Raw genomic sequence first — 144,179 nt, forward strand, 5'->3', positions numbered from 1 at the left:
TAGCCAAGATATATAATCAACCTAAGTGCCCATTAATAGGTGAATAGATAAAGAAAATGTGTGTTATAAAGATACACAATGAAATACTATACAGCCTTAAAAAAGAAGGAAATTATGCCATTTATGACAGCATGGATGAACCAGGAGAGCACTATGTTAAGTAAAATGAGCCAGGCACAGAAAGACGAATACTGTATAATCTCACTCATATGTGAGATTTAAAAAAAAAAAAGTTTATTTTGTAGAAGTAGAGGGTAGAATGGTGGTCACCAGAGGCAGAGTGGTTGGGGGAGGGGAAAAGAGATATTATTGAAAGAATACAAAATTTTAGCTAGATAGTAGGAGTAAGTTCAATCAAAAGATCTATTTTACAGCATGGTGACTATAGTTAAGAGGAATACATTGTATTCTTATAAAACGCTAAGAGAGTGAAAGTTAAAGGTTCTCACCACAAAAATGATAACTATGTGAGGCAATGCAAAATTTTAATTAGCTAAATTTAACCATTCTGCAATGTATATATACTTCAAAAATATGTTTTACATGATACATACATACAATTTTATCTGTAGAAGTAAAATAAATAAATAGGTAAATACATTTGAACTGATAAACGGATAGTGTAATTTTCAAAATATTAAATTATAATGGAGGGCCAATGAGAAAAATATGCAACCAAAACAAACAAAAATCAAAAGCAATAAAACAATCCAAATGAAGGTTTTAAAAAAGGGTAAAACACAAAATTCCTCAAAAGTAAGAAATAGTAAAAATTAAGATATAGAAATAAATCCAAGTATACTAATAATTATAAAAAGGGATAAATATTTCTGTTAAAAAACAAAACTGTCTCACCAAGTTCTTTAAAACTCCACTTATAAGTCATTTATAAGTGACTCTGTGAAATACATATAGACACAGAAAGTTTATATGAAAGGATAAAAAATATCTACAAGGCAAATACAAACCAAAAGAAAACTGGTGTTGCATTATAAATATTGTATAAAATAGATTTTGAGACAAAGCATTACTAGATCTAAGAAAAATAGCAGCTTTTTTTACAAAAGATTAAATTCATTAAGAAGATAAAATAATTCAAAATCTTTATGTATTTAAGAACAAAACCTCAAATTATATCATCAAAAAATTGACAGCTCTGCAAGAGGAAGATAAATTCCAACAAGATTTGAACACTGTAATCAACAAGTTTGCTCTAAGGAACACATAGAACATTATATCAAACAGTTGGAGACTACAGTTTTTTACCCTAGGTACACATCAAATATTTACAAAAATTTACCAAATGCCAGGCCATAAAGCAAGTCTCAGCAAATTAATAATAGGTATCCTACAGACTATGCTCCTTGATCAAAATATAATTAAGTTAGTCAATTAAAAAAAAGAAAACTTTTTTACACATCAATTTTCCAAAACACTATGTACACTTATAGGCCAAAAAACATATCATAACCATCAGCAAACTGAATCTAGCAATGTACAAAAAATATCAAATAGGGCATTAATAACTTGCTTATACTAGGAATGCAAAGTAGATTTAACTAAAATCAGTTCATGAATATCATCACAATAATAATTAATGTATTAAAAAGTCAATTATAATTACAACAGATGCAAAAAAATGAATCCTGTAGAATACTATATCAAAGCATGATTTTTTTAAAAAAATAATGAATTAGGAATAAAACAACTCTCCCTTAACACAACAAAATCTTCAGTGAACATCATGTTAAACATATGACATTGTAAGCATTTCCTTGAAAAGTTAGAACCAACTAACGATGCATACCATCACCACTTATGCTCAGTGGTGAACTGGAGATTCTATACTGTTCAGCAGAACAAGAGAAATAAAAGGTATAAGGATTGGAGTAGAAAAAACAAGGCTGTAATTCTGGCAAACAGAGTATCTACTATCCAGTAGACTATCCAATAGAATCAACAGATTTTTATTACAACTACTATGCACACATTTTTATGTTATGACATGTGACATTATAAAGAGTACTACATAATGAAAAAAAAAAATAGCCAGTCATGCAATGAAATCAATGTGAGCAGAGACAGCACAGGGATCTTAGGTTCAATTATTTAAATATTCTAATGGTCCCTCTCTAAATGTGTTCTTCCACAGATGATGCAAATAACAATTTTCATATAATATTGCTTTTGTTGGCATAGTCCCCGGTTCTCCCCTTCTGCAAGCTCTACAAATATCAGAAAAGCTGGAGATGTTCTGCTCAGTCCTTCACTATCCTTTGGATCATTTCTGTAAACATGGGTGGGTGCCCATTTTGTGATATACAATGCGCCTGGCCCTGGGAAAGCATCCAGGAATAAGACAAAGCCTCTGCCTTGATAAGATTCACAATCTAGTGGGACAGACAGTAACATAAATAGAGCAATAAATGATAAAGATGTCCCTGCATATGCCAAAGTGATTGGTCTAGATGTATTAATAATGAAAAATGAGGAAAGACATATCACATATGCTATGAATACATGCACATAGAAACAAATTTGCAATACCTCCAGAATCATTAAAATATTGCCCAACTTGTCTTATTCTAAATCATACATCCTAACTGATTGAGATTTTAATTTTTTTGCTAAAATTGTTTTAATTCAGTATTTTTAGTAATCCAGTGTTTAAAAGAAATAACACAGGAGGTATATGTCCTCTAACTTATTCAATTAACCCACCAGTAAACTGTTATGAACATGACTTTCTTTGAATTTCATTGAGAAAAGGTAGATGATATCTGGCTAGGGCAAGGTGTACGGAATGGTTGATTTACTTTTCTATGCACCTACTAGTCCTTGCTCCAATTTTTTTCCCCATCTCAGTTGTTTATACCAAGCACTTAATTATCTGTAGGCTCTCCTGCATTCTCCTGGGACCATGGCAGTATACCAATAGCCTATATCCCAAATCAAAAAATATTTAAAATAATTATTTCACTATTCAATGCCTGAAACAAAAGATGCCAAGCACTTTCAGAGCACCATAGAATAGCATCTCCGCTTCCAAAATTTTTTTTTTTTTTTTTTTTTTTGAGATAGAGTCGTGCTCTGTCACCCAGGCTGGAGTGCAATGGCACAATCTTGGCTCACTGCAACCTCCCCTTCCCAGGTTCAAGTGATTCTCCTGCCTCAGCTTCTCAAGTAGCTGGGATTATAGATGCCTGCCACCACACCCAGCTAATTTTTGTATTTTTAGTAGAGACGGGGTTTCACCATGTTGGTCAGGCTGGTCTCGCACTCCTGACCTCAGGTTATCCATCTGCCTCGGCCTCCCAAAGTGCTGAGTTTACAGGAGTGAGCCACTGTACCTGGCCCCCAAATTCCCTTTTAATAGAGTAAGCCTATTGATTCATCTTATTCTCAGGCCGCATGGGTAACCAGAAGTTCTATGCCAACATATCACTGAGAAACAGTGGTGGTAACTAGTAGCACCTGGAAAGGAACACCTACCTGCAACCCAGTCAGCTGAAAATAGCTTTTCTTTTTTATTTATGTCAAATAATAAGATCGTTGTTCTCCTCAGTTTAAAGTCACTATTTTCTCCCTCTGCCCCCATTTTGCTTCTTGCTAACTTTTATCTCCATGTATTGAATGAATCTTCAGTCTCAGCATGCTAGGGTTACGAACTCTATGGGAACTTTAGTAGAAGCCTCTTCTGACAATATGGGCAGGGTACCATTATGCAGAACCATAGTTTGTTCTGTGCTCTTCCTGGACTATGGAACTTGGACACCAAATATGGCCCAGGCTGTCTCAACCGAGTCACCAAGATTGTGCTTCCTGAAGCTCTTCTGCCTGCCACCTCCGAATAGCACCTCAGCCAGATCCACCTCAAGGAGACAGAATAGCCTCAAGTACATCTCAATTGCCATATATAAAAAGTAAGAGAAGGTAGAAATGGGCTTCTTTAAGGTCCTCTATCTGGCGAATAGCCAGTACAAGAACTGGAATATTTAGCCATCTCTCCATCATTCTCTACCTGAAGCACTCAAGGATGAGGAAGGCAGAAGGGATAGAAGATACAAGAGAACAGCCATAGTGAAATGAAAAAACTATAGCCTAGTGGTTAAGTGCTCGGCCCCAGAAGGCACACTACCTGAGTTCAGAACACTGGGCTATGCCACTTAAAAGCCCTGTGACCTTTGACAAGTTAGTTATTCTTTCTGGGCCTTGTCTTCTCACCTGTCAAATGGGGAGAGCCTTACCTCTTAGAGTTGTTGTGAAACTCTAGTGCTCGTGGAGATGGTAAAAGCTCAGTAAATATCATTTTCTAGATTTTCTAAAGATCTATTATTTTCACGAATACTATTATTCTTCTTGCTGAAATAAATGATCACTTTTTCCCCCAAAGTTCTGTGTTCCAAATGATACAAGCAGATGAAATAGTGAAAGTTCTGTTAACCAACTATTTAACCACAAACAACTCCTTTACGTTTTCCAGGGAACAGATGGACTTTTCAACACCAAATTGAAGGCTATAAATAGACTCACTATTTTGTCATAATACAAGTCTTAGATAAAAGTGGGTTTTATGCTCCTTCTTTAAGAATTGTTACTCATATTATCCATGGAGTTATCTCTGTACTATCAAAATAATGAATTGTTATCTCAACTCGAAGCCACAGCACAGTTCAAAAATAAATTTAGGATGAGCATCCTTTTAGTTCTGCACAGTCCAATACAGTATCCAATAGGCTATTTAAGTGTGGGTATTTAAATTTAAATGAATTAAAATTAAATAAAATTTAAAATTCAGCCCCTTAGTCACACTAACCATGTATCACGTGCTCAAGAGCCACATGTGGCTAGTGAATCTTTCCTACTGGATAGCACTGTAGATTATAAACTGGAGTGTCTGGTACCACTTCTCAGCTAATCTAACCTGATTAGTAAAGACCATTAAGAAGTCACTGGTGAAATCAATCTTCCATTTAGAGTTGAGTGTGATAATTAAGGAATCTTACATTACAATTATTTATATTCAGTATTCCCAAGCAAATTTTATAGGCTATCACATCTGTATTTTTCAGTTCTAACATCAGGAAATTACATAGTACCATATGTTTTCAAGACAGTTGCTAATTTGAAACACACATATGAGATATCCCAAGCCACCATTTCTTCGCATAATCATATATAAACTATGCAAATGATTAGTGGTCCAGACTCCCCAAGCAGAGTCTACACAGCAAAATGACACTTGAGTGTCATCGAGGAAATGTGTACTGTGAAGGTAGCAAATATAAACTATTAAAATTATGAAAGTGATCCTTTAGTCTAGATTTTTCAGAATACATTTTCCGGTATCTAAATTTACTACTTTATATATGCTTTCCTTGACTTCAGTTCATTATATCTGAGTTACCTGCTCTTTCAATACCTTAGTTTCATTACAAAATCATCATGAACCACTGATCCAGCATCTCCTGACTGTGAATCAAGCAGCTGCACGTCACACACATCTCCCCAGCCCTGGCCCTCTCTGCAGCTGGCCAGGTTAGCAGGTTCGCTTTCAGAGCCTTCAAGAAATCCAATTTGTTCCCAGGAACTGCCCTAACACTATTTGAATCTCCTAATCTCATTGTGACATTCTTGGAGGTAAGAAGGTGGTCACATGAATAACAACGAGTCCTAGGTGGGCACTACAAAAGAATATCAAAGAAATAAAAATGTCCCTGATAAAAAGAATCAGGAGTGGAGTGGATTGGAGAACAGTGGTCATTTCCAGGATTTGAGTGATTTCCAAGTGTTAGCACAGAGACTAACAAACTGTCAACTCATGGAGGTAATGATGATGGTGATAATAGTGATAATGATGACAACGACGATGATAATGATGTTGATAATGGAGATGATGTGTTTTCCCAAGCCTATCTGCAAAGTATGGGAGAAATAAAATTCGAACTCCTATTTGTGACTCCTTAGTCTGATGCTCTAATTCATGCTGTCTACACTCGCTCAATGGTAAACACACCTTGCTACTAGTTTACTTTTTGTATTCATAGACATAAATCTCCTCAAAGACCCCAGAACTGAACTCCAGTGAACAGAAGGCACACTGGATAAAGTCACCCCATTTAATAATTTCTCCTGGCTGTGGGTCTGTTATGTGCTAATTTGTCAACAGCTTGTTTTCAAGATGTGGTTATGAAGAACGTGACTCTTTATTCTGGACAAAGCTGAGGCCCAAGAAGCCACCTGGCTCATGTCAGGGGTGCACGCCTTGCTTTTCTATTAGAAGTTCTCATTTTCCTGTTTCACTTTGTCTTGAATGACGTTGTGCTGTGTCCATATGTTGTCTCCTCTGCCCTCTTGGGTCATTCTGTTCCAGCTCACCAGATCGCAGCTGCTTCATGTCTCCTGCAGGCTTCCATTCTTGGCACATGCCCAAACTAGTGCCACAGCAACCCTATTCCAGGTAGGAAACTGGCTACTTTCCAGGGCGTTATTGTTATTACAGTGTCCTTAAACGTCTGGCCTTTCCACCTCTGTAGATTTGTTTCCATTTAAAAAGCCTGGAGGATTTGCAGTTGCACCTCCTAAAGCACCAATGTGATAAAAGCAAGGACATCTGGGGAAAACTTTTTTTTTTTTTCACTTTTACATTCATTTCAGATTTAAGGTCATCAACCTCATGTAACCACTAAAATGGAACCTGTGCCTCCATTCAGATATATAAGGAAATGTATACTTCTCTTGACTTTTGAGATATTCTCTTTCAAAAGCTTCATCACATAAAAATCTATGCATTTTCCTATCGCCTATTCTTATTCAGGAATCTGGATTTACAATGTCATATGCAATATTAGAAAAGTATTCTACAAACTGATCATACACCATCTGCTTGTGAATAATAATTAGTAGCCCCCTCTCCCACCCCAAGAACATCTGTCTCATTTTACTGCCAGCCTATTTAGAGCCAAGCATCATTGTTACCTGGATCTTGATCCTCTTTTTCCTGATTAATGTGCTTATTTAGATCTACTATTTAAAATTTATAGACAAGCTCTGAGCACTACTGGATAGACAGCCCAGAAGGAAAGAAGGAAAGTCAAGATGCCAATGCTAATTTTAGATGATTTTCCTGGTCAGTCAACCCAATGTCAGATTGCTAGATTTTCACACTGCCACTCCCATGGCAACCAGATTAGCAAAAAGCTCCTAGCTTGCAAGAAGAGTTTTCATGAGTATCTTTAGAAAACACAGTTCTTATTAAAGGAAATATGAGTAAAGAAAAAATAGAAAGCTTTTGTTTGTTTGTTTTGGGGTTTTTTTGTTGTTTAATTTTAGTTGTTAGTTGTTTAGAGGGTTTTATGTTTGTTTGTTTGCTCATGTATCTTTCTATTCTTGAAGTCCAAGGAAGAATGTCCATTTTCTCTTGAAGTCATGAGGCATATTTTCTTATTATGATTCTCATAAATAGAAGTGTGTCATTTGGAAAAGTGGAGATCATTCTTTATCCTGGTGGTATTAAAACAAACTTTTTTTTGTGCTTTTCAGATTTTAAAGACCTCAACAAACTTAAGAGATGTGCATAGAGAATTCAAGACATTTTATTTTACAAATTGGAAATTGGACAGAAATTTTGACTTGCTACAAACAAATTTTCTTCGAGAAATACAGTAATGCATCAGCTCATGCTTTGTCTTAGCAAATCTCTCGATGCAAGAGACACAGTTTGTTGTTCATATCAATAGAAACGTTTTGACAACAAACTCTCTTCCCTTTTGTAATATCTATACATCTGATGGCATTATTCTTGCACCACTGATTATTCAGAATGGTCTGTATTTTGCTTTGTATCTACTACTATCACATTTTCTTAATCACTCAAGGAGTTGTTAACCTATATAACATTCTTCACTGCTACTTGCCACTCCCATGAAAACTCAAAGTCAGCTATTACTAGAATTATTTTCCTAAAAGCTCCATGGAAGCCTTGGAGTAGCTAACACTTTAAAATAAATTTAAAAATACTCATTTTTGAGGACTTTCACTTATTAAATTATTTTTATCAATACCTTGGCATAATTTTATCACTAGTGGTAAAGATTGTTTTCTATCATACATCATGAATGAAGTTCTTTCCCATATTCATTGTACAGTAATTTCACATGCAAATCTATAGAAAGTACACACAAAACTCAATAGTGAAAAATGTGACATAATCAGTAGTCAGAAGGCATCATAATGCCACATGTCTATCCCATTGCCAGCATCTTCAACTTCAATATCTATTCCACCTACATTTATCTCTAATTTTCACCCTTTTTCACAGCATAAGATTTGTTGTGGTGTATAAGAATAGGAGAATTACTCATGAACTTTTCTAATATTTTTATTAGAAAGAGAGAAAATATTATTAAAATAATCTTTCCTGACTTATAGCCAAAGCTTTTATAAACTATTGAATTCAATATTTATCTGGGCTGCTAGGGTTGAGAAGTTTACCAACGAAGCTCCTTCTTATTAACCAACAGCACAAAATAAAGATTTTGCCTACAGCTCAGTTATTGCTCTTAAAAGTCTTTTAATTTAATCTATGATCAAATAAAATGTTCCAATAGGTTGATTTCTGTGTTCATTGAGTAAGTCAACTACTTTGACTTCTAAATCATTTTTCAAAATATTAATCATGCTAAAAATAAGAACATAAAGGCAAATAGAAATCAGAAAAAGTGTCTATAAGTTAATTGTCTCTGAATCTTAAGACTAAAAAGGATCATATAATACAATGGTTTTCCAGTTCTGGTTCATGGCACACTAGGAATTCTGGAGAAGTGTCTTGAGGGCTGCCTTTGCCAGGGAGAGTGGTAAGTGGAACCCTACAATCTCATTCAGTTACATCACTCAGATCTGCTCTATTCTACATGTTAGATAGAGTTCAGTGCACTACTTAAAGAAAGGAATTTTGTGGATGTTTTACTTTGGACTTATATCTTGCATCAATTTAGATTGTTCAGAGCTGAAGGCAAAAGAGGAAGCCAAAGGTTTTGTTTTTTGCTCTTCGGCTCATGGTTATTAAAATGTGTGTGTTAGGGATTTTCTCAAGGAAGTTTCATCCTTTAGAGAAGACTGTTGATTAGCATGTCTACTAAGCATTTGTATCACTTTCTTGAAAACAGCCAAGCAATGCCACCTCTAGGTCCCATGTCAGGCATAAGGAAGGCAAGAAGCATCATTAGTAAAAAATGGGAGTGGAGGGGGTACAGCATTTGATAGGAACTATAAAATGTGTAAGAACCTTTTAATTGTATTTGTCTCTAAATATCCTAAAATATCAGTCTTGTTGCAATTAACAGCTATCAAAATAAGTTTTAGCCAAGATAAGGAATTGAAAAGGGTCAGAAGACTCAAGAATTGGCAAACCCTAAAATATTATTGATCATCAATTTATCCTTTTATAATACATTCTGTTGAAAGGCAAAATCTGTCTATTTATATATTATTAAAGGATATATACATACATGTGTATATATGTACATATATATGTATCACAGCTCATGGATATTAAAATGCATGTTTTAGGGGTTTTCTCAAGAAAGTTTAATATATGTGCCATATGTGTATATATGTATTACACTAGGAAATATACATATGGCACATCACATACATATGCATATATTACATATGTATATACACATTACACATGTATTATTACATATGTATGTATTACATATATGTATACATATTCCATATATATTCCATATATACATATGGAATATGTATATATTCACACAATGTGCCATTCAATTTCTTCATAATATCTAATTTAGTTGCTCCTTTCAACAAAACATTACTGAATGCCTACTGAATAGCCTATGTGAACATATATGTATATGTTACATATATGTAATGTGCCATATGTATATATCCTAGTGTATATATGTATATATCCTTGTATAATATGTGTATATATGTATTACATATATGTGTATATATGTTTGTATATAATATAAGGATAAGTTGATAGCCAATAATATTTCAGGGTTTGCCAATTATTAAGTCTTCTGACCCTTTTCAATTCCTTGTCTTGGCTAGAACTTATTTTGATAACCACATTTCTTTTTTTAATTTGCCTTCAAGAAGCAGAATACATAGTGTTTAATGGCATCCTTTGTGAAGATAAACTATTGCCTAATCAGACAAAGTTTTCCTTTCTATATGTTTCTACAAAGATCCTTCACTTACTTGGAAGATAATTTCCTGGTACTTAATCCAGTGATACCACAGGCCAAAATTATCTTGAAAAGTAAAAGTTCATTTCTTACATCAATTGATCTGAATTATTGGAATGATGCTATCTTTTCATACAACATGCCATTCAATTTCTTCATAATATCTAATTTAGTCACTTATTTCAACAAAATATTACTGAATGCCTACTAAATAGCCTATGTGAACAGTCCCTATACCACAAGATATGGGAGATACTTTTCTTCAAAGATGATTTAACTTTAACAATTAATTGTTCATGAACCTTCCAAAACCTCTCAATGAGAATTCTCAGAAGACACAGAGGTAGTCCTTAATCAGGCAATGACATTTATTTTCTCAGCCCATTTTCAAAACAATGGCCCTTTTACCATAAGGACACGACTTTAGGAGCATTCTGTTTACAGCACGGGTCTTTCTGTCTCTCTTCTCAGACAAAAAGCTGAAGCCTTTAATTTGCCTTGGCTCATCTCAGATATGAGTTTTAGACTGAAAACTACTCTTCATTTATTGAATGGCAGAATCTCTATTAGTCAGCTCTAGTCTGTCTAGTATTTCAGAGCTCCATTTAAGGAAAAAAGAAAAAAGGCACCAGCTTCATTCTCAGATTTTACACAGAGAAATCCTACAAAGTAATCTTCTAGAGGACCAAAGATGGCTGATCTATGCTTTCCTTATGTAAAGGCTTGATCCTTTGAAGAGAAATCTAAGTAACATGGAGGAGGCTAGCTCACCAATAAGCTGAAGATAGAATTCATGAGATACTTAAATCCCTCTTCCAGACAGGGCCCCAGAGAGACAGTCTTCTGCCCCTTCACAGTCTGGGTACCTGGCAATTACTTCTGATGACGTGAGTGCCTGGTGTGGTAATAATCTTGTCAAAGGTTTAGGCATAGACAAAATAATCAGGAATAATTCTTTCCTCATAGACCAATTTTCTAGGGCTTGCTGTGTGAAACCAAGAAGAAAATACTTTGTCAAATTTATGCGCAGATAAAATCAAATAATGCTGAGATATATTAGCAAACCATATTCAATGGTACATTAAAAGGACTATTCACTACAATCAAGTGGGATTTATCATTGAGATACAAGGTTGGTTCAACACATGCAAATCAATAAATGTGATTTGCCATATTAATAGAATGAAGGATAAAATCCATAAGACCATCTCAATAGATGCAGAAAAAGCATTTGACAAAATTCAACATCTTTTTGTGACAAAATGTCTCAACAAATTAGATATAGCAGGAATGTTCCTCAAAAAATAAAGGCTATTTATACAAAGCCCACAGCTAACATGATACTCAAAGGCAAAAAGTGGAAAACTTTTTCTCTAAAATCAGGAACAAGACAAGGAAGCATATTCTCACCATTTCTGTTCAGCATAGTCCTGGAAGTCCTAGCTAGAGCAATTAGACAAGAGAGAGAAATAAAAAGACATCCAAATATAAGAGAATGAAGTGAAATTGTCTCTGTAAATGGTATGCTCTAATATATAGAAAATTCTAAAGACTCCTCCAAAAAAACTGTTAGAACTGATAAATGAATTCAATAGTTTCATGATACAAAATCACCTTACAAAAATTAGTAGCATTTCTATATGCTAACAATGAACTGTCTGGAAGAGAAATTAAGACAACAATCTCATTTACATAGCATCAAAAAATAAAATAAAGTAGGAGTAAATTTAACCAAAGAAATGAAAGACTCGTGTACTAAAAACTGATAAAAGGAATTGAAGATGACACAAATGGAAAGATACCCTGTGTTCATGAATTGAAAGAATTAATATTATTAAAATGTCCACAGTAACCACAGCAATCTATAGATTCAAAGCAGCCCTTATCAAAATTCCAATGTCATTCTTCAGAGAAACTTTAAAAATCCTAAAATTTATATGGAACCAAAAAAGACCTTGAATAGCCATAGCAATTCTTGCCAAAAAGAACAAAGCTGGAGGTGTCACTCTACCAGATTTCAAAATATATTACAATGCTGTAGTAATCAAAATAACATGGTACCTGCACAAAAACAGACACATAGACCAATGAGATAGAATAGAGAGCCCAAAAATAAACCCATAGATTAACTGAGTTTCACAAAGGTACAATACAATGTGGAATGAACAGTCTCTTCAATAAATGGTGTTAGGAAAACTGGATATTTATATACAGCAGAATGAAAATGGACCCTCATCTCACCCTCTATACAAGAATCAACACAAAACAGATTAAAGACTTAAATGTAAGGCATAAAACTATAAAGCTACTAGAAGGAAACATGAGAGAAAAGCTCCCTGATATTGGTCTGGGCAGTAATTTCTTAAATATAACCCCAAAAGCACAAGCAATAAGAGCAAAATAAGACAATTGGGATTGCAAAAAACTGAAAAGCTTCTGTATAGCAAGGAAAGCAATCAATAGAATATGGTCAGGCATGGTGGCTCATGCCTGTAATCTCAGCACTTTGGGAGGCTGAGGTGGGCAGATCCCTTGAGGTCAGGAGTTTGAGACCAGCCTGGCCAACATGGAGAAACCCCATGTCTACTAAAAATACAAAAAATAGCTGGGCATGGTGGCACATACCTGTAATCCCAGCTACTGGAGAGCCTGGGGCAGGAGAATTGCTTGAACCTGGGAGGCCAAGGTTGCAGTGAGCCCAGATCATGCCACTGTACTCCAGCCTGGGCAACAAGAGTGAGAGTCTGTCAAAAAAAAAAAAAAAAAACAAAAACAAAAAAAAAAAAACCACAATTAATAGAATGAAGAGACAACCTACACAGTGGGAGAAAATATTTGCAAATTATGCATCTGATAAAAAGCTAATATCCAAGATATACACAGAACTCATACTACTCAATAATAAGAAAATAAATAACCCTATTAAAAAATGAGCAGAAGACTTAGACACTTCTCAAAATAAGAAATATAAATAGCCAACAAGGATAAGAAAAAAATGCTCAAAATCTATAATCATAAAATAAATGCAAATTAAAAATATCACCTCACACCTGTTAGACCGGCAATTATCAAAAAGATGAAAGATAAATATTCACAAGAAAAGGGAACTGTTATGCACTTTTGGTGGCATTGTAAGTTAGTACAGTCATTTTGGAAAACAGTGTGGAGGATCCTGAAAAAAACTGAAAGTAGAATTACCATATAATCTAGCAATCTCACTACTGAGTATATAACCACAGGAATTGAAATCAGAATGTCAAAAGAGATGCCTACACTCCCATGTTCATTTCAACATCATTCACAATAGCCAAGATACAGAAACAACCTGTGTCTATCAATGGGTCAATGGATTTTTTCAATGCGTTATATATACACAAAGGAACTCTATTCAATCTTAAAGAAAAAAATGAATAATTCTGACACTTATAACAACATGAATAAACCTAGAGGACATTATATTAAGTGAAATAAGCCAGGTACAAAGAGACAAATGCCATATGATCAGATCAGGCTAATTAGTATGTCCATCACCTCAAATATACATCATTTACTTGTGATGAAAACATTTAAAACTCTTTTTAGCTATTTTAAAATATATAATACATCATAATTAACCATAGACTTCATGTTGTACAATATAACATCAACACTTACTCCTCTTATCGGTAAACCAAAAAGTATCTGAGACAGATCTCAATCAATGTAGAGGTTTATTTTGCCAAGGTTAAGGACACGTGTAACATCCTTAACATAATGTCCTCTAATAAACCTAGAGGACATTACACTAACTGAAATAACCTAAGCCAGGCCCAAAGAGACAAATGTCATATATGAAAGCTACAGAAGTCAAATCCATAGAAGTATAGAGAGTAGAATGGTGGTTACCAGAGGATGGGGGTAGGGTTGAATGGGAAAAGGGGAGTTGCTGGCCAATGGGTACAAAGTTTCGTTTAGATATGTGAAAGGAAAATAAATCCTGGGACCCATAAATCACAAAGCCAAAGGGAAAAGTCAAGCTGAGAACTGCATCAGGCAAACCTGTCTTACATTTTATTTCTAAATAAGATAACTACAAAGATTTTAAAGAGCTACATACCTCCCTCACAATTTGCCCATTAGGAAATTCCTTGTAGGCGTCAAAATCTTTACCCTAACCGTTATGTTGAATGTCACCCTGACAGTGTACATTGATAGCTTATCTTCACAGGTACAGGACAAAGGACAGAACTCAAAGTCATCCCTCTGCTCACCTGAGACAAATGCATATGTGATTACTTCTACTGCCCTCTGTTTATTTTACCTTATGTAGAAATGCAGATTCGCTAAGCTAGATAAATGCATAAGTGACTTTTCCTCTACCTGCCCTCTCACATAAGAAGGACTGATCAAAGACTCAAAAGAAAGCAACCATTTGCATCTTATCTACCCACACCTTTTAAAAATTTTCTCCTCTTTCCTCAACATCCAACCTTTTCCCTTTAAATATTGAAGCCTTCGAAATTATCTTTGGAAAAAGGCACAGTCCTCTCTCCCAGATGTGCATCTTTATCCATGGCAAAATAAATGTATAAATTGATTGAGACCAGTCTCAGATACTTTTTGGTTTACAAATAAAAGGAGTAAGTGCTGGTGTTATATTGCACAACATGGTGACTATAGTTAATTATAATGTATTAAATATGTTAAAATAGCTAAAAGAGAAATTTACATGTTTTCATTACAAATAAGTGATACATATTTGAAGTGATGGATATACTAATTAGAATGATCCAATCATTCCACAAGGTTCACATGTATCAAAACGTCACTTTGTACCCCATAAACATATACAATTATTATATGTCAATTAAAAATAAAATAAAACATAATTTTTAAAATTTTAAAAAACAAACACTAAATTACCAAAAACTGAAACATTACCCCTAGGAAAATACATATATTATACATATATTATACATATATATATTAAGTGATGGATATATCCCATATATATTAAGTGATAGGATGCATACATCCATCACTTAACATATATATGTATAACATATATATATAATGTATATATGTATTTCCCTAGGGGGAGATGCATATCATATATTATCATCGCAGTACACTGCATTGCCCCTACTGTCTCTATCTTCTGGTCACCTGTGTGTAACAGCTAAAACAAGAAGGTGGAGCAATGCCTAATTCAACCTCAACTGGGAACATGTACCTCTGGCAATTAAATGTTTCACTGTCGTGCATGTCTTTGAACGACCACAAAAACATTGCAAATATTGACTTAGGGCTACAAATAATTTTAACAAGTAAGCAAATTCACAAATATGGAATCTACAACTAATGAGACTAAACTGTATCTGAATAGGGTCTATTATTCAGGATAAGGAATGGTTACAACTCAACCTGAAAAGATAAGCCAATTTAAAAATCGGCAATGGTCTTAAATAGACATTTCTCCAGAAAAGATATACAAACGGCCAAGTACATAAAAACGATGCTCAATATCATCAGTCATTAGGTAAATACAAATCAAAACCACAATGAGATCTCATTTTACATCCACTAGAATGACTATTTTTTTGTGGTTTGTTTGTTTTGAGACGCAGTCTCACTCTGTCACCCAGGCTGGAGTGCAGTGGCGCTATCTCGGCTCACTGCAAGCTCCGCCTCCCAGGTTCACGCCATTCTCCCGCCTCAGCCTCCTGAGTAGCTGGGACTACAGGCATCCGCCACCACGCCTGGCTAATTTTTTGTATTTTTAGTAGAGACGGGGTTTCACCGTGTTAGCCAGGATGGTCCCGAACTCCTGACCTCGTGATCCGCCCGCCTTGGCCTCCCAAAGTGCTGGGATTACAGGCGTAAGCCACCATGCACAGTGGCTATTTTTTTTTAAACTGCAAGTTTTGACAAGGACCTGGAGAAATTGGAACCCTTGTGCATTGTTGTTAAGAGTGCAAAATGGTGCAGCCACTGTAGAAAATGGTTTGATTGTTCCTCAAAAAGTTAAACATATAATGACCATATGACCCAGCAATTTCACCCCAATATCTGCCCAAAAGAATTAAAAACATTCAAACGAAAACTGCAGCATTATTTACAACAGCCAAAAGACAGAAACAACACAAATGTCCATCAGCAGAATGGAGAAACAAAATGTGTTCTGTCTATACAATGAAATATTATTCAGTCATAAAATGAGTGAAGCACTGATAAATACTACAACAGAAATGAATCTCAAAAACATATTAAGAGAAAGAAGCTAGACACAAATGTCACTATTATATGATTTCCTTTAGGTAAAATATTCAGAATAGGTAAATCCATAGAGATAGAAACGTATTAGTGATTTCTAGGGATTGAGGTGAGGGCGGGTGGGGTGTGACTGCTTCATGGGGAAAGGGTTTCCTTTGGGGATGACAAAAATTACTTGGAACTAGATAGCGATGATGACTACAGAAATGTAGAAGTACTAAATACCACTGAACTGAATGGTTTAAAATGGTTAATTTTATGTTACGTAAACTTTACCTCCGTAAAAAAATGCATCACTATAAAAAATGCTGAATGAGAGCCCATGACACTGCAACTGATTTATAAATACTTGGAATATTTCCATTGAACCCGGATCTGGTTTTGAATTTATAAAGATAACTCAAATTATATACACTAAGAAATTATTCTTATGACCTATATTTTAAGATACAAAAGAGATTTCTGTTATTTTAATTGTCCTCAAACTGATCCAAATATACATTTTCAATATACTCTTTTAAAAGGAGTACACTGCATCTTCAGGATAAGACAGACAACATTTATCTCACTTTCATTTCATAACTTTAATAAATACATGCATTATTCTAATAAATCTAAAATCGATCAATAGCATATATTAAAATGTTTGTATAATTTTAGGAACTAATACATTTATTTCACGCTTCACAAAGCACTAGCTACAAAATTCAAAACACTTGAAGATATTTAAGAAAAAAACACAATAAAGTTTTTGTTTTCCCTCTAGGTGACACTGAGTTCATTTAGAAGAAAAACAGTTTAATTCTTCACCCACATAGGCAGCATCAATTTAGCTGAATTTCTAGAGAAAGACTAAAGAAACAAACTCTTTATGGCTCTTATGTTGAAGTTAATAAACTTATTCCTAAAGCTGGATGAATAGAAATAACTGGTCCCTAAGATATAACAGCTACAGCTTACACTTGGTTACCCTCCTCTTTCTCCTTCCTCATAGAACCAAAATTATTAATAGCTGTTAAGCCCACTCTTTTTCCCAGAAACCCCATACATCTCAGGGGAAGTCTACCTCAGCTTTAGGGGTGGACTTGATAACTATAGGTGACCCCAAACGTTTTGCCAGTAATTTCTTCAGGAATGGTTATACGACTTACACTGAGAAAATGGTATAGGGGAGTGGTTTGCTGGAAGCGTCTAGGAAAATTCTTCCTGACTCTTCTGAGAAATTTTTCTAAAACAACCTCCCCTCCCTTTGCTGGAACACTGCCATGCATGGATATGAGACCATATATCTACAGACATCTCACCAGCCTCAGGATGAAGCCAACATACAGAGAAGTATAGACACCTGGACTCCTGAAAAAGAGAAATGAAGCCAAAATCATTGAAATCCTGACCAATACCTCATACCCAAATATTCCATTAAATTAGAGAATACTTTTTTATTTTTAAATATGGGTTGGGTTTCTATTAAAACTGAAAGAATGTTAACAGATACAAAGGTTTAGGGCAAGCTTGCTTTCTCACAATTACCAAATGATGCACTATTAAATTCATTGTTTCTTGTTAAAATACTCACTTCAAAGATCCCATGTTTAAACTGAATATTTAGTAGATTAAGGCATATCTCTTGACTAAAATCTTAGTACATTATCACTGGCATCTAGCAGCAAGAACACACTTGTCAGATTGATAGTTATCACCAAGAAATGGAATTTTTTTTCATTAATTAAACATTACTTTTAGACATAATATTTGAGTGCCTACAATGTGCCTAATAATACTCTAGGCAATGGAAATACAGTAATGAACAAAACACACAAAAATCCTTGCCCTCATGAAGCTTACATGCTGGAGGGGGAAACATACAGTGACGTATATATAAAATATATAGTACGCCAGATGGTGGTAAGTGTTAAGAAGTAAAATCATACAGACCGCAGAGATACAGAGTCTGAGGATGAAAAGACAATCTAATCTCAAAAAGAGAGTCAAGGAAAGCCTCACTTCTTGTTCACATTTGAGCAAATGCCTGCAGGAAGTTAGAGAGCGAGAGCAGTGCTAGGGATAAGGAGATAGCTACAGGCAAAGAGAAGAGGGCTCGTGAAATGCCCTGGAGGTGGAGACGGAAGCCTTCCTGCTGTTTCCTGTACCAGGAATAGTAAGGAATGCAACAAGGCTGGGCTGCAATGAGAAGGGAGAATAGTGAAGACAGCATTAGAAAGGGAACGTGGGACCATTGGCACTTACAAGAGAAAGCAGACCAGGATCAAGTGCTGTAATACGCAAGTTATTAGAAGTGGTCTGGGTCTGGGTGTACTTTGAAGATAGAGCCAGCAGAATTTGTTGGTGAATCAGATGTGAGGTAGAAGAGAAATATATCAGTCAAAAACGGCTCAAAGTTTCTTGACCTGAGCAGCTGGAAAGATAGTGTTGGTAACTGAGAAGAATGTTATGGCAGATCTAACTTCTTTGGCTGTGGGGAGGAGGCGGTACATTTGAGGGAGCCCGAATGTGTATTTGGACTTGCTAAATTTGAGCTTCCTGTTAGATATCCGAGTGGAGATGTCAAAAAATCTGTTGATCCTAGGAGGCAGGATGCTGGAGTTCAGAGAAAAGCTCCAGATTAGAGCTGTAAATTTAGAAGTTGTCAGTGTGTTGTTGGTATTTAAAAGCATGACGTTTGATGACATTATCTGGAAAGTAGAGGTAGGGTATGAAAATAAGAGATCCAAGGTCTGGGCCCCAGGACGATGTGATGCCGAAAAAGTATATTTATGTTGAGGAAAGAGGCTCATAAAATGCTGTTGCAACAGAGAAAGGATCCCTATTTCCATCTAGCCCCAAAGCTATGAGGAATAGGAATAAAGGAGATGGCACCAACATATGCCTAAACAGTTGTCTTTATGTCTTTCATTATCCCATCCAGGGAGCGTATTAACATGGTCTGTAAAGTTCCAATGAAGTTTTGATTTTGTGAATGGATCCTTTTGCTGAAAGTAACAGTAAGCCCAGACTCAAAGTGGAATAAATGATAAGCTGACAATTTAACTTCACATGACAATGAACCTGAAGAAAGAGCAGACCCAGAGGCAGGCACATGGCTCACCTTTGCCTCCTTGTGGTTCTCGGGCCCCTGCTCTGCCCCACATTGACACAGGCATCAGAAAACCATCAAGATGGTCACAGCTGTTTCTGGCCTCAGAGCAAGAGCAGAAAAGCAGATCTGCTCTTGGAATGTCTCAGAGCGAAATGAGTCAGAACTGGTGAGGAGCTAGACAGGTTTATTTCAATGACTAGGTCACACAGAAGTTGACAACTTAATCAAGAAGGAAGCAATTCAGAAGTGATATTCAGCGATGTCCTTGAGCTCATTACACACAGAGTACATTTTTCAAGTGCTTTTGAATTGCCTTTCTCTCTTCTATTATTTGCTTTCACTTAGCCAATCTCTCAAGGACATTAACAATTCTTCCAAACCCTTTCTCTTAGTTTTCTCCCCTATGGGCCGTCATCTGCTTCTTCAAATTTAAACCAGTTGCTGTCTGGTCCTGCTGCACAACGTTCATTATGGGGATAATGTACTTTGTTACACCCCTGGATATATTTCTTGAATCCCATAAGGAAATCTTTCCTAGAAAGCTTCAGTAGGACATCTCTTCATACTTTATCGGTCAAAATTAGATCCTCTGCCTACTTCTATACCAACTAATGGCAAGGAGATAGGATGACCGTCACTAGACAGGTAAAGGTCCCTTTGACCTACAGATAGTATTCCTCCCTGAGGAGCCGATGTCTAGAGAAATCGGGATTTGATTGTCAACAAGAAAGAAGGCATTGGATGCTGGGTATGCAGCCAATGGTATCCGATTCAATGATGAATAGAAAACTCTTTTTAAAGCACAAAATAGGAGCAGTGCGTTGTAAAAAGAAGAAAATATAGTTGCAAAATTAAAAAGTCATCCATTTGATTTCACAAGTTGTTGCTCATGAAATATAAAATAGTTAGAAGATTGACTAGGATTTTTCCTTTTTTTTTCTTTTGAGACGGAGTCTCACTCTGTCACCAGGCTGGAGTGCAGTGGTGCAATCTCGGCTCATTGCAACCTCCGCCTCCTGGGCTAAAGTGATTCTAGTGCCTCAGCCTCCCAAGTAGCTGGGATTACGAGCCACCACATCCAGCTAATTTTTTTTTTTTTTTTTTTTTTAGTGGAGACCAGGTTTCACCATGTTGGCCAGGATGGTCTTGATCTCCTGACCTCGTGATCTGCCCACCTCTCTCTCCCAAAGTGCTGGGATTATAGGCGTGAGCCGCCACCCCTGGCCTGATAAGGATTTTTTAAATCACTTCCAGCACCAACATTTTGACTTAAATACTATTTTGATAAAAATCATGTGAATTGCTATAAAACACCATAAAATATCACCATTCTATTTTGAGAAATCTTAGTACTTTAATGGTAGCCATTTTTGGACATAAACCGGATCCATAAATTTTTTTTTTTTTTTTTTTTTTTTTTGATGGAGTCTCGCCGTGTCACTCAGACTGGAGTGCAGTGGCACCATCTCGGCTCACTGCAATCTCTGCCTCCCGGGTTCAAGCAATTCTACTGCCTCAGTCTCCTGAGTAGCTGGGATTACAGGCACATGTCACCACTCCTAGCTAACTTTTGTGTTTTTAGTACAGACAGGGTTTCACCATGTTGGTCAGGCTGGTCTCAAACTCCTGACCTCGTGATCTGCCTGCCTCAGCCTCCCAAAGTGCTGGGATTATAGGCGTGAGCTACCACACCCAGCCAGTTGCGTAATATTTTAAACATTACATTGCACATGCCAGGTAAATGTAAAATCAAGCTTCAATTGACAGTAATCTGATGGGTTTCAGACTATAAATTACTTAGTTTTAGATCAGAAACAGTGAGCATCTGATTCTTAAAATGAAACTTAATGGAGCTACTATTAAAGTCAGTGTATGACCGGAGCCAGATTAATAGTAGATTAGGTAAATGGTGATCTCAGTCCCAAAGGCAGCTTGCAGTTTATCATATGTCTTTATTTCCCTCTGTAAGTGAGAAAACTCTAAATTGATGTTTTTAAAGGCCATAGGTCATCCCTCCAAATCTCTTCTATTCTCATCAACCACGTATCCTGGGTCCTGTACATTCTGACCTCCACTTCACTTCATTTGCCTCTAATTTGGTCTCTGTTGCATTCATTGCATTAAGAAGGTGCAAAAACACGTTTCGCATGTACAGAATTGTCATTTCAATAGGAACTCTTCTCTCCTACAAAAATCAAGCTTCTATGAAGAAATATAGAAATACATGGTCCAGTTCACCTTTCTGTCCCTGGCTAAATAATGACTAAATGTGATCTCCCATCCCTTTATAATTGATAGGCCGCTGATGTAAAATAAAAATCACTGCTATTGATTTTCTGTTGGACAAGGTTAATAGCTTGCTTGTTCTTATGTGCTTTCAATTTACATGTGGCATTTATTTCCCTGTTTTTTATTTGTGTTGGTTTTGTTAATAAAAAATCATTTTATAAATAAGATTATCGTTACTTATATCAATGATCAGGTTTCTCTAGTAATGAGGCTATCAGGTAATATACTAGTGTTCTTTCTCTCAGAGAAAATTATCTCTTACTCATTTTCACTTAGATTTGAAACATTCATCTCTTCTCAATTCTTTAAAGATAATTCCAAATTAATTATCGAGCTGCACCAGGTAGAAGTAACGAAAATCCTTTAAAGGGAGAAAATAGATAAACCAATTGATTCTTCATTAACTAATCAGCTAAAGTTCTTTCATATTTCAAGTAGCCTTCTCAAGATCATAGTTGATATAATTCATATGAATTATTACATCATTTTTCTTTGGAAGTTTGAAATAAAGAGTTGAAACCAGTTTCTGAGAGAAACTACTGTTATCTGATAAAATAATCTATGAGGCAATAATGAGGGAAATGTTAATGAACATTCCCAGAGTATGTACATCTAGCCTACTTTCCTGAACCTCCCTGAGTGCAAATAGATCATGTATTACTGATTGCCTGGTAATGGATGAGTCATCATTAGGACCTAAGATGTTCCAATGTGGAAAGTGCTATTAATAATTTTGGCATCCTATATTAAATGTGTTATTAATAGAATGATTAATTATTATTTATAAAAAGACCTTATTATTATTATTATTTTAGACAGAGTCTTGTTCTGTTTCCCAGGCTGGAGTACATTGGCACCATCACAACTCACTGCAACCTCTACCTCCTGGGTTCAAGCAATTCTCCTGCCTAAGCCTCCTGAGTAGCTGGGACTCCAGGCATGCACCACCATGCCTGGCTAATTTTTGTATTTTTCTTTTAGTAGAGATCGGGTTTCACCATGTTGGGCAGGCTGATCTTGAACTCCTGACCTCCCTTTGATCTACCTGCCTTGGCCTCCCAAGGTGCTGGGATTACTGGTGTGAGCCACCACACCCAGCCAAAACACTTTATCATTATTTAAAGCCCAAATACACTGACACATATGGTACAAATTTCTGAGCTTAAGAAAAATTTAACCAAACTACAATTTCAAAATAATGCATGCTGCTAACAACATCATAGTGTGAATATGGAAGTGTACCTTGGTAGCATGAGACACAATGTCCTATCCAGATACAGGCATGTGGAAAATAGGTATCAAAAGCAAGGCCTCAGTCAGCTATGATGAAGGATTCTGCCCTTTGCAATAAACACAGTTGTCTGGCATGAGTTAGAAAAGTTGCTTTCTCCTGAACAACAGCACTAATCAGTTTGTCATCTTGCTAATGGGCAGTTCTCTTCACCATTCCATCAGTGATATGGTTTGGCTGTGTCCCCACCCAAATCTCATCTTGAATTGTAGCTCCCATAATTCCCACATGTTGTGAGAGGAACCTATTGGAAGATAATTGAATCATAGGAGGGTTTCCCCATACTGTTCCCTGGAAGAGAATAAGTCTCATGATATCTGATGGTTTAACAAGGGGTTTCCACTTTTGCTTGGCTCTCATTCTCTTTTGCCACCACCATGTAAGAAGTGCCTTTCGCCTTCCACCAAGATTTTGAGGCCTCCCTAGCCATGTAGAACTGTGAGTCCATTAAGCCTCTTTTTCTTTACAAATTACCCAGTCTCAGGTATATCTTTATCAACAATGTGAAAACAGATGAATGAATACAATCAGTTTTGTTGAGTCTCATCTCTAAGACTATTGGATGCTGCTGCACTGCTGCACTGCTCCATTGACTGTGGCCTCTCTCTGCATGAGAGTCAGTGCAACTATTCTAGGCTTAGTGACAGAGAACATGAACAATTCACTCTCTTCTCATTCCCAGCGCACAGAAGGGAGGAACTGGAGAAGTTTATTTCAGTTAATGAACCACATAGAAGTTGGTAACATAATCAAGAGAAAGGAGACAGAAACAATGATCCAGTGTTGCCCTTGGTCCGATTGAGGACTCAATATGTTTTTCCTGTTTTTACTAACTGCCATTTCTTTTTCCTTATGTAGTCTGCCTTAACATATCCACTCCCTCAAGAATATTGCCAAATTTCTTGAAACTCTCTCAGTTTTCCTCCTTTCTGGTCCTCTCTCTGCTTGCTGAAGCCTGAACCAATGGCTCTCGGGCTGACTGCCCAGCTGTCATCATGGGAACTTGCTTCATTCCTCTCCTGAATGGGATCAACTGTTTCCTCATTGCCATCTGTTGTTCTGGCTTGCTTTGCTCCTCATTTCACTCTAGTTCATCTTTAAGTAATTTCTTACGTAAGAGTTAGGACTCAGGAAGTATGGTAGGTAACTTTCTGAGCCTTTGACCATCTGGAAATGTTGCTATCCTATTGTGCACTTGATTATAAGATTGGCTGGGCATAGAATTTTAGGTTAAAATCATCTCCCTTCAGATTTTTTAAACTATGGCCTTGCTGTCCTCTGGCACAAGATATACATGTTGAGAAATCAGATGCAGGTCCAACCCTCTTGTTCTTTATCTCTGAAATTGCTTAGGAAATATTCTTTCCTCTTGATATTCTAGAACTCAAAGTGTCAATCTTACACAACCTCTTCCCTGATTTAAGGAAAATCCACTTCAAACAAACTTAGAGACTTTGAATCTTTCCAAAGTTTCATTAGAATGAGTTAGCTTCTGTTTAACACAGGACACCACCACAGAAATGTATCATGGCATCTCTTTGGCACTAAAAACATTGAAGAGATTGTGAAATTGCATTTTCAAAATTATGTGTTGTGGATAGAGCTATGATTTACCCAAGTATCCATTTTTATGAGTTGTTTCCTAAGACAAGTATCAAACACTCACATAGCACTTACTATACATTATAAAACATTCTAAATGCTTTACAACTTGCTCTTAAACCATGTAATTCTCATAACAGCCCTGTGAGAGAGCTTCTGTTATTATCTCTGTTTTGAAGATGAGCAAACGGAGACCCAGAGGGGTTAAACTATTAATAAAGAAAACACAGCTAGTGTAGGGTAAATGCATCCGACAGCAATAACAAGCAAATCCTTAGAATGACCGTGTATGGCACATGCACCTGAATATGTGTTCTGAGCTAGGGAATCCAGGACTGGCCAACCCAGAGATTCATTTGTTATCTATGAGAAACATCTGGCCCCCCATTCCCCACCCCCACTGCCCCACCACCATCCTGTGGAATACAAGCTGTACAGGGGACTGAGGCCCTGAGTTTGGGGTTAAATGAAGGTTGCCAGGTGGAGGTTGTTAGGGCTGGGTGTTGAATGAAAACGCTGTATCAACTGCACGCTGTTTACAAGTCGTTTTCCTGCCCAGCCCACTGCCGCTGGACTGCAGGAAGGAGGGTATGCTGTCCAGCCCACCACCAATGGACTCTCTCCCCTGTATATAATCCCTTAGTATAAGCCCGTGTGTCGTTTGCTGGTTCTAGGTCTCTTCTTCCACCTCTTGAAGCTGGTGCCTTCCCTACTGAAGTTAAGAGGGGTTCGGTACAACCACTGGTAAATGGCTGATTCAGGATTTGCACCCAGAAAATCTTACTGAGGAGACCATAAGCACTAAGCTATGCTGCCTCTCACGAGCTAAACACATCAGGCTCTTTAAACATTATCTTACACTACAGTTATACAATGAGCATTTGAACATGACAAATGAATAAAAAGCCCTCACATGAAAAGATGATGCTGTGTATGCTCCCATCTTCCTCAAAGTATTCCTTCCTAAATTGTAGAAGTTCTTCACCTACTTAGCATTCAATACATTTGGAGCCTTCAGTGAGTATTAAATTGATGCTTCTGCTGCTGACACTGCTCTCAGCCTTGCAGTATAATGAGGCCATCAGAAGAAAACAAACCACTTATTTTATTAGTCAACTCAAAACATCTTTCCCTCTATTTTACAGAGAGATTGAATCAGCATACATGCTCCAGACTATACAATTTCCAGAAATTTAAGATTTTAAGTATCTTTTTAGAAGAGAATAGTTTGTATTGACTAATACTTAATTTTGAAAATTCCCCTTCTCTACTGGGTTTTTTTATTTTAAATAAGAAAAAGAAAACTTAACAAAGGTAATGCTTTCAAGTCTTACTTTTTTATCTTCCTATCTATTTTCACAAAGTTATTCAGTGAGCTTCACCTTTCATTTTTTATCTGCTCCATCCCAGAACCAATGTCTTCCTTAGTGAACCATCCTGGTGGCTTGGCCGCCATGTGACCTAGGTTCCAGTCCTACCTCTGACTCTTGGTAACTATGAAACCTGAAGCAAATTAAGTACTACCTTCTCTGAAATTCAGTTTTCTCATTTATAAAGAATTAATAATAATTCCTCCCTTGCAGACTTGTTTTGAAAATTAGAGGCAACATACATGAAGGATTTGATCCAGAATACACACTCGGTAGACAGCATTTGTTCTATCTCAGTATGTCTTAAGAAAAAGAAGGTGCATTGTGTCTTTAAATGCAAATGGTCTAACTAGAAGTTTTACCATAAACTAATTATCCCAAAGTTCGGAAAAAAAATCAAGAGACAATTCCTGGAGTCAAGTCTCTATACTCCAAGTCATGAAAATGTGTTCAACATCTCAAGAATGAGATTTGTTAAATTGATCGTTTGGGATGAAATCAAGCAAAGAGAATACTAAGCAAATTTTTAAGATTTCTTCCTAAATACAGATCTCTAATTATAATTATTGAGCAGATTCTTTGCTTCCCTTGTCCATATTGACAACCACATCTTTAAAATTTTTTTCAAACCCTTGATAGTCAAATATAAATGCCTGACATTCTCTTTTTAGAACGATTTTACGGTACTGAAAACAACTTCAGTTTTTCTGTGAACAATTAAGCTATTCTGAGGACCCCTGGGTAATTAATTAGCTTTCTCCAAACTGTTAATTAAGAAGATGTTTAAGATATATCAAAGGCCATTATAAGAGGCCTACTTTGAAATACCCGACTTTTCTAAGTTTGGTCTTGCTTTAAAGTGTCTTAAAAATGAATCTGTTATAAATGAAACATTCTGGTCTCTGACATTTCTCACCCAATCAGAATGAGGCTAATGACACTTATAGGCCTGAATTCAAGACAGAAAAATTGTGTCTTCCCACATGCTAAGAACAATGCCCAGTAAATGAGCCTTTTTTCCCCAAGCAGCCATACACTTATGTCCCATGCTTTCTGTTGCATTACTCCTGTAAGGCCAGTAGGATCAAAGATCCATGGATGTATTCTAATCCTCCTCCAGAAACTCTCCACACTCCTGTCCCACATACGTGAAAACGCTCAGTGTTTCCTTGAATATGCAAAAAAAAAAAAAAGTCCTGTTCAACACTTACATCAAAAAGAAACATGAAGAAACAGCATTCATGCCTCACTCACATTTTATAAAAGGTGGAGATGCTGGAATGTCTGCTGTGTTTCACTTTTTTTTTTCCGGGGTGTGTGTGTGTATGTGTGTGTGTGTGTGTGTGTGTGTGTGTGTATGTGGTGTTGCTGTTGTTTTTAAAATGAATGTATAAACACCAATCCTCAAAGGTAGCCTAAAAATAATGCCTGAATAAACACCTGTAGTTTCAGAAGGCATTGCCTAATGTAAATTTTGATTTAGATTTAGTTTTACTAATGCGAAATAAAAATATATCTTGGGGCCCCCAAATCACCAAGCTAAAGGGCAAAGTCAAGCTGGGAACTGCTTAGGGCCGACCTGCCTCCAATTCTATTCAAAGTCACCCCTCTGCTCATTGAGATCAATGCATATCCGATTACCTCCTTTGGAGAGGCTAATCAGAAACTCAAAAGAATGCAACCATTTGTCTCTTATCTGCCTATGACCTGGAAGCCCCCTACCAGCTTGCTTCAAGCCTTCCCACCTTTGTTTCTAGTTGTCCCACCTTTCCAGATGGAGCCAGTGTTCATCTTGTATATGTTGACTGATGTCTCATGTCTTCCTAAGATGTACAAAACCAAACTGTGCTCTGACCACCTTGGGCACATGTCGTCAGGACCTCGTGAGGCTGTGTCACAGGTGCATGTCCTCAACCTTGGCAAAACAAACTTTCTAAATTAACTGAGACCTGTCTCAGATTTTCTGGGTTCACACTAAACATTCAATTGTAAAATTATCTAACTATAAACATAATATTGAATTTTCAAAATATTAAATCTTTGACAAAACAGTTGTTTCTAACAGTTTATACTGAGAAATTAATCCAAAGGGATCTAAATATATAAAGACACTATGTTCATTATCATATAAGGAACAAAATTGAAAACTCAGGTATAGCATATTTATAGAATATTTGAATACATATATATAAAACCTTTTTTAGATGGCATATTATATAGCAATACAAATATTTAAACACAGTTTCCAAAAAATTAATGATATAAGAAAATGTTGATAAGTGAAAATATGAATAAAACAATATTAGAGTATGGTTAAAATTAACTATGTTTTATGTGTATGTGTATTTGTACATATGTATAATATGCAACACATATAGATAGTAATTTATGTAGATAGATATATAGGTGTATAAATATGTAAGTATATATGAAAAACCAAAAGGATATATACCAAAATATCCTAGTGGTTACTTCTAGATGGTGCAATTATAGAACAAACTTAATGCTCTTTTTTATGTCACTGTATGTTCTATGTACTACATAATGAATATGTAGATTTTTAATTAAAAATGTTCTTTTGACTTAGAAAAAACCCAATGGGACATTGAAATCAAATCTTCAGTAGTACTTTTGACAGTGGCTTTGGTGGTTATGACAAGATAGCTAGTTGCATTTTGATACCTATTTTCTATCTTCATTAGGAGCAGAGTAGTAGAGACTCCTATTTGCTCCCTGGAATTAAGCTCTGAGTTTCTCAGCTCCCCTTGCAGCTGGGCTTGGTTAAGGCTAAGCTAATGAAATGTGAGTAGAAATGTTGTATAGAGCTTCCAGGAAACCTCTTTAATGGAAGTGGATGGAATGGTGGAAAGTTATGTTTGCCCTGGGTGAGGCGAATGGATCACCTGAAGTCAGGAGTTCAAGACCAGCTTGGCCAACATGGTGAAATCCCATCTCCACTAAAAATACAAAAAATTACCCTAGCGTTGTGATGGGTGCCTGTAATTCCAGCTACTCTGGAGGCTGAGGCAAAAGAATCGCTTGAACCCAGGAGGTGGAGGTTGCAGTTAGCCGAGATCGCGCCATTGCACTCCAGCCTGGGCAACAAGAGTGAAACTCCGTCTCAAAAAAAAAAAAGGAAGTTATGTTTGCCCTTTTATATTTCCTCCAGCTGGTGGCTTCCAACAAAGGAAATAATCTTGAAAATGGAAATCAACAACTAGAATGACAGAGCTTAACCCTGGAGGAAACCTGGATCCCTATTGGCCACAAAGCTACTGTACCAGCCTTAGACTGCCTTTTTGAGGAAGAGAAATAAATGTCCATCCTATTTAAGATGTGTTATTGGGGTTTTTTTCTCTTCTGTGCACCTTCCACAAGCAGTTGTACCGTCAACATTGGACCCTGGCAACCTCAGCAATTATATTAATGGGCAGCAATAGCAGTACAAAAAAAAATTATTAAACTTTAGAACAATGGTTTTCATATTTGACCAAAGAGAACCAGAGTAGAAAGAAAATATATATATATCATGGTAGCAAGTCCTGGAGCAATTTCTGAAAAATTTGAATGAAGCTGGCATTCCCACATAAGGTGGCTAAACCTCTGTTAATAATATTCTTGCTACAGTTTAATCTTTAAAAGGCATTATTTGCTCCATCAGTTTATTCTTCCTGACAGACAAATAAAAATCCCTAAGGATTCTATTTCTTCAAGCTTTCAATGCAGCTGTAATATAAAACTAACAATTTTGTGACATGATCATTTCTTGCAAGACCCAATCTCTCTCTTTCAAGCTATACTATTTCATGTCTAATTACTATAGTACAGTGTTTGTAATTACGAGAATTTTATCAAGACTTAATGAAATTTCAGAAGTGAAAGTCATACTAAATTAATTTTATGACTACTTGCTCAGGCAATTTGGGTTGCATTTGTCTAAAAGTTTGAGTCTAGAGTTTTTAGAATACAATGCAACATTTTTAGTATTTTATTCTAAAGGACAGTACAGTTCTGCATTTCCATTCTATTAAACTACAGCCCTTGGCTCTAACAATACCATATTTACCAGGTTCAACACCTGGGTTTCTGTCTCATTTTTCTGATATGAATTTTGATTCACCTTCCATAGCTGGCCTTCTTCATTGAATCCCTTTCTATAGGTTGTTGCATTTTGACAATTTGCCCTTCCTGGAAATTGGACCTCTTTATATTCCAGTGACTAGATGGTATTCTCCCCAAAACTTGGACAGTAGCTCTGTCTAACTTACCTCTCTATCTCTGCTACTTTCTGCTACCAGAACCAGCTCAGCCAAAACATGAGTTCACCACACGTCTTAGAATATTACATTTAAACTACTCCCTGCCACCCCTAGATATAGTTTCTCTTAACCATGGTTAAGACTCTAACTTTTCTTGCAGACAAGCTTATCCAAGAAACAATCACTATGTTAACCACTTTTTCCTTCACTGACTTTGTGAATCATTCAAAGTAAGAAAATTATGTTTTGGTAATAAATGATACCAAACTCTAAATGGCTTAATCTTTCCAAAACAGCAGTACTGCATGTGTTGGCTCAGCCTTATCAACAATTGATTCTGCAATGACCCAGGCAGGGAGAGAAAGAGATGGGAGAATAATAGGGAGTCACATATAATCTCTTAAATATTTCATTAACCAAAAGTAAGTCACATGACAGTGCTTAACTTCAAGGGGTCAGGAGACTTTAATCCTCCAGTGCAATCAGAATGAGAGGAGAACCAAATACTAGTGAATAGTGCTAATGCCTACTAAACCTCGCTAATTATAATATTTACCTGATTAATGTCCATTATCATATTATCATCATAACATCATTTTTTAAAACCAAAATATTAAATAATTGCTAACACTTGCTGAGCATAAAACATTTACAGAAGATAGAATTAAGGCCTAGAGAATGTTAGGAACTTGCCCCAGGTTACACAGTTGGTAATTGGTAGATCCAGAATTTTACCCAAATCTGTATGAATCTAAAGACTTTTTGAAATTAATATGATGAAAGATTTATTAGTATAAATCTGAAAGAAATTGTGTGTCCACCTTCAAAATCCTGGTAGACATGCCTCTCAGTGCATAACTTCTAGAAGAGGTCTTGGTACACTACCTAAAGGGAGCCAACCTGGGCCAATATAAACCAGTAGATTCAAATCTAGGTTCAAAGACTGATTGAGAGGATGAGGTGAGTTGTACCATGCATGTAGAAACAGTTTATTAATCTACAAGAATGTATGGGAGCCAAGCAGAGCACAGAGAAAGAAGTCAACTATAATGTGTAGAAGGTAATAGCTGAGGTGCCCGTAAACAAGGTTTTAATCCACTTTAGCAGTGACAATCATTTTGTGGCTTTTTGCTACTCTCTATCCCAGACAAGGACTTAATTATGAGCATTGGTTATCAATAAATCTAGAAATCAATTACATAATGTGATCTTTCATTCAATATGGGTACTGGGTAGAAGTCTCAAATAAAAATGAAATTAGAGAGGAAGATGCCATGCGTGAGTGATAAAAGCATAGCATATTCTAGAGTAGTAAGGACTTCAAGAAGAAAGGGTTTCCGAGTTTTCCATCCTGAAAGGAAATGAAATGTGAGCACAAGCTGTGAACTCGAAGAGTAGATCAAGGAGACTGGCAAGAGATTGAATTAAGCTGCCCAGAGGCAAAGAGACGACAGATCATAAGAGGTGGAAAGAGAGAACATGGTTGGGATTTGGAAGTCAGCTCAACAGAGTGATCTTCTGCATTACTCATGATTTAATCCCATAAGATTAAGCCATGGTGAGACTCAGTCATGATGCAAAGATTATTACCATTCAAATGTTTGTTGATGCTTTGAAATTGTTGACTTTTTGTAATTTTTTTTTTTTTAGCGTATTTGCATGTTAAGAAAATTGAGCTGTTCAGTTGTGTACAGCTGCCGTAGTTACTGCCAGACTTGGTACTGTCAAACTCCTCTGTCTGTAAAACACATGACTTTGATTCTTTTCAAAAGCCATGGGGTAGAAATTCCATGGCAGTGAGAGAAGGAAACAACCAAAAGTTTTCTCAGTCCCTTTTTGTTCTGCCAAAGAAAATGTTAAGCAATATCCAGACAATACCTATCCTGCCTGCAGGTATTTACTTGAACATGGTTATCTTTAACTGCACAAACAAGAGCCAGAATTGTTCATGCCATCTCTTGGAGGAAGATGATGCACACATATCCACAAACCACAGCTCAAAACATTAGGGAGCACTAAGTGTATGTTCCTGCAGTGTTCTGATCTTATTATTTTCTCTGGACAGAAGTTTGGGGCCTCTGGTGAAATCTGATTATAATATTAATTTGTCTGAGATGCAAAGGGACAAATCCCCCTGCCCCTGCCAATCTACCTACAGACACCAGAAGTAATAAGAGTTTACAAGTAGAATTTGACGGAGCAGGAGCACCATTATCTGGGACAAACACCACCACTTTAAGTTCCAGCTCCCTTTCTAGCTTCATGCATTTCAAGGAAATCACTTCTCTTCTAACAACAAGCAGCCAGAAAAAGCAGACAGTAAAACACAGATAAGACAGCTAGGGTATGGAAGGAGTTGGGGGTAAGTCTCTTGGGTAACTGCCAAACTTCACCTTCATACAATGGGCCCCAGTAAAACAGTGGTCCTTAATAAGCACATTCCTTTCCCTTCAGGTGCACTAAGATAGGGAAACTAAAAGCAGACTGGGGAGGGGGGTTTGCCTGCAGCTGCAGGAAAATGTATGGAACAGATACAAACTCTCCCTCCCAGATAAGCACATAAAGAGACACAGAAGCAGTCCAAGCCTCTGATAAACTATCCCACCCCAAATCCTTAAAAACTCTTAGTCTGTAAAAGAGTGAGCTCTGACCTAACTCTTCCAGAAGCCCCTCTCAGGTTTGTTTTCTCTAAAATAAACCTTTCCTTGACTGTCAAGCCACCTTTCATGTTTCTTTCCTCTTTCTTTAATTCTTACAGAATTCCCAAACAGAGGAACTCTGAGCAGATGCTATGCAGATGCTACTCCTCCCTCAATGCAGATGTACAGCCTACATATCAGAAAAGAGCACACTGACCTTGCTTCACTTTGTTTAACAACTGGTCATAATCTATTATTATATTTGGTTCCTAGGTGAAAAATTAAGTTGTTACAAAGTGGTTCAAGAAGTGTCACAATCCATTTGGGGGAATTTTCAGAGGATTTCCAGTAACAGTGGTGAAGTATATTATTTGGATGTGCCAGCAAGGTGTTCAAGCCAAATGAACCATAATCATGGCCTGTTTCCTTATTCACCAGATCATGTGTACCAGTGGTGCCAGAGGAATACTAGGGCAACACTAACATAACATAAAAATTACCAGAATCATGAACAGCTCTATAATTTTTTCCTTAAGATGTCAAAGAAGTAGATCATTGACTTTTTTTTTAACATTTCAATTGCTATGTTAGCTATTGCATAGCACACATGCAAAAGAAGTGACTACGAAGCTATATATTTTTGTGTAAGGATAACAAATGGAAGATAACAGAGAAATAAAGAAAAATTTTGCTGTTGTTTTTCCGGCTTAGTTACCTTTTAAGGTGGAAAATTGTCATTCTCAAATCTTAGTCCATTTGCATTCTTAATAGATTACTAATTCACACCTTTGTAGCTGTTCTCAAACCCTCAACATGGTCCTTACTCTCACCTGATACCTGCCTTCTCAGGCACTGAAAATACAAAAGCAGTAATAAAAGAACCTTCACAAGTTTCCTCCACCACATCATCTCACCTACCAGTGTCAGTGTCTAAAATAATCTTCCTTCCCTCCTGCTTTGTTAGAGAAATTTGTCATGCTCCAAACAAAGGTGAAACCCCTATCCAAAGACATATTTCCAGCAATAAACTCTCCTCATTCTAGCTGCTACCTAATCTCTCTACTACCCTTTACCAGGAAAACTCCCCACAAAAATTATCTAAACGTAGCCTCTAATTCTTCTCCCTTTTTTCTCCCTTGAACCCACTCCCAAATCAAGCCATGGCCACCACCATTCTACTGAAATTATACTTCTCAAGTTACCAATGATTATCATGTTGCAAATCCAATGGTGAATTTCTCCATGTCTTCCTTCCCTGTGAGACTGCATAGAAAGGTGGGAAACCCTGATGCACATTTGAAGGGACTATAGAATGTAAAAAATCACCTTAGAGTAACCCTAATGCAAAGTAAAGCTGGATAATCTAGAAAACTGTAACTTCCCTGAAGATCATTAGAGAGCTGAGGTTGAAGGCAAGCAGGTGAACATAATTCCAGAGTGAACAGCCCCTGTGAGGACACACAAGACCTAGGAAGTGATGCATTTTTAGAGCACAAAAGGAAACTACCATCATAAAAGCAGGTTAGAAGAAAGCAGTTAATATTACAACAAATTCTTAAAGACCTATGAGCTAGCCTCCCTTAGACCCTCAGACGCAAGCTGAGTCTGAACTCACAGAAAGCTCTGTTCTCTGACCTCCACCTGGTGTTCACAAGAAAGATGTGAGCAGGGAAGGAGAATTGAAAGAGGATAAAACAAAGAAAAACCCTATCTTCTTTCCTAGACTCTTCTTGTTTAGGTACCCATAGCTTTAAGCTGCTGGAGAAAGAGCAGGAAACCCTTTAGGCCCCGGGGCTCAGACAATGTTAAACTGCAATTAGGCAAGATACAGAAGCAAAAACTCTTGGTCTCTTAGAGGCGGAGAAGGTTGGAAATCCCCTTACCCATCGCTCACCACCTGCCTTGCACTTAATAAGCAAAAGCAGCCCACCACTGAGGGTGAAACAGAAAACTCTCCTGCGACCTGTTCCAAGCAAAGATACATTGCTGCAGAGGGAAGAGTAAAAGCAAAGACCATCTCTTTCTAGGAAAGTGGAAGAAAATTTTCATAGGCCTAGGATCTTGCAAAGATCACTCAAACTCTTTCCTGCCTAAAGCCAATTTCCTCCCCCTGCTCCTACAGATGCTAGGCAGGGTATGACTGCCATAGTGAGGAAACACAAGAACACAGAGAAACTTTCAGCCTGGAGGCTCAAGAGTACATTAGCCTGCCTAAGAGTGATGCTGTAATGAGAGAATCAAAAGTATCTGCTTGTCCCCACGACAAGCCCAACACTAAATCACATGCAAATCAGTATACTACTGGAAGAAAAGCAAGAGTGTGGAGACAGTCCTCTTCTATTGCTCAGGTATTTGGGAACTATTGAAGCAAAGCAGAAAGTAAAGAAGAAACATTAAGAGAACTTCAACACTTCAGGCCACACACCAAACAGAAGGTAGCAGGAGATTCACTGCTGAAAACAATCTGAGGTCTGCAGCTAACTACAGCAACAACAAAACCTAAGAAGACACAATCACTGATGTGATTGACCATTAGGTCAGTCTCCATATTCATATTTCACATATCCATATTAATAGCCTTAAATAAGATGAGGCATGACTATTTCAGGGCAAAAATACTTCATATTTCAGTCTCTACTGTTCTTCTATATACAGCGTCCAAAAGTCAATCAAAATTTAGGAACACATGGAAAGCAAGAAAAAGCAACTCATTGTTAAGGCATAAGGCAGTCGACAGAAATAGACACAAAGATGGACTCTGTTGAAGCTGGCAGACAGAGGAGTTAAAATAATGGGGATTAATATGTCAAAATATCCAGTAGAAAAGATAGACCATGTGCATGAATAAATGGGAAAATTAATTAAAATTTAAAGACTCCAATTTTTAAAATATTTTAAAAACCCATGGTAACCAAGATGAAGAATTCCTTTAATGTATTATCAGTAGACTAGACACAGAAGAAGCAAGACTGAATTAACTTAAACTTGAAATACAAAATAAAAGTATGAAGCATTAAGTGAAAGAGTGAATAAAGCAAAACAGAGCATCCACATGCCATGAAACAATATAAAATGACTTAATATATTATAATTGAAAACATATAAGGAGAGAGAGAAAACGGAACAGAAGAAATAAATGAAAACATAATGGCTGAGAATTTTCCAAAAGGAATGACAGAAAATGGTAGATCTGAGAACCTCAAATGATGATAAGTTGGATAAGTAATAATGTGCATGTGAGCATACACACACACACACATGCACACACACACACACACACACATGCACATACACACACACTTTCCTGGATACATAATAATCAAACTGTTGAAAATAAAAATAATAAGAAAAGCTTGAAGACAGCCATGGAGTTGGGAGAAGAAACAACATATAAGGGAACAAATACAAGATTTAGAAGATACTTTTCTACAGAAATTATACAAGCTAGAAAATAAACAAAACATGACACCTTAAAGGAATGAAAGAAAAAAAATTTAGCTTAGAGTTCTGTAACTAGCAAAATGTTTTTCAAACAATAAAGGTTTACAAAAAGACTTACAGACCAACAAAAGCTTAAACCTGCAATGAAAGAAATTTCAAAGGAATTTCTTCAAGCAGAAATATAACACGAGGTAGAAATTTGAATCTACACAAAAACATGAAGAGTGTCACAATAATAAAAGTGAGAATGAACATAGAAGATATTTTTTTCTTATTTTTTGACCTTTGTTATACTTGGCAATTGAATGCAAAAAAAAAAAAAAAAAGAGTGCACTTTAGGGTTAACAACGTTTGTAAAAGTAAACTGTATGACATTTTTAGTTAGTTCAAAGGATGGAAAGAAGAAAATGGAAATATGGCCGGGCACAGTGGCTCAAGCCTGTAATCCCAGCACTTTGGGAGGCCGAGACGGGCGGATCACGAAGTCAGGAGATCGAGACCATCCTGGCTAACACGGTGAAACCCTGTCTCTACTAAAAAATACAAAAAAACCTAGCCGGGTGAGGTGGCGGACGCCTGTAGTCTCTACTAAAAAATACAAAAAAAACTAGGCGGGCGCTACTTGGGAGGCTGAGGCAGGAGAATGGCATAAACCTGGGAGGCAGAGCTTGCAGTGAGCTGAGATCCGGCCACTGCACTCTAGCCTGGGTGACAGAGCGAGACTCCATCTCAAAAAAAAAAAAAAAAGAAAATGGAAATATACAAGTGTACTGTTTTCTATGCTAACTGTGACGTAGTACAATATTATTTGAAGGTAGACTGTTGTATGTTGAAGATGTATATCAAACCCCTAGAGCAACCATTAAATAAAATAAAAAGGAAGGATAACTAATAAGCCAATAGTAGAGCTAAATTGGAATTATAGAAATTCCTCAATTAATTGAGAAGGCAAGAAAATAGAAAAAGAGAAGAAAGATGAGGTAGGACAAATAGAACAGTAATTGTAGATTATTCATTTAAATCTAACCACATCAATAGCTGCATTAAGTGTAAGTGGTCTAAATGCTAAAGTTAAGGCAGAGGTTAATAGATTGGAGTACAAGAACTCCTCCCCAAATTGAAAGATATGGATTAGTTAAAAACCAAAGGGTGGAAAAATATATACCATATAAATACTAATCCACAAAAATCTTGAGTAATTTAATTAGTATTAGATAAAGTAGACTTCGGAACAAGAAATATTCTCAGGGATTGAAAAGATGATAGCATTAGAATTCATCAAGAAAAATTAAATTTCTAAATGTGCATTCACCTAATGAAGGAGCTTAAAAACACATAAGACAAAAAGTGAGAGAAATGAACTACAAACCACCGCTCAATGAAATAAAAGAGGACACAAACAAATGGAAGAACATTCCATGCTCATGGATAGGAAGAATCAATATAGTGAAAATGGCCATACTACCCAAGGTAATTTATAGATTCAACACCATCCCCATTAAGCTACCAATGACTTTCTTCACAGAATTGGAAAAAACTATTTTAAAGTTCATATGGAACCAAAAAAGAGCCCACATTGCCAAGATAATCCTAAGTCAAAAGAACAAAGCTGGAGGCATCACGCTACCTGACTTCAAACTATACTACAAGGCTACAGTAATCAAAACAGCATGGTACTGGTGCCAAAACAGAGATATAGACCAATGGAACAGGACAGAGCCCTCAGAAATAATACCACACATCTACAACTATCTCATCTTTGACAAACCTGAGAAAAACAAGAAATGGGGAAAAGATTCCCTATTTAATAAATGGTGCTGGGGAAACTGGCTAGCCATATGTAGAAAGCTGAAACTGGATCCTTTCCTTATACTTTATACAAAAATTAATTCAAGATGGATTAGAGACTTAAATGTTAGACTTAAAACTATAAAAACCCTAGAAGAAAACCTAGGCAATACCATTTAGGACATAGGCATGGGCAAGGACTTCATGTCTAAAACACAAAAAGCAATGGCAACAAAAGCCAAAATTGACAAATGGGATCTAATTAAACTAAAGAGCTTCTGCACAGCAAAAGAAACTACCATCAGAGTAAACAGGCAACCTACAGAATGGGAGAAAATTTTTGCAATCTACTCATCTGACAAAGGGCTAATATCCAGAACCTACAAAGAACTCAAACAAATTTACAAGAAAAAAACAAATAACCCCATCAAAAAGGGTGTGAAAAATATGAACAGACACTTCTCAAAAGAAGACATTTATGCAGCCAACAGACATATGAAAAAATGCTCATCATCACTGGACATCAGAGAAATGCAAATCAAAACCACAATGAGATACCACCTCACACCAGTTAGAATGGTGATCATGAAAAAGTCAGGAAACAACAGGTGCTGGGGAGGATGTAGAGAAACAGGAACACTTTTACACAGTTGGTGGGACTGTAAACCAGTTCGGCCATTGTGGAAGACAGTGTGGTGATTTCTCAGGGATATAGAACTAGAATCTCTCAGGGATATAGAACTATAGAATACCATTTGACCGAGCCATCCCATTACTGGGGATATACCCAAAGGATTATAAATCATGCTGCTATAAAGACACATGCACACGTATGTTTATTGCAGCACTATTCACAATAGCAAAGACTTGGAATCAACCCAAATGTCCATCAATGACAGACTGGATTAAGAAAATGTGGCACATATACACCATGGAATACTATGCAGCCATAAAAAAGGATGAGTTCATGTTCTTTGTAGGGACATTGATGCAGCTGGAAACCATCATTCTCAGCAAACTATCGCAAGAACAGAAAACCAAACACCGCATGTTCTCACTCATAGGTGGGAATTGCACAATGAGAACACTTGGACACAGGAAGGGGAATGTCACATACTGGGACCTGTCATGGGGTGGGGGGAGTGGGGTGGGATAGCATTAGGAGATATACCTAATGTAAATGATGAGTTAATGGGTCCAGCACACCAACATGGCACATGTATGCATATGTAACAAACCTGCACGTGGTGCACATGTACCCTAGAACTTAAAGTATAATAAAAAAACTTTTTTAAAAAGTGAGAGAACTGAAAATAGAAATACACAAATCCACAAATATAAATGGAAATTTTAATATTCCTCTCTCAGTACATGATAGAAAAATAGCAATTTAAAAATCAGTAAAAACATAGAAAATCTGAACAATATTATCATCCCATTTTACCTAACAATCTACCAATCAACAACAGGATATACATTATTTGCAAGTGTACATGTATCAATGTTAACCATATTCTGAGTCATAAAACATGTTTCTACAAAATTTTTAAGTCATACAAAATATATTCACTGAACACAATAGAACTGAGAAGCTAGAACTCAATAAGAGAATAATAGCTTGAAAATCCTCAAATGTTTGGAAACATCATATTTTTAACTAATCCATGAGTCAAAGAAAAAAAATGACAAGGAAAATGGGAAATGTTTTGAAAGGATTTGAAGTGAAAGCACAACATATGAAGATATGATGAATGAAACTAAGACAGTCCTTAGGAAGAAACAATCATATTGGAAAAAACATAAGTTCTAAAATTAATGATCTAAGGTTCCATCCTAAGAAACTAGAAAAAGAAGAACAAATTAAATCTAAAGCAAAAGAAGGAAGGAAATAATAAATAAAAATAATCAAAAGTCACTTAAATGGATGACAGAAGATCGTGAAGAATCTCAAAGCAAACAAAAGCCGATTTTCAGAATTCTTTGATATCAACAGAATTGATAGACCTCTAGAACGAGTGTTATGAAAAAGAAATTATCAATATTGGAAGCAGGAAAATAAATAACACTGTTGATAAAACAGATATTAAAAGGATAATAAGGACATATTACTAATAATTTTATGCCAATAAATTTGATAAATTAGATCATATGGACTAATTCACTGAAAGATATAAACTACCAAAGCTCAAAAAAGAAACACACTACCTATTCCTATGTTTGTTAAAGAAATTTAATTTATGGTTTAAATCTTTCCCACAAAGAAAACACCAAGATGGTTTCACCAGTGAATTCTACTAAACAAGAAAGAAAAGAAAAGAAAAGAAGAAAGAAAGAAAAAAAAAAAAAAGAAAGAAAGAAAGAACGAAAGAAAGAAAGAAAAAAGAGAAGAGAAGAGAAGAGAAGAGAAGAGAAGAGAAGAGAAGAGAAGAAGAAAAGGAAAGGAAAGGAAGGGAAAGGAAAGGAAAGGAAAGAGGAAAGGAAGGAAATCTGCAGATCATCCCTCATGAAAATAAGTGCAAATATCTCAACCAATTAACAAATCTAATCCAAAAGTGTACAAGTCTAATACATGATGACCAGATTGTTTTATCCCAGGATTCAAGGTTGGTTCCACATTCAAAAATCTATTAATGTGGTACACTGTGTCAACAGAATAAAAAAAGAAAATTCTATGATTACTTAAACAGATGCACTAAAAGCTTTTGAAAAAAATACAACACCCATTCACAACAAAATCTCTCAACAAACTACAAATACAAGGGAACAGCTTTGACCTCATAAGAGTATCTTTGAAAAAACTACAGTTAACGTAACACTGATGTAAGTGTGAATATTCCTCTCCCCATCCCCCTACCACCAAAATCAAGAACAAGACAAGAATATCAGCTCCAACCATTTCTGTTCAACTTAAGAGTGAAGGCCCTAGCCAATGCAGTAAGAAAAGAAAGACAAATAAAAAACATGCATATTGGAAGGGATGAAATAAAATAATCTTAATTCACAGATAATATTGTCTACTTGCTAAGAAAAAATATAATATGTAGCAACAAATAATTTGATATTGAAAAATAAAACTATAATAGCTTCAAAAAAAGAAATAATTAGGTATAAGATTATCAAAATAAGCATAATAACTGTATTATCAAGACTACAAACACTGATAAAAGATATCAAAACAGGTCTAAATAAACAGTGAGAAATACCATGTTCATGGAGTGGTAGACTCAATATAATTAAGATGTCAATTCTCCCTAACTTATCTAGAGATAAAATACAATTCTAATTCAAATCTCAGTAAAATCTTTTAAGAAAATTAAAAGCTAATTGTAAAATGTCTATGAAAAAGCAAAAGAGTTGAAAGAGCTAAACACTATTGAAAAACAAAACAAAGTTGGAGGAGTCACACTAATTGTTTTTAAAATGAAGTACAGTAAGACCTCACTTAATACCATCAATGGGTTCTTGAAAACTGAGACTTTAAGTGAGATGATGTACAGGAAGTCCTCAAGTAAGATTGTTTCATTCAACATTGTTTTGTTTTAATGTTCATGTGGGAAAACATTAGTTTTATTATAATACATATTATTTCACTTAAAGTTGTTGTTTCCAACAACCTATTGATGACCTTAGCTGAGGACTTACTGTTTCAAGGAGTCATCAAAAGCAATATGGCATTGGAAAAATGATAGATATACATATCAATTCTACAGAAGAGAGAGTCCAGCAAAAGGTATCACATTCACCTGCTATGTTAGTCTATTTGCTGTAAATACCTGACACTAGTTAATTTATAAAGAAAAGAGGTTTATTTTGGCTCACTGTTCTATAGGCTGTACAGGAAACATGGGAATGACACCTGCTTCTGGTGAGGCCCTCAGGAAGTTTACAATCATGGCAAAAGGCAAAGGAGAGCCAGGGTATCAAATGGTGGGAGGGAGCAAGAGAGAGAAAGGAAAGGTCCCAGACTGTTTAAGTAACCAGATCTTGCATGAACTAACTAAGCAATAATTCACTCATCACCAAGGAGATGACACTAAGTCATTCATAAAGGATCTGTCACCATGATCCAATACCTCCCTCTAGGCCTACCTCCAACATTGGAGGTCACATTTCAACATGAGATTTAGAGGGAACAAAACAACCAAACCATATCATTCTGCCTCTGGCCTTCCAAATGTCATGTTCTTCTCATATTGCAAAATAAAATCATCTCTTCCCAATAGTACTCAGGAGTTTTAACTCATCCCAAGGTCACTTAAGTCCAAAGTCCAAATTCTCATCTAAGACTCAAGGCATGTTCCTTCCAACTATAAGTCTGTAAAATCAAAAACAATCTATTTACTTCCAGGATACAATGGTGGTACAGGCAGTAGGTAAATAACTGCCCTTCTTCCTATCTCACAAATTACTTGCTCCATCTTCTTTGCTGATTCTATTCTCAACCTCTTAATATTGAAGTTCCCCCAGGACTTCATCCTGGGTCTTCCTACTGATAACAATTTTTTTAATGATCTCAATTTATCTCATGTTTGAAACATAATCTACAGACTTCTGATTCTCAAATTTATATCTCAATCTGGGTCTCTCCTAAACTTCAGAATTCTATATTTATTGCCTTATTCAACATCTCTACTTGGTTGACTAATACACATCTTAAAATTAGCATCTCCTAGGACAAACTGCTGGTCTTGTCCCCAAAACCTGCATTCCAGGGACTCTTCCACTTTTCAGTCTGTTGAAGTTCCTCCCTTCCATTGATTGAAGGCCAATGAATTCAGAACAGTCCCTTATTCCTCATTCTCACAGTCCTCTCCAATCTATCACCTTGTTCTACTGTTTCTACCTTGAAAATACAATATGCACAATCCAATCTCTTCTCACAGTTTGTGTTGCTACTACCTACCAAGCCATCGTCATATAAGGGGTTTCTCTTTTTTCTCTCTTGCTCCAACCCTGCCAATATATTCCCATCACAGAGCTAGGAAGATCTCATTAAAACAATTCAGAGCACTTGCTTCTTATGCTCTTTCAATAACTTTTCATCTTACACAGAGAAAAAGGCAAAGTCCTTAAAATGACCTTCCATTTCCTTAGCACGCCAGACCACTCTCTCTTTATTAATACTGTGTGCTTGCTCTTGCTGCTCTGGTCTCTCTAGCTGACTGCTGTTCTGGGAGCAATCCAGGGTCCTTCCCTCCCCAGGGCCCTTTTGTTTCAGTTCCCCAGGCATAGACTACTCTCTTCCACGATATAGTGCTCACTCTCTCAAATCCTCAAGTCTGTTCAAATATTAGCTTTTCAGCAAAGCCTTCCCAGGCCCCATAACACCCCATAAAACTTCCCACTTCCATGCTCTCTTTTTTTATGCTCATAATACTTAATAAACTATACTCTTATTTATCAATACATATTAATATAATATACCCACATATACAAATATGTGCTTATATATTTTTTCTTTCAATTATTTGTCTCACCTCAGTATTATTATGTACAATCTATGTGGGCAGGGAAAATTTATCTATTGATTTACTGTATATATTTCTGTATTATTTATTTACCATATTTTATATATTCCTGTATTATCTATTTACTGTATTTTATCTATTTCTGTATTATCTATTTACTGTATATTTTCTTATATACTATTATTTCTACTGTATATCTCTATATTTAATACAGTAAATAAATGAAATTACTTACTATATTTATCTATTTATTTACTATATATTTCAAGGATTATTTTACTGTATATTTCTATATTTATCTATTTATTTACTGTATATTTTAGCCATCAGAAAAGTGACTGGTTGTGAATAAATATATATGAAAAACTAAAAGACTCCAACACTTTTTTCCTACAAGATCTGAAAACATTCATGGAGACACACCAAATGAACTAGCGATCCTAGTCTTCTATTTAATAAGTATGTAAGGAACATCTGACATTTAAAACTTCAGTTTGTTTCCACAATGCAAATGTGTGATTGATTTCCCACTCACTTTTTTTTTTTTTTTCACAGAAGTTTCTAATTCTATGAAACAGGTCCTTCACTGCTCCTTTTTTGTTTCATATATAACACTCTATGCATACCAATTTGACTGAAACAATGGTGGATTTTCTCCACGATTTTTGGCTGCACTAAATTTATACTAAGTCTGAAAAGAAAGAACATCCTACGAATGACTGAGAAAGTCTTATAGGTTCATTGTCCTCTATTTTGGAGAGGTTATGTTAAAAAGAAGATGACATTTGAAAGAAAAGCACATAATATAATATCAAAGTGAAATATGGGGAACTACTCATATGAAGCATGCTATGGATTTATCAATAATTTACAATTGTATTTCTTCATCTTATTGTACTTTTCTTAATGAAACTGTAAAAAATCATGTAATGATTTAAAAATCATTGTAATGATTTAAAAATCATGTAATGAAACGCAGGAGGATTTATGCTTATGAGAGTTTTACAAGTTTTCCCATTCCCAAAAGAATTGAGTGGAATCTATAACAGGTAAAGAGATCTTATTAATTTTGTCAGATTTTTTCTTGTCAACAGGAATAATATAAAAATTATTTTTTATGGTTGAAGTTACCAACCAAAACTTATTAAAAAGTGGCTCATGTGTGAGAGTGAGCCATCTAAATTAGGTCAGGTCAAAATGATACATCCACTTATCTCATCCTGAATTCTAGACTTGCAGCATAATAATTCATGGAAACATTCTAAACGTGTGCTCACAAGGATGATCTCGAAATTCAAAACAGCATCTTAAAGTACAAGAGGTGGAAGAGAACAAACTGGAACTCAGGATGGGTAAAAAATATATTTGTAAACCCTGAAAAAGCTTTCTATTTTAACTTACTTTAAAGAAGAAAGGATTAAAAAGGTGTGTGTCTTTCAAATAACTGGTAGTTTTAAGCACAATTTAACAAGGAAAAGTTCTTTTTAAAATTTATTTTAGTATCCTTTTTTATAAGTTCTTTTCAGCAAAGCGTTTTTGGTGTTGTAGAATGTATTAGGTTTTCTAAATGGGTTGTAATGAGAAAATTATAAATTGTGTACTATTATTAAAAGTTATTAACTATAGCAATCAATAAATAACATTTTAACAAAGTTTAATCATGGAGTATTTATGTTCTCTCTGACTCTAAATTTCTTCAATTTGCATAAATACAAATTACAATATGAAGACTATTGGCCAATTATTTCTAATGTTGAAGAGGAAAACGAAGTTCATAAACACGTACTGGTTAAAACATAATATAATGTCAGGAGGCCCCAAAAGGATTCATGATGGAAACTGGACTCGTTCCCTGCTCAGTATGTATTAGGTATCTACGAGCCTAATGAGGAAGGTGAAAGATTGGAGACTGAACAAGATAAGATAGAGACAGTAAGATGTGTTAACAGAGGTGCCTAGGAAAGGCTCTATCCCAAAAATAAGTGACTGAATAATGTCAAAGCTCAACTGAGAAAGAAGAGAAATCTTTTGAAGGTGGCATTCTGACCTAAAATGTCAACCCTATTTTAAGTCATCCTACAATCTCCATTCATTCCATTTATTTAGGGACTTCTTGTTACATGTTTAAAAGTTCTGTTTTAAAATCTGAAGCTTCTCATTTTGATCAACAAGTTCCAGAAAAAAAAAAAGAATTCATGTACAGCTCTCTGAGGGAGAGCAGGACCAAGTGAGACAGAGGTGCTGCTTCCATTCAGAGAAGGGTGCGCCTCCCATCCCCGGCTCACCAGGTTTCCCAGGGATAACGCCCGCCTCACCGGGTCACAGCAGCTTTGGGAAGCATTAGGGACCTGTATTCTTTTGTTCTATCCAGTAACGACACTGAGACTCCAAGTCATCTCCCTGTTACTGAGCCTATCTTAGGTAGCTCAAATGCTTTCCTTAGTGACAATTTCTTCCCACCCCCGACCCTGCATCTATGGTTGGTGGTGTTACTTTCCTTGGTACCATTCTGGTGCCATTAGGGGGCGCTGCTTCACTTCTTCCCTCCAGTACCCTAATTCTGTCCTTGCTCTTCCTGTCGCAGCCTGCCCTCCTAATTTCATCAGGCCCCTCATGGCTCCCACATGCCACTCTGACTCTTCCAATCAGATATAACATACCAATGAGATACCAGAAATATTCTTTTCAGACCATCAATCAAAGTTGCCATCCATGTTTCAACTTTGGGGATTCAGTTCTCTCCTACCTCTGGGGTAAAATTCCCAACTAATCCAAAGCATTCTTCCTAAAGGCAGCTTTGCCTTCTCCTCACTCTTTTGTCATCTTACTCATTGTCTTCAACAGACTAATCAACAGTCTAAAATCCTGTCACTTCCCGAAAAGCATAGGACAATTTGGCTCTGTCTCACAGGACTCTAGCCTTCCCACTCAAAGCTTATGGCACAGATGCCACAGGCTGCCGAGTTCTGAACCATACAAATAAGAAGCACAAATGCTGTTTCCAAAGGTCCAAAATACAATTAGCTCTCATAAAAATTATAGCCACTATACAAACTACCCATTTTGGGGAGGTTTCAAACAAAAATATTCTTACTTTCCGAAGTCAAATAATTCATACACTTGGTCAGTTAAATCACCTGTAATCCCAGCTAATCAGGAAGCTGAGGTGGGAGGATTGCTTGAGCCAAGAGTTCAAGACCAGCCTGGGAAACTTACTGAGACCCTATCTCTTAAATATATATAAATATACATATATATACACATATGTATGTATAAATGTGCTAAATTCCAAGGTAAGGAGTGAAAAATAGAGTCCTGAATCCCATACAGCTATCAGGATGCTTCTCAGACCCCAGTACCATGGTCACTTTGACAATATCCCCAATCAGTCTTTACATGGAAACAATGTCAGACACCAGCAAGAAGGGTGCAGCCAATGGAAGTCGGAATCAAAATAGTCCGGGGCTGCATCCTCTCCTCAACCTACTAGCTGTGTGACCTTGCACAAGTTTACCAGTCAAGTGTGAGAACTGGATTAGGTGTCCTCTCTAATCTCTTGGAACTCAACAGACTCCATGGCTCTTACCCTTTCACCACATGGGAAACAACCAGCAGATGCTCCCCTTTTAAAATGTGCACTTTTCTCTGGCAAAATAGCATTCTCTTCTTCTCTAAAAGAAGCTCAGTCAATAAAAATACCTACTCCAGAGACCGAGATGGGACAGGTCACGCTAATCATTTCTCCCTGTGTATCAGATGGGAAAGCTTTTTATTAGGGATCATTTGCCAGTGATTTCCACAAGGAAAACAGGGCTTTATTTTACTACAGACTATAGGTAAAACTCTTGATGAGAATTTGGGCCGTTGGCCATTTGAGACCCTGATAGAAGTCATGGCCTTCTCAGAAGGTCAACCCTCCTGGAATTCACCAGCTCATTACCATTAGTACTAAAGCAATAAACACACACCACAAGCTCACCCCAATTAGTGTAACTGCCTAAGAATTCTTTTTTTTTTTTTTTTTTTTTTTTTTTTTGAGACGGAGTCTCGCTCTGCCACCCAGGCTGGAGTGCAGTGGCCGGATCTCAGCTCACTGCAAGCTCCGCCTCCCGGGTTCACGCCATTCTCCTGCCTCAGCCTCCCGAGTAGCTGGGACTACAGGTGCCCGCCACCTCGCCCGGCTAGTTTTTTGTATTTTTTAGTAGAGACGGGGTTTCACCGTGTCAGCCAGGATGGTCTCGATCTCCTGACCTCGTGATCCGCCCATCTCGGCCTCCCAAAGTGCTGGGATTACAGGCTTGAGCCACCGCGCCCGGCCTTGCCTAAGAATTCTTTATCTGGCTTGATCGGGAATCATGCATTGATTACTTGCATGATGCTAAACTAGTCCATTGATCTCACTCTGCCTCAATTTCTCTGTCTCTAAAATAGAGTGCTTCACTTTTTAAATCCTTCCATTTTACCCAACTTACGGCAGGGTAAACTGATAATGTGAGTTTTCAGATCAATGGCTCCCCGCTGTCCTTCAGCTGAACTGGAATTATCCAAGTGCTAGAAACCCAGTTAAACTGAAGTTTCATGAATACAAAATTTTATACAATCAAGAGCTACTTTTTTTTTTTTTTAGTACTTGCTATGTGCCAAACACTTTTCTAAAAGGTTTACATGCAGTAGGTCCTGTAATTTAAAAAACAACCCTGCAAGGCAGAGATTATTATCACCTCTATCTTACAAATGAGAAAAATGACGAACAGTCACCACGCCTACTTCAAGCTGGAAGATTGGGGAGAATGATCATTAAAATACAGCTGAAAGTGACTTTTACTTCAGTTTGCTTCCAATGAGCAAAGAAATGGTGCAAAGTTTACATGGGCATAAGACCATTAGAATGGATATGACCCCTGTTGACTCCCTAGGTCCTCACAGGGGCTCTCGGAAACGTCCCAGATCAGTGAAGCTGGACTACAGGGCAGAATCAGCCATGTGCAAGTCATGCAAGTCCACGAGCTCCCTGCTTCCAGCCAGAGTCTCTTTTCCACCACCTATCTGAAGTTCTTCCTATACCACCTTGCACGTGTCAATGTTCACATCATCTTTATAGCCCAGGTCCACTGCAGGCGTGACCATAGCTCACCTGGGAGTAGTGTTTGCTTGCATCACACCACCTAAAACAAATGGGGCAGGGCTGAAGCTGATTGTTTAGCTTGGTGGTGAATGAGCATGGTCTTTGGAGCTAGACGTTTGGGGTGCAAATCCTGATTGCAGCACTTTCTAGCTGTGAGACGTTGTGTAAACTGCTTAGCAGCTGTATATCTTGGTTGGTTCCTCATCTATAATGTGCCTAATTATTGTCAGGATTAAATGAGTTAACACATACAAAATACTTCAAAGAGTGCCAGGGCCATCATAAGCCCTCAATAAATATTAGCTCTTACCTTTATCACTATTATTATTATTATTATTGAGACAGAGTCTCACTCTATTGCCCAGGATGGAGTGCAGTGGAGCAATCTCAACTCACTGCAGCCTCTGCCTCCTGGCTTCAAAGGATTCTCATGCCTTAGCCTCCCGAGTAGCTGGGATTACAGGCACATGCACAGCTAATTTTTATGTGCGTTTTAGTAGAGATGGGGTTTCGCCATGTTGGCCAGGCTGGTCTCAAACTCCTGGCCTCAAGTGATCCACCCACTTTGGTCTTCCAAAGTGCTGGAATTACAGGTGTGAGCCACTGTGCCTGGCCACTATTACCTTCATCATTGCTATGATTTTCTTCTCCAGTTCATATACAGACTTTTCTGCCCCTGTCATTCATTCATCCAGGAAAGGATATGTGTGTCTACTACGCGTCAGGCACTCTACTAGGTATGAGATTAAAAAAAAAAAAAAAAAAAAAAAAAAAAAAGACAGCCCTATTGGTAAGAGTCTACTGAAGAATAATATCAAGTTAATGGACGCGTATATTATTAAACAATTTTTTTACCCTTCATCCCTCAAAAGAGATCATGTCACTAGCACCAGAGCAATAGATCTTTCTTCTTTTATATTCTTATATTACATTCTTTCCTGGAACGGTTTTTTTTTTTTTTTCCTAAATCAGGTAAAGCAGAAAGTGCATTGTACAATTTTTCAAAGAGACTCATAAAATTTAATTTTATTACTATGAGAAATATGAATATTCCTTAAAATGAGTTATGTGAAATGTGTCAGGATTGTAGTTCAGTGTTTATGCTTCATTCCTAGTTGGTTTCGTATAACCTACGCACTCTGGGCTCCAAAAAAGTTTTGTTGTTAAAGACCAGTTTATTTTATAATCTGGTATTTAATCCAGGAAACCTCTCTCCCACCTGGGAAAGGTTCAGAAAGATTTTTCTAGTGAGATGCCTAAATCAAGAAACCCTGGACTGATTTGCTTAAACTAAAACCAATAGCAGCCCTCATAATCAGGTTAGAAGAAGGTAAGAAAAATTCAACCTCCTATATCAAGTAAGATTCCTGGCCTTGGTTAAAATCCAAACAAAGTAATGAGTAAAGAATCCTGTATTTTTCAGCTAGGGAGGAGAAAAGGCAAGGGAGTGAGTTGCAGCAACACAGACATCCAGTACTGCTCTGCACTCTTCAGGTCCTAATCAGAGAAAAAAAGTTGTTTTTTACCATGAGGACCCTGGTGCCATTAGCCACTCTTCACCACATTCCTCCACAATGACACGATTCCTCCTGCACCTGCTCGTTGCTGCTCTACCTCATGTATTTTCTCTCTCCCTCAGTTGGCTCTGTCATCTCTCTACTGCTCCTTTTTTTTTCTTTTCTATCATTAAAAAATAAATTCAGGGCCAGGTGCGGTGGCTCACACTCATAATCCCAGCACTTTGGGAGGCCCAGGTGGGTGGTTTACAAGGTCAGGAGTTCAAGACCAGCCTGGCCAAGATAGTGAAATCCCATCTCTACTAAAAATACAAAAATTAGCCGGGCACAGTGGTAGGTTCCTGTAATCCCAGCTACGTCGGAGGCTGAGACAGGAGAATGGCTTGAACCCCAGAGGCAGAGGTTGCATTGAGCCGAGATTGCTGTACTGCACTCCAGCCTGGGTGGTAGAGTAAGACTCCATCTCAAATAAATAAATAAATAAATAAATAAATAAATAAATAATTCAGTGCAATCCTCTCCTGCCCACTCCACTTTGCTTACTTCTTATTTCCATCTCATGTGCTGAAACGTACCGAACACGCATGCACACACACTGACACACACACAGACATACTCATGGCCAGCTTCCAAAAGGTTTTAATACAAATGCAGGTGCTGGCTTTCAAGTCATAGACTTTTGACCCTAGATATCAGGTAAGTATTCACTGTGACAAAAAATAAAGGAGATTATTGTGCTAAAACGGAAACAACCTGTTCTATAAACTGATACAGTTTTGTCTGTTTACCTGATTAAGCAGTTTTTATTAATATTCTTCACTCCTGATGACTCCTGAAAAAACTTGAGGGGCTAGCCTAATTTAACTAGAAAACTTTTGATAGCAGTGAAGCTCCAACTACTATAACTTGTTACTAAAATTATCATTATAAGCTAAACAATAATAATCTACATCATGAAGCATTTGACATGGATAAAAATTATTACTATGTCTAGGTTATTAACATATTCCCTGTATATTTTAATGCACATTCAAATCTATAAGATAAATGAAAATTTCAACCAAACAGACATATGATATATTTAAATTAAAACATAAGAGCATAGAGCATAGTGGGGAGGAAGGGATGAATAGGTAGAGGAGGCAGGGTTTTGAAGACAATGAAGCTCCCCTGTATAATACAGTAGTGGTGGTTATATGTTCATTATAGATTTATCCAGGCCCACAGAATGTACAACAAAAACCAGGAGTGAATCCCAATGGGAACTACTGACTTTGGGTTTTAATAATGTGTCAGTATAGATTCATTGATTGCAACAAATGTACCACTCTTGGCTGGGAGTGGTGGCTCGCATCTGTAACCCAGGACTTTGGGAAGCTGAGGAGGGAGGAACGCTTGAACCCAGGAATTCAAGACCAGCCTGAGCAATATACAGAGACCCCCCATTTCAAAAAAAAATTTTTTTAATTAACCAGAAATTTAAAAAATTAGCCAGGCATAGTGACACACACCTGGGGTCTCAGCCACTTGGGAGGCTGATGTGGGAGGATCGCTTGAGCCCAGGCGGTTAAGGCTGCAGTGAGCTGTGATCACACCACTCCACACCAGCCTGAGCAAGAAAGGGAGACCCTGTCTTAAAAAAAAAAAAAAAGCAAAAACAAACAAAAAACAAAGATACCACTCTGGTAGGGGATGTCAACAGTGGTGGCGCTGTGCATGTCTGGGGAGGTTGTGTGTGTAACTATATGGGGCCTCTTTGTGCTTTCTGCTCAGTTTTGCAGCAAACCTAAAACTTCTCTTTTAAAAAATCTATTTAAAAAGGGAAAATGAGGCAAATAGGCCAAGAAAAGAAACGCTAAAAAAAAAAAAAAAAAAATTAGTAAGACCACAGAGAAAGTGTGCTTCAACGTCTGCCACTGTATCAAAGAGTAGGCACACCACGCCCAAATATAAACCCAGGAAGGAAATTATTTGAGTCAGGCATATGTATAGGTAGCTGCTTATCTCTGAGTTTCTCCACCTTCGTACTCTTTCACATTCAAGATTATTCTTTATATGAGGAAATTTTCCCGTGTCCCTTGAGTGACTTTCCTTCTGTTATCCATATTCAAGGATCAGAAAACCTCTGAGAAAATGGAGGTAGAAAACAATAATAGAAAATGAAGACCGCATAAGGCTCCCTCATTTCATCACCTACAGCAACTTCATGAGAAGTCCTGTAATTATAAAATTATAAGATTTGAGATGAAGCAGTCTCATCCCTTCTTTATAAAATGAGACATTGAAGGCGAGAGATGCTAACTTCCCCAATTACCCCTCCAGAAACAGACCCCAATTCATGCCCAAGTAGTTTAGCTCAATATTCTCTCAAACAGGTCATATTGCAACATGAAGAAGAAAGAAAAAAAGGAATTCATTTAATAGAAATGTATTTATGGCTGTTTATTAAAATGTCTATTAAGTATTGATAATCCTGGGTCTGTGGCTCCAGCTCCCCATATGCCCGCCCCATTCGATCCTTAGCTGACCACATCCACACTTGCCCAAATCCAAGACTCCAGGATGACAGCTCTCCGGAACAACAAACGTCTGTGCACAGTGAGTATCTCCAATACTACATGTTTGATATATTCAAAAAGAACCTAATTGTCTTATCTGGACTCTGATCTATTCCTGATCCCCTTCCTGTAATAACGGCCCCGCAAGCCACCCAGCCACCTAGCCAGAAGCCCTCCAGAGCTCTAGGCCCCTTCTCTTCCCTCAGTCCCCTCCTTTACTTGCTTCTCCTGTCCTGTTCTTGCTCCACCTAAGCATCTGCCTCATCTAGCGTTTCCTTTCCATCCCACACGACTGCCTTCCCCCAGGCAGGCTCTCATCATTTCTCATTTGCAGGCTGTGGTAACTTTCCCATCATTTTTCTCTGATCTCCACATTCCTTTCAGATGATTCTTTCTGAAACACGAAGCAAATGTTGTCACTTCCTTAAAACACTTCCATGTCTCTCCATCACTTTCAAAATAAAGTCTCATACCCTTACTTCCCATGCAAGGTCCTGAATGTGTGAATCCTGCATTCTTCTTCAGCCTCGTTTTGCACTGCTTCTCCTCCCTCACCTCTGGGTGTCAATTCTGAGCTTCCTAAAATTTTTTGCAAGATACCCTAACATGTCCCCGCTCCTTGGTGCTTACTGGAATCCATCTACCCCTCCTTCCCTGCCCCAGACCAACCGAGCTGAGTCCTCCCCACACTTCAAGCCTCAAGTCACAAGTTGTCTTTATTGTGTGGTACCCACATAGGAGTTAGTCAGGGTGATGGGATGGCCCCAGTATCAGGATCTTATAATCAGGGAGGGCTTCCTAATCTACATCTCCATAAAAGTTGTGGTGAAATGGGTGGGAAAAGCAGGGCCAAATCTCCCTCTCAGAGCCAATCACTAACCCTTCACGTTTAGCTAATTTGCATGTAGCTCCCTTGGGGACGAGTGAATGACCATCTCCCAGGAACCGTTGCAGAAAGAACCTTCTACACTATAGTGGATTGGAGTCCTGAGATCCACAATGGTGGGCATTGGTCTCACCACACCTGTGCAAGCTGTCTGTCCCCTCTTGAGCACTTGCGAAGGCTGGTGCATTGCAGAGGCTCTCTGGACCTGGCTCTGAGACAACCCTCATTCTAAATCCAACGGCCTGCACAGGCAGACACAATAAATGTAAATAATCTGGAAAGGCTAAGCCAGGCAAAGCCAGCCAAGTGCATGCAGCTCTTACCCCACTAGCTTTGACTTTTGGGGTTGCCCATCCCCTGCACCCTTCACCCTGAAGGAATTCACTGTTCTCCCCCACCTCCTAACACCTCCCAGCACTGCTGGGAGCTCCTTAGAACAGGAGTTGCCTTACTGAGTGCCTCATGAATAATAACACTTAATAAGTGTTGGTTGTGTGAATGAAAACATTATAAGAAGTACCACTTCCGGATTTGGTGATTCCTCGCTGTTTTGAAACCAATAGCTAAATATGTTTTCTTTTGTACATAACATTGAACTGCTGTGACAAATACCAGCTAAGTTTGTTATATTTAATGCCTCCAGGTAATAATTTCCTCTCCTAAATTTTCTGTGCTTGTTCATCCTCTGAGTCATCATTCCTCCCTCACTTCTTAAAAATGTCTTTCTGGTTCTGCTTCTAAAGGTTGTTTAAAATCGAAAGGCCTGTTTAATGAAATAACTTTATGTGAGACAAGGAGTTATTTTGCTCATTTTTCAGGGACAGACACCACCACACAATACTCTCTTCAGATTTTCCATTTTAATTAAACAATTACATTTCAGTTGTTTGAATCTCATCTGGTATATGTGATCTTTTGTAAAATTTTAACAAATTCACCAAAACAATTGCAATTTCTTCCTCCTAATTGTATGAGTTGAAACCTACAAGTTTGCCAAAAATAGTCTTAGAAAAATTATTAAGATTTTTCAGAATTTGCATTTTTCCCGAATACTCAGGTTTCTAAGGATTGAAAACAAAGAGATATGAGAAAAGCATCATGCCATATTCATATATCACACATCCACTTCTGCAATTTAGCTTCAAATCTACAAGAGATATTATTGCAGTAGGTGGCATGAAGTTAATCTCTTTTCATTCACGTTTGCAGAAACACCACATGTGATCAGACTGCTGAATGAACTTGCATTCACAAATTCAAACCAGGGATGATCCATGTTGAAGATGACATAGATACCAAAATCCAGGCAAGCAAAAGTAGAGAACAGCAAGTCACTGATCGAAGGAACCAGGTATTATGTTTTCCTATATTTCAATTCAGTGACCACTAGGACTAGTGGTAGATGCTAAGATGCCTAGATAAATAGATAGGTAGGAAAATAGATGTTTTAAATACAGGAACAAAAAGTTAAGTAAAACTGACTAGCATGGCAATAGAAAGTCATATTTATTCTGATTTTTAATTAAAACTATGACCAAAATAATAAATGTTCTCTTGTGAACTGGGGGGTCTAACATATACCTATAATTATAAATGAATATTAAAAGGCTTTGGGCTGGTATTTCCCAGTATCTTTCCTCTTACATCGTGCTAGTCTAAAAAGTACTATAAAAAGCTTCACCAATTTAGTGAGAGCTCTCCCCCTTGTTCCTTTTTATAACTTTGCACTGACTATAAATAAAGGTGAGGAGCAAAATCATTATTTTTGAGTAAAATGCTAACCATATTAATTTGCAAGTCTGATTGGTATCTCTTTTAGAAAATCACAAGTAGCATAAATAGCATGCAATGTGAAATTGTCATAGTAAAAACTGCATACCCTTGCTTAGTCTATATCTATCTCATTCAGAGATAAAGTTATTGTATTATGCTTTTATGATAATCACTAAAAATAATATTTTTGAATGGTTTTTGTGCAACAGACTTTCAAACCCCCTTATTTTCCACAACATTGTTACATTCGAGTAAATAAATTAGGTATATAGGCAGGACTTTAAGGGAATCAAAATATAATCCAAATGTAGGCATGTACTGACTTGATGTAAACATTTATTTTCCCTAAGGTAAGAGGAAAAAGCATCTTCCAAACAAATGAAAGCAACTATTACACTCAAAGTCTTTTATTATCTGGACCCAGCCTCCTCCACTCTGACAATAGCCAAGGCTCCAGCTCCAGGGGATTGGTCAACAGAGGTCTGAAAACCCTGCAGAGAGAGGTCTCAGCTCTTCTGCTCAGATTATGTTCCCTCTCTTCTTTCCCCACAGGTAGTTTCCTGTTCATCCTACAAGGCAAAGCTCAGAAATTGCCCCTAGAAAGATTTCCCTACCACATCACTCCCACTCATTTGAATCAACCAATTCATTCCTCCTTCGCCTTTGCTCCAACGGCATCTGTTCATACCACTTTCATAACAAACCTCAAATTGTTTTAGGCTTGGCTGTGTGCTCCCACCTCCTCTGCTAAGCTGACAGCTTCAGAGACCCACCTACCCATCTCATTTGTTGAAACATAGTAGGCACTTACTGAATGTAAGTTGTGTTACAGGAGAGTCTCATTCAGAGAGGGCTGTAATTTTGATCACTTTCTAATGCATTTTAGAAGATGCAAAACTTCACTCCTATTCAGTGTAAGCACATGCACAGCAGCAGCATGCTTTCCTTCTCTGCTAGAATCATGTCCTACCAAGTGATCTTGGCACTTAGTCAACAATGGGACTGAGCAACTTCCAGAAGTCAGCGCAGCAAATGCCCACACTGTCAGGCTACCAGGCTCAGCCCTGTTCTTAGTACTCCATAACCAAAGAACAAACAGGTCAGATAGGCCCCCAGGGGCTCCCCGGAAGATACTAGATACTTACAGACTTTCTGGAGCAATCTATCACCACTCCTTGCCTAGCTCCTCTATATTTCTGAATTATTTTCTCCTTCTCCTCCCTCTCCAATTACATTAGTTTCCCTGGGTCCAGTGCTAATATAGATTTCAAATTTACAGTGTCAGCAACACCACATAGAAATGCTGGCTAAAATGTAACCAAATAAGATCAATAGGTAAACTTGGAAAAAAAAGCAAAGGAAATCTACAGGTGCCAGAAATAAAAGAGGAACTCAAAAACAGAGCAATAAGCTTGTGCCCTGATACACAAGCAATAAGCTGGTCCCCTGGAAATATTAGTCCTAACATAAGTCCCTGACTCCTTGGGGGAGACACATGGATGCATGGCCACAGGGTCTTGAAAGGCAGGACAGTGGTACCAAGACACACAGTTCGCCAGGACCCTATAATGGGTGACCGCTCCGCGAACAGGGGTCTAGAAACACTCTTACCAATTTTTCTCCAGGGAAACATGAAAAATTACTTCTGTCAGGGCTTTGGGGAAAAGTAATTCCATTATCAGAAGCAAATCCAAACCTACAATTTATATGAATGTCAGGGAACATTTAGCAATCTAGGTGGTATAAGATTCCCAAGTTGAGAGATTAAGGTAAATACTGCTGTAAGTTTAATGAGAACTCCCTAAAATTTTAGCAGAAGCAAAACCAGGAATACTTTGAAGAAGTTCCATAATCTAAGATGCACTAAACTCCCACACTTAAGCAAACAACACTCAAGAGGCATTTGCAATTTTTAAAAATATATGAAACAGAAAAATGAGCAATCAAGAGTGTATCAACAGACAACGAAATAGAGAAGTAGGACTAGCATCCTCTGATACAATAGAGCAATCGGAAAGAATGTTTAACATGTTTAGAAAAGTAACAACACTATAAAAATTGATTAAACAATAACATAAAACATTGATATAAAAGACAGAAAGTCTTTTAAAAATAACTTCAAAGTAATATACAGATCAAAGAAAAAAATCATAACGTAAATTGGAATATACTCAGAATTAAAAGAGAATAAAAACACTATGTTTTAAAGTTGTGAAGCACAACCAAAACAAAATATAGAGAATGATGTATTGTGTAAATGTTTATATTAGAAAAAACTGAGTAAGCAGTTAATTCATAAAGACAGATAATAACAATAAAATAAGCCCTAAAAACTTGGAAGAAAACTGGCAGAATTTAATGAAACACAAAACAAAACAAAACAAAAAAACCCACAAAATTTTAAGTTGTTTTTTTAAAAAAAGACTAAGAAAAATAGAAAAATCTCTGGATATTACCCAATATAAAAGAAAAGAAGACAAATAAATAATATTAGCAAAAAAAAATCGATACAGATGTAAATAGAAATACAATGTCATTAGACATTATAAGGAACAGCTTTCTGTTAATAAACATGAAAAGTTAGACATATAGAAAGTTTTTCAAAAAATATAAAGATAGCAAAATCATCTCATGAAAAAATAGAACATGAAAAATCTTACCATCAAATTTTTTCAAAAGAATTGAGAATTTTCCTATAATTTAAAAAGAATTTAAATTTTACCTACAAGAAAATCACTGACCAAGGCAGTTTTACAGATGAGATAATACAAATAATCAAGGAAAAATATAACCCCACTACTATACGTAAACTCTTCTGGGAAACAGAAAGTAAAAGGCGGCTCACAAGTTATTTCATGAAATTGACTTCAACAAAAGAATTAGATGAGCCAATCATAAAAAAGAAAAGTATAGGCCATGCCCCCTCTTAAACATAAATGTAAAATTTTTAAATACAATATTTGCAAATAAAACCAAGCAATACATTTTTAAAGTGATGTTACATGAAGAGACAGTTCATAGTAACCACTTAGAGTTTATCGCAGAAAAGGCTAGATTAAAATTAGAAAAATGTATTAATATAATTATCACGTTTGTAGATAAAACAATACAGAAAAAGCATTTGATAAAATTCCACAAGCATTCATGATAAAATTCAGATAACTAGGAGAAGAAAGAAAACATATAATGAAAAAAAAGTTTTCTACAAAAAACTTATAGCAAACAGCAAACTTTATAGTGAAAACTGGAAGCATTTTCCCCCAAATTTGAGAAAAAGACCATACCCTCTATCACTTTTTTAATTAAAAATGCTCCTGGAAACACAGCACTATGTACATTTATGATTAAATTTGGCTGTATGTTACAGAAAACATTACCAATAGTGCCTTAAACAAGGCGGAAGTTAGTTTTCTTGCCTAAAAGAAATTCTGATGTCAGCGCTGACCTAAATTTGTAGCTCCATAAATACATCTGGGCCCAAGTTCTTCTTCCTTTCTGTTCCACCATGCTCAACATTTGCTTGCATTCTCAGGGGAATTCCACAATCCCAAAATGGGGACTGGAGCTCCAAACATCACATCCATTGCTCCAAGCTTCAGAAAGGAAGACAGAAAAAAAGGCAAAAGGATGCACTTCTCATTGGAGTTATCTTTCCCCTTAAAGAACTTTCTTGAAAGTCCAACCCACCTACTTCTATATACATCTCAGTTGTCATCCCTATATGAGAGGCTGCAAAATGCAGTTTTTTTAGCTGGGCACATCTTGTTTCTATTTTTAAGAAAGAAGAATGCATTGTGTAGACACCAGTCTCTGTTAGCTCAATACACAAGAAAAAGAGAATCAAAATACAGTGGAAAAAAAGAAATACATTTGTTATTGTAAAAGACATGGTTTTCTACATAGGAAACTCAAAAGAATCTATAGATAAACTCATAACTAATAAAAGATGTCAACAAGGTTGATGAAAACAACATTAATATGGAAAAATCAACAGAGTTCCTATAGACCAGACACTTTAATTTAAGAAATGTAGTTGTGTAACAATATTATACACATACACACACATAATAGGAAAGAAATCTAATAAAAATGTACAAAAGATTATAAAATGTTAAAGACACACAAGACCTAAGTGATGAAATGAACTGTTCCTAGATAGAAAAACTCAATATAGTAAATCCATCATGCTCCCGCAAATTAATCTATAAATATCACCAAAATCCAATCAAAATTCCAAAAGCATTGTTTAAATGACTTTACAAGATGATAATGAAATACATGTGGAAGAATAAACTGTCCAGTATAGGCAAGACAATTATTAAAAAGGAAAATAAGATAGATCAATCTGCTCTAGCAAATACCAGCATGTTGTAAGGCTGCAGTGATTGTGATAGTCTTGTAACAGAACAAGAACAACCAAATAGACGAATTAAAGACAAGGGTTCAGAACCAAACCATCTCTCGCATTTGAACAGTTGTCATAAATTGAAGACAACATTACAAATCAGTGTGGTCACAATGGACTATTTAATAAGAAGTGGTGCCAGGATAATGGTTAGCTACACAGGAATAAATTAACTTAGTTTTCTACATCACAGTATGCAAAAACAACTGTTTTAGAAGAAGGTAGTAAATGTATTTATGATCCCAGGTAAGCAAAACATATCTTCAATAAGAAACAAAAAACCCAACAAGGAAAATGTTAATAAATTTTACTACATTAAAAGTTAGAACATGTATTCATCAAAAGAAACTCTTAAAATACAGAGACAATCTACATACCAGAAGACAATATTTGCCATGCATAAAACTGACAAAGAATTAGTATCTCAACTATATCATAAATGCTTAAAAAAAGTAGGAAAAGGAAAAATGACCTAATAGAATAATGGGCAAAGAAACAGACAATCCACATCAAAGTAGAGCCTAAAAGCTAATTAACAGGGAAAAGTACATAAAAACCCATACAAGATGTTCTTTCATATTCATCCACTTAGCCAATATTTAAAAGTCTAATTTCAAGAGTTGACAAGAATGTAGGGAAATAGTAATTCATGTATTCTGCTATTGGGAGTATAAACTGGAAAATAATTTGTAAAATCTAGTATAGTTAGGATATGGATATTTTCAAACCAGTGATGCTCCTTCTAGGTACATTTAGAGAAACTCAAATATGTGTAGAGAAGACTCATAAGAATATTAAATGCAACACTTTACATGAGCAAAAAGTCTAAAATAACTTTGAAGTGTATCCTACTGTGGGAATGAATGGATAAATGGTTGTATATTGATAAATGGATAAATGGGATTATATATGAGCATTTGAAAGTAAAGTGGCTCTACATATAGCATCATGAATAAATCTTAAAGGTAGAGGTTGACTAAACAAAGTAAATTGTAAAATGACATGTAGAACAACAATTGTTATGTATAAGCTTAAAATATACATAACAATATTATACATCACTTATGAAAGCTTACACATGTAACAAAAATATAAAATTCATAAACCTCAGAATAGTGATTACCTCCAGGAAAAGAGACAGAGAAATGAAACACTTTATCTCAAAAAATAACTGAAAATTCTAAGCAAATGAGACAAAAAGCATGGAAGATTTCATATGAATACAAAAATACCTATTATATCATTCTCTGTACTTTTTGTATGTTTTATGTAATTATTTTAAAAGGAAAATTACGAAAAAGGAAAAACACTCGCTCATCATAAAATTTCAAAACTTACGAAACAATGATTAAGAAGAAAATGATCAATCTTAATGTTTTAATATATTTCCTTACAATTTTTTTTTTTTTTTTTTTTTTTGAGACAGAGTCTTGTTCTGTCACCCAGGTGGAGCTCAGTGGTGTGATCTTGGCTCACTGCAACCTCCACCTCCCAGGTTCTAGTGATTCTCCTGCCTCAGCCTCCAGAATAGCTGGGACTGCACCACCATACCTGGCCAATTTTTTTATTTTTAGTAGAAATGGGGTTTCACCATATTGCCCAGGCTGGTCTCAAACTCCTGATCTCAAGTAATCCACCGTCCTCAGCCTCCCAAAGTGCTGGGATTACAGGCATGAGCCACCGTGCCCTTACAGGGAGCTTCTATGCATATTTTATATTGTTCAGAATATACTTTATTATCAGTTTTCTATTGTCTTTTGTTTACATCATAGCATAAGCATAAGCATTCCTCATGTTGTCCTAATGATGGCATGATTGCCCATTAAATAGTTGCACCATCATTTATTCAGCCAGTCTATTTTGGGGCATTCAGCTTTTTCTAACTTTTCTCGATTGTGAAAATCGATGTAACGAATGTCTTTGAACTGAGCTTCTCTGTATCTCTAATGATGCTTCTGAAACTCACTCTAAGTAGTCTAGCGATTGCCAGCTGATTAAAAATAAATAGCTGGAAAATCTTTGGTCTCCATGGGAGAATCTAAGCAATGGTGTGGTCCCTTTGGACACCACGTTCCTCTACAGAACTGATTGTACAAACCCCAGGAGGGAGTCCCCAGAGGAGCCGTATCCCAGACCAGTGACCAGGGATGTGACTGTGCAATGCTAATGTAGAGATGCAGGAAAGCAAAAGCAGCATGTAGGCCAACAAAAACATCCGTAATATTATTTAATATTATTTAAAAACCAAAAAGCCCCAGCACAGGAATCATGTAATGCATGAAAATTCTAAATATCATTTCTATACAGTGACAAAAAAATTCAGTATCTTTTGATAATCTAAATGAAAATACATTACTTTTTTTAAAAAAAGTTATTTTCCCTTCTAATATATGTTTGTTTTGTAAATGGGTGAAAAATTTTATCAGTTTACAATTACAGTTTTCTTAGCCAACCTCTTTTAACAAAGATATGTCCTACCTTTCAAAACACAAAAATAAATAAAAAAACACATGGCTCCCTTTAGGCATACTGTACAGGAAAAAACAGATAAAATAATAAAACATGTGCCTCTAATTCTTAAGAGCAACATTTTTTGGACTTGTTTATGTGTTTCTATTACTATTATTATTTCTTTTGTAATAACAAAGAGATGCTGTCCTACTGCATTAGAGCAAACTCTAGTGGTAAGTGGGTAAAAAAGTCTTACAGCTTTGCAGGAATGATGATATTTACTTTCTCCAAGGAGTGACTTTGTAAAAGCTAGGAGAACCAAATGGAAAAGGCTTCGAGAACCAGCGACATTGAAGTCTCAAGGGCTTCCTCATTATCCCTGAGCCCACAAGCAAGCCTTGGCAGTCTAAGCCCCAGGAGACACCCTTAGGGAGCTGTTAGGAAGCCACCCACAGCCTCCTCCCTACAGAGATCATTAGCTTTTCATCTCAAAAGCACTTTACAAACATTAGCCAATTAACAGAAGTAAGCAGTCATAAATACCAGTAAGCAAGCAGAGCAAGAGTACGATTATATAAAAGCCCTGGCTGAGATGTGTTTACACATTTGGAAGTAACGATTTAATTTCGGCAAATGCAGTAGTCTCAAACAAAATTTACAGGTCATAGCTGTTAAAGACATTAAGTTCCTCTACTATTAAAAAGAAAGTGCATGATAAGTCCTGGATGGAACTTTTGGGAAATTCATTCTCTCCTCCTCACTCCAAAAAAGAAAAAGAAAAAAAAAAAAAAGCAACATTTACATGAGCCCCTGCTTTTTAGCCAATAGCCTGTGGAAATCCTTCTTTAAAGAGCATTATTCTCAAGAACTCAGTGCCCCCAACTAAGATCCATGGAATCAAAATGGTAGGGAATGAACAAACAGTTCTTTTGGGTCCTATTATATATGATGCTGATTGTTATTGAGTTCATTCATTTTTGTATTGTGATTTATTTCTGGCAACATAATTTTACACTCCTTGGCACCGTGAGTAAAGACAATACAACCTATCTTGGTTTTTATGGGCAAAATTAGTTTAATTTTTATGGGCAAAATTAGTTCATCAGCTTGAGCAGAAAACAGACTTTGAAGGAAAAAATATGCACATTAAAATAATTAATTCCTTTGCATCTATTTACCTAGATGAAATTTTGATATGTTCTGTTGCCACAGTAACCAGATATTCTGAGAGATACATCAAGTAAATAACAAATACATGATGCAAAAAATGGTGAGACACTTTACCTAGCTTGTTCCTTCTACATAATAAAGCTGGGCACTGGCCTAATAGGGTAAAGTTCCTAGAATGGAACTTTAATTGACTATAGAGTAAGCATATTATCATTAAAATTATTTTAATATGCTAATTATGTTGTATATGGAAAAACAGGCATTGCTTCTCTGGTCTCATCTGCACTGCTTTTCTCAAAACTCTCACAGAATAAGACAAATGACATTTGATTACACAGTTCATCTAAAACAAAAGCAAAATTTATCTTTAGCATCCCCTTCAAGTTTTACACCTTTACTTGCCTACACAGAATAGATTTTCTTTTTAATATATTACATTTCTCACAACCAATATTGAGAAAGGCAGGTTAACTTGCAAATGTTCTATCGAGATCATTACAGAGATCATCTGGAAAAATCTTAAAACAGCAATAATCTGGTCTAACAAGTAGACATCTGGCCAAAAACTAAAAGACCTAGCCTAAGAGCTGTGTGGTAAAGGGAAAGACTACTTACTTTGGAATCAGATTAATTTGACTACAGACTCTGACTTCAGGTCTGAAAAAGGTGTACTATTTCTTAGGTTCAATTTCTTCATCTGTAAAATAGGGGTATTACATACAGTCTTTATGAATGAAATGATCTAATTCTGTGAAAGGGTCAAGTAAAGAATACGATATATAGAAGCCAGGAACTACAGATAGAGATACATAGTTAGAAGATAGATGGATGGATAGATGGTAGATTAGATGATAGGTAGGTAGGCAAATAGATGATAGATAGATAGATAGATAGATAGATAGATAGATAGATAGATAGATAGATAGATAGATGTGATATGATAGTCTCCCTCCTCCATCCCCTTATCACCATCCCTTTCTTGTGACAACTTTAGACTATTGGATCTATCCATTGGTTTATTATCATCAACAATGCTGGGAAATGTATCTGAAATGGGTACCCCAAATGGCAACCTTAGAGGATTTGAAGCATGGGAACAGGGGTACCAAAGGCAACCACAGGACCTACTATTTCACAGCACAACAGTGTGATTGTAGTCAATAAGAACTTAATTGCACATTTTAAAGTAACTAAAAAAGTATAATTGGATTGTTTGTAACACAAAGGATAAGTACTTGAGGGGATGGACGCCCCATTCTCCATGATGTGACTATTATGCATTGCATGCCTGTATCAAAATATTTCATGTACCCCATAAATATATACACTTACTACGTAGGCACAGAAATTAAAAATTTAAAATTCAAAAAAATGTAAAAATAAAAAACAAAGGTAATCCTAGAAAATAGCACTTCCCTCACACCAGCCCTGAACTTCTCCCTCCCCTGTGATGACAAGAAGAGCGCTACCAATCTGCAGAAGCCCTGACCTAGAAATACTGCCTTCATCTCTGACTAGTAGATAAACATCAAGGGAATTTCTGTGGCACAAGAAATTCAACCTCCCTGGCTACTCTAGTAGGCCCCAAGTGCTGAGAGATGGCAGAGAGTAGCAGTTAACAGCCTACAGCCACACAGCCTGGGTTCAAATCCTGACTCTGCTACCTACGAGCTTGCCTTAGACAAGATGCCACTTACTCCCTGGGTGACCTTATAGTTACATAACCTTTCTGTGCCTCAATATCCTCACTTGTACAATGGGGTTTGTCATAGTAGTTATCTCATAGGACTGTTGTGACAACTCAAGACCAAGTGAGAAAATATATTACAATAGTAAAGATGCTTGTTATTATTATCCTTTCCTTCACGCTCTCGAGCTCAAAGGTATAGATTAAGCCCTTATAGGCTTTCCCAGGGATGTTACATAAAATTTCATCAAAGGCAGAAACATCTCACCCCACCTTCAAGCAAGGACGGACCTGCAGGCCTCACAAATCCTGCCCAGTATCGTACTCTTTTAAATCAATGGGAATAGCCATGGTGTTCACAGGTGTACAGGACAAGCAAAGGAACACGTTGCTAGAAAAATTCAAAACCCATCAGGATATTATATTCAGGGTTTGGTCAAAACAGAGTGGAGTCCTAGAAAGATGAAAGATAAAAGATGAAAAGATAAAAGATAAAAAGAAGGCAGAAAGACTCAATGATAAAACTTCCGCATTTGACTTGAGTCCCTGGTTTCTGGACAAGTGGTGGGACCATCCTATCTCACTCGCTCTGGCTACCTAATCTCTCTCAAGTTTCTGTCAGTCCCCCACCACCCTTGATTTGTTTATGCCATCATCATTTATCCCCTCAATTACTACATCTTATTTGATCTTCTTCCACATCTGTTTCATCCAATCTACCTTCCACACGCCTACTAAACATCTTTTAAAGATATACTTCTGGTCATGCCCTCCTCCATCTAGTAGCTATCAGTTGTACCTCATTGTCCTCATAATAAGTCTAAACTTCTCAGCAAGAAATATCTTATTGCCTTCATCATCTACACCCACCTACTTAGCCAGCCTTATCTCTCACCCACCTTTGTCTTTCAACTGAAACTTTCATTGACATTCTACCAAATGGTATCTAGTCCATTGAACATACCATGCACTCTCTCACCTCTGGCCCATTATGCTAAAGTATTGGAATTCTCTTCCTCCTGCAAGGTGGCATAGTGATGCAAGGTGGCATGGTGATGGATAAGGTAAATTTTCTTTTGCCTTGAACATTGCAATTCCTTTTTTCCATGTAACTTCTTTATGTTATACAATAAAAGAACAGCTCATGAGAAAATGTTCACAACAGCAAAATGTTCATTGAATTACTCTGAAGTTTATTTAGACATGTTCTTATGTATCCTTGGGACTGTTTTCTAATCATCCCTGAAAATTATTTCCTAAACGATGACACTCCTTTTGAATTAAATGAAGTATGTATATATAGCAGCTTATGGAATCTACTTTTTATGCTGTTGGGATGACAGTAATAGCCATCTCCCACGCTGAAACAAAATGTTCTACAGTTACAATACAGAAGAACTGGTAGAATAAACTTGAGAACTGAAACTGAGGACTCACCATGTTCTATGTGTTCAGCTATCTAGTTCTTTATCTTACCATTTAAAGAGTTGTTTTGTTTTGCTTTGTTACTATAAGCACTCTGAAAAGAACAGTGTTAGTTGTGCATTGATCTGTTTCCCTTATGATGAAAATTTAATACAATGCAATCTCTTTACTTGGTCCAAGGGGAGGGACTTAAGTTATTTTTCAAAACATAGAGGACTACCCAAAGCAGCCCTCACTGACTTCTCAAGCTCCCAAACAAACAGCAGGCCTGCTGCAGGCAACTGGGGATATAATTAGAGCCAAGAGGTGCACTCACTTAAACCTTGGGTGTGGGAACCCAGCGCAGAGCATTGAACAATTCACACACTCACTCACCAAGGGACTCTTCATGCTTAGCTCTTACCACCACTCAGTTCTACACCCACTGTAATTCTGTGCATCCTCTCTATTCCTCCATCCAAGATGCTCTCCCCTTCTGATATTTAATTTAAAATGTAATCAAAAAGCTGCTCTCCATCTTTGACTTCTTCTTCTTCTTCACTATCTTGGCTTAATCCATACTTCGCTTAATCAAGTCTTAGCTGCTTCCCCAGACCCTCTGAAATGAAGGCTGTCTTCTCTTCTACATCCCAACGTATTCATGATCAAGAGAAGATTCGGTGTCTCCTTTACTCACCAGTGCTTGTTTGAGACCATGACATACTCTTTCTGTTACAAAATCCCCGTTCCTTTGAGCCCACCATTTGGTAATATCATTTCTTCTTTGTCTTCAAAGAAGCATTTTGAGCTCCTGGCCCTGCTCCTCCATTCACTGAAGACTTTAGCTCCTTCCATCATCCCAGACAATGTAGTGTCTATATAGATGACATTGTATGAAAAGCCCTTACTTCAATTTTTTGAACTTTTTATTTCCAATTATATTTTCTGGGTTTTTTTAAATTTTTATTTTAGTTTTGGGGGTGCATGGGCAAGTTTGTTATAAAGATAAATTGCATGTCACAGGGTTTGGTTTACAGATAATTTCATCACTCTAGTAATAAGCACAGTATCTGACAGGTATTTTTTCTGATCCTCTCCCTCCTCCCACCTTCTACCCTCAGGTAGGCCCCAGTGTCTGTTGCTGCTCTCCTAATATCCACGTGTTCTCATTGTTTAGCTCCCACTTACCAATGGGAATATGCAGTATTTGGTTTTCTGCTTCTGTGTTAGTTTGCTTAGGATAATGGCCTCCAGCTCCATCCATGTTGCTGTGAAGGACATGATCTAGTTCTTTTTTAAGGCTGCATAGTACTCTGGGGTGTATGTGTACCACATTTTCATTATCCAGTCTATTGTTGATGGGAATTCAAGTTGATTCCATGTCTTTGCTATTGTGAATAGTGAATAGTGCTGCAGTGAACATACACATGCATGTGTCTTTATGGTAAAATTATTTATATTCCTTTCAGTATATAGCTAGTAATAGGATTGTTGGATTGCATCGTCATCTTGCTTTAAGTTCTTTGAAGAATCACCACCCTGCTTTCCACAATGGTTGAACTAATTTACACTCCCACCAACATTCAATTATATTTTCTATAGCTTCACCTCTTACTTTCTTTAGCTTCACCTCAGCAACCCACTTCTAAAATCACACATGAAGACAGCACAACCAAACACCTTCAGAAATTAAAAATCCGACCCTAACCCCCTTTTTCCTGCCTCTTTTGCCCTAGTGCCTCTCCTTCAGCAGCCTCAGCCACATGGAACCTTCACTGCCTCTCCCCAGCCCCTCCAGTCTTCATGTCTCTCTTTGTCCAGTTCAGATGGCATGGGGCATTTCAGACTCTTTCACCTTCCTGTCCTTCCTCCTTCCTTTTAGCAAAACAGAGTATTCCTGCTTTTTTCAGGAGTCAACTTCTTTAGCTTGTGTTATCTTCTTCCCCTTCTGGTCCTTTGCCACCCAGCTATTCTCCTGCCCTCTTCAATTCATTTTCCATATAAAATACAGAGTGATCACGGCTTACAGCTACCTCTTTCAATGTCTTCCATTTCATTTAAAAAGAAATATGAACTCCTTAACATGGGTTTCTATAGCCCCAAATAACATGGCTCCTGCCTCCATCTAGACCCTCAACTTTCCTCCATGCTCTCTAAACTCCAGCCACAGTGACCTGCGTGCTGGTTCTGAAACAAGTCCAATCTGTTCCCTCCTTGTGCTTTCTCCTGGGTTCTTTCTTCTGTCCACCTAGGGCAGAGTGCCCCCAAGCTTTGCTTAATCAGTCCCATCCATCCATCAGGGTTTGGCTCTGATATCAAAATTATCTAAACGCCTTCCCTTAGTGTCCATCTAAATCTCATCTCTGTTATCCTTTCATGCCTCCCAAGACCTTTTTGAAGAGCAATGATCACCATGCTTAATTGTATATTTTATTGACATCGCAATTTGCTCAATACCTCTAAGCTCTATTAGGAACAGATTCTCTATATTTTGTTTATCATTATATCCTCAGTGACCAGAACACAGTAGATGTTCAATCATGCCAAGACAGAAGGAATAATAATGATGTTCATATACCTGTTCAGTGGCACGGTAAGTGGCCAAACTGTTTCCTTCCATAGTTTAGGAGACATGGGACATGGGAAGTGCAGTATCTTTGTATTGCTTTAAAACAATTATTGATATTTTTTTCTCCATACACAACAGAAAAATGCTCAAAATTGTTATCAAGCTATGGATAGTAGTGTACTAAACACATACTTTGGAGTCAGCATGTCTATTTTATGCTCCAGTTTCCAAAAGCACTAGCTATGTGACCCTGTACAAATCCCATACCAGACCCAATTTTCTCATTTAAAAAATAGGAGCAATAGAACCAGCTTACAGAGTTGTTATGCAGAGAATGAGATATAATTCAGATAACAGCCCACTGCGTAGCATTTCACAGGCGCTCTACAAAGGTTAGTTTCTGTCTGATCCCTATTTCTACATCGTTAATGTTAATATTGCCATTTTGCATGTGCTGTGAGATTGTTTCATTAAGCTAATGAAACAGTCTCACACCCATATTACAGGGAATCTAAATCATTTCAAAGTTTCTCTATCTTCCAGTTATTTTAGGGAGTTTGGAGGAAATGTCTCATATACGTTCAGGAAGAGTAATTAATTCTCAATTACTCATGTTCTCCTCTCCCTCTCCCTATCTGTCTGATAGTGACAACCAAGCCTTCCCCTGCTGTAGCCACCCCGCTGGTTCTGCTTGATCATCAGCTTTTGCCCAAGGAAGATGTGCCATGCTAAGCTAAACTGCACTGAGGTGATTCTCGTGTGCCAAGACACAATGCCACACTGCTTCCTGGGGCCACTGCTGGTATTCTCTCCTACTAATGCCATGAGAGTCATTTTTGGTTCTAAAGCTGCTCTGTCTAGAAAGTGAGCAATTCTTCACATTCCTATGTTTTTGCTACTCTCTGTTAGCATCTATTAAAGATCTTTGTAAATATAGCTCTATTCTTTTACAACTCCTTTACAACCTCTTTTTCTCTAGCATTCCATCAAAAACTCATGCAGTCTTTTTTTTTTTTTTTTTTTTTTTTTTTAATTTCTGAGATGGAGTCTCACTCTGTTGCCCAGGCTGGAGTGCAGTGGTGCAATCTCAGCTCACTGCAGTCTCTGCCTCCTGGGTTCAAGCGTATTATTCTTTCTCACCCTCCCCAGTAGCTGGGATTATAGGCACACACCACCATGCCCAGTTAACTTTTGTATTTTTAGTAGAGACACGAATTTGCCATGCTGGCCAGGCTGGTCTCGAACTCCTGACCTCAAGTGATCTGCCCGTCTTGGCCTCCCAAAGTGCCATAAAACCCATATGGTCTTGAGTTAGTCGGCTAGGGCTGCCATACCAAATTTCACAGACTGGGTGGCTTAAACAACACAAATTTATCTTCTCACAGTTTTGAAAGGTAGAAAATACAAGGTCAAGGTGTCAGCAGGTTTGGTTTCTGGTGAGGCCTCTCTCCTCAGCTTGCAGACAGCACCTCCTGGCTTTAACCTCACATGGACTTGTGCATATGTGAGAACACACAGTGAGACAGCTCTGGTGTCTCTTCCTCTTCTTATGAAGACACCAGTCTCTCTGGACCCTTTTTTAACCTCACTTAATACCTCCTTAAATGCCCTATTTCCAAATACAGTCACACTGAATGTTAGGGCGTCAACATATGAATGAAGAAAGAGGTATACTATTTACTCCATAGCAGGCCTGGGCTAGGAAAACCAGATAACAATGGGCCAAACGAGAAATTTCCCATCCCCTCAAAGGATCAATAAATTGTTCTTAGACCCAAATTCCACTCATTCAAATTACTTTCCTCTTAAGATGAAAGTATGACATTTCCTCTTAAGATTCCTTAATCCTAGTTGGATAAATTGGCCTATTACCTTCTCCTATCCACCCTCATATCTGCCTGAACATATCTGAATCGGCTGCATCTCCTGCACCCCCATGCACACACACTTTTTCTTTCAGTACCAAAGCAAAGATAAATACCCAACATGGTAATGATCCAGGATCTTTTCAATTCCTGAATATTTCTCAGGGATCATAGAAAATGAGAGTTTTACAAAGAATCAATAATTCTTTGAATTATTAGATGCTCATTCTGTGCATTATTTCAGTCATGTAGCCTAAAAAATTAGTAACTCACTACCCAGTGACTTAATTTATTCCAGAAGAGCAATTTAGGCCACGGGAAAAATGAAACCTATCACTGCCAATCCCTCAGATAATGTAATAACTGTTATTTTTCTCTACTGGCCATTTGTTTCTTAAATTAGAAGCCTTCATAGCACAAAAAGGAAAGAGGCAGCCTTACATATGTGTAAATTTGTGTCTAACCCCATTAACGGAAGAGGTTAGATTCTTGTACTAATGAGGGAAATGCAGAACTTGCATCCCCAGAGAACAATTATAGTCACACACAAGAGATGCTCTGTTTCCCAGCTTACTACCTGATTTTCACATAAAGCTGTGCTACTTGTCTTAGAGAACACCGCACTAAAATATCTAGATGGTAACTTATTCAGCAATCATTGATTGAGCTTCTTCTGTGTCCCAACCTCTGTGCTATGAGGTGAGCATATTAATGTAAATAAAATACCACCCCTGGGCCTGGCGCAGCAGGTCACTCCTGTAATCCCAGCACTTTCGGAGGCTGAGGCGGGCAGATCACCTGAGGTCAGGAGTTCAAGGCCAGCCTGGCCAATATGGTGAAATCCCCTCTCTACTAAAACAAATACAAAAATTAGCCAGGCATGGTGGTGGGCGCCTGTAGTCCCAGCTACTCAGGAGGCTGAGGCAGGAGAATCATTTGAACTTGGGAAGTGGAGGTTGCAGTGATCTGAGATCACGCCATTGAACTCCAGCCTGGGGTTCAACAGAGCAAGACTCCATCTCGAAAAATAAATAAATAAATAAATAAATAAATAAATAAATAAATAAAATACCACCTCTGCCCTCAGGAGTCTTGTAGTCTAGGGAGTAATCAGTGAAGTTTATTAACATTACTGAGAAATAAACAATCTTACTAATGTGGTTGATTCTGAACAGGATATACTTATATTTTTACAGTACTTTGCAACTTAGCAAACATTTTCATATACTTACCTCGTTTTTTCCTCACAGTGATCACCGTAAGAGATGTCATTAACCCTGATTTGGAGATCAAAAAACTCAGCATTAAAAAGTTTAAGTGAATTATCCAAGGTCACACAGCAAGTGAATATAAGCCTTCTTCAAAACCCAAGTCCTGTGTCATCAAGAAATGTATAAGCCCTTGCCAAATTATGCTCAGAATAGTCTTTAATGCTTCTATTGTTTCATCTCACTATTTTTTTCTTTGTAATTTTATAAACAATTGTCTGCCAGTGTCAAAGGTACATTTTTGATAACAAAGCTTCTGGTCACATCGAAGAGGAAGAAGAGATAGAAACATAACACTGATGCTTTAAAAAAAAAATTGTACTAACCTGCCCATACTAACCTGGTTCTCTGTAAAATAGTCTAAAAATTTCCAAAAATTGAAATTTCAGGTCCTGGATTATATAATAATGTTTTATAATCCAAAAATACAGTTTGCAAATAAGAGTGTTTTTACCTCTTTATTATGCCAGTATACATAATTCAGCTCCAATAATTAATGTTCAGGTTTGCACTAAGAGGTTTGCACATGGAGAAATCTGTAGTCTTTGTTAAACCCACATGCGTCAAAATATCTACTGCAAAGTTAGATGATAAGGGTCCTATATTTGCATACTGCTATATTTCTCATTTCACACAGCAAACCTTTGCATCCAGAGAGTTCATAGAGATTTAGTGAAAACTAGTCCAAGAGCACACAGTTTATCCACAGTAATTCTGTCAAATGCATTGAGCCGCCAAGACCTAAGTGCAAATGTTCTCAAGCCTAGCTGCATGTTGGGATCACCTGGGAAGCTTTAAAAATTCAGATGCCAGGTTCCACACTCAGAATTCTGTTTCAATTGGTCTGAGGTGACGTCAGTTATGCAACTGCCCAATGGGTTCTTCTTGCTCACTGCCCAGATGGAGCTGATTTATCAAAACAGGGGTATTGCGATAAAGAATTTAACACACATAGAGCCAGCTAAATGAGAGAGAGACCAGAGTTTTATTATTACTCAAATCAGCCTCCTTGAAAATTCACAGGCTAGGGTTTCAAGGGTAGTTTGACAGGCAGGAAGCAGGGGAAATGATGCTGCTGATTGGTTGGGGATGCAACTGTAGGGTGTGGAAAACAGTCCTCCTGCACTGAGTCCACTTCTGAGTGGGAGTCACAGAGGAGTCACTGCTCCAGGTGGAGTCATTCACTAGTCAATAATGTGAAAGTCTGAAAAGACATCTTTTTTTTTTTTTTTGAGATTGAGTCTCGCTCTGTCGCCCAGGCTGGAGTGCAGTGGCCGGATCTCGGCTCACTGCAAGCTCCGCCTCCCAGGTTTACGCCATTCTCCCGCCTCAGCCTCCCGAGTAGCTGGGACTACAGGCGCCGCCACCTCGCCCGGCTAGTTTTTTTGTATTTTTTAGTAGAGACGGGGTTTCACCGTGTTAGCCAGGATGGTCTCCATCTCCTGACCTCGTGATCCGCCCGTCTCGGCCTCTCAAAGTGCTGGGATTACAGGCTTGAGCCACCGCGCCCAGGCTTGAAAAGACATCTTAAAAGGCCAATCGTAAGTTTTCTACTAATGGTTTTATTTACAGGAGTAATTGGGGAAGTTGTAAATCTTGAGACCTGTGGAACAATAGCTGGTAATTGTTTAACTATACCTACCTCTTTGCAGAATTCAGACCCCTCTCATTTTATTAACCTGGTAACCTTTCATTAATTTTATAAAACCAGTTTAGTTTGGGGAAGGGCAATTATCACTTAAACTATAAACTAAAATTTCCCCTAAGTTAGCTTGGTCCATAACCAGGAATGACCACGGGCAGTGATGTGGTTTGGCTGTGTGCCCACTCCAATCTCATCTTGATTTGTGGCTCCCATAATTCCCATCTGTTGTGGGACGAACCCAGTGGGAGATAATTGAATCATGGGGACAGTTTCCCCATACTGTTCTTGTGGTAGTAAATAAGTTTCATGACATCTAATGATTTTACAAGGGGAAACCCCTTTTGCTTGGCTCTCGTTTTCTCTCTTGTTTGCCACCATGCAAGATGTGCCTTGGCCAGGCGCGGAGGCTCACACCTGTAATCCCAGCACTTTGGCAGGCCAAGGTGGGTGGATCACGAGGTCAGGAGATCGAGACCATCCTGGCTAACACGGTGAAACCCCGTCTCTACTAAAAATACAAAAAAACTAGCGGGGCATAGTGGCGGGCGCCTGTAGTCCCAGCTACTCGGGAGGCTGAGGCAGGAGAATGGCGTAAACCCGGGAGGCGGAGCTCGCAGTGAGCCGAGATCGCATCACTGCACTCCAGCCTGGGCACAGAGCAAGACTCTGCCAAACCAAAAAAAAAAAAAAAAAAAATGTGCCTTTTGCCTTCCGTGGTGATTGTGAGGTCTCCCCAGCCACATGGAACTGTGAGTTCATCAAACCTCTTTTTCTTTATAAATTACACAGTCTCAGGTATGTATTTATCAGCAGCATGAAAATGGACTAATACAGGCAGTTTGGGGGTTAAAGACAAGATGGAGTTGGTTAGGTCAGATCTCTTTTACTGCCATAATTTTCTTGCTGTTATAATTTTTGCAAAGGCAGTTTTAGTTATTTGGGGTTTCTGAAAGCTCTGTAAGGAACTGAAGGTATAGTCAAACTCAAAAACCACTGCCTTGAGACAGAGAGTAGTTCAAAGACAAGCACAAACCAGGAGCTTGTTAGAAATACGAATCTGGGGTCCCACCCCAAACCTAATTAATTAGAACTAAAGTTTGGGAATACTGCCTTTAAGGGAAAATAAAAGGACATTTAAAGGTTATTTGTAGATCCTATAGAGATCAAAGTATTTCTTTAAATAAACAATAGGTTTTAGTGAATCTCAAATATTTGAGAAGAGTGAATCTTTTTGGTAAATGTTATATTTCTTGTTATTCTTTTGTAATAAGCAACACTCTGGAAAAAGAGGTCCCTTGCCTGGATCCCTTTCCATTTCAAGTGCAACAGGGAAGCAGACATTGGGTACTGGAGGACAAACCCTGGGAACCTGAGGAAACAGAATCAGTGCTGACTGCATGTCCACAGGGCAAGGGTGGTCACCTCACACTGCTCGTGGATATTAATAGAAGGTGTCTGTCTGCTGTGGTGCTCATCATTTTACCCTGCTTAGTTTTTTTGGGCCAAAAACTGGAAATGGCTTTTTCAAGCAAAAAGGAATGGATATGTTGGGCATAATGAGTAATCATCTTGTTATATTCACCTTAGATTGTGAGTATAAATCTTCTTGCATTGTTCCAGATAAATACTACAAAGGATTTTGATTATTTTTTCCATACTGGGTGGTGCCTTAGTTATAGTTTCTTGATCTAAACCACTCAGTTTTCTCTGTTTACCAAGAGATTACACCACAGTCAATAAGAAAAGCCCTCATCAATATGCAATCAATTGGAAATCACAATCAATATGAAAAACCTTGGAATATTTGAGTGTTTTTCTCAGGGGGAGGAACGCTATTACCTCGTGAGGAAAAGAAACCTTTTAAAGTGCTCTGAACTTTGTTTCTTTCTTTGGAAGAAAACAAAAGAAAAAGGAAAGCCCTACATTCACTTGTGCCAATTGTTGAGATGAAAACTCTGCCTGCACATTTTTCCAGATAGATATTTATTTCTTTGTGGGAGGATTTATGGGATCCTAAGAATCCCCTGCACACACAGCCCCCTGCTGTTGTTTTGAACCATTTGCACAGAGTGCACTCTTAGCAGCTCCTCCCCAGGCTCAGGCAATTTGTCTCTCCGATTTTCTTTCAGGAGCTCGAACTTCCTAAAACTTCTAAGCTTGTACCATGACAAAAATTTCAAAGATGTATTTAAACAGAAGATGACGTTTTAAAATGTGTCATTGGCTTCCAGTCCCAGAATAAGGTCAGATGAAGTAACATGACCTACCCTCCCCTAAGATCAGCTAAAAATGTTAGATTTAAGAAAATAATAATAAATATGATACATACTTAGCGAGCTGAGAGGAAGGAAGAAAACATCTTTATGTTTCTGTCGCAGGCAATCCATCGGGAACCAGTGCTGGCTACACCTTCCTTCCCCCTCTATGGCTACCACACCTGTCAGGTTCCATCATCCTTGCTCCTGGATTCCTGCAGTACCCTCTCAATATATCTCCCTGTCTCTACCCCTGTCCCCTACAAACTACCTAGAGCCAAACATAGCTATCAACATATAGCCAACAAGATTTTTTTTTTTCTTTAAGACAGTCTCATTCTGTCACCCAGGCTGGAGTGCAGTGGTGTGAGCTTGGCTCACTGCAACCTCCGTCTCCCGGGTTCAAGTGATTCTCCTGCCTCAGCCTCCTGAGTGTCTGGGACTAGAGGCGTGTGCCACCACACCTGGCTACTTTTTGTATTTTTAGTAAAGACAGGGTTTCACCATGTTGGCCAGGTTGGTCTCGAATTCCTGACCTCAAGTAATCTGCCTGCCTCAGCCTCCCAAAGTGCTGAGATTACAGGCGTGAGCCACCGCACCCAGCCAACCAATGCCATCTTTTAGAACATGTCAGATCAGGTCACGGCTCTCTTCAAAGCACAGACTAAAAGCCAAAATCCTTACAATGGCTTTCAAGCCATACATGACCTGTCCTCTCCCTTCAACTCTGGTCTCCTCCCTCAGGACTCCTTCTCTAAATGAATCAGCTCCAGTTACACCAGCCGCTGTTCCACTCCCACAAAGCCTGCAGCATCCTCACACATGCAGGTCTTTACTCTGCTGTTTCACCTCAATGAAACACCGTTTCCATGAAAGTGGCTTGGCTCACACTTTCATTTTTTTAAGCCTTTGCTCAAATTCCACCTTACCATGAAGCTCACTCTGAAAACACAACTTTATACTCCAACTTGCTTCCCTTCCTCCTCCATTCTTGACCCTTTTATGAGATGCCTATATCCCTCTCCCATATCATTTATTACCTTTTAAGATTTCAGATACTTTACTGTTTTAATTATATGTTTACATTTATCTATCTGCTGCTGGAATCTAAACTCCACAAACATGGAAATATAGATCTCTTTATTCATAGGCATAACCCAAGTCCTAGAACAATACTGACTTATTATAGGTACTCACTAAAAACCTGTTAAACAAGTGCCTAATATCTCCAGCCACTACAAATAAGGAGGAGCTTAAAGTCAGAGTTTTAAAGTGATAAGAGGGAACTTTGATAGCTTGGGAAGGATGTTAGATCATTACATAGGCCCTAGGGGAAAGGAGATAAGGTTTTAATACAACACACAAAAAAAGAAGAGAATGGCCTCAAAGCTATGAAATAAGCAGGGACTCATACTGTCTATCAGAAGGCAGAATCCTGGAAAGCCTGGCCCCTTGGGAGACTGGAAAAAGCCCATTCCTCAAGGAGCTGAATCTATGTCCAAGAACCTAAGAAAAAAATATTTGTAAGGTATCAACTCTGAATTGACACCGTAGTAAGTGGTACAAGAATCCTGAAGCCAAGAAATTGGTTCTTTAAACATGGTCCTTGACTGGTGAGGATCTCTGCATATGTACCTAAAGCAAGAGAAACACGTTCACAACCAAGAACCCTCAGGGTCTGATGAAAAATAATAACCCTAGTTTCAAAAATTTACAGAGCAAAAATCACAAACTACTCAAGAAAATGATTTATTGAGAGAAAGATTGCAGAAACACAAACAAGATTAGAAAATCCAGGAAGCTGACCTAATATACAAATCCAAAAAACACTACAAAATAAAATAATTACACTTAAAATAAGCATGTTCAAGATGGAATAAAAAAATATAACTAAGGAAGCATGTACTCTTAAAATAGTATGTAGACATTTTAGAAAACAATTGTCATTAAAATTAAAGCTATAATAGGTTAATAGCAGGCACAACTTAAAAGAGAATCACATTGATAAAGCACATCCAGTCATTTGTAGAATAAATGTCATAAATCTACACCTAAAGAAAGACATACATGTAAGAGCTAACACTAAGAAAACAATGGGGTGGTGCTTCATGGCCTTGAATTCGGCAGTGTACTGATTCTCAGATATGACACTGAAAGTGCAAGTAACAAAAACATTCTATCCACATGGAAAAAATAAAACTAGACACTTACTTCCTACCAACATAAAAATTCGTTCCAGGCTTACTAAAAGTACAAATATGAAAAACAAAACTTTAAAAGTTCTGGAAGACAATATTTAATGTCTCTATCCTTTAAAGTGGTGAAAGATTTCTTAAGGCACAAAAAATCATAAAATAAAGGAAAAGACAGAAAATCAACTAATTAAAATCTCTGTCTGAGAAAAATGTAGTAAATTAAAAATACAAACTACAGACTGGGAAAAATATTTCCAACTCATGTGACTGACAGTAGACTCAGATCAAATATATATTAAAAAATACTTAAAACCCAATAATGAAAGATAAATAACCCAATAGAAAAGTGGCCAAAGGTCATGAACAGCAATTTATAGAAGAGGAAAGATGAATGTACAATAAACAAATGAAAATATTTCCATTCTTACTTGTTGTCAGTGAAACGCAAACTAAAACAGTGATGAGATATTTTTACACCTGTCATGCTGACAAAAATTTAGTCTGTTAATACCAAGTATCAGTGAGATGAGGGAATAAGAATGGTTATATACTGATGGTGGTGGTATAAATTGGCGTAGCACATTGGAAAGCTAAAGATATGATTAGCCTAAAGTCCAGAAATGTCTTTTTCTGAACTCATATATCTTAGAAAAACTTACATATTTACTCAACAAGATATATACCAGAATGTTTACTGCTCCATTGTTCATTGATGGGAAAATTTGAAAACAACCTTCATACGTCTGTCAGTAATGAAATGAATAAATAAGCCATGGTGGAATCACACATTAGTATGAACGAACTAGATCTGCAACTATCAATACAGATAAATATTTTTAAAGTATTAAATTAATAAGGCAAGTTGTAAAAGAATTTACATAATATAATGTGCAAAATTTGAAAACACTTTGAGCAATACTATTTTTATGGTGATACTATTTTAGGATGATACATATGAGTGAAGCAGCAAAAACGTCTCAAAAATGGCACAAGCATCTCCAGGATATGTTTGTCTCTAGGAAGTCAGAGTAATGGGATGGAGAGGAGGGCCTTAGCTGCAGCTGTAAAGTTTTAATTCTTTAACGATAAAATTATCTGAAACAAATATGAAAAACTAACATTTATTAAATATGAATGGTAGATGTCTGTCATAATTTTTTGAATTTTGGGGGAAGAATTTTCTTAAAAATTGTCAGATAAATAAAACATGTTCTTCCATTTATTCAACACAAACTCCGCACTAGGCACTGGAAAAGCAAAGGCAAACAAGGCACAGTCCTTCCTACTGTAGAATTCAAAGTTTTTAATGGAAGATGGGTACATAACCAAATAAATGCCTTAATGTGTGATGATGGCAGAGATAAAATAATATATGTATGTAAAAGATACAGGGAACTCATACTGAAAGATTAATCAATTCTACTTAAGATTGGAAGAGTCTTAAGGGTCTTTTAAAAAGTGATTACAAGTGGTTTCTCCATCAATGAGAACAATTTAACTCCCATGCATTGGTTCACATTTTAACCCATCCACAATTACAGTTATATCAGTATCTAGACAAGGAAATTGAGCCATAATACTTGAAGTCACAACAGTCTCTGCGATTTTAAAACTCTCTGCCTTCAAAGAACTTGGGCAAATAAATTCAAGAGGAAGGGCCTGACAGGGCCCCCAGATACAACAGTAGGGTTTAATGTGAAATGAGTTACTAAAGATATAAATTTGGTGAAAAGGGTCATAAGAATTAAGCTTCAAGTTGATCCTTAAGCCACAAACTTGTCCCAGCTGGACAAACCAAGGTCAATTGCTCTGAACTTTGTGAATCTCAGCCAGCCCTACAATTGTATCAGGATACTACTTCCTCATATTGTACAGCTCATTATTTTTTAAAAGTTCAATCTATATAATGCTCTTGTGAAAAGATTTCTTTCTTTCAGAATTGTTCAAGGAACTCTCCAAATTACAGCCTCAAATTCCTCCCCATATATTTAAACGACCTAGTAGTGACCAGAATGTAATCTATTTATTGTTTAAAGAACCACCTCCTCTTATGAATGACTTAATGATTCTTCCAAAGGTGTGGCAAGTTTTCATCAATAAGTTGGAAGCCTTGGTTTCTCAGGTTAGTATTCTATTCAAGATCCAGCCAATCACTTTATTGATGTCCGTCATTAAAAATAATCCATACAGCTTGTATGGACTTCCCCTTGGTATTGACTCCAAAAACAAGAATCAGGTAAAAGTACTGTGGTCATTTCATCCATCTTTCAAGCCAAGATACTTGTGTGTGTGCCAGAGGTTAATACTTTTATTTAACATTTAGGGAGTTAACACATAGTTATAAGGTCAACATAAGCCTTCCAACGGAAATACTCTATTTTGTTTAATTTATCCTTCAAGGAGAAATGAACAATTCCAGGACTTTTATGAGGCAATGGATCTTTACAACATGGAAATTACTCTAAAGTTTACAATTGAACACACACACACACGCATGCACACACATGCACACACATAACGGTGCTCCATATGAAGTTAAGATTAAGATTTGGGTCATTTTTAGGATTTGTTAGTGATCATCCTTGTTTTTCCAAAAATGCAGAAGGCAGAACCAATAAGCATGGAGGCAAAATTTCTGGAAAAATATTTTACATTAACGTTACATTCTCAGGAAACTTCTATAATTTCCAGTGTTACTGAAAGGCATTAGAGGAGCTAAAATACTTTTGACAATAAAGGAGTTAGTATTGACAATCATGCTAGGACAACAGGCATTATCCAGGACCATCCAGGCCACCAGGACATATGGTGACCACAGGTGCCTCCAGTAAGGACTAATACACGGCTGCTTGTGCTTACAACTCATTCAGCATTAGGGATATATTCTGTAATAATTTCATTCCACAGCATTCTGTAGGAGGTTACATTGCTCAAAGTTTAGATGTTCTAATGGTTCTCTTCCTGAGGTTTATTTTTATGGCCATAGTGGGCATTTGTTACCACCCACTTTGAAACTGTTCCAAACAAAAATTCTTGTGGCCATGTTTTGGGGGCCTCGGTCACCCATCTGTTCATGTACTGGAATAAACTTACAATTATTTTTAGGGAAAATCTTGGCTTACTCCTCAGTACTTGCTCAGCCCATCACTCTGTGAGTTTGCAGTGGCCTCCTACTCTAACACATGCAAATTCATAACTACATGGAAAATTACATTATCAAAAAGGCGAAGTATAAACATTAGGCTGAGGAAAATACGTGCAAAGGAGAGCATAAGAGCTCCTGCAAAGAGCCAAGTAAGCCTCCCCAGCTTCGGAGAACTCTCAGTGCTTATGGGTACCTGGGTCTGCATTTAAACAGGAAACAGACTCTCTACATCCCTAAACATTCACTTGAGAGGAGAAAGTGACATTCACTGCCACTCAATACTGACTGAAAGCCTTATTGAGAAAAAAAAATGTATTTAACAGAATTACCTGAAGTATATGTTTTCTATTCACTTTCCTAAAATTGGAAAATTCTTCCTTAAGAGGACCATGAGCTACCTTCATATCTGGACTGCACTGCTTTGGTCCCTCAGATAATCCTCCTGCTAAGCCGGGCTGATTTATTCTGCAAACAGCCCTTACAGGAAGTAAAGGTAAAGCAACAGTCCTGTGAAGCTCGTGGTGATTATTTGCTGAGGATATTGTTCATTGTAATAATGGGCTGCTCTCTATAAGGTCCTTAGGATACATTTTCTCAGGGCTCACAACCAGGAATGATTGTGCATATTCTGGAAAATTGGTGGCTTTTTCTCATAAACATGATGGCTCATGCTTCTTTCTTAGCACTGGCTGCTAGAAATCTGAGAGCCAAATTTATAGTTTCCTAACAGTGTTTGATGACCTCACAACACGCATTTTGTGTTCTAACATCACCCGTCATTGGCTTATTATCCCAACCTTTATTTTTTTTCACCATAATTCTCTCACTTATAAAAGTCCTACCGTACTTTACTTGTTTTGTGGGTTTGCAGGAAAGAGGTAAGGTTATAGAGATACACAGTTGCATACATACCTTCAAAAGAAAGATCATACAAAATCACCCAGCCTCATTTTCTCATCTGTCAAACAAAATGGATGAGTACTCCAATCTCCTAATCCCTCCAGTTCTATTATTTTTTTAATATAATTCTGCATTTTTGTTTCTCAATCTGTCTGAGTTTCTGATTTCTCTGAACACCTGGAAGCCGATTCTATTTCTCAATCTCCCCATCTGGGAAGCAGCAGTAATATTTTATTTTATCCATACTCCTTAGAATTTCATAAAACAACCTGGACTCTACAATAGTCCTACTTATTTTTCTTTCCTTGACAGTCATTACAGGTAGCAGGAGAACAAAGAAGTATACATCAACACTCTAAGACATCACTTGAATCACTGCCTTTATGACAAGTTCCCATGGTAAGCCATCTCCCCCACCCCCCCCCTCACCACTGCCCGGCTTCATATTAAACTAAAGAAATGCACTTCTTACAGTCACTTTCCGAACCAGCCATTAAATTTTAATTTTGGTGTTCTCTGCATCAAGAGCCTAACACAAGGAAAATATCCTTACTTTTTAGGAGATGAACTGGCACTGTTTCAACATTGATATATTAATTCAGTTGAAAGGACTAGGAGACAAGATGCAAAATTACCAGGTACCAGCCAATGTTTGAAAAGCAGTACAACTACTGGTTGTACATGCAGACTTGGGGAGTCAAATGGCCTATATTCGAATTCCAGGTCTGCCACACTAACTCCTGACTTTAGCCAAGTTACATAACATCTCTGTGCCTCTGTTTCCTCAACTATGAAATAGGGATAAGTTGATATAAGGATCAAATAAGTTAGTACAAGTAAAGCAACAGAACAGTGCCTAGCATCTACAGACACACAGTGTCACCTGCTAGTATCATTACTCAGCGACCAAAGCTATAGAATTTAATGGATTCATAAGTAATATCCACAATGAATTGAGCTATAATTGTTCATACTGGAAATACAGATATATTTTCAAATATGGTTTTTGTGTCTTGTATTTTATATAGTAGCAACTACCAATTAGTTTTATATATATATATATGATTAAGAAAAACTCACTTCACTTACATGTCAATTTTCTCCTAGTGAAATAGAAAGCTCCACAAGTCATCAATACTTTAAAAGATTCATGAATATATATGTATTATGATTCTGTTAGGATTTCACTATATTCATTTTTAAATATTTGCATTGGCCTTGGTCGTTTGGAGGTTAAATAAAATAAATGGCATGAATAGTGGAGAATCAGGTGACACACACACAAAAAAAGAATATGGCTAAAGTGGCTATCTGTTAAATCAATTCCCAATTCTTTGCCCAATTCTCATGCCCAAAATGACATTTGCATTTTACCGAAGCTTATCCAGACCACAGAATGAGTGAAACATATGGCACTTCTTATTTTTGAGCGATGTTTCATGATTAACATTGTAATATCTGACACAACATACGTAATTAGAAAAGAATTAATTTAATTCATTAAGTAACTCTAACCCTTTGACTCTCCGTTCTCTAAATGAACAGTATCCAACTTCTCTTTTCTCAGACACCTTCAACTGGCCATATATGTGCTCAGAGGAAATGATTCTTTCCTTTATTTCAGACTGGCACTACAGTTTTGGTTTTATGTGGCAATTTTGGGAAACCATTCTGAAACTCACATTATGAAACGTGAATTATGTGCCCAGAGAGAATTGTTTAAATTTCCTGAGGGAGCTTAATACTCACCCACGCCATATGGAGAACAGTTTCCCAGTTCCCACTGTAGCACACCTACCTGAATATATTTAGTTCTGGTCTAACTTCAGCCTCCTCAATTGATTTAGAGGCTGGTAACTTCTCAGTGACATCACTTTTTATTCTTTCTGTCATTCATTAAAGCACTTAAATCTGTGACACCATTCAGGCTTAACTCCTTCCTCTGGAAGCCAGTTGGACTAACAACACACAAAGCAGAGAGCAGACACTTGACTAAGGAAAGCTATAGTGGAAGGCATTTCCTGACTTATCATTCTCCTATCGGTTATTTTCTTGTACAAGTCACCTTTAAAATCTCTTCGGGTGTTACACTGTAACCACAGGACCTCATTGTATGGATATTGTCAGCTTACTAACTGTATACTACATCTAACTATCATACAGATTTATTTTCTTAATACTTCACCAGAATTGGAAGAGGTCAGTCTTTGCTCTAGGGTTTCTAGAAAGGTCTAGTTGCCTTATCTATCTTCTCTAACCAACAAAATAACTTTTCTTGCTTAATTTATTTTGGCCTATTTAGTTGTTTCAGCTGATCTAACTCTTAGAGGCCATCCAGTCATTACTCTAATTCTTCCAAATGTGTAATATGCCATGTTTGAACAGTCCTTCAGTCCCCGCCCCAGGAAGTCACTCACTTTTGTGGGATCATGCTTCTCTGTACATTCTTACCAAAGATTTCACTATCAGATTTGCAGCCAGAAAAAAAGATCATCTTCAATAACATGGGGCTCATCCCAATTGCTTTTTTACCATTTGCCTTTCTGGCTTTTCCTAGCCCGGGTTAAACTCAGGTAATTGTCTTATGAGATTAATATATCATCCATTTTATTTGCAGTGCCCTTTCTCTCTGATCTTTCTCTTCTCCTCTCTGAAGAGCAAACTGAAATAGCTACAAGAATGTCTCAAGTAACAGAAGCAAAAGGCATTTTCCATTGTATGTGCCATAAAATGAAAAATGTCTATTATCTACTCACTCACTCAAAAATCTTTAGTGTTGACTTCATGTTGGGCCCTATTCCAGATGCTGGGAATGTAGCAGTGAAGAAGAGCTCAAGCAAACCGCTGCCCTCGTGTAGCATCCATTCGTCCTGAACATCCTCATCTGCTAGCCCTCCAGTTGAACACCGCCCACCGATAATGACCCCTGAGAGTCTCTTCACACCAACATTGGCTGCAAGGGACACGACACCACTGTCCTTGACTAGCATGTGGGAAAAGAAGCCAGCATCCTCTCATCACCGTTTCAGCAATTTCCCCCAACAGGCCCGTTCATGAGACGTGCTACCGCGCACTTTTTCAGTTTATCTGATGAAGTGCCCTTCAAATTTGATGCAGGGCCTCCATCTTGAGGTACTTTTCCAAAGGCAGTGATGACTAAGCCCTGAGCTATCCCCAGTACCTCATTTTGTTGCCTTTGAGTTGCCAGGTGCTGCATCTGCGCAGTGGATGATTAGGGCTCTGGGTTGGGCTGAAAGTCAGGAAACAATGCACACCGGCCTGTCCTTGGGCTGAACTCTAGATTTTCACCACACCAGCACTGAAGTAGCTAATGCAGGCATTACTTATATTAGGGTTTGTTTGTTTGTTGGAGACAGGGCCTGGCTCTGTCACCCAGGCTGGAGTGCAGTGGCATGATCATAGCTCACTGCAGCCTCAAACTCCTGGCCTCAAACCATCCTTCTGCCTCAGCCTCCCAAGTACCTAGGACTACAAGCACATGCTAACAGGCCAGGCTAATTTGTAAAATTTGTTTTTGGAGATGGGGTCTCACTGTGTTACCCAGGCTAGTTTTGTATTCCTGGCCTCAAGTGATCCTCCCATCTCATTCTCCCAAAGTGCTGAGATTACAGGGATAAGCCACCATACTCAGCCCGTATCAATATTTTTAATAACAGTTTGTGGCAAAACCTTTTTTTTGAGACAGGGTTTTGCTCTGCTGCCCAGTGTAACAAAACTTTTAAGAAACCCCAGAACATGGACTGACTGAGCTACTGAGTCACCCAACCTTAAGCAAACAATTAACAGCAAAAATAAATATAACTTCTCATGGCAGCCCAAAAAATAAATAAGTGAAGGAACATTAGACAGGGAAACCACAGTGCACTGACTGTACCCTTATGATGGTTTTATATATCAGCATCATAAAAAATTTCCTAAAGGCTAAGCTGAAGCCAAACTGCTGCTCTGATCCATGAATTTACCAATATTCAAAATAAATCCAACACATCAGGAAGATCCGTGCCTTTCCCTTATACTCCTGGTTTGAAACACCAGTGGAAAGGACAAAAAATAAATTTGATTATCAAGAATTTCTTGAAAAGGAAGAACAGACAATAACTATTTTTTAAATTATAAGGCAAATACAAAATCTGATCAGATGATTTTAAAATGTTTACAATGATTTATATTCCGTTTAATGTTTCCTTTTCTCCCACTAAATTGCTGTGGAAACTTCATTTAATAGATAAGAAAACAGTGTATGGAATTAATCATTGTTAACTAAATTGCATTTAACATCTGCTGAAGACTCAGAAATGTGAAGGTCTGGGGGAGATTTTGAATCTTTATTCTCTTCTCAGAGCCAGGATATCATCCCCATACCCACACTATTTGCCAGACAATCAGGATTAGTCAGCAAAGGAGGATGGATGAAGTGTTCCTTTTGTGGGAGCTATTTATGTACTTGTTGGATTGTCGCTAAGTAAAGATAGTTTAAATGTGCATTTCCGCAAGGCGAACGAATGAACCACAGTATCTCAGAGGGTGGCTTGTAACCATATGCTTTTTGATCTATTCAAGTTCTTTCCCCCGACTATTTACAACTAGTTGGAGAGCAAAAGAGTTGGGGAGTCTCCCAGAAATGATGTAATTGAGTATTTCCATTATATTAATGTACTGCTGCCTAATAAACCACCCCAAAACTTAGAGGCTTAAACCAATGACTTATTATTTCTCGTGATTCTGAGCCCGATTGGGTAATATTTCTTCTCTTTGTGGTGAGGCTAGAATCATTCATTTGGCTGCATTTAACTGGGTGCTTTGCCTCCCTGAAGTACCTCCCATCATTCAGCAGTTTAGCCCAAACTTCTTTATGGCACAGCCCCTGACCTCAAATTCCTGGCCTCAAACCATCCTTCTGGCTTCCAAGAGGGAGTGTTGCAAATGTGCAGCACTCAGTGTGCCTCCACTTGCTTGATGCATGCTAATGTACCATTGGCCAGAGCAAGTCCCATGGCTGAGCTCAGCAGCAGTCATGAAGAGGACTGCACAGAGTATAAATATCAGGAGTGGGGTCATTGGGGGGCACCAACATTGCAGTCTCTTCCATCCAGTTCTCTAGTGAAGGCAAAATATCTCAAACTGAGTAGACACCTCAATTATCCTTCAACATGTTAATCAGATGGAACACATTAGCACAACAGCTCATTTAAATGCAAGACAATATTTGTTAGAAAGTGCTTCCTCTGCCTCCTTCCAACTTCCACCCATTAATTCTATTCCTGCTCTCTTAAGAAACAGACAAGACTAATTTATTTTCTCTTTCCAACGATAACACTTAAAAATACATTAAAAGGATGTCATGATTCTCCAAACTCTTTCAAGAGTCCGTGTCTTCTATTTTCTGGCCACAGTGTTTTCAGTTTCTTCTCACTAGCCTGGTCAAACTACCAATAGCAATGGATAGCTCAGTTCTATTTAAGATAAGCTTGGCTGTTCTCTTAAGTGTCTTGCAGCAGAAATACTGGCCCATTCAAAATAGTTGGGCTAACTTTTAAAACAACAACTAAGCATCTTCCAAGACAATTATAAAAGACTAACTAAAACACAGAGGAAAAGAAAACAGAGGGAGCTCAAAATGGGAGCTTGGCTCTGATAGGTGAATTTTCACACGGAGTTGTGGCACTGAGAACAATACTAGCCTAGAACCACTTGTGCTATGTCATGTGTAGGTCATTTAAATGCACAAGACACAAAAACTCTTCAACGGTCTAGTCATTCCACACTATCTCGAAGCAAGCCACAAAAGCAGGCCCAGGGAATTAGATTTCTCTAGGGATGGACCCAGAGGACTCAGCCTGAATAAAATGATCCAAGTATGATTCTGTTCCTATTCAGATATTCCCCCAGGAATACTCTGGAAGATCTCTACAAATTCAAGTCTTTTGCAATAAACTACAACCACTCTTGCCTAACTCAGAATATTTCAGGAAACTATCAAGCCCAAAATTGTACATTGCCTATGGAGAATTATCTGGATCTGTGAAATCATTCACTTGAAGTGATTTATTGGAGGAATTTTAGGTCAGATATATAGGTAACCTCACACTGGAACCAGCTAAACAGAAACACAAATGACAGACAAACCTCTAATCCATACTGCAGCCAAAACAGTAATAAGGCTGTATGAATTCAAGTCTCTTCTGCAGTACTAGGCAACTAAGGGCAATTGGCTGATGGCATCTGAGCCTCTTCATCAACAGTATTTCCATACTAGGACTTGACAATTGGAGAAAAATGTTTAGCCTCAAGTCCTGGTTAAGTCTCTGTTAGTTCAAAACCTCTCTGCTCTCCTAATTTAATATTGTTATTAGTTGGACTCCATGAAAACAAGCTCTAAGACAAAGATGAGCATACAAGAAATTTATTGGAAAACTCTTGGGATGAATATTTGTGTAAGGAAAGGAAAGGGAACAAAGCATGGTTGGGCAGAAGCAGAAGACGACTTCAACAAAGACCTCGGCTAACCCCTTGGGGAACTCGAGCTGGGATGACCCTTCTGGGTCCAGAGCAGGGCTGCGAAGGACACGGCTTTACACATCTGCACTGACATTTATAGGATGCCAGGTTCCCCAGAAAGGGGCATGATCTTGAGCAAGGAAGGCCTTTCAACCAAGGCACTTTGCAGAAGGCTATAAGCTGAGGTGTGTCTTCTTATAGCACTTCCAGCAGCTGGAGAATAAGTATTTCATTTCAGAAGGAAAATCTGAGCAGCATATGCCAGAGCCAACTCTCCATATTTAATGAGATCTTCTTTCTATGGCCTCATGGGTGATGTACAACTCCTCCACAAAAAAGGACACACTTTATTTTATACAATTTGACTCATACTCTGTTTAGCCACAGTTTAAGAGCAACATCTAAATTAAGGATTCAGAAACTGTGCGTTTCAAACTGATTAGGCAGCTTCATATCCAAAATTCATGCCAGATACATCAAATTCATAAGTGCTCCTTCTTTCTGAATCCCTAATGCAATTGTTTTTGGGGCAGATATTTAATAAAAATACCAGTGGCATAATTGGGTTGTATCTGCTGAACAGGTCTACACAGAAAAACTAACAAAACCAAAAAATAATTTATTGATTTTGAAGCAGCTGGCTTTTTGAACAAGATTTCATTAAATCTTAATATAAAAATATAACGGGACATGAAGATACTATATGATTTTTTATTGTGTCTTTATCCCCAAAAATAAGCAAACCAACAAATAAATAAAACATTGCCCATTGTCGGTTCAGTATGCCCAATTAGTCAGAACAATTGTTTTGGCACTAAGGAGACTTTTTCTTACTCTCAATTTATTAAGGATTTCACCCCAAATTAGGATGTTTAATTTAAAATAGCACATGCATGCACAACACACACACACACACCACCCATCAGTAATACTATAGCTTCCTTGCTTATAACTAGCATATTTAAAGCCTGAAATTTGATTACTTCAAAATACCTTGACACCTTCTACTTAACATACAAAATTCAAAACCTCTTGCCCAAGGTCCTTTATTCCCACTCAAGTTGAATCACAAGGCACATGCAATCTGTGAGTGATTTTGGAAAGAGGGTTGATTTCTATAATTCTATTTCCCCAACATGCATTCTGTTTTTACTTCATTCAGTTCAATTCAACAAACCATTATTGAAGGGCTTCTGTGACCAAGATGCCATGGGAGATTCAGAAGTTAACAATACATAGATTCTAACTTGTAGATGTATGAGTGTGTGTGTGTGTGTCTGTCTGTGTGTGTGTCTGTGTGTTTAGAATTCCACTAATTACAGTAGGCTGAAGCATATGAAAGGGAACGTGTTTATCTACAAAAAAAAAGCACTTGTACTTGGTTCAACTTAATATAAGATAGAAAACAATGTAATTATTTTTCATAATAGAATTACAATCAAGCTCTCATGGGAATCCAGGAGAAGAAAATGTTCATTCTAATTAGGGGAATTAAAGAAGGTTTCATTGAAGACCACAAACTCGTCCTTGATGAATCAATTTCAGCAGGTGACTGGAGATGGTAGACAGCAGCACAAAGGCACAACTTGTGCAAACGTACTTAGAGATCGCAGAGCTCAGAGCTGAGTCTGGAAGGACTGGAACCTAACACTTCTATTTTATCTTGATGTTGCAAATACTCTCTCCCTGGAAGTTTTTTCAAAAAAGTATTTGGAGTTTGGTTTGGTTTGTTTCGGTGTTGATTTTTTCGATGTGGGGAAGAAGGGAGCCTCCTAGAACCAAGCATGCCATATATGTGCTCTCTGCTCCTATGGAAGGAAGATCCTCAAACCTTTGAGCCACTACAGAAATAATATTCTGCAGCAGCTGTCTAGAGAGGCTGAGATTTTTCCTTTTAGCTACCTGGAAAATGTAGAGTTGCTATTTCAGGAAAACAGGAGATGAATCTCAATCTCAAAAAAGTGTATATTTTATTTAGTCAATAAAAATGTCCACCCACCTATTCCACCCACACTGAACAATCAATAGCAATGAAATTTTGGCCTACACAGGCTGAAAATAATAGGGGCAAAGCAAATACAGACACTAGAAAAGGATTAGATGTAAAATGTTAATTTCATTTACAAAGTGTTTCACGTGCAAAAAAGCATTTGTGTAAGTATTTTCACAAATTGAGATTATCGGGTGTACTCTTTCATTCCTAAGATATAAACCTAGAATTTGAAGACTTAGTAAGAAAAGTGGGATATAAAATGTCTCAACCATTTTTAAAGTGATTACATGCAGATATAACATTTGAGTATATTGGGTTAAATAACATATTGAAATTAATGTCACCCCTGTTTATTTTTTACTTTGTGTGGAATTCGAAAATTTAATATTACACATGTGGCTTGCATGATATTTCTATCAGACAGCATCGACTTAAGAGATGCAACTTAACTTCTCTAAGCCTCAGTTTTCACTTTTATGAAATGGTGCAAATAACTATTGCCCTGTCTTATTGTTTTGCTGTCAAGATAAATGAGCTAATATAGAGACATTTTACAATTTTTTGTAAAAATGTTTTGTAATGTAGATATTGCAGTATTTTGTAAACTATTACACATTATATAAATACCAGGGAGTCCCGAGAGCAACAATTCCTGATGAAAAAGCCTGTGTAATGAATCAGGGTGGTAAACATAACTTTCAGGCTGCTCTGGCATAGGGTTTCAATGTGCCAAACAAAACTAAGAGATGCAGACTTACCCTCCAAGTACTTCGATGTTTTCCGTTAGTATAAATTTGAAATGCCAAGCACGCCAAGCCATCTGCCAGACTCCATGATGGATGAACCCCTCCAGGAGCTGGATGATGTTCTCTGAGCATGCTCGAGGGATGATGTAAGCTATCACTCTATTCTCAGAGGTCAGCCTGGCTGGGAATCTGAAAGGCTGCGATATTAGCATCCACCTGACTTGTGAACTTATCATTGTAGCATCAGCAGTAAACAGCCAGCCGTATCTGGACCCAGGGTTGGTGATCACTGTTAACTGTCAAAACGACGACAATTTTCCAACCTACTATATAAATATAAAAATTGAGCCTAAATCAGAAAAGACTAATGTTCCTAAACTAGGAATTTCTTCTCATTTCCAATCTTTGCTAGAATTACATCTGACTTTTCTGGAAGTACAAGAAATCTCAAATCTCAGACTCTCAGTCTGTGAGGCTGAGATGAATGAAGAAAGAATAAAGTCTGCCTACTCTTAAAGCAAAGGTGCCCTGAGAGTCTCACTCCCAGTTAGTGCAATGGTAGGTCAAAGGGTAGAGCTTCAAGAAACAAATTTAAAGTCCTCAAACACAGTCACCCTCAGAAGCAAGGGACAGAGAGTCAATCAACTGTGTCCACCATCCAGTCTTATATTCTGACATATTATCTCACCTTTGACAGTTTACAACCTGATACCATCAAAACAATTGTTCTTCAAACATTTCTAGCCTCAGGACTTGTTTGCATGCTATTTCTCTGCCAGAAAATGCTCACACGGGTCATGTGGTCCCCATTCTATCTGGCAAACTCCTACTCCTCCCTCAAGAGTCAGCTAGTGTCACCTCCTCTGGGAATCTATCTCTGATACCCCCTACAATGCTTGGACCTGTTTATAAGACCTCTTTATGTTAGAACTGCCTGCTTCTGTATGTGGCTTTCCATTTGACTGATATCTTTTCACCGCATCTCTTAACATAGTTGAATTTGTTGGAAGGAACCTTTGTTCATTGCTCTTCCTTGTTCATGCAGGGGGACCTCCACTGGAGTGACACTCCTGGCCTCTCTCTGTCACCTCTCAACCCATTCCTCCTGATTGGCAGGTGAGTTAGAATAAACCAGCCATGCTCTGTTCTTCTCCTATCTCATTGTCTTTTCTTTGTGATCTGCATACAAGATAAGACAGTATGTATTGTTTCTACTTACTATGCAATAGCAGAAGCCTTGCCCCATGGTTTCCTAGGGCTGCCAGTTGCATTGGGGAAGGGGATATATTAGCAAACTCATTTGACAAACCTCAGCCACAACCTCCAAATAACTTTATAGTTATTATAAAACATTATTTTATCTCCAGCTATCAGACCTCTATGTTCATATCAATTAGTTCCAAACACAGATGGGGAAACAGGATTGTTGTTTATTAGTCTCCTAAAACTCTTATATAGTCATCAGATACTTAATAAATAAATGGATCTCAATTCAACACTAGAGCCATAGATGGATGAAAAAATGTAAGTCAGGAAAGAATAAGCAGCTTAAAATAGAATAGTTGTAAAATATAGGCAGGCTGGATGTTATACTAACAAAGTCCTTGAAGAGAAGATGATGGACAACAATAACCTTTATTATTGACTTCTATTCCTGTCCTCTCTTTAAGGAAGGGGCTGGGTGTTATCCATTTTTTGGGTCTCCCAAATTAGCACCAATAGTAGACATGCAAATATCTGTTTAATTAATAAGTAATACCCTGTGCACATGTGCAGGTTCATCCTGGGAAGAGGAGAGCATAGGTACAAGTTAAAGAGTTTCTTATGACAGCTGGGCTGAGCTGTATGATATCATACAAGCCAGGAAACTACATCCCATGAAAGCAGTCCTGATGGGGCCTTGACAATGATGGTAAGAGAAGGGCTTTTCAAAAGGCAAATGGATTGTTACTACTATGGACTAGCTGATAAGATGTGGTTAAACCACAGAATTGCCTGGCTCAAATCCTTCTAAGCCTCAGTGTCCTCATTCATGAAAGGAGGTTGGTGAAACTGCTGATGTCAGGGGATTTTTGTGAGAATCAAATAACTGAATTCATGTAAAGATATTAGTTCATGCTTTTTAAATAGGAGGTGCCAGAAAACTGTTGGAGCTAGAGTAGCAAGAGCAGGAGTAGCAACAGCAGTAGCTTAATTCCAGTATTCACACTTAGGAGAACACAGATGTAACATGAAAAAGAAACAATTTCAAGGGAAGGAGATGGTACAGATAATTTAACAGGATGGAGGTAGATCTATTAGCTAATGAAAAATCTGTAATTTTTTACCCTACCACAGAATAAACTAAGCTGTGCCTTATATTTTACAACTTACACAGTTTATTTTTATATTGTTGGCATTTCTATAACATTTCCTGACAATTTCAAATTTCCCCATCAGAAACACTTGGACATTACATTAGGAAGATCCCAGAGTCTCCATCTTCCATAATGTACTTTTTCCTTCTGATACTAATCTCAGGTCAGAAACATGCAAGTCTGTTATACTGGGTTGCGGTTGCAGTCAATAGTCACCAAATATTAAATTCTAATTTTTACTCACTCACATTATCTACAAAAAGAAAAATCTAAGAAACTTGTATTTTTTCTAATTTTCTTCTATCTTGCACATGCCGCAATAATTACCTGACTCGGTTCCCCACTAAAGAAATTTCACATGCAGAGTTCTGCTATGCTTGAATTCAAAACCATCGATGCTCAGTTTTTAAAAATCTATTCCATAGTAAATGCATCTAAACAGTTTTAGATTTTTCTGGAAAGGAAAATCACAATTGCCTTTCCCAAAGCCACTATTTGAATTGGTAGCCGGTAGCTTGCAAGGCAGTCACCCACACTTAAAAATCCTACAAGCTGATATCTATAAGATATGTCCTCAAGTTGTAAACACCTATTTTCTTAATGCCCCCCTCCTCATATCCCCTAGGCAACCTATAAAGAAAAAGTTTAACAGATTTAGTAAAATAAAAACTCGCTTCCAAATTTACATCCTATCTTCCCACACACCTAACGAAAAAAGTAATAAAGATTTCATACCGAATGAGCTAAAGCCAGCATCTTAACCAAATATTTCCCCATCTACATTCAAAAAAGGAGAAGAAAATGCCAAATGTTAAGTATATATATTAAGTATTTTAAATTTTTTTGAAAGATCAAATTATGCAATAACTACATTAACACAAGTTTAGTAAAATTCTTGGCCAGGCGCGGTGGCTCATGCCTGTAATCCCAGAACTTTGGGAGGTCAGGGTGGTCAGATCACGAAGTCAAGAGATCAAGACCATCCTAGCCAGCATGGTGAAACCCCGTCTCTACTAAAAATACAAAAACGTAGCTGGGTGTGGTGGTGCCTACCTGTAATCCCAGCTACTTGGGAGGCTGAGGCAGGAGGATCGCTCAAACCCGGGAGGCAGAGGTTGCAGTAAGCTGAGATCGCGCCACTGCACCCCAGCCTGGCAACAGAGTGAGACTCCATCTAAAAAAAAAAAAAAGTTCTGTAAAAGAGATAGTAAAAATCAGTTCACATACGTAAGGATTGCTCCCCTCTGCTCACTTGCCAAGTTTGGAAGAACTTCCTCTAACCTAGTAAGTTTTCTCTTGCTATTTGCCAATGTGCACACACAACTACAAATTTTCAGGACACTTCTCATAAATAGATGATAATATCTATGTCTACTGTAGCTAATTTTTGTTGCAATTTCAGCCACATAGTTCCTTATTACAAGTCTTTCATTCACCATAAAGTCTCATTAGCACAAACAGAGCTGTTACTGGCTGAAATGTCTTTCCATACACTGAAAATATAAAGTCATAACCAGCTTTACTAATGATTATCCTACAAACCTAAAAACTTAAATGTCAGGTATATTTGATTTTCTCCAACCTGGTCTACTAAAAATAAATTAGAGATCTATTCCCCATCTGCAATTTAATTACACACTCAGGAGGCCACCCGATTATAGTTGGAGGGTGTCATTTTGCAGCCTTTGGGTAACTGGAACCTCTCTTTATTTGCATTGCTTCTTTGTAAAATTTCAGACAGACTCAGGCATTCAATCATTAGAAGCTTGAATGAGAAATGGTAACATGGACATTTTTTATGGCCAAAGTTGGAGGAATTAAAAATAAATAACATATTGTCATCTAAAGTATTCATTTTTAAAACAGAGGACACTATGGTATGTCCTTAGCACATACCTCATTATTGGTTTTCATTCATTTACAAAATCTTTGGGTAAGAAGGAGCAGGGAAGGTATTCCTGCCCAACTACCACCTGATGCCTTGAAAATTTCTGTCCTATGTGATACAGTCTGGTCTATATTCTAATAAATTATTTTTATAATCAGTGAAGAATCAAGCTTTTATAATTTATATTCAACTACGTGTTGTTTAGTTATATATTTATTTTACTTTAACCCTGGAAAACAGTATTTTTAAAACTTCATAATTTCTGTTTTTAATTCCTTCAAATCTTTTATCCACTGGACATCAATTTATAATTTTTTAAAAATGTCTTTAACATACTGTCTTGAAATGCAGTTAAGTCAAATAAGCATTTTGTTTGTTTGTTTGTTTGTTTATTAGTAAACTGATAAAACACTGAAGACTAAAGAAGGTAAAAAAGTAATTTTATATTAGATAGAATCTTGTGTGGTAAGTTTCTGTCCTAAAACAAAATGACTGGGTTTTTCAAGAAAGAGGAAGATTTAAGACAAAACAAAATTTAAGCACATTGTGAATGGTCTATGTAAGTCATAATAAAGTTAGTAAAAATAATTTTTAAAGGGGTTGTATAATTCAATTGGCTATAATTAAAAGGAAATTATTATAATCTTTCTAGAGATGGGCCTTTAATATTTTTTAAAATTCACTAAAACATAAGTAAATAATTGGTTAAAACAAGATTTTATTATAAATATTCACTTATTTTTAATGCAAGAACTTTTTAAACTTTTAAATTCAAAACATTCTTCAGATTGATATCTTAAAAGTGCCACTCTTTATTGAAAAGGCCTTGAATGGTGACTCTCTCCTTCACCTTTTGTTGGCTCCTATAACTTACTAGTTATCTAATATAAGGAAATTTTGTTTTTTGAAAACAGGCAAATAAAGTGTCTTTTGGATATGCCTCTTGTTCTGCATGTCAGTTGTATTCCTATCTTTATATGGATCATGTGGAAGTGATATTTCACCACCAAACTACATGAAAAAGCTCCAATCGCCAGGCATGGTGGCTAATGCCTGTAATCTCAGCACTTTGGGAGGTCAAGGAGGGTGGATCACGAGGTCAGGAGATCAAGACCATCCTGGCTAACATGGTGAAACCTCGTCTTCACTAAAAATACAAAAAAATAGCTGGGTGTAGTGGCACGCACCTGTAGTCCCAGCTATTTGAGAGACTGAAGCAAGAGAATCTCTTGAACCAGGGAGGTGGAGGTTGCAGTGAGCCAAGATCACACGCTACTGCACTCCAGCCTGGATGACAGAGCGAGACTCTATCTCAAAAAAAAAAAAAAAAAAAAAAAAAAAAAAAAAAAACAGAAAAAGAAAAAAGCTCCAATCAAATAACTTAAAAAATGTAAGTGCTAATGTAGATGACAGGTTGATGGGTGCAGCAAACCACCATGGCACATGTATACCCACATAACAAACATGTACGTTCTGCACATATATCCCAGAACTTAAAGTATAATAAAAAGTGAATAAATAAAAATAAAAATAAATTCAAGTGCGTATCAGATTTGTAGAAGCTAGCTCAGATGTCTTTTAATTCAATGCCTTGGTAACCTTTGGTAAAATTAATTTGGTAAACTTAGTCTCAAAACTCTCCAGGAATTTAAAAATCTCAGTCATGTTCAAACCCTCAGGGTTTCCCCCCACCCAACCACTAGAAATTTGGGTCACTAAAAAGTTAAAGTAGTAGAAGCATAACACTTGCTTTTGGCAAAATTTTATGAGCACAAAGATGTCAATTCTCAAAAAAAAGTAAGTTGCTTTTTTTTTTTTTTTGGTAAAGAAACTATTTAAGAGTTGCTTTATAATGAAGGAAATTATACAGACAAAACTAAATAAATTTTTTTTAAAAAAACAAGCCAGGGCAACAAAACTCTGAGCCCTATTGTGTTAGCAAGAAAATAGTCGACCTGGCACGGTGACTCACGCCTGTAATCCCAGCACTTTGGGAGGCCGAGGCGGGCAGATCACCTGAGCTCGGGAGTTTGAGACCAGCCTCACCAACATAGAGAAAGCCCATCTCTACTAAAAATGCAAAAGCTAGCCGAGGGTGGTGGCAGGTGCCTATAATCCCAGTTATTTGGGAGGCGGAGGCAGGAGAATGGCTTGAACCCAGGAGGCGGAGGTTGCAGTGAGCTGAGATCAGGCCATTGCACTCCGGCCTGGACAACAAGAGTGAAACTCCGTCTCAAAAAAAAAAGAAAAGAAAGAAAAGAAAAAAAGAAAAGAAAAGAGTTAATATGGGGTAAGGGCAAAACCAAGTAACTATTTAAAATCAAAGGGTGTAATGTAAAGGAATTGTTCCATTTTGTAGACTGGTATCATTCAGCTTCTTAAAAAAAGATCTTTACTACAATGGATTGTAAAAATAACCACTTTAAGGACAAAATTCTTAATTTTAAGTGCTACAGAATTTAAGAGCTTTTTTGGGGGATTAATGCAGGACACACAGCTCATTACTGAACAGTCTCTGAGTATATGTGATCCAAACACACATGGGGTTGTTCCTGAGACAGCAATCCGCCTAGTGGGCCAGATAATGCCATTGTAATGCTTGTTTCCCCTGAGAAGGGGACTGCCCAACTCTCCCTATAAAATACCAAGCAAAACACTCCAGATGAAGCAGATATATGCCTTATACATAAGCCATGTTGGACTAGCTTTATGATAACTGGAATATCCTTCCACCAAATATGCCTATTACCTGGGTCATGGTAAACTGGGAGGTTAACCAGGGCCCCTTTACATGGGTGCCCCTCCCACAGAATTATAGGACTGTTTAAGAAGGCTTTTCAAATTTGCTACCCCTCATAGGTCTTACATATACATCTCCCTGCTGGGAGCCCAACCCTTTTCACCAGAAAAGGTAAAATGGTCTGGGGGTAAAAAAGGGTTCCCAAGACCAGAACATAAAAACAGACAGGTTAATAGAATTATAAAATTTAAGATTTACACAAGCTCTATGTAAGGTAGTTGTAACCCGCTTGCCTAAAAGTCTTATGAAAATGAATACTGTATCTAACTAGGGGGTGTTTCCTCTGTCTAGTACTATAAACCGGAGGCATATAAATCTGTTCTTTTAAGGAATATTTAATTGCACATGCTAAATGGGAACTACTAAATTGTCTAAGCCCGCAAAATATAGGGTAAAAGCTGGAGTGCTAGTCAGGATGAATCCTCCACTGCACAGCCCTTTTTGTGGAGCTTTTACTGGGGCCGATGGCAAACACTTTCAACTGACAATGACTGAACTAGAAAATTTCTACTTGATGGGACATTTACTGTCTTGCTTTGGAATATTAACTGAAGCTACCCCCAACTTAATGGAAATAATGTTTTCCAAAAGAGTTCCAGTATAAAATAAAAATGGTTTACATAAAATCTTGCTACCTAATAAGCAGAGAGCCTCTTTTCTAGGACTAGTTGTGAGGAGCCGCTAAATTCTACAGTGACTAGCAGCTCTCATGAGCTGTTTGGTTTGTAAATGGCACTTCCAAGGTAAACATCTTGTTTTAAAAGCTCTGGTTAAAAAAGGGTCAAGAAAATCTTTTTCTTTTACATTACTTGGGTAAAGTATGTTTTTGTAAGCAAATTTACCTTCCTGAGTTCTCCAAAATTCAGATTGTAATTTTACATTATAGTTGTCCTCATAGTCGTCTGCAGAAGTTCAATAGTAGTTAAAAAAATTTCATTTCAAGGGAAAAGCATAACATTAATACTAGATTTCAGTCCTAACTTCTTGAGTGCAGATTAAATTATTCCTTGGCTACAATAACCCTCTAGAAAGTACCAGGTTATAATTTTTTTTTTTATTTTTAGTTTGTGCCCTAATGGAATAGGCTCCTTTTCCTCTTCAGACACACAAATTACACTTATAATCGTCAAATAATAAATGTTATTTATCTCTCCTTGTTTTACTTCCAAGGAAACCAAAATAATGGTATCCTGAAGACCAGAGATATGAATCTTCCTCATCTGGCATCCCACCAGGCCTGGATCTGTTTCACTGCTAATGCTCTGCTGTTAAAACTACGCAAGCTGCCTTCGTCTAGGCCCAGGGACTATCATGGAAGAGGTGGGTGCAAAAGATTGTAAGGGCTGGTTTTGAGGGATAAAATCAGGTCAAGGTCAAACTCTCCAAATCAAGAAGGGGGTACAAAAATGCCAAAACAGCTGGTAAAACAAGATTAGTTGCCTTCTAAACTAATATGTGTCACTTTTTCTTCCACCCCAACCATAAAAATTGTCTGCTTACTATAGAATTAAAGGAAATTCTTTATTAACAGAATGAAAATACCTTGTAACAAAGCCTCCTGGGTATAATACTCCCAAATATGAGTTGTAAAGACAAATCTATCTGTATATTTTAAATTATTTTTCAGACATAAATTAGACATTGAATTATTTTTCAAACATAAATATATATGTTTTATATAGCTAATTATTATAAGTATGTAACAAAAACCAAGCTAACAGTAGCTCAACATATAGACGTTAAAAAATAAGTCAGTCTTGTAACTTTGCCTTTTGGTTTTGTCGTTGGCCTTCTTTAAAATAATAATATAAGAAGTAATGAATGCCTGTCCACATCCATTTTTATCTGGCCTAGAACAATTAATTGGCTGTGAGTCTTTCGACTCTTAAGGCCCTCGGCCATAGGGAGTTCTGCCAAGGGACAAAAACAAAATGACACTGTAGAATCATATGACTTCTCCTGTGACAAAACCTCCTTTTATTTCCCAAGTATATGGTGCAATACAAAAGTGGAGGGAAAAATAGATTTGTCTACTGTTAACAAGTCTATAACAATTTAGACACTGAGGACCAGGCAGGGTATTTCTTGCATTTGATTTAAACCCTCCTCAGGATGTTATACCTATGGAGATAAATTGGCTGGAAGAGAGATTAAATTTATTGGATTCTGATTTAATGTCGGTCCTACAATCTTCAAATAAGACTTATTATAAAGTTCAAATGAGCCTTGATAAAGAGGGTAAACACAGTGTGAGTCCGATCAAAGAAGATAACAATGCACACAGTGGTATTCTGGCTCATTAGGTTGTTTACTGCTCTCTGACTCTACCTATAACCTTCTTGGATGCCTAATCTTCACTATCTATATGATATTTGTCACTGTATTAGTATTATATAGCTCTTGTAAATATTATGTCAGATACAGCAAAAGGAAAAAGGCACAGTTGAAGACCCAGATCATGATAGCTTGCAAAATGAATCTGATCTGGGATTTTTTTTTAGACCAAACCCTAGGCCTGACTCTATCTCATACCTTAAAGAGTTGCCTGTTACATCTGGTCAGCCTGTGTCCTCCCCATCATGATACAAATTGCTGATATTTAAAACTATTGCCACCAACCAGACTACTCTAGGAATGAGCCTTCCTCGTGCTGTAGGACCTCGTCAAATGACCAAATCAGCTAACTCTAGGAATGAGCCTTTCCAGAGGAACCTGCTGCTGTTTGTTGGCCTGCATATGCATTCTATGGAATGCTTTTTGACCAAGAGGGGCTACTGAGGACTAAACTCTGGTTTTTTATCTTGCCTAAATTCCGATCTAAGGGGTCTGGGGAGTCATGCCCTATAAACCATAAATTCTCATCAGATAAGGTTTATTAAACCCTATCTATTGTGACTTACCTTCCAACCTGACTCTGGCAGAACATTCCAAGACAAGGAAGAAAATCAAAATAATTTAGCCCAAAACATGTTTCTTTGCCATATTTTGAAATGGCCCTGCGAAGCTGTTCTTTGTGGGGGGGACAATTTGCATCTGTAAAGAATCTCTGTTAACATAACTAGATCATTCTCTTCCAGGCCCTCCCAATCCTAAAGAAATTAACTAAGACCTGAAAAGAAAATATTTGTCATCTATTGTCTCTAAGGACAGCCACTATAAGACGTCAAAAGAACTTTGGTTTCCACAATCTTTATCTTAACCCGAACATTCCCTTTCTATCAATCCCAGGTCTTTAGACAAACTCAACCAATTGCCAACCAGAAAATGTTTACGTTCACCTATAGCCTGGAAGCCCCTGCTTTGAGTTGTCCTGCCTTTCTGGACCAGACCAATGTATTTCTTAAATGTATTTGATTGATATCTCATGCCTCTCTAAAATGTATAAAACCAAGCTGCACCCCGACCACTTTGGGCACATGTTCTCAGGACCTCCTGAGGGCTGTGTCGTGGGCCATGGTCACTCATATTTGGCTCAGAATAAATCTCTTCAAAAATTTTACAGAGTTTGACTCTTTTTGTTGACAATATGTACTATTCCAATCTTCATTAATATTTTTTCAAGAATAAACATGTTTTCATTGTGCTCACAAAAAAAGAATATTTCAATAATCATTATATAAAAATGTGGTAATCTAATGGCAATAGTTACCACTACATTTATTACAGTAATGATTATAGATTTAGTTTACATAAACAGTGTTACCTTGAGCTCACCCTTCTATTCTTGTCTACAACCACAACGGGTTTGTTGCCTGATGCATGGCAAGTCAATACATTGAGACAGTGTGTTGCAGCAGAAAAAGGGGTTTAATCATAAGGCTGTCAAATGAGAAGCCAGGAGGAAACCTCAAATCCACCTCCTCGGGGAGTTTGGGGCTAGGGATTTTAAGGGGTTTAGACCAACAGGCGACCAGAGGTGTGGAGATTCTTGATTGGTCAAAGAGTGTGGTGTGAAGTCACCAGACAAGGAGATGAAGACCCTGTATTCTTATGCTGATTCTGTTCCTTTGTGGGGGTCTTTGAATGGTTAGAGTCAGCTGTTCCACTGGAATTTAGGATCTAAAAAACATCCTAAGCAATTCTTAAAATCCTTGTGATTCTAACATCAGAGATCCTATCTATAGGAACAATGGGGATGCAAATGGTCAGTATGTAGTGCTACGTGACTTTCCCTTCACTTAGCAAGCAGCCACGAGGAAGTGGACCAATATGCAGCCTGATGAATGCTTAATTATAACTATAATTTTGTCCAGGACCCAGCATGTAATTCTTGTTAACTCTGTGTGGGTGGTTTCACTTCCACTATCTTTGACTATCTTTGATTATATGGCCCCTCCCTTTATGGTTCTCCACTTATATACAGGTAACTATTAATCAGCAGGTGAGTTATTTTAAATACAAACTTTTATTTGCTAGAAGGTGAAATGGCTATAATTGTCGGATCAGAGAGGTTGCCCTCCATTTAAAATATACCTTAATCATCTAGAATTTCACACACACTGATCGTTTATGTCTAAGTGATAACAATTCATCATTGGCATCTGCAGAAGCTGAAATAATCTTAGGTTTTTCATTGATTTGACAAATACGTATTTGGATCCCATTTCATTCCCGATGCTGTGCTAGGCATCTGTGTTACAAAGAAAAATTAAACATAGTATCCAACATGAAATAACTCATTCAAATAGAGGAAGACTAACACACTTAGGAAAATGCTAGCAGCATACACAGGTGATTCAAGGAGGTTTGCCCACCTCCAACCAGGGGCAATAAGAGGAAACTGAGTCCACTGTACTGAGCTTCAAAAGATGAACTTAACTCAGCAAGGAAAAGTGGGGGAAAAGAGGTGTTCTCATCTTATACAAAAATAGGGGGTCTCTCTTAGACCTAGAAATACTGTTAGATAGCGTCTGTTTCAACCAACCTCCTAATTTTCCAGATGAAGAACGTAATATTTTTGAGGCTTTTTCTCACTAATCCTTATAATGTTTTTTAGAGATTTTAGAAGCCAAATACTATGTTAATTTTTACAAACAGGGACATCGTGGTACACATATAGAAAGTTATGTTAATTTTTACAGTTAAGGACATTGAGGCATGCATGTAGAAAGCAACTTGCCAAAAGCCCCTAAAAAAGTTTGATGAATGTAGGTAGGTATCTCAAGTTGAAAGACTCTCACCCAACTATTTATGCTGAAACAAATGATATTATTTGTACACGAAAAAAAAGAAGACTGGGCTGAGAATTTGGAGTCCTGACACTATATGTTCTATGACTTTGAAAAGGCTCTTATATATTCTCACTTGTAAAATGAGACAGTGGGATAAGACATCATACAGTTCTAGGGTCATGTTGTCAAACTGTCAGAGGCATTTAAACCAGAGCACTCCATCTTGAATAAGGACAGGATAAAATGAGGCTAAGACCTACTGGGCTGCATTTGCTGGAGGTTAGGCACACTAAGTCACTGGATGAGATAGAACGTCAGAACAAGACACAGGTCACAAAGACCTTGTTGATAAAACAGGGTGTGGTCAAGAACCCAGCCAAAACCCACCAAAACCAAGATGGCAATGAAAATGACCTTTGGTTTTCCTCACAGCTCATTATATGCTAATTATAGTGCATTAGCATGCTAAGACACTCCCACCAATGCCAGGACAGTTTACAAATGCCGTGGCAGTGTCAGGAAGTTACCCTATATGGCCTAAAAAGGAGAGCAACCTTCAGTTCCAGGAATTGCCCACCCCTTTCAGGAAAATTCATGAATAATCCACTCCTTGTTTAGCATATAATCAAGAAATAATTGTAAGTATACTTAGTTAAGCAGCCCATGCCACTGTTCTACCTGTGGAGCAGCTATTTTTTATTCCTTTACATTCTTAATAAACTTGTTTTCACTTTATGGACTTGCCCTGAATTCTTTCTTGTGCAAGGTCCAAGAACCCTCTCTTGGGGTGTGGATCAGGACCCCTTTCCAGCAACAAAACTACATTAAAAATATCTGTTGCTTGAGTATGGCAAATATTCCAGAATTTGTTCCAAATCATCTGAGATTCAATATCTCCTTGCATTACCTTTTTATTCCTGAAAATGTTTAATTCCATGCTTCTTCTTATCTAGATTTGTGTCTTTTTCTTTTTTTCTTGAAACCAAGCTAAGCAGTCTGAGCTATGATTATTAAGCATTTAGAAGATCCCCAACAAATGTATTCCATAATGAAAAAGCACTCTGAACATACTTGTAGCTACATAACTTAAAAGCGCTAAAATCACAACATTTGTAATATTTCTAACTTGAAGTCATAACCCACACAGAGAAAAGTAAAATCACCCCAAATGTGAAAGAAAGTAGCTAAATATTAATACGATAAGGCTTTAAATTATACGTTAGAAAATCCACCGAAGAAATGTTTTTCTTCTCACTTTGTAGAAAAGTCCTATTTAAGTTCATTTAGACAGTTTCCACCAGACCCTAAATTCATGCATTATTTCCCCACCAGTGTTTTTAGTCACCACCTTCTTTTCCTATTTATTCACTAAATATCCTTTAAGTTCCTGCAACTATAACAGGCTCATTGCCTGATGCACACCGCAAGTCAATACACAGTGACACCAGGTTGCAGCAGAGAAAGAGGTTTAATGTTGGAGTCACCGAACAAGGAGATGGGAGGAAACCTCAAATCCATCTCCTCAAAGAGTTTAGAGCTAGAGATTTTAAGGATTTTGGAGTGGGCCCAAGTGTGGTGATCACTGATTGACTGAAGAGTGTGGGGTGAAGTCATGGGACAGGGGGAAGAAGAAACTGTATTCTCATGCTGATTCTGTTTCTCTGTGGGGGTCTTCAAACGGTGGGAGTCAGCCATTCCACTGGAATTCATGATCTGAAAACATCTTAAGCAATTCTTAAACAAAAGCCTCATGATTCTAATGTCTGAGATCCTATCTGTAGGCACTACCGGGATACAAACGGTCAGTACCTAGTGCTAGGTGACTTAGCAACGAGGAAGTGGGCCAAAGTGCAGCCTGATTAAGGCTGAATTATAACTATATTCTGCCCAGAACCTGGCACGCAATACTTGTCAACCCTGCGGGGATGGTTTCATGCCCGTGTTCAAAACCCAGTGGTAGAAGCAATGCGCAGCATGCTCCCATGCCTCCCAAGAACATGCAAAGTACTTGAAGAGACAGGATATACCTTAATGAAATCATTACTAAATTAAGAAGGAACACATAATACAATTGAGAAGGAATGGGACAGACCCTAAGTGGCATTTTTAAGAAAATGGTAGTGAATGTGTTCTGGAACAGTGAGGAAGCATTCCACAGAGGCGCTAAAGTGCAACTGACCCCTGTAGGATGAATAGGATTTGGACAAAGCAGTGAGAGAAGGAAAAAAATATTCCTGGTAAGAACAGTACACCACAAGCAAGGATTTGGAGATGAGGATAACCGAGTTCCTGTTTCTGCCCAGTTAAACTACTCATTGTTCAAGGCCTAACAAAACCCTCCTGTTGGGAACAGGACCCCAAACCTGGCCATAAACTGGCCCCAAAACCAGCCATAAACAAAACCTCTGCAGCACTGTGACATGCTCGTGATGGCCATGATGCCCGTGCTGGAAGGTTGTCGGTTTACTGGAATGAGGGCAAGGAACACCTGGCCCACCCAGGGTGGAAAACCACTCAAGGGGTTCTTAAACCACAAACAATAGCATGAGTGATCTGTGCCTTAAGGACACGTTCCTGCTGCAGACAACTAGCCAGACCCCATCCCTTTATTTCCCAGTAAGGAATACTTTTAGTAAATCTTATGACTGGCTTGCTGTCAAAAAATATGTGAGTAAACCTCTGTTCAGGGCTTTCAGCTCTGAAGGCTGTGAGACCCCTGATTTCCCACTCCACACTCTGTATCTGTGTGTGTGTGTGTGTGTGTGTTTAATTCCTGTAGTGCCGCTGGGTTAGCGTCTCCACGACCGAGATGGTCTCAGCACCCTCCCACTGGCCAGCCCCAATCAAAATGATTCCAACCTCTGAACTACTTTAATTAATTCATCTACGTAGCTATTAATAGGAACCTCCCAGTGATGGTTGATTTTATGTGTTAACGTGACTGGCCACAGGATGCTCAATTAAACATGATTTCTGGGTGTTAGGATATGAATGGGTGGACTCAGTAAAGTAGATTGCCCTCCCCATTGTGACCTCATCGAATCTGTTGAGGGTCTGAATAAAACAAAAGGTGGAGGAAGGAGGGATTTACTCTTTTTGCTTCCCGTCTGCCTGCATGAGCTGGGACATCTCATCTCTCTGGCCCTAGAACTGGGATTTACACCAGCGACTCCCCTGGTTCTCAGGCTTTCAGACTCAGATTGAATTACACTGTGGGCTTTCCTGGAACTCTAATGGCAATTTGTGGGACCTCTCAGCCTCCATAATTGTATGAGCCAATTCCTTATAATAAATATATGTATATTTATTGAAGCCAGAAACAATACCCCAAAATGAAGCCATGCAGGCAAAAGTTTTTCTCTGACCTTCTCTTACCCTCCTGTCTCCCTGTCCCATTCTTCTCTAAGGCTAGCCATATAAACTAGTATTCCTCTTCCCCAAGGCAAGTCATAGAAACCAGGATTCCTTTTCCCCTAAGCCAGCCATACAACTGAAAAATGGGATCTAACTTTTCCTCTGCTTTATCTGTGTAAAAACTGGGCCTAGAGAAATTATTTGACTACCTTGTTTGACTGTAGGTTCTAAGACCCCCATTCCAGAGAGAGGCCTGTCCCATACCCAGAAGGAAGGAATGCTGCTCAGACAGGCCAAGAAGAATCTCAACAGACAGGCCTTGCGGGGTTTCCCCACTCAGTCCATTAGTACTAGTAATACCCTTTTTGTCCAGCCATATTTCTACAGGGATGTCCATATTTTATTGAACCTACACATAAAAATGGATATTTTCCCCCACGTCTTTGGGTCTTCATTCTGAAGGCTCCTGTGTATACATGTAAAACAAATTCATATGCCTTTTCCCCAATTAATCTGCCTTTTGTGAGTCGACTTCCCAGCAAACTTCGTAGGGCCAAAAGGAAGTTCTCTCTTGGCCTCCACAACATCCTACTGGTTCTCTTTCTCTGGACACCCTGACTAGTATACTCCCACACTAAAAACTCCAGGTGGAATCTCATGAGCACATGCAAAGCCTTGATACCTGCTCTTCTATTTATGTAATCTAAGAACGGACTGAACAGTAGGACAACCAACTCTTACATTATCTGACCAAGCCCCATTCTCCCCTTCTACTGAGTATCCTATTAGATCATTCCATTATCCTTTGGATTTACTGATATCCTGGGAAAATTCTTGGCTAAGACTTACTCACCTGTGAGCTGTAATTGAAACATCAGCAAATGATATGACTTTCCTTTCTATGGAAGCTATTATTTCTTCCATTCTCACCAATTCAGTTCAGAATGCTGTAAACTCCTTGCTCACTTTTGCTACTTCTAGACTTTCTTCCTCTACTATCACTAATATTTTTGTTTTGAAGCCTAGATCATCATCTTAAGTCCTTTTGGAGTCTGGCTTAATGTCAGAGTGTCCTAAAAGCTTTTACCAACTTCCCAGACCTGAATTACATACCTTTCCTTAGACTCTTGAAAGACTTCATAGTCTTACTATCTTCACACTAAAAAGATGGTTTAATAATTACCTATCCACTTGTATGCTCCCCAGTCAGTGACTTGAGGATAAGGACTGTGTCTTCTTATCCTTTGCATTTTAACTCATAATACAGCTTCTGATTTGGAACATTGGAGATGCTCACAAATATTTGCTAAATAAATGAATCACTGAATCCTGCTTTACTGTCTTCTCATTCTCATCAAAAACATTCTCTCACACTCCTATTTCCTCAGGAGTGTTGGCACCTGAATATCAATCCTCTTTACTCCCCTCACCATTTTCCATGTGCAAAACTTCATATTTTCTCTTATCTGCATTTACTAAATCCTCTCCTAATTTTCCCTACTACTTCCCTTCTTCTCCAAAGCACCTAGCTCAGTGCCATGAACTTGAGAGGCACTCAAGAAGTACACACGTCAATGAGAAGACTATCATCAGACTCAGGGGCAGCTCTGAAGTTCTGGGGCTGAGCTGATTCAGTAGCACATCTAATAAAGTGTCTTTGCTGCCACAAATGGAAGTCTACCAGTTAAAACTTTCTCACTGAATGTCTGCTTTCTTTATTCTCCCTCCATATACCCATTTTCCTTAGGATTTCCAGAGAACTAAACAAATAGGAGCCAAGCCCAAGTGTGACTGGAAACAGCAGTGATACATGCACAGCTCAGAGCACAGTTGTAAACTTTATGGCTCTACTTTCTTTGTGTCTTCAAAAAGCTTAACACTTAGTCACTGTTTATGCTGTATTGTTGTACTTATGCTAGATTGCTCATTGTTTCATCCCTTTATTGTCTTTGTCATGGTTCACCATAGGGTGAGCCATAGCAAATACTTCACTGCTCCAGTGATGTTGGACTTGGGCTATGTGACTTGCCCTTAATGATGGAATGTGGGTGGAAGTGAAAGTGTGTCAATTGCCAGCTATAAGCATTGTATGTTTCTGTTTACCCCTTTGAATTTATGCCACCCTTCATGAGAAGAACAAGCCACAGGTAACCACTGATCTCAGAACAAAGAACCTTTGAAACAGACTTGAACTCGACCCACAGCCTAAGACAGAACCACACTAGCTGAACTGCAGAGCAGTGAGCAAGAAATAAATCATTGTTAATTTTAAGCCAGTGAGATTTGAGAGTTGTTTGTTGTGCTGCGTTACTGCTATGAGAACCTAATTCATACGCTATGCTTGTTGTTTGTTCTCTAAATCTCTGAATCATAAAATATCAATGACATGCATATGAGGAAGGGTAGAATCCTGTTTGCAAAATACATGTACAATCTAACAAAGATTTTAGAAACATTTCAGAAAGGAGTGGTCCTGTTTACGAATCACTAGGATTTTGTGCTGCTTTAGATTGGTTATTGTTATTCTTGTTTACCAGGGTTTGTGTCAATCATTCTCTTCTATTAATTGAAATGGTTAAGGTTCTATCTGCCATCCTTCTCTTCCTGAATACATTTACTCATAATCATGATTATAGCATTTTTTATGTGAATGATCAGCTCAAATGATGCCCATAAACTCCAGCTACATTACGTATTTGCTCTCCAACTCAGGTTTTTTAAGATTTATGAAGAGCCATAAAGAATTTGATTAGCATTAAAAATTCATGATGTATAGGGATGAACTGAACACTGAAATACATCTGCATTTTCAGGCTGAAGGGATAAAATTGACCTAAAGTACTTTGAGGTTAAAAAAAATGTAAGGTCCTAATCTTTGACATCGTTAAAACTGCTTTTTTTCCCCCTTTTTATTTTCATTCCAAGATGAAATACAGGTTCAGATTCCATATAAATTTAGGACTCGGGTAGCTTGGAGATTAAGGAGCAGATGGGAAATTTGAAGTTCAAAATTGGATCCTTATTCAACCTCTGCTTTACTGTATGATACTTAAAATATTGCTCTTTCATTGCTAAAATGGGTTGATTTAGCAAGACATTTCTGTCAGCAGTGTCAAAGCTATTTTAGAGACAACCTATTCAGGGTGTCTTTTTTTTTTTTTTTTTTAATTTTAAGTTCAGGAGTACATATGCAGGTTTGTGGTATAGATAAACACATGTCATGGGAGTTTGGTCACCCAGGTATTAAGCCAAGTACTCATTAGTTATTTTTCCTGGTTCTCTCCCTCCTCCCACCCTTCACCCTCTGAAACGCCCCAGTGTCTGTTGTTCCCCTCCATGTGTCTTTAGATATCTCAGAGGTAACTGAGTTTAAAAATTCTCAAAATATTGAAAAAAGCTATCTTTAGTTCTATTTAATTTATGATTTATGCATAAAAACAGAAACGTTTGCAGGTTGACTTTATGTGATATAGTAAATCTTAGTGGGAACAATCCAAATTTCAGAAATAAATATGGGTTTCTTCCTACTTCTAGGCTAAATAAAATGTATAAGCTACTCAACCTTTCTGAGCCTTAGTCTCCTCATATGGAAGAAGGAATAACAAAAGTACCCAAAGGCTTTTGTGTGGACAGAAGTAGAACAATTAGTACGTTGTATTAAAGCACTAGGTCTGGCATACTTACAGCCCAACAAATGAAAACTATTATTTATTAACAGTAGATTAAAATCACAGAACAACAATAGTGCATCCAAAGTCTGAGCCTTTGGCATTGTGAGCACTGGAGAAATGGAGCTACTTATCTAGGTAGATAAACAGGAATCACATGTCTATTGGGACTGATTGCCCCCGTATGACTCTGAGTTTATCTTTGTGACAGCTGGGGAACAGCAGAGCAGAGAGACAGAAGGGCTTCCTTTGAAACATTTTCTTAAGGAATCGGGAAGAACAAAATAAATAAAATACATAGAGTCTTCAATCCCAAATGAATTCCTTTCCACAGGGTTAATAAAAATAGGCTGCCAGGCTCTAGACTGAAATACCATTAAGCATTAATCAAGCCTCCCTCTGACGCACTTCACTGGAGCTGCTTACTAACCAAAAGTCTCATAGACTGGGGCGTAGGTCACCAACTTCCTCATGGTTTTCATAGACAACATCTTGAATGTCAGAAGCCTAAGACTTTTTACTTGAGATGTTTTTCAGATTCTGGATTCCAGCGAGTGGCTAATACCAACCAGTCTGAAGACCCTCACCAAGAAACGAAATCAGCAAAAAAATGCAGTTCCTTCATGTCCCCATCCCACGACTTCACCCTGCACTCTTTGATAAATCACTGATCTACACACCTCTTCCCACCACTCATTTAAACCCTTTAAAATCTCTATCCCCAGATTTCTTGGGGGGTAGCTTTTCGGTTTCCTCCCATCTCCTGATTTAGTTGCCTTGCAATTCTATCTCTTTCTCTGCTGCAACTTGGTATCTCAATGTATTGACTTGCCACACACTGAGTATATGAACCTTGCACAGTTATGCAAATGCTCTGCAAACACTGGTCCCATCATGAACTAAAGTCACCAGGTCCGTTTGGCCTATTTAACAACCACCTCTTTATTCAGCCATATCCTCTAAGCTCAGTTCCACCTGATTGTCGAACTTAAAAAACACTAATCTTTATCATAGTGTCAATAATTAGAACTATCAATATTTAATACTTACTCTGTGCCAGGGACCATACTATCTCCCTGACATTATTTTTAGACCTTCCAACCATCCTGAAGGAATGCTATCATTCCAATTTTAAAGATGAAAAAATCGACCATCAGAAAAGTGAAGGTTTCCTAGGTTCATATGGCAAATAAGGAACAGAGCAGAGATTAAAACCCAGGTTAGTCGGACTCCCATGCATGTGTTTGTTACACAGGGCTGTACATCTTCACTTTAATAGTACAGTAGAATATAACAGAGTTTGGGGTTGAAAGCTGAGACTTTTTCTAATCCAAGCCTGCTGTCATAAACAAGGAAACTGAATTCCAGATCAGAACATCCAAGTGACCTTTCCAAGATCACAAAATCGTAAGATACAAAAACAAGTTTAGAATTCTTTCCATAATATCTTACTGCAATCTTCAGGAAAATTCTACTATAAAGGAACACATTGCCAAGCCAAATTATGCTGTTTCCATGACTCCCAGGCACATTGAAGACCCTACTCTCTCTCTCTCTCTCTCTCTCTCTCTCTCTCTCTCTCTCTCTCTCTCTGTCACACACACACACACACACACACACACACACACACAAGAAATGTGGAAAGAATTGACCTCTGCTACTTGCAGGTTGTACCAATGAAGCCTTACGAATAAAGCAAAAACTTAGCTATAAAGCTTCTCAAACAACACTGTTACGAAGATTTTTTAACTGCATTTACTCATTCAGTGGACAGTGACATAATTTCAAGCAGTTACCACAGTTTTTATAAGCTCCTGCTTGGAAGACAAGAGGATGAGCTTAATGAGGTGCAAAGAGTCAATCTATATTTCTCATATTGAATACACGTTATTGTAAGGAAGCAGAGATTTGAGTGGGTGGCAGGCACGCTGTTGAATGGAAAACAACCAGCTTCCCCTAGTTTTTCTTTATGATGCAGGAAGTCAGCTTATAGTGGCTTCACCTAAAATGTAAGCATCCTGGTGACTGTTGCCTTTCACAATCACCTCTTGCACACTGAAGCATGGTTTCTGACGTCAGGCTGACTGCTTCAATTTGCCAACATAACTCTGAGGCTGTGCTCTCAGGCAAGGGGCCAAGAAGGCGGCTATTTTTCCCTTGGTTACCATACTGCTCTGGATGCATCATTTTGCAAATTAACAGTCAAGGTCAAAAGCATTGCCTCCATGCTGAGCTCTAACAAAACACGTTTTGAAGGTTGCTTTAGTCTGACTTCACAACACTTCAATGCTGATATCCATGAGGCATAGGCTACATTTTCTACTGTGTCTAATTTGACTTTTGCAGGAACTTTCACAAATGCTAACTCCATTTCATATTAATTGCTAGTCAAATTTGCAAGAGAGAAAATTAAAGGGGACTCCAAATTCTAAATTGTTATTGAATATGATTTTTCCAGATTAGGACATAAAGAGTCCCATTAAATACTTTAACCCTTTGAGAATATGAACGCCAGTACTCAGTGAATGGTCAAAACTGTGGATTCTTGAAGATCCTGTTGCCTTCCTCACTTGTGGCAATGGTTAAACGATGCAAGAGTGTGGGGTGTGGTGGAAAGGTATAGATACCGTTTTCAGGCCACATGAAAGTTCTGAGTAGACTCAATTCACTAAGTTCTTTAAGCAAAGGCTACAAAGAAAGGAAAGCAAGCCTTCTGCTTTTTTGAATGATGTTTCAAAAGACACTTTTCCTCAACAGAATGAACACATCGCTATGAATTCTAGACTCTCAGACCCAGATACTGAGTGAATTAAAACAAAGGAAACATGAAATAGTGGCTTCGACAGTAAGGTCTTGATGCACCTTCAAACAAATTTGTTCTGAATAATACATCAAGTACCTAAGAACTCACATCTTGAGCTATTTTTTTAAAGTACATTGTGAAGTGCAAAGCATCAAGAAAAGCAGTCATGTTGCCCAACATTTGAGGAGGCTGGCTATTAAAAAAAAAGTTTCAAATTTTTTTGGACAAGTACAGAGGAGAATTCCTGAGCTATTGGTTGAGGATCACAAGAACTTTCTTGCTTTTAGATCTCTGAAGTTCAAAGACATGAGTCTGTTTCAGGAGTATTATGGCTGATAGAGCTGTCACAGAAGTGCCTCTGAATGAATTGTACTGAGAAGCAAATATGTAAAGGAAAGAACGAAGGGCATAGTCCACTGATAGACTACAAGCCCTGAAATATACGTAGATGGCCCCAATAACCCCTTCTAAGCAATGTCAAAGACATGTTATACATTGTAACTGTGGGTATTTGGAAAGAGGTGCTTGATGCTTAAAGGCAGATCCTCACTGGTCATAAAAAGGGCTCTGAAAATGAAGAGAAAGCATTTACAGGTTCTAAATTGGAAATCGATAGCTCAGAATACAAAAACTGAAGGAACGTTAGCCCATGATTTGACAGACATTTAAAGCTCTAACGCATGATCTGGGGATGCAGAAAATTAGCAGTTTCTACTTAGGGATACATGGAAGATCTAACAAAGTGATTTCTAACATTATAAGAAGACTTAGCAGCATGTAGTGAAGATGCCGTTATGAGTAAGAGACACTTTGTAGGGTCTCTTCAAGTGATGCACATCTTACAAAGGTTTTTCTTAACGGTCCTTTGCTTGTCAGTATACCCCCACTTCACTGAGTGCTCCTTGAATGCTCCAGTCTCTTATTTTTTTTATTATAGCTACCTAAGGGTAAAACTAGACTATGAACTCTTTGAGTGAAGAGATTGCATCTTAGACATCTCTCCCCAGTGCTAAGCAATGCTCCTGGCACATGATATATGGTCAATTAGTATCTTCTAAATTTTAAAAATAGCTCCCACATGGCAGACATTCATAAATCCTTTGATTTTATTCTCACGCTATCAAAGAGAATTGCAAGTTGAGTCTACAGAGCTTATGGAATAGGCAGTACTATGAAAGTGGCCAAGATTTCTTTTCAGACACTTGTAACTGCTTTCTGAGAATAATGGAGTGCCACAAACTCCCCTCTGTTATTACTGACTTCAAGTGGCTTACTAGAGTCAATTTCACGTAAGGTCATCTGTGTAGAGTAATTCCCGGAACACAATTTTTTATCATACTCTATCCATGTGGTACTAAGTGCCCGGATAGAGCTAACACAGATAATAATGGTTCAGAAGTACCATCAAAACAAACCCCTGTGATAAAAATAATTTCCCAGGGTCTCTATCGAATCATAGCTCATAGATGCCCAATGTAGCCTTCTTCACCCTCAGGAAAGGGTCCTCTCAATTGTTTGCTATTTGAAATATAGTAAAAAATCAAACAAGATTAAAGCAATGGAAACAGTTCCAAAAATTACATTTCTAATCAACTAATTGACGAAGCTTTCTCTTATTTCTCCCCATCCTCATAATAACTTCTAACATTCCTTTAGTCTTGGAAATTTAGCAAATATTCCACTAGACACTATTTCATTTAACGTTCCCAACAATATTGGGAGGTAAGGAGGTAGCATTATTTGCATTTTCAAATTTAAAAAATGGATGCCTGAGAAGTAGAGGAATTGCCCCAGGGAAGTAGAGGAATTCACCCGGTGGCCATCTCTCATCGCAGAGCCAGTGTCCCTTCCACCACTGGCTGGTATCACTACACTTGGTCCGTGGGCACCTTGCCTGCTTCAGCCTAGTTGACTATCCAAGCCATTTCTTACTAAAAGAATGAAACTAGGTACCCATACATGGTCTCTAGAACAGAAAAATATAAAAAATGTGAACCGTGTTAAAGAGGTAAGAAAACCATAGTCAATATGGAAATAAAAATAACTCTAGGAAGGCTCAGAAATTCTCCAATAAAAATTAGCGAGTCATCATCAATAGAAAAGATTAACATATTTCAACTCCTCAGCCATGACCATGACCAGGCCACAGAGAAACATTGTATCTCCCTATGAAGTCATCATTCTTACTCCTTGAAAACTATCTTAAGTACCCTTTAATTTAGCCATTCCCAAGGCAATCAAGATCTCAGTCCCTCTTAGACATACTCTTTCTTCCCACACCACGCATCTCTCAGACTGACAGTCAAGTCTAGAGTCTTTTCCAGCTACACAGCCCCACCTGAAAAAAATAAAGACTCTGGAGATAGACTTGAGACTCTGTCTAAGAGAATGGGGCCCCAGCTAAAAATGTGGCATAAATTCACCATCATGACTGAAGTGCGTGTCATTTCAGCTTCCCAGTGACTATCAGAAGTACACTCAATAAAGGTTGTTTGAGAAACAATCAAGGGGCTAGAATGTGTCCTCAGTATGTACTCATCACTATGTTCAGCAAGCCAAGCCTTAAGGACTGAGATTATTTTACTTCTAAGGATTATCTAGGCTTTGGATAACTGAAAGATAATGTAGATATGAGTGAGCCTGGCCTGGCGCTGTGGCTCATGCTTATAATCCCAGAACTTTGGCAGGCTGAGGCAGGCAGATCACTTGAGGTCAGGAGTTCGAGATCAGCCTAGCCAACATGGTGAAACCCCATCTCTACTAAAAAATACAAAAATTATCCAGGCATGGTGGCATCCACCTGGAATCCCAGCTACTCGAGAGGCTGAGGCAGGAGAATCACTTGAACCCAGGAGGCAGAGGTTGCAGTGAGCTGATATTACACCATTGCACTCCAGTCTGGGCCACAGAGCGAGACTCCATCTCAAAAAAAAAAAGAGAAAGATGCAAGTGAGCCCACTTACCAAATCTTTCTCACTGGCACAACTGCAAAAAATGCAAGATTTTATATCTCCGGTTGCGCTGGATTTAAACTCAGGGCAGGATTAAATAAGACGTGACTTTTTCTTCTCTTTCAAATGATATGTGTACAAGGGTTAAAAAAATGAGGTAACAGAGAGAGGCTTATAACACTGTCTCTTATACCACTCTCTCCTTGCCCTCAGACATAACTACTTTCAACTATCTCTGAATGTAAAGGGAATACTTTCTTTTTTATTTTTTTTAAACTTTTGCTTTATTTTATTTTATTTTGAGATGGTGTCTTTGCTCTCTGTTGCCTATGCTGGAGTGCAGTGGTGCGATCTTCGCTCACTGCAGCCTCTGCCTCCTGGATTCAAGTGATTCTCCTGCCTCAGCTTCCCGAGTAGCTGGGACTACAGGCATGTGTCAGCACGCCTAGCTAATTTTTTTTTTTTTTAGTAGAGACGGGGTTTCACTATGTTGGCCAGGCTGGTCTTGAACTCCTGACCTCAGGTGATCCACTCACCTCAGCCTCTCAAAGTACTAGGATTACAGGCATGAGCTACCAAGGCCATGGTGAAAGGAACACATAGGGGTCACAGGCACCCCCACTAGACACTACTATGGGGCACACACAGAATTTGTTCCTGCTGGCGCCTAAGAGCACTCACCCCAGCTCCTGCACCTGCTCACTTGTGCGCTCCCTCCACAAGAGGTGGAACACAACAGGTCTGAATGAGTGGAGCTTGCCCCTGCCAGCACCGAAGTAGCCAGCTCGTTCCAGTGCTTGTGCACTCCAGTTCCCACCTCATTCACTCACGTGCTGCCTCCCGCAAGGAGTTGAGAGCTGCGGGTCTTTGTGACTCCCATAAAGGGATCAGGGAAATATCATGCTTCACTATAATGACAGATGGATATCACTATACCTTTGTGAAAACCAACAGAATGTACAACATCAAGAGTGAACCCTAATGTAAACTATGGGCTTTCGGTGATAATCACATGTCAACGTAGGCTTATTGATTTTAACAAATGTGCCCCCCTGTCTGGGGATGTTAACAGTAGTGGGAAATGTGCATGTGTGGTCAGAAGGGAGTATATGGGAGCATTCGGTATTTTCTGCTAGATTTTGCTGTAAACGTAGAGCTGTTCTAAAAAATAAAGTTTATTTTTTAAAAAAGTAAAATGTTAAAAATCACTGATTAAAAAGTTTTTGAACATTTTAATAGCTCTAATAATGACCATATTCATTATATGTAAATACATACTTTCTAATTAATTTTCAAAAGAAAAGCAATCTTTAAAAAAGGAAAGTTTATCTCCTGGAAAGTTTCATCCATTGCAACATGATTAAGAAGGTGAAAAATGAGGAAGTCAAGATGATTAGTCGAAGGGAGGATTGAACCGCAATGCAGTTGCAACAGAGGCCACATGAGTTGCTCTGGAGCTGAGTTGAACCTGCAGAACTGCCCAGAATTTAGGTAATGGGGCCAAGCCTTTACACTATCCATTGAACAATCACCAGATGCAGGCTGCTCCTGGGTAAGTGGGAGAACTTGGGACAAAGCAACTCTCTCTGGAGGCAACAGGAGGGGAAAACCCAGAGAGGGCCCAACTGCGAGCTGGCAGTCGTCAGTACTCCTGAACAGCTTGGAGAAGCAGGCTTCTCTCTTAAGAGGGAGGAGGCTGAGATATGGGAGGCATAGGTCAACGAGGTGGAATGATTCCACCTTCACAACGAGGTGGAATGATGAACTAAATGTGAGATGTAAATGTATAAGGCTCCCAGGAAATAACATGAGAGGCCGGGTAATCCCAGCACTTTGGAAGGTCGAGGCAGGTGGATCGCATGAGGTAAGGAGTTCAAAACCAGCCTGGCCAACATGGTGAAACCCCACCTCTACTAAAAATACAAAAACTAGCCGGGCATGGTGGTACATGCCTGTAATCCCAGTTAATTGGGAGGCTGAGGCAGGAGAATCGCTTGAACCTGGGAGGCGGAGGTTGCACTGAGCCAAGGTCATGCCACTGTACTCCAGCCTGGGCAACAGAGTAAGACTATCAAAAAGAAAAAAAAAAAAAGAGAGGGAAAATAATGTGAGAGAATATCTCCATGATTCCAAAGTAGAGGATGACTTTTTAAATAGTACCCAAAAAAACACTAAATATAAACGGGGAAACTGACAGATTGGGCTACGTCAAAATGCTCCATTAAGAGAGTAAAAGTGCAAGCCACAGGGTGGGAGAAAAAAATGTTCAACAACATATAAGACAGAAAGAGGACTTCTATAAATAGCATCCATAAATCAATAAGAACAGTAACCAAGTAGAAAAGTAAGCTAAAGACTTGAATGGCAGAAGAAAAAAATCATATATACATGCACACACAGGTGTCCAAATGGGCCAGTATGAATATAAATGGGTATATTAGTCATCAGCCAAATGCAAATTGAGGCCACAATGAGATGCCACCACAAATCCAAAAATTACTAAAGTGAAAACCACAGGCAATTCCAAGGATGGGGGTGCGGTACATGGGGCAAACGAATTTCTCATATATTGCTGGTAAACCCACAGTGGAAAACGACTTGGCAACATCTACTAAAGTGGAATGTACATATAACCCATGAGGTAGCAGTTTCTCTCCTAGGTATACACCCTCTGCATTCCAGTTTAAACTGCACCAAAGTTTCTGGCTGTTTGAAAAGATATAAAAGAGAGTTCTTCCAACATAAAGCTTGCAGTGTAGGGGACACAAAGATTGAGTGTCTACAAAAACAACAGCTTGGTCCACCAACACTCAACGCGGCTCTTTAAGACGTACAGACAAGCAGAAGTCTCAAATGTCACTGGCGTGGTATCTGTCGTGACTCAGGTACAGCCTTCACCTGAGATAAGCACTTCTCAAGAGTCTTGTGATCAGAAGAAACTGTAAATCTGCGGCCAAAGAAATAGGTGTAGAAGCGTTTGGTTCTGTTAAGTGCAAAGGTTTGTTGGCTAGGGCACTGTTCTATTCTCTAGATGGCTTTGTTCTTAATGAAGATGTGTATTGCATCTTAAAGCTAAGCACACGTCTGTTCCCAAAAGATGAAGGGTTAATGAGCAGAAACAGTGGTGAATACAAGGCACTATGATGTGCTAGCTAGCAAGCAGAACTGCAAATACCAGGATCCATCAGAAGTTCCAACTAAACCCATTTTAAACAAAGAAATCGCTGAATGATACAAGTCGGTATGTGCCCACTCCTGGTTAAAGGCTACAGAGTAAATAAGTTCTGTTCATGAATCTTTATGACTCAGCAACCTAAGTAAGAGCAGCCCTAGAATACTCTGGACAGGAGCTAGAACAGGTCCCGGCCTCACTGAAATCACCCCTGCACCTATATTCGACTGAGTCTCAGTAACCATTATTTGTAAGCCACATCACTACTTTATCCACCACTAGGAAAGGAAAAGGGGAAATGCTTCCTATTAAACAATACCAGAACATTTATCATAAGAGGCATCTCAATTTAAAGATGATTAAAATGTGGGAGGAAAAAATATGTGTCTTAGAATAAAATGAAACATGATAAATTTTCCTACATTCCAGATTGGAATCTGCTCCCTACCTCCCGTTGTAAGAGCTGGGAATTCTATTTGTCTTTCTAGAGGCTGTAAAACAATTATTTAGCTACATCTGTTTCTGTGAAACCACTAGTGCTTATTTTCTGCATTACTTTTTTCCCTGAAGAAATGTATCCTCTTTTTTTCTTTGTTCTCCATGTTCTCAATTATTCTCAGCTCCTTCACAAGCATCAGATTGTGTTCTTTGGACAAAAAGGATGTTCTTGAAAACAATAAAGTAAATATGCATGTGTGATAAATATGTGATTTCTGAAAATACTGTGGAGAAAAGTTTCTTAAATGGCTGCCAAAATGTAAGCATGTAGATACGATGTTAATCACGAGTGTGATAAACCAGCTACAATTCAGAAAAACAGTTTGTTCCTTAGAGCCTTCTGTTAATTCACAGAAGTATCATACACAGAACTTAAAAGAAGAAAATGCAAGATTCATTTGATTGAGAATGTCCAGAGGATTTATTTCGCCCAATTCAGATTTTATGCATGTTGAATGACAAAAGCAACACTATTAAATACCTAAAAATAAATAAATAAATAAATAAAAGAGTATTCCTAACTTGTTTTATATTGTATCTAGGTTAATGCCTTCTGTTGCTGTTACTTGGTAAGGAAAAAAAGTGAGTATGATAAGATAAAAAACAAAGAAGGAAAAAGAGGCAGAGAAAGAAAGGAGGAGAAGAAAAAAGGAAAAGGAAAAGGAAAAGAAAGGGAAAAAAAAGGAAAGGAAAGGAGAGGAGAAGAGAGGGAAAAGAATAGAAAAAAGAAAATGAAAGAAGATACTTTTGGCAGAATAGTTTGATGGATTTTCTTAGAACTTCAAATTTCCGGGTTTGCATTTCTGCTTAGTTTATACAAAACAAGAACCTTACAGTTTATAGATCTGAAATACCCAGTCAGTTGTCAGCAGAGCTGTCCGCTGACCTGTGTATCCTCAGCCCCTGCACCATGCACATAGGGATGTCTGAGTTCATTAGTGGTGATTAAATCAATAACTGCATCGGTTTCTGTTAGCCTTCCTTTTATATCTTATTTATTTTATTTGTTGAGTCACGATTGGGAGTTGTTTGCTTTTCAAATATTTATGAACATTTTTGTTTTGGGAAACAGTAATAAAATCGGAAACCAGACCGAGAACATTTTAAAAAAGGTGAGTAAAACGAAGGAGAAATGAGTTTTCAGCTGCAGAAGGGGTGGAGTAAATGTGAAGGAATTTGTTCTCAGTGTCAGAGAAAGGGATCGCGTAAGTTACTAACAGCTATGTTCTGATGAGTAGCTAAGTATAAGCTGAAATTAGACCAGAGAAGTGAAATGGGCTTAGAAAAATGGATAAAAAGGAAAAAGAGAAAGGTGAAATTGATGTTAGAGCCATTCTAAAAGTCTGATAATATCAGAGCTGAAAGGGCTCAAGTCATTGATCAAAACCATCACTTTTCAGGAAGGAAAGGAAGGAACTGCTCGGTGTCCCTGCCAGGTGCCATCAGACACTGCCGCTGGGTGACTGTGGCCCCTCCGTCAGCAGGCCGTCCCAGAGGAACTGGGAAGCATCTAGATCAGAGCTCCCCAAACTTTACTGTGTGTATAAAGTACTGGGATCTTGTTAAGATTGCGCAGATCCTGGTTCAGTAGGTCTGAGATGGGGCTGTAATTCTGCATTTCTATCTAACAAGCTCCTTCGGGAGGCCAAGGCTGCCAGTCCACGGACCACACATTGAGTATCAAAGTTAGGACAGCAGTTCTCAGAGGAAGGGCCAAAGACACCCAAGTGAGAACTACTGTGGTGCCTGTTAAAAATGCATATCTACCAGAGCCCGTAGAAATTCTGAGGCAATTAATGGCTATATTCCAATTTTTTAAAATATCATGTGTAATATTTTAAAGTCTCATGTTTTACATTAAAAGCACTTAAAGGCCGGGTGGCTCATGCCTGTAATCCTAGCACTTTGGGAGGCCGAAGTGGGCGGATCACGAGGTCAGGAGATCAAGACCATCCCGGCCAACACGATGAAACCCTGTCTCTACTAAAAATACAAAAAATTAGCCGGGCGTGGTGGCAGGCACCTATAGTCCCAGCTACTCGGGAGGCTGAGGCAGGAGAATGGCGTGAACCTGGGAGGCGGAGCTTGCAGTGAGCTGAGATCGCGCCACTGCACTCCAGCCTGGGCAACAGAGCCAGACTCGTCTCAGAAAAAAAGAAGAAGAAAAAAAAAAAAAAGCACTTAAAATATATAGTCTAAAATTTAAATCTATTCTTGACATACAGTGTCTTAATTCTTGCCTCACAATAGAAAAAACAGTAATTTATTCCTGTTTTATAAATGAAGAAAGAAAGGTTAAGAAAGTTAAGTATCCGACTCAAGGATCACACAAGACAGCTAGTGGTCAGTTGAGCCTGGATTTGAACTCAGCTCTGTTTGACCCCGGAGGTTCACCTTGCCACCTCTATGTTGTACTTGCCATCATTACTTACCCCAATACCCAATTAAATTTATTAAAGCATTTATTGAAATATATATAGAGATATGTATTTTTAAATGATTACTAGATTTCACGATATGTCTCAACAGCACTTTAACAAAATGTCATCTATTATTTCCACCCATTTCTTTTTCTGTGCTATATTTAAATAGAAAAACTTACCAGAAACAAAAGTACTCATCTTTCTCAGTACTGATACAGGGCTGAAAATGGGCATGTTTATACTGATTTGTGTAAATTGAGAGTTCAGTAGTCACTCTAATCTATCTCAGTTTTCAAATATTTTCAAAAACAATCCAATAATGATGCAATGTTGTCCATATTGTGTCAGGGGGAAAATATCAGAAAGACACTCCAACGTGTGATGGGTGTGCGAGTGGGGATGGGGTGTACACATAATGTTCCACGTTAACCCACCACCTGAGAAGTTGGTCTTGAAAAGCTCTCCAGATGGACTTGGCATTAAGTGTCTGTTTGAACTCTGTTGGGGGTTTTTATTAGTCCTCATCTAGCAAACATGAGACCGTTATGCTTCTTAGATTGTCAGCTCTGATTACAGGATGAAAGCTAAACAGCTTCTTTGACCAAATTGCATGTTGGCAGTTACGGCTGTTATCCACTTTTCAATGATTATTTCAAAACCCATTAGAATGAAGAAAATCAAGAGAGGGATGTTCATCTGAGACCATGGATATAAAACGTCTTGCTCTTAGATATACTGACACTCTGTTTACAAAGGCAAACACACAATACTACAGCTCATGCCCTGAACAAAAGACAGTATGTTTCACAAATAAACAGTTACTTTGGTCATGACTTGCATGAAATCATAGTGCTTTCATCTGTATTTTCTTATTTTCAGTTGATAATATAACTCGTAGCTGACAAAGGATTTGTCAAGCTTTTAGTTTCCCTTGGGTAGGAAATCAGATTTATCAATTCTTGTGTTGTATTTGCCTTTGAAACATTTTTTCCTTCTTTATAGGTAAATCCTACATAGATACCTCAAAAGATGTGAAGTCAATTTTCCGCTCTTTCAAGTACAAAGAAGACCTGTTGTTAGTTGACTGATAAAGCATCATTCTTTTAAAAACTACTTACATTCTGTCTTTTAAAATCCTGCTGAAAAGGTAAAGAAGAAAACTCAGAAATTAAATATTTCTGCACTGTGATACCTGGCTTCCATAACAGTAATAGAAAAATGACCCAAAAAAAATCCACTTATAATTTGGTCACCAGTTTTTACATACAATTTTTTTCTGATTATTGTCACCTGGATTGAATAAATCCATCTTTTTTGTTTATTTATTAATGCAAGATCATTCCTGCACCTTTATTCAATTGCAACAGATTACAAATAAGGAGTCATGAAAACACAGAACTGTAAAAACATATTGAATTGTGATGCCTAAAACATTTGCTCAACGAAAGGTAAAATCTTGGGCTGCAGTATCACCCAACCAGTATGTAGTGAATAGGAGAGAATAAGTGCCTTTTAGCAACTTTAAAAAAATCTCTTGAATCTGAAAACCTAATGGTGTGATTTTTCTTCAAAATGAAAAAAAGAAGAATTACTTTCTAGGTTGAAAGGAAACAAGAAGTCACAAAAAAGCACTAAGAACTATATATATATTTTATGTGAAGTTTACTCTCCATAAAGTTTGGATGTAGACATTTTTTAAAGTATTACAAATTGACCAAGAACAAACTGAAAAGCAACGGCCTCAGCATGTGGGCAGATTTCTGGGACTGGCTCGGATCAGAGATGATATGAGAATTTACTACCACACAGTTGTTGGAATTTAATCCAATGTTCTTTTACTGCATCTACAGATATCAAACTTTGGATGAAAGGTGAAAAATTCAACCAAACAGGTGAATGTTTCCTCTGTACTATGTCTAATACCTGAATGGTTCTAAATCCATCCTATAAAAATTATTTTATCCATTTTACTTGTGCCAAACATGTTGTTCCACTTTACCATTAAGGTTTCGTAAGTCACTTTAAATATTTTATTTCAAATAAAAAGAGTATAGTCATGTCTACATTGTTGACACTAGGAGAGTAATAAGGGCAATTGGCAGAGGATATGATTCTGTGACATACCACAGAAAAATAATCAAGCCATAGGCAGTAGATCAAGTCAGGAAATCAAGCCAGGGCTCAGCAAATCAAAATCTAGGCTTGGGAGTCTCAGCGTGTCAAATATATAACACCCTTCTTTTTCCTGCACAAGTTCTGAACCCATTGAGACATGAACAGACTACAAATCAAAATATCACTTTTATTACTGACAAAAATATTTGCAAAGTGTGTCTTGGGTCTGAGAACAAAAAGGTCTTTCCAATACTCTCTGCCCCGAATCTAGAACTTGAGAACACTACTGGATAAAACGTTTGGGTGTGCAGACCATGGAGACCGACTTTCACTAGTTTGGGGGTGAAAAAAGAAAAAGAAAGAAGAGAATCCCCAGACAGATTAGCTCTGCCCAACCAAGAAATGTGGATCGATGATTATTGATCACTCACCAGAAACCTCCCTCCTTTCCAATGGAACAAAAAGTCAGGAGAGTTGCTCCAGAGAAGTACCTCCAAATGGAAACCTGAAAAGTCAAGGAGTAGTATTTCCTCCTAGTCTTCCCTGTTTGTTCTGTTAGCCCATCACATTTAACAGTCAAGCCAAGAGTCACCCAGGAGGATAGTGACACCTTTCTGATAGATCAGAAATCTATTAGAGTACTGTCTTCATGAGTCCTCTCCCCAGTACTAACTATGGTTGTTTTGTGGATCTTTCTGATAACGACTGGTAAATATGATAGAATTTTGCTCCTTGAAGAATCTAACTATGGATCAGAAGAGTCAGCAATTAAATTAACTCTAAGGTCATATTTTGTCTCATTCAAAATGTCTCACCACATCTAACTAAACCCCTGAGAGCTTCTGCAAAGAGATTGAATAACACCACCAAGATATACCATTTTTTCAAATGCCAACACATATAAGTCATAAATTTGAATACAATCACCTTCCAGTGTAAATTTTCCAGAGAGACATTAATGTCTCAAAATTAAATTCCCTTACAAGCCAACAGGATTTAAAGTCCAGCATAATTCCATCCAAAGTCAAATTCTCTTGCTTCTGCAAGTTAAATGTCCAAAGTCATTATAGTACAAAATAAACTGTTTCAGTTCTTATAAGCAAAAGCTCAAAGAACAAAACACCAAAGGTCTCCAGTTATAGTCTTAAAATCAGTATTTCCAAAGTTTTTATTCTTCTCAGTCTTGGATAGAGGTGTCTTATTCTGAACCTGGGCATACTTGGGTTTCTTCAGCAGCTGGTGTTTGCCTTGTTTTCTTTCCTGCAAATGTGTGTAGTTTCTTCAGGACCTCAGAATTAAAATTAGCTTCTCGTATGCCTCTCTTTTTTTAAAAATCCAAAAAGTTGGTAGACATACAAGAGTATTTCTTCTACACCCAATTTTTGACAATGCAAGTGATCTCTGACTTCTTAGTGAAATGAACCAAGGCAGAATTCTGTTCCCAGAAGCCAACCTTTGAAGCTGCAAAAACCAAGGCAGACGCTTGTGGGACCTGAGGGCAGGAAGGCAGACTTTCTCACTTCAGTCTGGCCAGGAGGCAAGGCTTTTTTGGAATCTATGAGAACAAATGCACTTAGGAAAACGTGCCACCAGGAGGTTATGATGGTGCTGGGCTTTATGCGGGAAAAACACATACCTGTTCATGTCACCTTTTCTCTCAGGCCACTGTATTAAGATACCACTGCCTTTTGGCAAACTGTTAGCAATATTAGCAGGCCAACTCACAGATCCTATTTGTGATGCATATCTTTCCATCTGCCATTTTAAAAACCCCTTACGATGCAGTTCCCCTTGGATTCTGTTGTTTCTGGAACCTAAATGTTGTATTTAGGATGGGCTCTGCCAAGTGACATAGGCTTTCCTGTCTCTTTTGAAAAGATATTTTCAGTTCTGCATCACTCAGGTTCCTTCCGTGGCTTCTTACTATGGAAATGTTAGGACTATAAAACATGCCTATTTGAGGAAATTTCCTTTGTTCCCACATTCACTTCAAGTGGAGAATCACATTCAGAAGATTCCTGAGCTGAAATTTCAATTGATGTTACTGAGTCTAGAGCTTCTAGAAGCCTAGTGAAAATCCATGACTACAATGTGATCCTCAAGACAATGCCCTTCTTCAGGTTTGAATGTTCTGAGCTATGAATAGCATTTCTTATTTAGTATACTTTTTTCTGCAATCATGGGATGTATCACCAGAGTTTTCTTCTTTATTTCTTCGACTTCTTTTGGGTAGAATCAGTTTTACCTTCTACTTAGACAATTTCCTTTCATCTCTACTACGTGTAGGGCTAGTATTGTTGGTTGATCCAATAGCCTTCTTTCTTCTGCGTTTTCTATTCTTTTTGTTGTTGTTGTTTTGACATGGAGTTTCACTGGGTCCTCAAGCTGAAGTTCAATGGCGCCATCTCGGCTCACTGCAACCTCCGCCTCCCGGGTTCAAGCAATTCTCCTGCCTCAGCCTCCTGAGTAGCTGGGATTACAGGTACACGCCACCACACCCAGATAATTTTTATATTTTTAGTAGAGACGGGGTTTCACCGTGTTGGCCAGGATGGTCTCAATCTCTTGACCTCGTGATCCACCCACATTGTCCTCTTAAGTGCTGGGATTACAGGCGTGAGCCACCACGCCCGGCCGCACTTGTTTTTCTAACATGCTGTCTTTGGTTATGCTTTCCCAGGAAAAAAAAAAAAAAAAAAATCCTGAGTAAATAATTTGAATGCAAGTGATTTATGAATAAAGTGATCCATGAAGAGAGGATAGGAAAAACAGAATAGGGGAAAGGCCGAGAAAAGATATAATTTCAGATAAAGTTCTACCCTCTACCTGGTTCCTCAGGGTGTTTGGAAATAAAAATTGCACCTGGTGTCTGTCTGGTCTCCAGGCAAGAGAACTGGCCAGCTGGGTTTCTGTAACTCCCAGTTACTGTCAGGTCTCTTTCTAGTTAAGGTGGTCCAAACACCCCAAGCAAAGTCCTCTAAGAAAAGTCAAGCTGCAAGCTTGGAAGCTAACGTAGCATAACCTGCATTTAATGTCATGGCCTGCAGACCTTGCTGAAAAACTGAATAAAAGCAGCAAATTTTTTTAGCATCCTGATACTGAAACCTGCTCACAGAAGGACTCTTTTGCCATTTAGCTGAAACTTCACTTCAGCTTTGCATGCTTACTGAAATGTCCAGTGGCCAGTATTTGCTGGGATGGAGGCAGTCTGTAACAAGAGTTTGCTAAAATTCACACCATTTAGAAACAGCCACCTTGCAGACAAAGCCTCCATAAGTGGCTGGGTCCCACCAAGGCTAGAATCCTACATGTCCTGCCTTCCTAAATCACTCTCAGAACTCATCAGTGTGTATTTTGCTCTTCAAATTCTAGTCCTTATCTATTTATCAAGGCCACTAGCTGATACATCAGAATGTGAACTTTTAAGGAGGGTTCAATAAATGACATTTTATTTTTTCCCAACAGTTTAGAACCAATGGAAAGATATATGAAGGGATCAGGCAGATAAGATTCAAATGTCTCTTTTATAGTCCTAATGCTTTTTGGTGAACACATGTGTGCAAATTTGATTAAACTTGCTTCTCAAACTTCAGACTTACGCAACAGAGGAGGATCTTCTCTGTTAAGCTTCTCTTGGGTAGAAAGAACAGTCAAGAATGCACCTCTCCACTGGCAGGCAGATTCAAAAGAAGGAAAGAGAAGGAGCTAAGCCACACATGTCTAGGTCCTTCTTCCAGTCGGGTAAGTCGTTCCCTAGAGAAGGAGCAGAGAGGAGACAAAGAGTCAAGGATATGAACTCTAGGATTCTTCCATGCTCATGAAACATTAGGGAGTACATGTTCCCCTCTAACACACAGAACAACCAACAGCAAGATAAGGCATCCACAGAATGAGGGCTCATGAGAATGGAATTAAAAGCCAACAGTGAATAATCTAGAATAGATTGATGCTGACAAACTTTCCTAAAAGGGCAGATAGTACTTTTGGTTTATGTGTCATATGGCTTCTGTTGTTAGCTCTGCTGCTATAGCCTGAAAACAGTCATAGACAATGCCTAAACACAAGAGCATGACTGTGTTCCAACAAAACTTTATTTATAAAAAGGTGGTTGCATGAGCTGTATCTATTAACACCTGTGAGGGGTTGCCACTGGGTGTTGCCACTGCTGGCTTAGAACACATGAGAGATTTTCTCATCAGGAACACAAATAACAGTAGATCTTACATACACAGTGCAAAACCAAGATGAGAGATGGTGAACCAAGGTAGGCATATAACCTAGTGGAGTGATTCCAAAATACATCTTGTAGTCAGTGATCAAAAGTTCTCAAGCTTGTTCTTCAGTTAGTACAAGTTTTGTGAGAATGGAAATTCTTGCCTGTTTGGTTTACTGCTGTGTCCCTGCTATATCACGAGTACCTAGAGTTATGTCCAGTGCATAGTAGGTGTTCAATTTACATTGTACAGATGAATTAGAAATAATTTCAAACAGTCGCATGTGAATAATATAAGGTATAAGATGGTGCCATAGGTTAAAATAAAAACATGTATCAGAATGACAAATCAGACCAGACTATGCAAAAATAATAATAATAATAACGAAAGCCCAAACTGACTCATTCAGAATCCAAATAGGTGATAAAAATCAAAGGAAATACAGGTAGCATATAGCACGTGCGATACACACAGCCAATGAAATCAGAAAATACAATTCTTAAAATGGGAGATGACTGAAAGGGAAAAGCAAACATAGTGATTATGGGATCTTGCAGTTCCCTAAGTATTCCTTAGAGATTTTGCCTAAAGGATTTGCCTATATGTTTCTTTTATCTCTACCACTGGGCCCTCTTACCACCTTGCTTTTTTTTTTAGACAGAGTCTTGGTCCGTTGCCCAGGCAGGAGTGCAGTGACATGATCTCGGCTCACTGCAACCTCCACCTCCCAAGTTCAAGTGATTCTCCTGTCTCAGCCTCCTGAGTACCTGGGATTACAGGTTCATGCTGTCACAGCTGGCTAATTTTTTGTATTTTAGTAGGGATGGGGTTTCACTGTGTTGCCCAGGCTGGTCTCGAACTCCTGAGCTTAGGCAATCTGCCCACCTCGGTCTCCCAAAGTGCTAGAATTATAGGTGTGAGCCACTGTGCCCGGCCCCACCTTGCTTTTTGCCTGAATTACTCCATCTTCCTCACCAGGTCCCCTCCAGCAAGCCTATCATCTCCCAAGACTAGATCAAGAGCCTCATCCTGTGCTTATTTCTGTCACAGCACTTCTCATACTGTGGATTTACTACTTATGAGTCCATCTCCACCCACTAGGAAGGAAAAATGATCTTGTTTAATATATATTTCTTTGTAGCCTAGCACTGGCATGAATTGTGCTGAGTAAAGACTGGCAAGACCTGAAGAATAGAATAAAGCAACTAGAAGAGCTTTACACACACATAAGAAAACGATTTGGTAGGTGACTATCTTTCTGTGTCTCACATGACTCGCAGAAGCCAATCCTACCGTGATTACTCTGGAAGACCAGTACGGTGGCATTCAAGCTCAGCTGCACTTTCAGATTAGCTGGAGAACTTTAAAAAATTACTGACGCTTGAGTCCTACCCCAAGAGATTCTTACTTAGTCTTGGGAATAACTTGGGCCTGAGTAATTTTTAAAGTGGCCCATTTCATTCAAATGAACAGTCAAAGCTTAAAACAGGTCATTGGGAACACCTCAATAAGGTGAGAATTGTGTAGGAAAAGGGGAGAAGTGGCTTCTAACAAGCAAATCTCTACAATAAAATAGATACTATTTGATCTTTGGTCTTTTTGTAGAATTCAATATAATTTAAAAGGCCTCTAACAAATACACCAGGATTTGAATCTGATGTAATAAACCCTAGGAGTGAGGACAAATCAGACTGAGACAAAGCCTTAAAATAACAAAACCAAGAAAACTCCAAACCAGTCCTCAGTCAACTTAGTCTCTGATTGGATTAAGATGATCAGCCACCATTTTTCCTGCCTACTAGATGATGAGAGTATTCACTGGAGGAAGATAACATCACCTACAGCCTCTACAATGCATTATACACAATGCTCAACATTCAATAAAAACGAGGCACACCAAGAAATAGGATTCAAAGAAAAAAAATAAAAAATAAAAGCTGAGTCATGGGTAAAATATCTATTGGAATTATCAGATATTGAAATTTTATAAGTTTATGATTAATAATTTCAGATAACAAATGAGAGATGAAGAATTTTTCCAGATAACTGGGAAAAGAATTAACCAAGAGTGCTGGACTTGAAAAAAATTAACAACTACACTTAAGAGTTAAATTCATATGATTACAAGAAGATCAGACATGAAAAAGAATTATTAATACTCAAAGACAGGTTGGTCAAAAATAAGCAGAAACAAAGAGAGCAAAAGCAATGGAAAATACAGAAAAAGCATATAAATGATATATAGGGCGTGACACAAAGATCCAACATACATATCACTGGAGGCCCAGAAGGGTAAGAAAACAGGACAGAAACAATACTGAAGTGATAAAGATCACAGATTGTCCAAGAAAAGGTTTTTATAGGATTAAGGATGCATGATTTCAAAAGAAATTTAATCTGGTCAAAAGGGTACATGTTAAATGACACATCTCATGGAATTAAGGGCACATGAAATTTTCTGGAAGCTTTCATGAAGCTGATCCTGATATTGCAAGATCAAATCTACTTGGAGTCACCAAAATAGGGCCATGACAAAACATTCGCAAATGTGGCCCTCGCATCCACGTACGAAAATCCAGGTGTTTTTATGTCTTTTTTCACACTACTGGCCTGGAGTGGACAGCACCCTTTTAGTCATAATGCTAAGTTAGTGAGCAAATATTTCCAGTTCCCTTTAAAAAGTCTACCCTAACATCTGAGATGTGTATCAGGCAGATGCAACTCCTTTCACCCCTGGAGATTCCTGCTTCATCTCAGGCACAGGGAAATCTCATTTATCTTGTTTTAAACTTCACTATGTGTTTTAAACACATTTTTATAACTTAATGCCTATTTTAAAATATTTTACCCAGTATTTTGATGTGTTTAGCATGGGCAATCAGAATCAAATGAGATCAATCAGCAACACTGATCAAAAGTCCACTTAGTGCTATAGCAATCTGATGTTCAAAATGTTCTAAATGACTCTAAAGTGGTAAAGGATTGTCAGATCAGATAAGAACATTACCAAGGGGTCAGACGGCCTTTTGCAGTGGAAGAGACAGACATAGGAAGCATGAAAAGTAATTGAAGCAATGTAATATTCTTCCAGTGAAGATGGATTTCATTCACTAAATTTCAGGAGGGACTGCAGACATTCCACCTTCTTTATTTATTTTTCCTGAAACTACAAACCATGGTTGATTCCCAAATTAATTCTGGACTTTGCAATCCCCTACTAGAGGTGCTACCTTATTTGGAAAGATGAAATCAGGCCTTTTTACTTTTCTATCTCCTTTTACAGATGAGTGGGGATATTAATTTTGAGCGACTAATATATTTTATATGATTTGTCACTTCTCAGCCCAGCTTTGACAGGTACATTTCATGATTAAAACACTTAGTAATGAGCTGATGTCCTCTTTCCACTCTTTCCAGTACTCACTGCCCATTCCCCAGCCTTAAATTCAAAAATCTGCTTTGTGCTTATCAAGAACTATAATATATCTCATATCATTGTCCTCAGTGAAAGGTTTTGGCTTTCAAAAACTGAACATCAGCTGCAGTGTTTTCCATAAGCTAGGTCTTATTTCCTAAAAGAAAAGTAGAATTTTTCTAAAAGCATTTGAAATATAATCTCTAGTTCTAGGTGAAGCAAAACTGCAAAAATGTTACATTTATTGATTAGACTCTGAAGTCCTCACAGAGGTGCAGCTACCTCTTTCTGACCTTTCTACCCGGCTTGGCCAATTTGTGGGGCCCTAAAAAACAAAGTTTAACTTTGCAAGATGTTCTTTTGTTAATGGGTATCTTTATTCATATTTTAGAGTGATAATTTCCAATTTTTCATAAGCTCTTTGAAAGTGAATAAAAACATGAAGGTTGGAGATACATTTGGCATCAGTGCAAATCATTTATTATAATGGACGTCAACAATATTACACCAATACTAGTTATTCCTGTCAAATTGCCTAAAATTGAAATCACATTTAGGACAACAGGCACATTGAAATTATAGGAACTAGCATTTCACTGTGTTTGCATTGGGCTGAGTATGTTGTGATGATTTTGCAATCAGCATTGCTCCTGTACAAAAAAAAAAAAAATGTGTAGGTGAATTTTGGAGCCTAATCTTACTAATTACCTGTAGGAGATCGTCCCTTAGATGCTTTGTTAGACATTTCTGAAACGTAATACTGTTGAAAAGGTCTCTCACTTCCAGGCACACCTTTCATTTCCCAAAAGTCTTTCCCCGGAGCCAGTATGACCCAACTTTTGTGTGTATAAATAGTTTTTGTCCACGTTCATGGGAACTTTAATCATTTCTGTTTGACAGATAAGTGATTTTAAGTAAAAATGCACGTTTTCATTTTAAATGAATGTGTTATGAATTTTGATGCACTTAATCCTATTTCAAGATATGAAGACAAATCTTGACTTCTTACTATTTAATAAATAACACATACTACTAAATTTTTTAAGTTAATTATTTGAGAGAAAGCATGATTCAATCCACACGTTTTTAACTGACATTATAATGCTCTGTCCCTGAATTGGCCATGTCAACAGTAGACTAAGACTGACAGAAAAATTAGACCCAGCTACAACTTGAATGAGTTAAACAGGCTTTCTATAGAGAAGGATATTGACAGAAGCAGAATAGTCAAGATACCAGTTGAGTAATCACTAATATCTTCAAGAGTGGAAGTCCCAGTTGGGAGCCCAGGGTTGTCGGTAATGTTAATTGAGAGCCATTACCCCTTCTGGAAGGTCACTTTCCAGGAAGAAGAAGACTGGAGGCATAGCACTGCCATAGATTAGCTAATCTGATGGCCCCAGGTCCAGCTCACCTGGATCCACAGTTGCTCCATCTCTCTCAGGGTTATCTTCATACCACATGTGTTTCAATATTGAAAATGGGTTTTAAAATGTTTTCATTATTTAAAATGTTTGCCTTTATAAAATTCAGCTACATTATTTTTACAATGTTTGAGCTTTGATTGTAAATAAAGTGAAAGAGCCATGGGATAAAGTGGACAAGTGACACTTTGGGGCTGAAAATAGGCTTCATCCCAATTAATGAAATCATAAAAGGAATATGATCATTGCTATCTTTGTTTTTCTTCTTATCATTGATTTCTGAAGTGTTGGTAAGATCTTGCTGCATTACATAAGAATTTTTATTAGATGCTTGCCAAAATACAGATTCATCACAAAGTTTTTTGAAATAAATTTGAAGGCTTATTAAAACTTCATGCTCTTCATCATATTCTTAAATATTGACATCAACATTCTTAATGTTTTGTGACTATACAAAGCATTAAGTGTAGCATGAAGTGTGTTAATTAAACAACATATGATTAGATATAAACCAACTTAAAACTAAGTGATAAATTCCTACCCAATCTATAATTTTTACACATAGGTGCTAGAGAAACTCTAGGAGGCCTTCAAACTGAGGCATTTTAAAAGGGAAAAAGTCAAATAGTTTATTCACTGGGATATGAAAACACATTCCATGGCTGTCTTCAGGATGAGCTCCCGGTTGTTCTCTAATCAGTGGTAGTAAACTCCGAGGTCATCCCAACTGAAATTTTTAGTCTCTTAGATTAAATATTATCACTTGAAAAGTTATACCATCACTGGGCGTGGTGACTCATGCCTGTAATCCCAGCACTTTGGAAGGCTGAGGCAGGCGGGTGACCTGAGGTCAAGAGTTCGAGACCAACCTGGCCAACATGGTGAAACCCCGTCTCCACTAAAAATACAAAAAAAATTAGCCGGGCATTGTGGCAGGTGCCTGTAATCCCAGCTACTCAGAAGGCTGAGGCAGGAGAATCGCTTGAACCCAGGAGGTAGAGGTTTCAGTGAGTGAAGTTTGCACCATTGCACTCTAGCCTGGGTGACAATAGTGACACTCCATCTCAAAAAAAAAAAAAAAAAAAAGAAGAAGAAGAAGAAGAAAAGAAAAGTTATACCATGAACTGTTCCAATAGGCTCATAACCTACTGACTTCACTGGCAATATCTTCTCCATGCAGTCCACTCACAGGACGTACCTAGCCAACAGTTACACTCATATCATTCCCCTTCTCAAAAACCTTCAATGATTTCCCCTTTATTCTCCCAAGCTCCTCCATTCCCTAATCCTTTCATGTAGAGACTGTGTCCCACCCTAATGGTTCTACTGGCTTTTTCCAATAGAAATAGTTTAAAATGCACAATCTTTTATTCTTGGTTACTCTTTAGAAACACTCTCCTAAACCTTCTTTACCTGACTGTCCTCTGTGCCTTTGCTCTTGCCAGATTCTGTAGTTGAAGTATCTTTTTCTGGCCATCTTTGTCTTTTGAACACCATGTGCTAAGGCATGAAGGCAAGAAGCAAGAGGGACATTTGGAAGACTGGAAGTAGCTCAATAGGCAGTGAAAGTGCATGCTCATGAAGAGGGCACAGCAATGCCAGGATTGCAGGCAGAGTCAGAATTGAAAGAGCTGTGACACCATTTTAAGAACTTTCATTAAAAACAAAGAGCCATCGAAAGTTTTAAAAATGTGTATTTTAGGAAGGTCATCTTGGCCACATTTGGCAAATAAAAAAGACTGAGGTTAGGGAGACCACTGAGAGAGACCATTTACAATAGACCAGGAAATGGACAGGAAATGTCTGAATCAGGGAGTAGCAGGATGGCTGGCGAGAAGGGTGGAGTCCAGAGATATCTCAGAGTGGAATCACTCTCCAATAGGAGAGTTCTGATCCATGAGGCTAGAAATAAGGAAAGAGAGCAGGTTGTGTGGGAGAGCAAACTCACATTTAGATGTATTGAATAGAATATATCTATATACAAAGAGATAGGTGGGGTGGGCAGGAGAATCAAGGAAGAAAGAGGAAAATATACAAAAAAGTGAAAGGAGATGTGTGCAGACTGATGATGACAGCGATGGTAAATGAGGGGCATGATTAACACTTAAGTCTCCAAATTCTGGGGCTAAAATAAAAAGGGAACAAGCTGTTTTGCAGGTGTTGAGTAAACAACGAGGAAGCCAAGTGCTCCAGAGGAAGTAAGAATTGCTCCTATGGAATGATTTAGAAACACACTTTGGAGAAGCAAAACATACCAACCTTTCTCACAAGGCTATTTTTGGGATTCCAGTTATCTTTATAGAGACATTTACACCCCCATATATTCAGTAAAATTACTATGATTCCTCTTCTACTTTTGGCCCTAATATAGTTTTGTATCCTCAGATATACAGTTAAAGGATATAATTTCTATATTTAACAACCTGCACATTCCCAACTTGGAGCTAAATGTATATCAGAGATGAGTTTTTTTCTCCCAAATTAATCTCTGTATAATATGTGGATCAGGTCTTTGGAGAATGTCCCACTTCCATTTGCTTTTCATTCATTATTTCCTTAAAGAAGGCTTTTTTGAACCCCTACACTCTGTCAGCACCTCCTGATACACTCCAGTGAAGTTGAGCACCTCTTTTTCTTGCACTTGAAACAGATATCATCGACTTTTACTGCACAGTCATGCACCACCTAACAGTGCTTCCATCAATGATGAACCACTCACAGGGCAGTGGTCCCATAAGATTATAATATCGTATTTTTAATGTACCTGCTCTATGTTCAGATACACAAATATCATTGTGTTCCAGTTGCCTCCAGTGTTCAATACATAACTTGTGCAGGTTTGTAGCCTAGGAGCAACTGGCCATACCATACAGCCTAGGTATGTAGCAGGCTATACCACCTAGGTTTATGTACGTACACTCTGTGATGTTCACACAATGAAAAAACCACTTGACGATGCATTTCTCAGACCATATCTCCAACATTAAGTGACTCCTGACTGTATTTGATTAATACTGTTTCCCCACGAATCTACAAGCTCCAGAAGGGAAGGAACCATGTTCGCGTTGCTTATTATTTTACCCTCCAGTTCCCAGAACAGCATCCAGCACATGGCAGATATTCAATAAGAGCTGTGAAGGGCACATAGAAGATAAAGACAGAATGAATGAGTGAAATGAACTATTTAGACTAGGACTTTGGCTAAGTAACACTTTTCTTTCACTAACAAAAATTAAGTCACGACCTCTAGTTCTGATAGGAGCATTACTTTCTGAGGCCTATCAGAGAATACTAGTTCTCTGCAACGACAACTCAAGGAAAAAATTTAAAATTATTTAAATTTAAAATGCATTTAACTGTCACGCTATTGCATATTATGTTTTGCCTGGAGGTCTGCACTGAGAGATTTTCATAAAGATGACAGAAGAATCAGATATAATAGAATAAGCAATGGTGCAGAGACACGAAGTTCACATATTTGGCAAGTGGTAGCAGGCGCCCAAGGTGAGTACAGAGGGTAAGGATGAATCTGTAAGTTGCACTTGAAATCAACTTGGAGAGAACCATGAAGGCCACAGGTCTGGCTTTTAATCAGAACATGCTGGTGGGAAGAGGTGGGAGGGGAGACTAAAGATTTTTTTTTTTTTTTTTTTTTTGAGACAAAGTCTCAGCCTCCAGAGTAGCTGGGATTACAGGCACATGCCACCATGCCCAGCTAATTTTTGTATTTTTAGTAGAGATGGGGTTCACCATGTTGGCCAGGATGGTCTCCATTTCCTGACCTCATGATCCAGCCGCCTCGGCCTCCCAAAGTGCTGGGATTACAGTCATGAGCCACCGTGCCGGGCCAAGACTAAGGATTTTTAATACAAACCTTACACAAATCATAGCTAGCCTTTAGAAAGCTGATTCTGGAGGCAAAGAATGGCTAAGCACAACAGGGATGAAATCTGTTAGGAAATGAATGATCCAGTTCATACCAGAGGCAACTGGGGCCTGAAATAAGGTAGTGGTGTAGACAAAGAAAAAGAGAAAGAAGTTTAATTATCCTCGGGATGCTGCAGTCATTAACTGCCATGCTGATTAAGGAGGAAGAAAAGGATTAGAAGGCTGGGTAATGAATTCAGTCTTCTTTCTAAACCTCAGGACCATCTGTGTGAAAATTCAGCACCAGCTAGAAAAGAGAGCTGGATCTCTAAAGAGGATCTGACAAAAAGATGAAGATCGAGAAGCCATGGATACAGATGAGATTGTCAAGCAAGAAAGCACAGAAAGCAAGAAAAATAAAATGAAGAAGAGAACGTTAGAGAAAGTGTACATTTAGGAGTAAGAAACAGACACAGTAGGGTCATGAGAGAAATGAGAGTAATAACACAGAAGCCAGACATGAACAGATGTTCAAGAAGGCAAGGTCATGGTCAATGCTACCTAAAGGCTGGGCAGAAAAATGATGAGAAACAGCACAAATCAGGTTTGTGGTTAGGACTCTGATGAACAGATTCCTTGGAAGGTGTGGTAGGCTGAATAATGACCCCTATACATTTCAGGTTTGACTAAGTTAAGGATCTTGAGATCAGAAGATCATCCTAGATGATTTGGGTGGGTCCTAAATGCAATCACAGGTGTCTTATAGGAAAGAGGCAGAAAGAGTTAACACAGAAGGGAGAAGGGAAGACAACGACCTCAGCAGAGAGAGAGATTTGAAGATGCTATGCTGTGGACTTTGAAGACAGAGGAAGAGGCCAAGTGCCAAGGAAGACAGATGGTCATTAGGAGCTGAAAATGGCCAGGAATGCAGTTCTAGAGGCTGGGAAAGGCAAGGAAATGGATTCTTCCCTAGAAGCCCCAGAGGGAATGCAGTCCTGATGACACCCTGGTTTCAGTCCAGTGAATGTGATTTTGGAATGCCAGCCTCAAGAACTGTGAGAGAATAAATTTACGTTGTATTATCTCACCAATTTTGGTGATTTGTTACAGTGGTCTTAGGAAACTAATTCAGAAGGGAAGGTGAAAACACATTTCAAATATATGAAAAGAGAGTAAAATATGAAAAAGTGAAGGTAATAAGCAGAATATTAATTTCTCACTTCGTTGACAGGTTCTTGGAAACTGCAGCTTTAAGTGAAACAACATGTAACAAGGCCATCTTTTTCTCTTCAACATTACAACAAAACAACATTAAACAATAAAAAAAATTATTTGAGAACCTGTTTTATGTTATTTTGCTTAAAGTTGCAGTTTCTAGGAACCTACCAAAGAAGTTAAGTGAAAACTTAGTGTATACATCATGATCTCAAGAGGGTTGCCAGCAATGGAATAAGAGTGTTGAGACAGCTTAGAGAGAAATCAAGTTCAAAAGAAGAATTATTGTGCCTGTCTGTTACTTTTTAGATTTGTGGACACTGCAATATGTCTATAGGTTTAGAAGAAAGAGTCCATGGAGAGTAGAACTCTGAAGATGCAAGAGTAATGAGATGATGCTTGATGAATCAGGTATTTCAGGAAAAATGAAGAAATGGTCGGGTGCCAGACTTGGAAAAAATAGGAAGCCATCCTGAGTTAGGAGGAATACAAAACATCTGCATGCCATTTGCCTTAGCATTCATTAGTATGTGTCCCAGGATTGTAAACTGACTTTAATGTTAGCCCAAGCAGAGCATGAACAGATAGGTTAGATCTGCTACATGACAAGACAGAGAGCTTCCCATTGATTTTTACACAATTCATTATTTAGGGTTGTTCGTATCACTATCCACCCCCATCAGTGCTGGTATTATGGACTTCACCACACTTCCAAATGAGTGAAAAATAATATAATCCATAAAAATATTGATTAGAGTAGTTAGAATAAAATGTGTTAGGATTATATTTTGAGTTCTAAGAGCTTCAAGCCTTGAAATTCGTAATCAAGTGTGCTTCAGAAGTGCTCTATGTTCAAGGCAGTTATTTAAATCACCATCCTGAGTATTGCAGGGTACAGTATGGCACTATGGTGTTTAAGACGCAGGCATGATTATAACTCCAACAGTTGTGTTATCATCAGGGAAAATTCCACTCCAGCACTTTACAAACTTACTAAGTCAGAAGAACGTGTCTCTTCAGCCTAACCCTTTCCGAAAGTTTCAGGCAACTTCCTAACGAGTTATTTGTCAGAAAATCCATTTCCTCACATTAAAAAAAAAAACGACAGAAGTGTTATTAGGTTATGTTGTAAAAGGATTGATGCTTCCAAGACACTGACAAATTAAACACTCTGTCCATACTGGTAACTCATTGCTCTAATGCAGTTCTGGAATCAAGGAAGTTATGGTACAAACAACCTCAGATGACCCGCACGTTTGCCTGGGAGACTGACAACATACAAGCACATGGTAGGGTGACAGAAGAGAATAGGATTTCCCTCTTTCTGAATGGTCAGGCTGTAGGACGAAAGGGAAAATAGGTATATACTATGGTTTCCTGATGAACAGTCACCCAAAGATGATTTGAGAGGATGTCTTTCCCCTTAGAGAAGGCGTGGTAGCCAGGAAATCAAAGGGACGCTGTGTTAGGCTGTTCTTGCATTGCTATAAAGAAGTACCTAAGGTTGGAGAATTTGTAAAGAAAAGAGGTTTAATTGGCTCACGGTTCTGCAGGTGGTACAAGAAGCGTAGCACTGGCATCTGCTTCTGGGGAGGCCTCAGGAAGCTTTTACTCATGGCAAAGGTGAATGAGGAGCAGGCATCTCACATGGTAGGAGCAGGAGCAAGAGAGACGTCGGGAGGTGTGAGAACTCACTGTCATGAGAACAGCATTTAGCCATTCATGAGGGATTCATCCCCATGACAAAATCACCTCCCACCAAGCCCCACCTCCAACATTGGGGATTACATTTCAACATGAGATCTGGGCAGGGACACAGATCCAACTTTATCAGACACCATACTCTGTGCTTCTTTGCAGACAGGTGGCTCCTCTTAGCTGTTTCCTGCTGAGTTAATAGGTCAAGGTAAAAGCCCAAAGTGGGAAATAGGATGACCATGACACAGGTGGTTTGTCTTCTAAATCCATTATGGAGCTGAGAATGGGAGACAGCTGGCAGGCACCAGGTGTACATGTACCATGGATAGGCATTTTTTTCTTTCTAATAAATAGGAAGGGTCCTTACTACCTCTGGAAAGATCCACATCAGTAAAAGCATTTACTGTCATTAAAAATGAACCTTAGGGCAACCTGAAAAGCAAGGTTTCCTATGAAAGTATGAGTTTAAAGTGGTAGACAGATGGTGGCTACAGAGGGAACTCACAGCTGATCTAGGGCCCGCCTTCAACATTAGACAGGGAAGCCCCCAAGAAGAGAAGCAGAGGTGGTGAGAAAGATGGGCAACTTGGTACCACAGTGGGCAAATAATGGAGTTCACAAATGCTGCCCAAGGCTTGCAGAGGGAGCTGCTTGGGAGACTGGCACTCCTTGGTTGCACCCATATGTGTGAGGCCAAACAAGGCAAAAATAGGAAGAAGCCTAGATTACTCTACACAAAGACCTCCCAGATAATATTTGTCTTGAACTGTCAATGCTGCCCAGTCAAAAAACAAAAACTAAAACCTTTCACAGGATGGAGACTTAGTTCGACAAATTCACTAAAGGGAAAAGCAATGGATCTTCCTTTGTAATTTATCCTCTGTTCCTCACCTTCATTGACCAAATGTAGGATTTTCTTTCATCCATTCATTGATCCGACAAATATTTATTGAATATCCACCATGTGCCTCATGCTATTCAGGTGCTGGGGATACAATAAATAAGTCATACAATGTCCTTACCTTCAGGAGGCATATAGTCTAGTGGAGAAGGCAAATGTTAAACAAATAATTACAGACCCACATAAATATAAACTTTCAAATTGGGAAAAATAGAAGATGATATTGGGGACATATAATTTAATTTGGGGGGATCTGAGAAGGCAAAGAAATGTTACTGAAGCTAGAGGATGGGAGAGAATCCAAGAGGTGAAGAGGAGGAAAGTGGTTTCCAAACACGGTAAACAGCCTGTGCAAAGAGCCCAAGAAAAGAAAGAGCTTGGCATGTTCTGGGAACTAAAAGATGGCCATTGGGTCTACAGCACAGTCAGCCAGAACAGGAGTTGGCACGAGGCCAGGCTGGAGGAGTGTGGGTACCACATTGTGATGCCAATGGCCACAGACATACCCTCAGACGCAAATAAAGCAGCCCTTTGAGAAGTTACCCTTCAGCCCTTCTCGGCAGGTCTTTATTCTCCCACTCGGCTGTTCTGGCTGTGTGCTGGTCTGCTGGCCTAGTGCAGCCATATAGAAGTCAATAATCAACCATACAAGATGATATCAGATGATCGAAGTAGCCAATAATGTAGAATGGGGAAGACTGGGGAAATATCAAGCCTGGGAGAAGACTATAAAGTTCAGGTTTTGACACATTAATTTGAGATGATGTGTGAGACATCAGGTAAAAAGTCCAACATTTAAATTTAAAGCTCAGAAAAGCAGAAAAGAGGTCTGGGCTAAAGCTATGAATCCGAGCATCATGGCAATCAACAAGCAATAAAAACTAACTCTGGCTAACTTCAGCAGAAAAGACATTTATTGAATGGAATTTGGACAGCTCACAGAATTTCCAAGATGTTTGGAGAAACAAACTCAGAAAAGAAGCAGAAACTACAGAATGCTGGTTGGCCGAGAACACTGAAAAATCACACCATCAGAATTCTCTGGTGAGATCATGGCAGCCATCACTGCTGGCCCTGGACACTGCCCATGGCCACTGGCACTACTGCCCCTGGAATGTGAATGCTGCTCATTTACCCTCAGATGAACTCTCTGTGCTCCATGCTTCTTTGATTTACCAACCTCCAATTCAAACCAAGGTACCAGTATGTTATTTGCTAAGTCTATCTGCCCATATTCCAACTGCTGATAGAAAAGATAAAACCAAGTTTCAGGAATATTTATCTTGGGTAGAGAAAAGGAGCCTACAGGAATGTACAAGATCACTTAGTGAGCAAGTGAGAAAGGAAAAGGGCAGGATGGAAACAAATGAGAATAAGATGGAAGAAATGAAGGTTAGGGAGTTTGCAGGGAAAAGCCTTGGTCCAAGCCTGAAGAAACTCCGGCATGGGGTTTCACCTGAGTAAGAACTGTCAAGGCCTATTCTGTGATGATACACTTCAGCTCAAGTCTACTAGCATTCAGAAACAAAGATGGTATCCCTCGTTTGGGAGTACACTTGATTTTAACAAGTGAGTCTTGAAGTGAATTTAAGAATCACATTATAAATCTGACTCCTTAAGATGGCATTTTCCATGTGACCTTACCCACTCTGATGCCAACTCTAATTGGATATGCTCCTAGGGTTGTTAAACTGTTCAAAACTACAATAGCGCACAAAAAAAGAACTGATAGAGATAACAATTAATTGAAATACCATATGCATTGCCTGGATGTATTTCTTCAGTATTCTTAACTGACCTGTGACTCTCTGAGTAATTACCTGCAGATCTTGAAACCTGGCAAGAATTGAATCAAACGCAAATAAAAAGACATGTTACATCTTTTGTGTTAGGAATAAAATGGAGACTAATACCCTTTGAGAAAAATAACCTGGACATTATGATGAGGGTTATCATGGCAAGAAAAAAAAGTATGTGGGATATGGTACCAAGCAAATATACTTTTCCCAAACAGTCTCACCATTAGAAATAGATCCCATTCAAATTCCTTTTCTTTAGGAAAAAAAAATATATCTACATATCCTAGTCCAGGAACAGAATCTCTGAGACTGGGTAATTTGAAATGAACAGAAATGTGTTGGCTCCCAGTGCTGGAGGCGGGTGATCCAGGATCCAGGCACCAGCATGAGGTGTGGTGAGTGCCTTCTTGCTGCATTCCTTCTGGCAGGAGGTGGAAAGGCAAGAGGGCAAGAGAACGAATCCACTTCCATGAGCACTTTTAATAACGTGCTCATGAATCTACTCATGAGGGGAGAGCCCTCAAGACCTAAACACGTCCCGATTAGGCCCCACCTCCTTATACCATCACATTGGAGATTGAATTTTCATTCCCCCCAGAACCTAGGGAACATTCAAACCACAGCACTGCATACGTCCTCCCCTCCCAACTCCAG

At 38.0% G+C, this 144,179-nt stretch overlaps 1 protein-coding gene across 2 annotated transcripts; it reads right to left on the minus strand.

The window, feature by feature from the left end:
- Nucleotides 1–11,084: 11,084 nt before the first annotated feature.
- Nucleotides 11,085–92,049, minus strand: LOC126941155 (putative uncharacterized protein CCDC28A-AS1). 2 transcript variants are annotated; one of them, XM_050767427.1, is made up of 3 exons: nucleotides 91,805–92,049; nucleotides 12,846–12,943; nucleotides 11,085–11,663 (listed from the first exon to the last, which is right to left on the minus strand). In XM_050767427.1, exons 1-3 carry the CDS (start codon nucleotides 92,026–92,028, stop codon nucleotides 11,536–11,538), a joined length of 450 nt encoding a protein of 149 aa, XP_050623384.1. In that variant the 5' UTR covers nucleotides 92,029–92,049; the 3' UTR covers nucleotides 11,085–11,535. The 2 variants fall into 2 exon arrangements, with proteins under 2 accessions (XP_050623384.1, XP_050623383.1); XM_050767426.1 differs by having other exon boundaries at nucleotides 12,846–12,964.
- Between the last annotated feature and the right edge of the window lie 52,130 nt (nucleotides 92,050–144,179).

The sequence above is a fragment of the Macaca thibetana genome, chromosome 18, assembly GCF_024542745.1.
Source record: "Macaca thibetana thibetana isolate TM-01 chromosome 18, ASM2454274v1, whole genome shotgun sequence".
In the NCBI taxonomy this organism is placed as follows: domain Eukaryota; kingdom Metazoa; phylum Chordata; class Mammalia; order Primates; family Cercopithecidae; genus Macaca; species Macaca thibetana.

Coding starts and splice junctions, on each gene's coding strand:
- LOC126941155 (XM_050767426.1), bottom strand. CDS start 92,028: ATGATAAGTTCACAAGTCAGGTGGATGCTAATATCGCAGCCTTTCAGA. Junction 12,965..91,804: donor AACATCGAAGTACTTGGAGG/GTAAGTCTGCAT, acceptor TTTTTTTGACAG/ACTCTCACTCTTGTTGCCCA. Junction 11,664..12,845: donor TCCAGTAGCTGGGATTACAG/GTATGTGCCACC, acceptor TAATTGCTCTAG/CTAGGACTTCCAGGACTATG.